General features: G+C 43.7%; 2 protein-coding genes and 3 pseudogenes across 3 annotated transcripts; 3 read left to right on the top strand and 2 right to left on the bottom strand.

The window, feature by feature from the left end:
- Positions 1-2458: 2458 nt before the first annotated feature.
- LOC148521542 (elongation factor 1-alpha 1 pseudogene) lies at positions 2459-3082 on the top strand (annotated as a pseudogene).
- Positions 3083-3574: 492 nt separating this feature from the next.
- On the top strand, positions 3575-7350 carry LOC148521541 (elongation factor 1-alpha 1-like; annotated as a pseudogene).
- Positions 7351-9931: 2581 nt separating this feature from the next.
- LOC148521540 (5S ribosomal RNA) lies at positions 9932-10050 on the bottom strand (annotated as a pseudogene).
- A 27869-nt stretch (positions 10051-37919) lies between these two features.
- Positions 37920-112916, bottom strand: POLR3A (RNA polymerase III subunit A). 2 transcript variants are annotated; one of them, XM_088474937.1, is made up of 32 exons: positions 112728-112916; positions 111515-111650; positions 110488-110625; positions 110205-110376; positions 108544-108698; positions 104936-105175; positions 103332-103494; positions 102081-102217; positions 101042-101145; positions 98693-98834; positions 86753-86893; positions 86152-86221; positions 85569-85696; positions 85293-85431; positions 84926-85090; positions 84162-84334; positions 74234-74345; positions 73816-73934; positions 72462-72599; positions 64634-64804; positions 64263-64376; positions 63867-63902; positions 59051-59137; positions 57180-57262; positions 56648-56818; positions 56301-56394; positions 55667-55759; positions 55416-55580; positions 53463-53627; positions 52726-52857; positions 52486-52618; positions 37920-38982 (listed from the first exon to the last, which is right to left on the bottom strand). In XM_088474937.1, the coding sequence occupies exons 1-32, from the start codon at positions 112769-112771 to the stop codon at positions 38831-38833; spliced, it is 4212 nt and encodes a 1403-aa protein (XP_088331063.1). In that variant the 5' UTR covers positions 112772-112916; the 3' UTR covers positions 37920-38830. The 2 variants fall into 2 exon arrangements, with proteins under 2 accessions (XP_088331063.1, XP_088331064.1); XM_088474938.1 differs by lacking the exon at positions 63867-63902.
- Positions 112917-113954: 1038 nt separating this feature from the next.
- Positions 113955-124717, top strand: RPS24 (ribosomal protein S24). Its single transcript, XM_088474936.1, has 6 exons — positions 113955-114079; positions 115636-115701; positions 118228-118437; positions 119705-119815; positions 124057-124080; positions 124637-124717. Exons 1-5 carry the CDS (start codon positions 114077-114079, stop codon positions 124057-124059), a joined length of 393 nt encoding a protein of 130 aa, XP_088331062.1. The 5' UTR covers positions 113955-114076; the 3' UTR covers positions 124060-124080; positions 124637-124717.
- The last annotated feature ends 19462 nt before the right edge of the window (positions 124718-144179 follow it).

The following is a 144179-nucleotide window of genomic DNA, read 5'->3' as shown; positions in this document are numbered from 1 at the left end:
GGACGGGGGGAGGTGAGCGGTAGGGAGATGGGGGAATTGGGGGGGAAAGAATTACCGCAGCTGTAGGCAGTGCTGCGCATGCGCTGCTTTTACGGATGTAACAGCGCATGCACGGCACGGATTCCAGCTGCGGTAAGTTAGTGTAGAGAGAGAAAAGTATCTATTTCCCAAAAAGCTGTCATCGCAAAAATGACAGCTTTTCAGAATAGATGCTTATAGGGAAAAGGAATGATGAATTCCTCCAGTAATTAGGTAGAACTCCATGCGTGTTCTAAACCTAATTACCTCCAGAGAATTTTATGTGTTAATGAACAGGCCCCTAGATGACCACTTATTAGGCCTCATTTATTAGCGAGTTTTATCATTCACAGAGAGTAATAAAACTTGTTGTGTATGATAATGGTGCTCCAGCCAATCAGCTCCCACCTGTCATTTGTCTGAAAAATAACATTTGGGATCTGATTGGCTGGAGAAGCATTATGCAGTGAATTTTATCACTTTCTAAAACTTGTTAATAAATGAGGCCCTCTATCTGTTATTGTCCTGAGGGGTATCTCGGGGCTGTTATTACTGTTTTTAATTTATAAATCTATTTATGATAGGATATTCTCCTTCTAACATATCCTGTCTAAACAGGGATGCCTGTCTAAACAGGAGTGCCACTGATGCTCATTGTAGCACACTGATTCTAAAAGAAAGAAAAAAGAAAAGGGATTTCTTCTTCAGTGCACTTACCCCCAAGATGACATACAATATTCAAATCTATGTATTGATTAATCCATTAAAACATAAACTTTATTGTTAATTCATCCTAAACTATAATTGTCATAGCAGCGAAATATCTACACTATATTAAAAACATATCTATATTACAGCTATGTTTTTAATATAGATATTTTGCTGCTATGACAATTATATTTTAGGATGAATTAACAATAAAAGTTATGTTTTAATGGACTAATCAATACATAGATTTGAATATTGTTTGTCATCTTGGGGGAAGTGCACTGAAGAAGAAACCTCTTTTCTTTTTTCTTTCCTTTAGCACCCTTGTATCAGGTAAGAAGGGGAGGAAGAGTAGATAGAGAATTAATTACAGGGGAGAGGAATAAATTACAGATAAGAATGAGAATTAATTACTAATGAAGAGCAAAAATAATTGACAGAGGGAGAGAGAATGAATTGGAGGAGGAAAATAGAGTAAAGGCGAAATATAATTACAGGGGAGGGGGCAGAGCAATTAGTTACAGGCGTGGCGATGATGGTGGTTGGAAATACCATGCAAGGGCTACACGTCCAATGGTGGAATTATAAGGGGAGAGTGGTTGGAGAAAATTAGTCAGTGGATATATCTATAGGTTATAGCTAATATCAAGCGTTGTGTAAAGCTTCCACTATCAGCTAATATAATACTAATAGTGGAAGCTTTAGCTTAGATAGTGGATACATTATAAAATCTGTGTTTCCCATTATATCCCCTTCTTATTCACCCCCCTCTTTCTTCTGTTTTTGTCATTATATGTAGGAGTCCATATGCAGAGATTCAGCAATTCATCGACCATCTTAATATGTCCGAATTTCATCATGGACACCTCTGCTATTATCAATTTCTTAAAAAAAATTCACTCCACGCTTTTCCTCACCATGTTTATGGTGCATTATAAGGAGTCCATCACAAAACATCTAAAGATCCACAATGGGGTTTATTGTTAGACAGTTACTAGTGGTTCTGGGGTTCCCGGCTTTGTTGTTTTTGCTAATACCTTTTCAGTGCTGGGGCACATGGGTAGTGTGGGTACATCAACCAATGATGTATATTATTTTTATCTAATTCATTTATGTACTCTTTCAAGTTATAATTTTTCAAGTTAATATTTTTCTTTAACATATTACTATTAGTTTTATTATTACTGTTTTTCAAGTTATAAGTTTTCAAGTTAATATTTTATTTAACATATTACAAATTTTTTTATTATTCCTCTTTTTCAAGTTATACGTTTTTAAGTTAATATTTTATTTAATATATTACTATTTTTTTATTATTACTCTTTTTCAAGTTATAAGTTTTCAAGTTAATATTTTTGTTTAACATATTACTATTTTTTTATTTGTTTTTTAAGTTATGAGTTTCAAGTTAATATTTTAACATTTTACTATTTTTTTATGCCTCTTTTTTAAGTTATAAGTTTTCAAGTTAATATTTTATTTAACATATTACTATTTTTTTTTATTAATCCTCTTTTTCAAGTTATACGTTTTCCAGTTAATATTTTTCTTTAACATATTACTATTTTTTATTATTCATTTTTGAACTCATATGCAACATGTGATATTTCTTTTTGTGCTACCAAACTTCTTTGGATATTGTATTGTCTTTTGTTGTTTTTTTTATATATTTTTAATTTTTTTTTTCGGTATAACAAAAGTTCTCAATTTAAAAAAAAAAAAAAGACCCACAATGGGAAAGGAAAAGTCCCACATCAACTTCGTCCTCATTGGACATGTAGATTCCGGAAAGTCCACAACAACTCAACATCTTATTTACAAATGTAGTGGCATTAATAAGCAAACCATTAAAAAGTTTGAGAAGGAAGCTGTTGAGATGAGAAAGGGCTCCTTCAAATTCACTTATGTCTTGGACAAACTGATGGCTGAACCTGAATGTAGCATTACTATTGACATCTCCTTCTGAAAATTTGAGAGCAGCAAATACTATGTCACAATTATTAATGCTCCTGGTCATAGAGACTTCATCAATAACATGATCACTGGTATTTGACTGTGCTGACCTAATTATGGCTGCTGGTGTTGTTGAGTTTGAAGCTGGTATCTCAAAGAATAGACAAACTCATGAGCATGGTATGCTGCCTATACTCTGGGTGTGAAGCAGCTCATCATTGGCATCAACAAAATGGATTCTACTGAGCCACCATACAGTGAGAAGAGATACAAGGAAATTGTAAAGGAAGTAAGCACTTACATCAAGAAGATTGGATACCGTTGACTTCGTACCTAACTGTGGCTGGAACGGTGCTTGAACATTCTTGAACCCAGTGCTAATATGTCTTTGTTCAAGGGATAGAGCATCTCCTGTGAGGAAGTGACCACTCTAATAAAGTACCTGTATGCTGTTGCCATCAGCCACCAGACTCTTGAAACGTAAGCCTGTGAATGTCTAGAAGGGTTTTTCTGGAGACACCCTGCTACTTACCTGGAAGACACTTACGTTCATCAACTGATATGACAACTTTTATATATGCTGCCGAATTGTGGATGCTCAATAGTGCTTATTGACTTTGTTTTTATACATACTTGCTCCTATGTGAGCTAAATTCATATGTTCATATTGTTGTATTTCCTGCCAGGGGATTTTCTTATATTGTTTCTATGTATGTATACATGTATGGTTATTTTTTATGGACTGAACTCATATGCAACATGTGATATTTCTTTTTTTTTGTACTACCAAACTTCTTTGGATATTGTATTGTCTGTATTTGTTTTTTTTATATATGTTAACTTTTGTTATAGCAATAAAAAAATTACTCAATTTAAAAAAAAAAAAAGACCCACAATGGGAAAGGAAAAGACCCACATAAACTTCGTCCTCATTGGACATGTAGATTCCAGAAAGTCCACAACAACTCAACATCTTTTCATCAAATGCAGTGGCATTGATAAGCAAACTATTGAAAAGTTTGAGAAAGAAGCTGTTGAGATGAGATAGGGGGCCTGATTCAGAGCCGGACGCTCTGACCAGAGCGCTCGCTCTGAATCAGGGCCGTCCTAGCTGAAAATGGTAGGGCCTCCTGGCCGCTCGCATAGCTGTGGGTGACCACCCACAGCTTATGCGAGCGGCCAAAAAGATGGTCGCGATGGTCAAGGGCTTGCGGCGAGACCCTTGCAGTAGGGTCTCGTGGCCGCAAGCCCTGTAGTGCTTTTGGCTCTATCAGAGCCAAAAACACTCCCACTGACATCACTAGTGATGTCAGTGGGGCTGGACCAAGACGGTAGGCATTCCCATGGGAACGCCTCCGTCTGGGCAGCCATGCCCCCAGCACGCCCACCAAAGGGGGAGTGCTGTCACTCACAATCGACAGCACGCCCCCTTTGGTGCGAGACCCCGAGCGACGGCTTCCCTGTCGCTCGCCGGGTCTCGCGCATGCGCACGACGGAGGCGCATCCGTCGTGGGCATTTGGGTAACATCGACCCGCTTGCGAGCGTACAGCGCTCGTGAGCGGGTCTGAATGAGACCCAGAGCTCCTTCAAATACACTTAGGTCTTGGACAAACTGAGGGCTGAACAGGAACATGGTATTATTATTATCCTTTATTTATATGGCGCCACAAGGGTTCCGCAGTGCCTCACAAAGTACATTAACAAATGAGAAAACACATAAAACAGCGACTTACAGTACAAGACAATACAGAATAAGAACATAGTTTATAAACATTGCTGCAGCGATCATAACACTAAAAAAAGCAGCAGGGCGTCAGCTACCAAGTGTAAAGTGCCCTTGTGGAGAGTTTTGAGTAGATGATCATATGAGTGAGGGAAGGAAAAGCACATAAGGGAAGAGGGCCCTGCTCGTGAGAGCTTACATTCTATAGGGGGGGAAACAGACAGGGGTGACACAGATAGGGTAGACAGTGAGGAAGAAGCATGTAAGCAGCAGGTTAGGATGAGAGCTGGAAGGCTTTGAAGTAGAGCTTAGTGGTTGGGTAGCAGGACCATTGTGGGGGACAAAAGAATGAAAGAGGAGTAACGGGAGAGGAGAAGGAGGGAAGCAGAGGGGAGGCATACAGACAGAGGAGGAGAGAGAAGGGGAGGAGACTAGGGGGGAAGGATAGTGGTGGGAACAGGGGGCAGAATAAAGGATTAGGTAGGCACAGAGTAAAGTGAGAATTTGAAGAAAACATGGTCACGGTGTGGATGAGCTAAGAATAGTGTATGTGTGAGAACGACAGTGTTGAAGGTTTTTCAGAAATGCCGGTGAAAGAACACTGTTAGTGAATGCGTATGCTTAATGACCAAAGTTGTGTTTTTGTTTTTTTATTGAGGGGACTAAATGTGATTTTAAGGGTTTTGAAAATGAGTAATAATAAAAAAAAAAGGTCAAAGTTGTGAAGCTAGGTAAAAGCAAAGGTAAATCAGACCGTATATGCAAGGTTTAAAGTTTACTTTGCATTGGTTCAAATAAGAATTTAGTTTTTAGTGAAAAAAGAGGCAGCACAAATAGTAGCAAGTGACATATTGTCTATGCAATGATCAAACAAGGAGTTCAGTGTTGCATGTCCTGGTTTTGCAGGCAGCAGATATTTGTTCTGAAGAGATGGTGAACTCACACTTGATGCTCCATTGGTGTCCATATGCAGTATTGATAGCAGTTTAGCTGTGTTTGATGAAATGTTCTCCTTCTGTTTTACTTCGGTTTAACGCCGGTCTAATGCTGAAATTTTCCCTAAAATCTATTTTGCACTTGTGATTCTGCACTTAGGAGTCTGCTAACTCCAGGCAAGGCTAACCAGCCTAGTGAATGATATTTAAGTAGAGATGTAGCCAAGTGTACATCCTAATTAAAGACAACCCCTCACTTGCCAGCCAATACAGACCCAGCAATAAAATGGCTTAAAAAAACATGTAGCACATACCAAACATTTAGGACTTAAGATCAATCATGCCTACACACAATCTAAAGACTAGAGATAGTCCTTATGGTAATATATAGACAATAAAATATTATAAGACTGCAGCAGACTTCAGATTAATAATTGCTGATTACCTAAATATATAATTCAAATAAAACAGCACATCAGGAGTAATGTTCTGCAGCAGACTTCAGATTAATAATTGCTGATTACCTAAATATATAATTAAAATAAAACAGCACATCAGGAATAATGTTCTGCAGCAGACTTCAGATTAATAATTACTGATTACCTAAATATATAATTGAAATAAAACAGCACATCAGGAGTAATGTTCCGCAGCAGACTTCAGATTAATAATTGCTGAATACCTGTTGGAGACAGAAATAAGGGGTATTACTATTGACATCTCCCTCTGGAAATTTGAGAGCAGCAAATACTATGTCACAAATATTAATGCTCCTGGTCACAGAGACTTCATCAAGAACATGATCACTACAACTTCTCGGGCTGACTCTGCTGACCTAATTGTTGCTTGAGGTGTTGTTGAGTTTGAAGCTGGTATCTCAAAGAATAGACAAACTCATGAGCATGGTCTGCTGGCCTACATTCTGGGTGTGAAGCAGCTCATCATTGGTGTCAACAAAATGGATTCTAGGGGATTTTCTTCGAGGTCCATGAGCCTTGATATTTACCCAAAATGTCACCAAACTTTGTATTTTGAGGAATCACAGATTTTCATTTATCGTACACTATCTGTAAAATTGTTATTGACCGCTTTATTGCATCTATCTTTTTGCTATATTTGTCCTAAATAAACTATGATATTTTTCTAATGCATCCTGTACATCATTTTAAACACAAGTGCTTTAGGGACGCTGCTATTTTACATTTTGCCATAACGTCCCCCTGCCTGCCTTACTGTGTGCACCTACATTGCTGATACCTGATTCTCCTGGCGTTATTACCTTTGCTACTGCTAGTGGTGCTCTGGACCTGTAAAGAGGTGGTTGCCCTAACAATCTCCTGCTTCTACTATCTATACCTCTGTGGGAGCCTGTGTAGATCAGAGCTGAGTCTATATCTTTTCTGGGGTCTGCTGCACCACCCAGGGGTGGATTGGGATGCAGAACCAGCCCAGGACCTTTCTGAAGCAGCCTTAAATGGGGGAAGGGGAGGGCGGAGTCTGCTGACATTTTAATTATTCATAATGACACTGTCACTCAATGTTACTCCGGCCCACCTCACCTAACATTTAGCATAGATTATTTTACATTACTGTTACATTGCCTACTGCTATAAGCTGCTATAATAATGCAGATGTGAGAGGCTAAGAGGATAAATGTACCTTCTCTTAACAATACTAAGAGGATAAATGTCCCTTCTGTTAACAATATAATGTACCCCATAACCCTGCAACCCACATACCCCCCTTAACCCCATCTACGCCAAAACAACAGCTCTCAAAACCAATACAGTATGAAATGTATTATTATGAGTATTGCTACTTAACTTCAAACACCATCCTATGCACCCTGCATCTTCTTTATAGTACTGAAGACTGCTCCCTTCCAGCTCATCTACACTGACATCTGCCAATACCACAGTGTAACGATGCTGAAAGTTCTGGGAATAGTTGGGTGCATCTCAAAGTTGTCTATGATTGCTCAGGCTATGGCCACTGAAGCCCTGTCATCCTAGGCTGCAGTCTGATGTAATGGTTGATCAGTTACTGATAATTCTCCTTTCCTCACACCCAGTTCCATCCTCTCCTCCATCATCCTGCTCCTTCCCTCCCACCCTAACCACAGCCTCTCCTTTATCACCCTGCTCCTTCCTTCACACACCGACCCCTTCTCTCCTTCGTCACCCTGCTCCTTCCTTCACACTCCAACCCCTTCTCTCCATCACCCTGCTCCTTCCTTCACACTCCGATCCCTTCTCTCCTTCATCACCCTGCTCCTTCCCTAACACTCAAACTTCTTCTCTCCTTCATCACCCTGCTCCTTCCCTAACACTCCGACCCCTTCTCTCCTTCATCACCCTGCTCCTTCCTTCACACTCCGACCCCTTCTCTCCTTCATCACCCTGCTCCTTCCTTCACACTCCGACCCCTTCTCTCCCTCATCACCCTGCTCCTTCCTTCACACTCTGACCCCTTCTCTCCTTCATCACCCTGCTCGTTCCTTCACACTCCAACCCCTTCCTCCTTCATCACCCTGCTCCTTCCTTCACACTCCGACCCCTTCTCTCCTCCATCATCCTGCTCCTTCCCTCCCACCCTAACCACAGCCTCCCCTTCATCACCCTGCTCCTTCCTTTACACTCAGACCCAAGCATGTGACAGAGGTCTCCCCAAAGGCATGTAACACATCAGAGCCGTAACTAGACTCTTTGGTGCCCTGTGCCAGAGAGAGCATTGGCGCCTCCCCCCCTTCATTTTTTGAATAGGGACATAAGATAGTGCACCTGAAAAAGGGCCATGGTCTCATGGGGAAGGGCCAGGGAAGAGATAGGGGAGGCCAGGAAATGTTGGAGATAAAAGAAGAGGAAGCTACAAGTAAGAATGGTAATAAACAGGAAAATTGACAGGCCCAAACCGCCCACTGCCCTGTGCCATGGCACAGGTAGCAGTGCCCTAGTTGCAGCCCTGTAACACATGATCTCCCCACATGTAACACAGACTCCACATATCTATGCCCCCATAGCTGTACCATCGCCCCCCTAAGTCCCCACTCTCCATGTCTCTGCTCCCCTAATAGCAGTATCAGCCCCCTGAGCCCTTACTCTCCATATGTGGTACCAGAAAGCATTATATATATATATATATATATATATATATATATATATAATATATATAATGTGTAGGTGTAGTTTAATCAAGTGCCTGGTGTGTTGCATATAAATTAAGTAAAACAAAGGGTCTTAGTGAATATAACTACAATGTGATAAAAGTGATAATAATAAACAATTTATTCACATAAAACATAAAAAAAAGATCAAAGGGCCTGCACACAGTAATAGCAGCAATAAAAGCTCTATTAAAATATTATAAAGTGCAGTGTGCTGTAAAAGCATATACCATAAATATGTAATTCATAATAAAAATCTCAAATAAAAATAACAATGGATAAATACAACATAAACACTGATCATATGTTTATAATTCAGACATTAAATAATTCTTTAAAATATATAAAAAGAATTATTAAAAAAGTCAATGCTTATCTGGATATATAATAAAAGTTCATCAGGCAAGAAAGAGGCAGCTTCCCAACGCGTTTCGTCCTTCAGGGACTTTATCAAGGGGTGTTGCTGTCATGGGGTGTTTCTTACTTATACCCCCATTGATAAGGACTAATTAATACATTATGCAAATTTATGGTGACATCACTTCCGGTTCGCGATTAAGTAATTGTGATGCTCTGAGGATATTCCTAATTGGACTGAAGTGATCATCAGTTCAAATGATTAGTTCCATAAAAAGGTTCCATGTGGAAGTGTCTATATTCAAAAGATGCTTTTATTCCAAAGATCGCGGACGCGGGACCCACGTCCGGGTCTCTGCGTCACTTCCACCCATACATAGTACTGGCTTCCGACCATCTCCTGGTCCCGCTATGTGCACGTGCGCTCTGTGATGCTGGCAGCGTCCTTCTCCACCCTGCTCCTGTTCAGTGTCCATTCACCTCCATGCGACTTCGCGCATGCGTATGGCCCTCATGTGGAGATCTTCAATCTCCGCGATCACAGTGTACATCTCGTTCTCGGCCGCCATTTTATTGAAGTTCATTGGATGTAGACAGCAAATGACACTAGTCCTTTTCTCCAAGTTACCATTTGATTTACGCCTAAAAACTATGGTAAAACAACAGTGTTAGATTAGGCATATACATTATTTCTCCAGGTCAAAAATGCAGATAGAATTAAGCCTATATCTATATGGGCACATATAAATATGACAAGTGGACATATGAACAATAGCGGGTATGTTATATTAGCTAGTTTAGAATCCACAAAAATGGAAAACATGATGGTAGGGAAAGTTAAAACAAGTTTCAATGTCATATAGTTTCTTCTAGAAGCGGTACGTATAATAGTGCAGTCATTTAGTGTTCATGTAGTTTCTTCTAGAAAAGCACTACTTTGTAATCCATAATTCCAGACCAAATGACCTGAGGAAAAAAAGGCTCTTCAATTTTAAACATATTGTTACTAATATGCCTCTCAGGTAGCCAGTAAAACTCATTCACTCGTGCACCCCTGGGCATATGTGCAATAATATCTGCAGCACCCGGTATTCCCTGGAGGTCCCCCATCCAAGTACTAACCAGGCCCAATTATGCTTAGCTTCGAAGATCAGACGAGATTGGGCATTAACATAATGGTCTGGCTGTAGGTATCAAAACAGCAATTTACGCCCTTTTAGAATCGACCATCACAGGAATGGGGCTATCTCGTAACTTTCATTAAAGCCATATGGAGTCAGAGTGTTCAATTCGAAAATCCAAAACATCTCTCTTCTTGATAGTTTATTCCCTAAGTCACCTCCTCTCTCGCCAAGGGTGACATGTTCGATTGCTTTAAATGTCAGATGTTCTGGATTAGATCCGTGATGTGAAATAAAATGCTTAGAGACGGCATGTCCTTCCACTTTGTTTCTTATATTCCGGATATGTTCCTGTATTCTTATTTTGAGTGGTCTCTTAGTTTTTCCCACATGTTTAGTACCACACTTGCATTCCAAAATATATATGACAGACGTTGAGTTGCAATTCATGTAGTTTTTTAGTTTGAATTCCTTAGTGTTATCAAAATTAGAAAAAACCTTCTTTTGTGGATGTAGTTATTTACATATAACACATCGTCCGCATTTGTAACTGCCTAGGCATTTCGGTAGTATTTGGCTTTGTTTAATATCCATATTCTTAATCATACTAGGTGCCAAAGAGTCTTTTAGGTTTCTCCCCTTTCTGAACAGTATCTTTGGTTTAGGGGGCAAGATCTCCTTTAGTACAGGGTCCATCTGGAGAAGATGCCAATGTTCATGTAGAGATCTGCAAATATCTTTCTCATGTCCATTATATTTGGTGGTGAAGGGTACTATAGTTCCACTGTGGTTATCCTTGGTTTTGTATCTCAGAAGTTCTTTTCTATCCAGATTCCTTGTGTTGATTTCTGCTTTTGATAGAATTTCTCTAGGATATTCTTTCTCTATAAATCTTTCCTTGAAGGTCTGTATTTGTTCATCACAGTCTTTTTCTTCAGTACAGTTTCGTTTGACCCTATGGTCAAAACGAAATATATACAAAACTTAAGAAAATATATATAAATAAAATAAATATAATAAAAATGGATCTGCAGGGTGTAATTAGTTAATAGGACACACATAAAATGCACACTTAAAAGATGTTTATAGTCCCTTTTGTATGAATGTGGTGATTGACCTCTCGGGGTCCAGCACAATAAGTACTGAAAAACTTTCCCTGTCTTACCCTACCAAGTGATCTTCTGTTCACAGTCAGTGCAACTAGCAGACGCGCTGTCAGCGGTGTTCACACTGTCCGGTTTTTGGCAAGAGGCTGCACGATCACTCTACTCTGTCCTGAGTGCTGTAAGCTGATAGTCCAGGGGAGTCTCCACGAGAGAGTAAAATCACTGTTGCTGGGTGCCTTCCTTCACCAACATGTTTCGTTACAATGAGTAACTTTATCAAGGTCTTGAAAAAGTTACTCATTGTAACAAAACATGTTACATATATACATATATATATATATGTATTTATTAAAAAAAATGTTTTAAACTTACATTTTTTACATTTTTTTGCTATTACTTTAGGCATATTTATTGTATTTATTACACTCAATTTATAGTGCTTTCTGGTGCCACACATAATTTAAGACAATTTATTTTGTTTAAGAAAGCTACTTTGGTTACAAATTAGAAGCGCTTGACCACATTCTATACTTACTCTCCATGTGTCTGCTCCCTCTGTAGCAGTGTCAGCCCCCTCTCTCCATATTGCCCCCTCCAGTGGCAAACGTAGGATTTCTAGAGGGGGTTTCCAAATGCTTGATTTTAGAGCGAGTGTGGCCAGTCCATGAAGAGGGCAGAATTAGTACTTATTCAGCTTTAATATGCATCATACAATGTGTATTGTGTATCATAATTCCAACTTATACAGGATCACAGTAAGCCATTTGATGTGGCAGTAAGCCATCCTGCCTGAGCTGAATGTTTTTATTTTAGATGGCACCATTCCAGAGCATTGGAGCAAGTCCGGGAGCTGGGAGGAGCAGCAGAAGAACCTAGCACTTCCCTGGACATATATGTACATAATGGGCTCTATAGCACATCCCTAACAGTGCATGTATTCTAGATCTACTAGTTGGTGCACAGGTTATTTATTACTGGCTGATACATATTAAAAGATCCACAGGTGGTACTAATTATTTAATTTGTGATACTGAGAAGAACATGTAGCACTAGTAAAATTCTATTATATTACTATTTCTACTGTAGTCATGGTATGTGCTGGGGAGGGGGGTTTACAGGCATACAGAAACCCCCCCTGCGTTTGCCTATGCCCTCCAGCTCTTAACTTTATCCTGTGTGGCTGAGACAGGTCCTGCTCCTATAGCTCTGCCTGGCTAGCTTTCTCTGCAGCTGCTCAGCATGGGGTGCTGCTGCAGCCTCCTGATGTATCCTCCTGGCTGGTTTGGAGCGCTGAGTGTGAGAAGGAGCCACATTGAGGCCCATGCCACTGTGGCCATACAGGCTGTGCCGTGAAACAGCCACTGCACAGCCCAATTAGCAGAGATCACTGGGCCTTAGCCATTGCTAGTACACACATGCGGCCACACAGGCACATCTCTGCCTCCGTAATCAGCTCTAAGTGCGGCCACGGCACTGTCATAGTAAACTGTGGCTGCTAATGACAGAGGGGGTCCGGCCCAGAGAAGAAAAAAAAAATATAGAAAAAATAAATTTTTTCAAAATTAAGAAAAATAGGAAAATCAACTTAAGTTCATCAGCCATCACAAACCACTGGGATCTGATGTCAGTCCAAAAAAATTCCAAAATTTATGGACTCAAGAGGCGGCATTCCTGTTAAGTTGCTACTCTGCAAGCAGGCTTTATGGATTCATAAATTAGACACAATATGGCCACGTGCATTGAATGAGTCCATACATTTTGGAATTTTAATTTTTTTAAAATTTTTACTGGCTCCTATACAGGGTGTGACCTTATCTCTTACTTACCAACTCTCCCTCATTGTCAGGGGGGCTCCCTGAAATAGTAGCAATCTCCCTGACTCCCTGAATAGTCTAGCAATATCCCTGATTGCACCTTACCCCCATTTTGAAGCTGTAATATAAAAAAACAACAATATATATACATTCAAATGGGATCATTAGTATCATTTCCCTGCATTGGCAGAATGATCCCTATGGCTAGATGCATTTTTTGAAAAGTATCAGTGTGTTTTCATCAGGGCTGGCCCCAGGCATAGGCATAATAGGCAAATGCCTAGGGGCACATGGAATCAGAGGAGCACCTAGGTGCCATGGTGCCCGGAGCAAGGGTATGTTTCGGCACCCCCATCCCCTGTACTGCATTGGGTGCGTGTCCAACATGTAACATGTGGGGACATGTTACATTTGAAAATAAAACATTTTAAAATCCTAAATTGGTCACAGAGGGCCTGATTTAGCAAGGATCTCAATTGCAAAGCTGCACACAGGCGATCCTTGCAATAATGCAAATTCAGCAGGGGGTGGATGACACCCCCTGCTGCATTTGCGATCCCAGCACTGCAACCGAGGTTGCAGGCTCGAATCACCATCGCGACCATTGGTGGTCAATGGTTGCGATGGTGAACAGCTTGGGGCAGCCAGCTGAGTAAGCCTCAGCTTACTCTGCCTGGCCGGCATGCGAGCCCCGAAGACAGTGTACGTCCATGCAGTCTCTGGGCTGCCCACTCCCGGAAAACGGGGCAGACACACCCTGTTTTCCCCACCCCTGTCAATCAGGCAAAGGCATTCAAGGGTCTGCGTGCTATTAAGCAGTACCTATTCTGCACACTCACAGAATGGGTCCTGCACATGCGCAGATTCCCGATAATTGGGAATTGCATTCACTGCTGAATCAGGCCCAGAATCCGTTCTGTTGTATTATTCATATATACAATACTTAGATAGTGAGGTGCTGTAGTTTAAATGCACTCAAAAAAAATAAGTGAACAGCTGTTTATAATATTTATTATAAAAAGCTAAATCAAAAAGAACTGTATAAACAAACACTCCTCATGAAATAAGTCATGAAAATGTATAACAATATACTCTAAAACTAAATGTACTCAATCTTTTAAATACTTTTTTCAATATTTTATTTTGAGCTGTGGTTATTTTTTAAATAATCAAACTCCCCAGACCCTTAGAACAGTGGTCGACACTCATGTCACTCATGTCATATGGATATAAATATTAGGGATGTGCAGGCTCGGATAGGTTCGAGTTTGCACGTTGAGTTCAGATTTTTCCCTCCAAAAAAACGGAACTCAGAAAGAGGCTAAACGTCATCTTACATGGACGAACATCATCATTCCTGGACTTTTGTCCAGGAATGATGATGTTCGTCCATGTAAGATGACGTTTAGCCTCTTTCTGAGTTCCGTTTTTTTGGAGGGAAAAATCCGAACTCAACGTGCAAACTCGAACCTATCCGAGCCTGCACATCCCTAATAAATATTTATGTCAACTTAATCTTTCTTGCTTTTGCAGCCGCAAGAGTGTCTATTATCGAATCAAAGTTAATTGTTGTGGCAGTCTCATGCTCAATGGAAAGGATGCTGAAGCATGATAAGCGGTCTTGTCCAGTGTTTGCTCGGACATAGTTTTTGATTAGTTTTAGCTTACTGAATGAGTGCTCACATGTAGCAACTGTAACTGGTAAGGTAAGGAATATACGAATGGCAGTAGTGATGTTGAAGAAGGAATCATGGAGTTTGTGATAATACATATTTTGAAGCAGCTGGAGTGGAGTGAGAGATTGGAGGTTTGGAAATACAACCTTTCCATAACTTTGAAATTATTCCAATTCACTTAACAATTCTTCAGGGTCAACATCCTCTTTATACTTCTCACAAAAACAGTTGTGCCTTGTGCTTTAGCTCTTCTTTTTTCAGTGAAGCAAGATCAGCTCCATGTAAAAAAGCAAATATCTTGGACACGGACTGCATACTTGAAAATCTCCAATTCAACTCGCTTAAAATGACATCCATGGTATCCAGAATTGACCTTCTCTTAGACTCCTTTGCAGAAGGCACTGTGTCATCCTGTTGTTCTGATGAGGATTCATCAAAGTGTTTTTTTCTTTTGTAGACTCTTTTGTTAGGGAACATGGCTGGCACACCAATTTGGTCACATATCTTCTCTGCCTCAACCAGCCATCCATCAACGCTGGTTTCATCACGCATTGCCTATATTGAAGCTGTCAGTCCATGCAAGTATGATGAGCACTCATCCACCGAAATATCCTGCCTTTGAACAACCTTATTTATTCTATCTATAGTCTTCAATATTTTGTTCCACACCACCATCAGAACAATAAAGTTAAATGATTTTATTTGTTGTGAAAGACATTTTGCCTCTGATATTGTTTCTGAAGATAAAGAATTGTTGTTGCTGATTTCCTCACAAGCAGTAATGGTGCCAGTGAAATCCTTACAAAGTGCATGTACAGCTTGGGCATGACTAGACCACCTTGTATTGCTCTGAGATTTAACAGTGATGGATACATGCTCCTTAAGTAGACTCCATCATTTAGTTGAGGATGAAAAAAACACAAATAGCCTCTGCACTGTACCAAAGAAATTGTGATATCATTGGTGAAACAGCCGCTGTATGTATTCCAACCAGGTTTAATGTATGAGCTGAGCAAGGAACAAAGGTAGCTAGGTTATTTATGTTTCTGAGTCTTGCTTGCATTCCACTGTAGGCTCCTGCCATGTTGCTACCATTATCATGACAATTCATGATGTCCAGTCCATCTTTTTCAATTTTATTTAAAATTTCTTCTGCAAGGTCTTTGCAATGGCGGCTATGAAATCTATAAAGCTTTCCAGTATTTCACAGGTGCCATCTTCAGTACAGTGAACATAACGAATTATTATGGACAGTTGGTCAGTGTGGGATATATCCGGAGTACTGTCAAATAGCACTGCTTAGTATTTCGCCATTTTGATCTTCTTGAGAATTGTATTTCTCACTTCACTACCAAGTAAGTTGATAAACTCATTCTGTATATCAGGAGACAAGTAACTTACTTGGTGATTCTGATGTTTCTCTAAATTATATTTTACAATTGGCACATGCTTGGATAGCAGCTTCACTAATTTAATAAAGTTACCATCTTCTTTGTGGCCACGTAAAGCTAAACTATTCTCTGCCAAATACATTATGGCATCGAGGATGACTTTCAGAAACTCTCTCCATTTTTCTGCTTCACTTGCAATAGCTTTCTGCAAGTCACTATCAATTCCGGATGCTTTTGTAATGCGGTACTCCAACTCCCTCCATTTACATATGTTTATTTTGTGTGTTGGGGAATTTTCATGTTTCTGTATGCCTCTGGAAACATAGCTCCAGTCTGTGTATCCTGTTTTGGAATTGTCCATCACAGAAACTGACTGCTGCCCAATTTTACCAAACAAAATACAGGGGAAACAAAATATAGCACTTGTTTTTCCATATACAAGACATTTCCTTTCCACCATTTCACTATTGGCTGACCGTTTGATGAACCAAGTGCTGCAAAATCCTCTCCAACTATGCTTACTCTCAGTCGCAGCCACTAAACAATCTGGACCAAGATGTCAGGCAACTTATTTGACATAGGATTAGGCCATGTTGTTGAATCTTTTGGCTCAATAGCCAGAATGACTTCAAAATCTACAGTTCCAGAAGTCTCTAAATAAGTAGTAGGGGCAGTCTGTATGAGGGTGGTGGAGGCTTGATCGGTGGCTGGTTGACCTTCGATGGTCACAGTGTGTTCAGAGATGGCAGCTGGCATGGCAGGAAAGTAGACTTCACTTGGTACAGTGTGCTCACTAGAGATGAATGTTCCCCTGGCAGGCAAATTGGCTGTACTGGTCACAGCATGCTGTGAAGAAAAGGAGGCACCACTGCTTGAAGCCTGGTCCATCACATCCTCAATCACTACATCTTTTTGTATCCCTTCACTATCCTCGCTGTCAAGGTTTGCTTTGCTAAACCATTCCTTCATTGAGCCAGACATCAATTTGTCTTGCTCTTTTTGAATTTTTGTTTTTTTCCTATAATAAGAACCTGGCCTTTTCTGTCCTGACATCTTTGTTATATCTGGCATGATGAAAATAATAGAATATATAACATATTACAGAAATAAACATCCTTAATTTATTTACCTATTTATTACTATTACATGTTAGGGTGCATGAAAGTGTCCATAGTGTTGTACAGAACCAAAAAATAAAGGGCCACAGAATTAATAATTACCAATTGAAAGATGCAGACAGCAACAAGGCTAGGGGGAATACAGCAGTATGGCTAAGGTGTTGAAGCAAAACTAAGGAGTAACCATTGAGGGTAGGTAAGGTATAGTAGGTTCAGAGGGGAATGAAAATCTCAGATAAAAATCCCCCACCTCTAGATAATGAGCTCTGGGGCCCAGTCAATGTGGTTGTCATTTACATTTAATAATAAAAACAAATACTACAAAATTCATAAGAACTCATGTAGGATGTTAATTGCTAAATTATTATAAATACAATAAATTTGCATTTGCTAGATATCCTCTTAAAAAAATAAGTTTGAGAAATGCATACTACAGATGTGTCCTCACACACCTTTCCTTTTTGCTTTAGCATGGCTAAGGCTAAGATGCTCCACCATGGGTAGCAGTGGCGTAAGTTCATCCCAGATGCCCAGAGGCAAGTTATAATTTGGTGCCCCCCCTTTCCCCCTGTAACAATAACTGACACTGTAAAGTAGCATTTCACAAAGCAGATACACCCGCAGTTGCACACAGAATATAGGCATGCCATGGAGGAGTGAGACAGAGTTGTGGGTGAGGAGGGCGCCGGACAGGTCACACTGACAAAAGTAGCTGCTGAGGAGCAGCAACACCAATGAGCAGGGACAGACTATAGATAGATGGAGGCGAGAGCTGACATGGAGCTCTCCACTAGTGTATAGTGGCTTCTCTGGTGCCAGGAAGAGGTGCCGTGTATTGGGCGGCCATGACGGTACACTCCCGGTACATACTTACAGCCCTAAGTGTGGAGAATATATTGTGGGCAATGGAGGAGGTGCCCCTTTAGTGCTAGAGCCCGGTGGCAGGCGCCTCCATTGTCTCCCATAGTTCTGCCCAGGGGCGGATTGGGATGGAAAACCAGCCCGGAAAATTTATAGAAGCAGCCCTGATGTGGGCGGGGTCTGTTGAGGGGGTGGGGTCTGTCGAGGGGAGCGGGATCCATCCTCATAGGGCCTGATTCTGAGTTGGACACAGTTGCAGCTGTCCTTGCATCTTTTGCTGCAGTTGCGTCTTTAGGCTAATGCCGCTTCAATGGGCTTTTCTGGTATACATCCGTGTTTTACAAATTTCTATAGACCCTGCAAACATGCTTTGTGCATCTTTTGATGCCATAAAAAAAATAAAACACATTAGCCACCACAGGAAAAATAAAACACATTAGCCACCACAGGAAAAATAAAACACATTGGCCACCACAGGAAAAATAAAACACATTAGCCACCACAGGAAAAATAAAACACATTAGCCACCACAGGAAAAATAAAACACATTAGCCACCACAGAAAAAATAAAACACATTAGCCCCCACAGGAAAAATAAAACACATTAGCCACCACAGGAAAAATAAAACACATTGGCCACCACAGGAAAAATAAAACACATTGGCCACCACAGGAAAAATAAAACACATTGGCCACCACAGAAAAAATAAAACACATTGGCTCCTAAAGAAAAAAACAAAAAACAAATTTGCCAGCAAGGAAAAAAATAAACAACATTGCTACCCACAGGAAAAATAAAACACGTTGGCCCCTACAGAAATTACTAAAACACATTGGCTCCCATAGGAAAGAAAAACACATTGACCCTGAATGAAAAAAAAATAAAACACATTGGCCTACACAAGAAAAAAACTGTGTGAGCAGTGTACATGCCTTGGGCCGAAGGAGGGAGAGGGTGGGGGGGCTGTGTGCTGGTGTATATCTCAGTCTAGGGGGCCTGGGGGTTATATATATATAAAATCCTGTGTTGACCGGCACGGCACTCCTAATAGCTTTTACTGGTGGTACAGTATGTATATATATATATATATATATATATATAATATATATATATATATACACACACACACAGTGTGCGTATATATGTAAATATACAGTATATATATATATATTTATATATATATATCATATAAATCACATACAGTATATAAACTTACTTTAATGTTATATATTAATATTCTTTATTATTTGGCTGGTGCCTACCTGCTGCAGATGCACACAATAATAACAGTAATAAAGGGCAGTTCGCTGGGCGCCGGCAGCCTGGCACAGTGCAGCAAGCTGCATCGCATCACATCTGCTGCCTGGTGTGGTGTGACATCTGTGGGAGGCTGGAGGCGGGCTTCGGAGGGGCTGGAGCCGGATTAAAGGCTCCGTCGGTCATTTTTTTTTTACTAAGCTTCAAGTTCTGCCGTGCGCTTCACATAAGCTGTGCAGCTGCCCGACCCTGATCGCGGCAACGGAAGCTCAGGGCAGTTTAAATTAGTGAAGGGTGGGCTGAGCGGTCGCCGGCAGCTGAAGCTCTGATTGCGGCAACGGAAGCCCGGGGAGGGCGTCCAGTTAGAGAAGGGTAGGCTGAGCGGCTACTGGCCACCAAAGGCATCGGCCCAGCGGGAACTGGCACGGCATCCCAGCGGCCCAATCCGCCCCTGGTTCTGCCCCTGATGGGTAGTGATTGGAAGGATTCCAACATTTTTTTGCCGTAAAATAATTTGTCAAAAAGTAGCAATTAAAGGAGAATATTTTAAGAAATATCACAAGGCATGGCTAAGTCACAGAGTCCATGGCACGCAAAATGGAGCTATATGCTTGATTTTAGGAAAGGTGTATGTGGGCACATATGGTTGCACCAGTATCCAGGCAGCACTGGCTTAGGCTGCGTTATGAATTTTTTTTAAATCTATAGTTCAAAGAATGATATGTGGTATAGTTACAACAAGGGCCATACAATGACCTTCATACATTATATCACACTAATATCCCTTTCACACTGCAATCAATAACCTGAGTTCTTGCATGTGAATGCACAGCAACCTGGGTTATTGTGCAGTGTGAAAGCACCCCGGTAAAATGACCCGGGTCCAGCGACCCAGCATTTCAACCCCGGTAACGAGCAAGGTTGAACACAGGTTCAACCCGGCCCATGGTCCGGTGTGAACGGGTATCCTGGGTCGATGTCATCCGGGTCCCCTTCATTGCATAGGAAGAGGTGGCGCTTGGAGATCATTTCACTTCCAAGCACCGCCTCAGGACGTGTCGGCGGTGTTGTCACCAACCCGGCAATATACTATGTCGGGCAGTCAGTCTGAAAGGGGTCTCAGTCGGTTCGCACCCGGGAAGGACCCGTGTACAAAATCCCGGGTGCGATCCGGCAATGCGTTGTGAAAGGGGTATATCTTGATGGAAGTGGGACCAATTACTGTACAATAATCTAAATATAATTAGTAATTAGTCCATTATTATGATTCAATTACGATTTAGTTATATTGTTACAAATATATAGTTATATTTACTTTGTCCTATGCTTTTGGTATTGTTGTTTGAATTTATTTTGAATACATACCTATTTTTATATAATTTTTCTCATCATCAGAATTCAATTTTTGACATGGACATGTTTTAGTATCTTAAAGCAAACTAAGCTTTACAAATATAAATACATCTTAGTGCACATTTTAATCAAACTGTTTTTGCCCATCTGCATGGTGACCTCATTCAGATGGGTATCTACACTAATTCCCTTACAAGGTACTTACTTAGAAGAAGGAGGGGCTTGGATTGCACGTTAGAATGTGCTAGTATAGGTAAGTTCTGGATAAATTGATACTTTGTGTTAGTATAGGGATGTTAGTGACCCATCTGATGAGATTTACCTGGGCGCAGTAGATGGGCCCACATTTTTATCAAAATTATTTTTATTGTCAGTATTCTTAGTGTGCACCTGCATTTTTCTTTAACCTGCATGGTACTTACCTCTCTAGCATTTGTCTACAGGTTATAAATAAGGACAGGACTCAGCCATCATTTAATAATCACAAAATGTATATACCATACAGCTATATAAGCTATCAATTGTAAAGTGCAACGGAATATGCTGCGCTATATAACAAACTGTTAATAAAATAAAATAAAATAATAATAAGACATACCGTCCCTCTCTCAGTGATAGGCTGCAAATGGTTGGTTCGTCCACTGTGCTCTTCCAGTTATTTCACCTGGGAATCGGATAAGGGAAGGCAGTTCTAGAAGGAGGTTTCCAAAAAGCAAAATAAAATAAATAATCACCTCCCCCTCCAGATTAAGGAGCCAGTTTTTCATAAAATGATGCAGATTCTACAGTTTCTGCATAATTTTATGTTTTGGCCTAATGCTGGAGATTTCACAGGAATCTCTTGCAGTAGGCCCTTTAGCGCTGCAGGTCACAGTCCCCATTATTATCAATGGGGATTACAATCTGACCCTATATACCAAACTCCAATAAGCAAAGTTTGTCAGAGTTTGGACCCTCTTTAGATGGGGTAAACTGCTTTATGCCTATGGAGGCATAATGCAGGAGAGGGATCTTACAATCTGACACTGTGCACATGCGCGGTGTCAGATTCCAGCAGAGGAGTCTTTCACAAGATTTGACAGACTCCTCTGATGTAGCCAGGATCTAACTCGCAGGAATAGTAGTTATTGCTACTGCTGTCACTTTGAGTTTTCTTTACTACATAGAGGAGGTATTTTCATGACAAATGAAAATATCCAAAACGATATGGATAGGTAATAAACGCGGCATAGATCCCCCCAAAATTAGATATTACCTACTGCTGTGCTGTGAGTTTATGTACCCGAGTGCCGCTGATGCTTGCCTTTAATGTGGGATCCCGCATTGTATATTTATATATACTGTATATAATGTATATATATATATATATATACATACATATGAATCTGGCAGGGACTTACTTGCTCCGTTGCCCTCCTTAGGAGAACGGCATCCCCATAATAAAGTAGGAGTAAAGGCAGCACTTTGAGACCGTAATAAGGTGAAGTTTTGCTTTATTAAGTCGACGTTTCGGGGATGTGCTCCCCTCCCTCAAGACTTAAGGAAGGGAAGAACGTCCCACAAACGTTGACTTGATAAAGCTAAACTTCACCCTATTACGGACTCTGAGTGCTGCCTTTACTCCTACTTTACACGCACACATACACACGCACACACATGAGAAGAAGCAGCGCTCACCTTCATGTTTATAGTTCACATTTTTTTCATATAGTACATACATTTATAAACAGTACATACATTTTCATATAGTACATTATTGCACCCATCAGTCAGTGACCTGTTAATTCCAGTATATGTCAGCGGGCCACTGAAAATTCATATATATATATATATATACTGTATATATAATCATCAGTGGCACACATATATATAATCAACAGGACACTGGCTGATGGGTGCAATAATAAATATAAGGGATGGGGACCTGCTACAATCAGAGTGTGGGTGGAGGGCACTGTCATTGACTTTACCCCCCTCACTGACCGCCCCTATAAATTATATGATACATACTGTATTAGCCTGCATAAGGCTATAAACAAAGTGCAGCCAGACCCAGTTAGCCAGAACTGTTTTTTTTTCCCGGTGCAGTGCGGCGCGTCCCGTCCCGGGCAGCTCCTCTCTCCACACTCCCACCTCCAAACTCTCCGTCTGCCTGATGTCACTCTGCGCTCCTGAACCAAATGTTGCGTGTGATGACGTGATGTCACACGCACGACTCGGGTCAGGAGTGCAGCATGACGAAGCCTATGTTACTATCTGAAAGCTGCAAGCCGCGGGCAGCCGGGCTGTGTAGGTGCCGTGTGGCACCAGTCGGGCTGCGGCTCCAGTCAGGCTGCGGCGCGCCTTGTATCCTTTTCGGCGCCTGGAGCTTGCTCTCCACCGGAGCCACCCTCCCTATGCACCTGTTCCCAACTACAGCTGAGATATGCCAAGACCATCATAGCTCATCAGTAAAATGAATACCCAAAAACAGCTAACCATCTCCACCTCTGATCCTTTTAAGAATAGTGGATGATGCACAGATTTATTAAACTTCCGAAAATCGACCACAACCTCCGTAGTTTTCTTACTATTTAAAAGCAAATTATTTTCCTCCCCCCACTTCAGAAGCTGTCAACTCTTCTCTATAACTTCCCTTGTCCCCATCACTAATCAATCCCACAATTGTAGTGAAGTTCACAAATTTAACTATACAATTGTACTCTGTACTTGCGATACAGTGAGATGTATAAAAAGAATATTAAAAAATAGGGATGTGCGCCGACCCCCGTGTTTTGGTTTTGGTTCTGTATTTCCTTGAGTTTTGGATCTGGAGTTGGTTTTGCCAAAACCGCCCCTTGCGTGTTTTGGTTTTGGATCTGTAAAAAAAACACATAAAACGCTAAAATCACATAATTTTGTCCTGTTTTTGTTCCTACAGTATTATTAACCTCAAAAACATTTATTTCCAGTCATTTCCAACCACCTCACAGCTCACAATATTTTTTTCATCTATTCTAGGGACAAAAGGTTGCATCCAGCTAGCTAGCTGGCTAAGCTAAGCAACAGCAGTGGGCGACACTAACCTGGCAGTTCAACTTCCAACATGGCATAGATTGGCACTGCAGTTGTAAACAGGATGGCAGTTTATTTCCTAAAATACATCTTTGATCTGAAGGAGGTTTTTTAATTTTTTATACATCTAATAGAAATGAGGTGGCCTTGCTTGTGGAGGTGCTGCAAGAACATATTGTAAGCCAGGGGTCTTCTAACTTGGCACTCCAACTGCTGTGGAACTACACATCCCAGCATGCACTGCCACCTTTTTGATATAACAGCATGCTAAAACGATGTGCAGTGCATGCTGGGATGTGTAGTTCCACAGCATCTGGAGGGCCAAGTTTGAAGACCCCTGCTGTAAACAGATGTTAACTTTGTACTCAGGAAGGTTGTTAGGGGTAATGGGACCAAGACTTGCTGTTTACATCAGAGGATGCAGCCTGTAGTTCTCCGGCTGAACTGGAACTCCCAGCATCTGTGAAGTTTGCTGGGCCTACTGGAAGCTATTTGTCAACAACAGAAGACGTGCTTCAGGTTAACTCAGCCTGCTTTATGCACTGTACCATATACATTATAAATATGTATGTACTGTATGTGACCAAAATACACAACTCATTTTTGTATTAAACATATTTGCACTTTACAGTATTGCACACATCCTTGCAAGGAGATGCTCTGTGCTGCTGCTCATATTTACCCACCCCATCAACTTGGTGGTTCAGAATTTTTTTTTTTTAAATGAAAGGGGCATACAGGAGATGCTGTCTGTGGCCATTACAATTTCTGGACATTCATAAACCATAAAATTAAAAATGTCAGGCAGCAATGCCCCAAACAGCACATAATGCAAAGAAAAGAGGTGCAAGATGGAATTGTCCTCCCACCCACCCTTATTTTGTATATATGAAACTGGACATTTACAGTTTAACAACCCAATCACTTCAGTCACAGGGACTGCCACTTGTGGCTGAAATGATTGGTTTGTTTGGAACCCCACAAATGTTACAAGTCGCGGTCATGACTTGTCTCCTTCAAGCAGATTACTCAGTCAGGACGGGGTTACTCCAGTTTCTTCTGTTGCTAGGCAATCAGCACGCCTCAGGAAGTGATGTATCATCCTCAGTGCAGCTTGATTGGTCAGCCCTCCTATTTGTACACACTGGAATTTTGCCGCCTCGCCAACTACATCGTTCCTGTGAATTCTCTAGGCTCAGCGGCACGAGCAGTATCCTGTCGACTCTGCTGGACGGACCTCCATCTCCTCGGTTTTGTCCCTGCTGTCCCCAGCTCTTGTGGCCTCTCCTACGGCTCCCTAGCTGCACCATCAAATCCCGTACTGTGCTCCGGCTTTGTTATTCCACCTGCGGCTTCCTAGCTGTACTGGCCATGACGGCCCTCCAAGCCGAATCAGCATTCTCAGCAGGTAAGTGGATGCTAATTTGTACACAAACTTGTACACTAACTTGCACTCAAACCTATGTACTGTCTGTCAAAACTTTGGACGCTAATTTGTACACAAACTTGTACTCAAACTTATGTATTGTCCAACAGGACTTTATATGCTAATTTGTACAAACCTGTACATAATCTTGTACTCAAACCTATGCATTTTCCGTCAGGACTGTGGATGCTAATTGGTACACAAACCTATACACAAACCTATGTATTATACCGTACGTCATGACTTTGGACGCTAATTTGTACACAAACCTGTACACAAACTTGCACTCAAATTTATGTATTGACCATCAGGACTTTGGATGCTAATTTGTACCAACCTGTACATAAACTTGTACTCAAACCTATGCATTTTCCATCAGGAATGTGGATGCTAATTTGTACACTAACTTGCACTCAAACCTATGTACTGTCTGTCAGGACTTTGGACGCTAATTTGTACACAAACTTGTACACTAATGCTGCCCATCCACTTAACGATGCGGGAAACGACGGCACGATTACGACGCCGTCGTCTCCCGCGGGGTGAACTGCATACACTGAACATTCAGACGTTCAGTTTATGCAGATCAATCATCCCCGAACATGGCAACCTGACGGCGGTCGTCAGGTTGACCAGCATGTTCGGGCGATGATTGATGTTAAAAATGACCAGCGGGCTTGCGCATCGCTGGTCGTTTTTAACCTTTTGCTGCCCGATTTGCGGGCGATTACCAAGTGATGGAGCGATAACGACCGTTGTTATCGCCCCATCGCTAGGTTTAATCGCCTAGTGGATGGGCAGCTTAACTTGTACTCACACTTACGTACCATCTGTCAGGACTCTCCAAACCAAATCAATTGTCAAACTCTTCAGCACAGATTCTAAGCCACAGCATCGGCTCTCCAAACCAAATCAATTGTCAAACTTTTCAGTACTGATTCTAAAGGGGGGCATCCATTAGACGATTTTATCCCTGTCCAACCTCTTAACGATTTTCCCTTGAAGTTTCCCTTCCCAAAAGATTTGCAAATGATTTGCAAACGATCTAACGATAAACTATGTTGTTTGAATCTGTGATTGAGAGCTTTCAGCTATAGTGGGCAGATAGTGGTTCATCGTTTGATCATTCAGCGTGAACGATGTGTAAACGATTTGTAAGCAATCAAGTGAAATTGACCTGCATGTTCATTCGATGGAGGAGACGATCAAACGACCAGCGGGAGCGCGCATCGTACATCGTTAGAAACAATTACTGCACGATTTGCAAACGATGTTCAAACGATGTTTGAACGATTATCGAATGATTTTATCATTATCGTTCAACTTTATAGTATAGTGGATGCCCCCCATAAGGGGTAAATTTACTAAGAATCGAGTTTGCATGAGTTTGCATTCTCACGTGAGTTTAGCCTGTTTTTCCACCTCGCAAATTTACTAAGTGCAAACACAAGTGAACTCGCACTAAGCAGACATAAAAACTCGCGTGAGTTTTCAAAGCTCGCAAGTACTTCCCATAGAAACTAATACAACTTGCAAATTTACCAAGATTCGAGTTTTGGAACTCGCACGGGAATTTCTCAAACTCACTCCAAAATAGACTTTTCAAATAGATGACCTCCTGAGGTGAGTGCTTGCGTGAGTTTGGATGTGTTTGAAACTGTTCACGTGTGTTTCAGCTTGCAATCACTGGCCACACATTGATGATGCATATAAAAGGCTCCCAAATTCCTGTCTTTCTTTGTGTGCAGCAGAAATGGCAGAGTTTAGTTCCACTGCTTGCAACTTCACGTGGCTGGGATTTCAGAGGCTCTATCAGCAGGCTGAAAATAACCAGGAGCGAGGCGTGGCCTGACTGCCAGAGTAAACAGACGTGTCTGTGCTGCTCTCTGGCTCTAACACCCTGTCTGGAGCTAGTGCGGGGACTTGCCGAAAGGATTTCCAGCTTTTTGGTTTTAGAGACAACCTCCGCTACCTCAGTGGATAGTGTCATACTTTCGGCGGTGCCCCCGGTTGGATCCCACATTAGCAGCCTATCACGCCTCTTGAATCCGCGGGCTCTATTACTGCCCATCCCCTGGCTGCGCACTGACGGATGCCGTGACAGGTCCCGATACTGGATGCAGGCCTGGATTCTGGCACTTACCCTCTCACAGGTGGGAGACAGTCTCTGCACTCTCCAGTACCCAGTGAAGAGCAGGGAGATATTGAGTTTACCGCTGCTGATAAAACATTTAAGCAGCCGTCGGCAGCCTCTACACTGCACGTAGCTCCCTGATCCCTCAGGTGAATAGGCGGAAGGTCCCAAGTGGTGGTCCCAAGCGGCGGCAGACAGCCCGCTGGCCCCGCCAAATTGATGCCTAGCACGCCATCCAAGTCCCCGGACTTTCCTATAGAGCTCGCGCCGATCACATGACACGCTGGGGAGCAGATACTGGACGCATTACTGACAGCTGGGCAAGTACAATTCCTCTTCTCCCCAGTTAATATCTTTGCTGCTATCGACACTGATACCTTATACCCTGCGGTGGCGACCCAGTAAAGGAGAAGAATTGCTAAGATGACTCCCCTGGCTCAATTGCTCCTTATACTTCCCTCCGAATGCTTTTTTTCTTTATGCATATGCATTCTATATGACCAATTACCTGTGATACGTGCAATAACCCCGCAGGGATACCACTTCTTTAATTGTAATCCGATACAAAGGTCTTGTGCTTCATTTAATAGGATAATATACTGTGACTTTTCCATTTAGGAATACGATTTACCCGAATATCTAAATGCCTCCCAAACGACAGAAAACCCCTGCACGGGTGCCCCCGATTAGCTACTTTAAACATAATCCTTCAGCAGTCTCTCCCAAAAGTCATACAACTCTGGATGCTGGATATTAAAAGATGTCTCTCCCAGTTCCTACTCAGATTATCCCTAATCCACCTCTAACCCAGGATGATGATTCAAATGATGATGCCCCACTAACTAATTAGGTTCCATGAAACGCCTCATGGCATCGCTTATGGCAGATCTTTCCTCTGAATTCAGGCTCGCTATACAGACATGCCAACAATCAGTAGATGATTTAGGTCACCCTACGGATAGACTTGAGAATAAACTCGAAGAAGTTGTTAAATCTCATAACCATCTCATTAACCTTCATGATTACCTACAAACAGAATTCGTAGCCCTGCGAAGCAAAGTGGGTGACCTTGAAGATTGCTCAAGGTGTAATAATTTAAAAATCAGAGGTATTCCGGAATCAGTCTCTCAATCAGATCTCACACAAAATGTTACGGATCTTTTTGCAAAACTTTTACTATCTACCCATATTTCTGATTTTCTTCTGGATAGAATACATCGTATTCCTAAGGCGAAAGCTGCCCCAACAGATGCTCAGCGAGATACATTGATGCGGATGCATTACTATCATATTAAGGACTACGTGCAGCAAGACCATCGGAAGCAACCTCCTAAATTCTGGGAGATCTTCAGATCTTCGGGGACCTCTTAGCTTCCACACTGGCCTTACGCAGATCTTTCCTTCCGGTGACCCGGGCACTCCAGAAGCCCAACATCCCTTATCGATGGGGATTCCCAACAAAGCTTATAATAAGAAGAAATGGATCGACGACAGTGGTTTCCAACCCAGCGGATGGGGTCCAGCTCCTGGTGTCATGGAACATGGAAGAAATCTCTTCAAAACTTCCTGGGAGCCCTCATATAAGCTCAGGAGTGGTCTACAGCGGGGAGATCCTCCTCATAGGACTGTCAGATAAGTCCAGATAATGGTGCCAGCTTGCGGTCAAGATAAATATCACTGTCACTAGTTACTTACTATTTCTAAGGTTTATTTCATTGTTAGAAACCTATATATAAAGTCAGAGACTCTAAAGCTGACACATGTTGATAGTTGATTTTCATGTTCTTTTCCCTTTCATAAGGCAGTCATGTACAGGTATTAGATAATGATTACAGGTATCACTATATGCCTTCTTGTTATACTCCATTTTCTGTTTGGGACACTATCAATTTTCACTGTAGTTATAGGTGTTATTGTGTCCCTTGGTTTTCTTTCTCCCTTACGAGGGGCGGATCAGCCGGCCCGAGGTGGGATAGTACCATCATATGGCAGAATTTATTTGATGACCCCCTTCATGTCTCTTGTAAACTGAGTAGTTTGGGATCGCAAGGGGTATGAATCAAGGCTCCGCCCCGGGAGGAGGATCGATCTTATCAATTACGTTAATTTTGGAGTGTCTTCATAGTCCTCTGGTTTAACTTTTTTTTCATTTTCTGTTACACTTATGGAGTATCGGAGGGAGGCAGACATTTCACAATGTCTCCACGTCCCATACTTCGCTACCTCTGGAGGTGGCCCCAGATAGCCCCTTTTAGGGACTATTTCTATAATAATTTACTGTTTTTGTATTTCTATATTTCTGTGTATTGTTTTTATTCTTTCTTTCCACACACATGGTCATTGACTATATTGAATATGTCTAATTGTGTCAACCCATTATCTTATCCACTGATTTTTAATGGTTAATGTAACTTCCCTGATGTTAAGGGTCTGAATTCACCTAACAAACGGAAATTAGCGCTACGCTATTTTGCCAGAAACAAAGCACATATTGTAGTTTTACAAGAAAGACACTTCCCCCACTCTAAACCCCCTAAATTTACAGACCTCAAATTCCCACACTGCTATACATCAAGCGGCCCTAGCAAGAAGGTAGGTGTGGCTATACTTTTATCTGCTTCATGTATATTTTCTTTGGATAAGCAGGTGACGGATCAAGAAGGCAGGTACCTTATTCTAATAGGTAACCTAGATGAGGTCCCAGTGACCTTAGCCACGGTATAGGCTTCCAACATGAAACAAATCACGCTTATTAGACGTTTTTGCAATGTGCTCCGATTACACTGTAAAGGACTACCGCTGATACTGGGAGATTTTAATATGGTATTAAACTCCCATTTAGATAAAGCTATACCTAAATAAAACCCTCGAATTCATCATCCTCATGACTATTCTTTAGCCTTCAGACGCATTGTATCAGATTTCGAATTTTATGATATATGGAGGGCCAAAAACCCTTCTACAACAGATTATACCTTTTGCTCCCAAGTCCATCTGTCGTATTCCCGAATTGATTAGGCGCTTACAGATAAGTAGTCTCTTCAGCACGAGCCTCTATCCTACCATTACTGTGGTCGGATAATTCCGCTCTCAGTATACAATGGTATGTAACTGCAGTGCGAATCCGCCCTAATCCATGGCGATTACCCAAATACCTTTTGAACGATCTCGAAGCAAAAAGCTCAATTGCTCAATCTCTATCAATATATCTTGACACTAATCAAGTAGAGGACACATCCATTTTCACGTGGTACGTACTTAAAGCAGTAGTCCGCGGGTCCGTGATTCAGGTGGCTGCCAGACTTCGGAGGAGTGCTAGGCAACACCAAAAGGATCTGGAAACTCACATTGTAGATTTAAACCCAAAGATTCCCCCTCCAATAACAAAATATATAGAGAATTACTAAAGGTGATAGAAGAATGGAACATTTATCATTGAAGGAGGTACATAAATCCCTTTTTAAATTAAAACAAAAGTTTTATGCACAGGGAGATAGGGCAGTCAGGATGTTGGCTCGGAAGCTTAGGGGAAAGATGGCTAAGGACAGAGTCAGACAAATTATTAATTCCAATGGTGTTAAAATATCAGATCCCATGGAAATTGCGGATGCATTTGCCAAATTCTACTCCCAATTGTACAATTTATCAAACGAAACCCTGACCCATCAACCGACAATGGAAGATATTAATACATTTTTAAATAATATTAATTTACCTTCCTTAAACTCAGAGGCAATATTAGCAGTAATTAATGCCCTTCCCTCTGATAAAGCTCCAGGCCCTGATGGGTACATTAATACATTTTATAAATGTTTTCAAGGTTCCCTAGCTCCTTTATTGGTCCAAGTGTTTAACAAAGCATCGACATCAGGTACTTTCCCTAAAGAAATGCTAGAAACTAGAATAGTTACCTTTCCTAAACCCGATAAAAACTCCAGCATGCTGACTAACTATCACCCTATTGCCCTACTCAACACGGATGTGAAAATTTATGCAAAGTTAATCGCCTATCGACTCAACCCTCTGCTCTCGTCTCTTATTAACCAGGACCAGGTTGGTTTTGTACGGGGTCGACAAGCCCCTGACGGCACTAGAAGGGTTCTGAATGTAGTTGATGCCTTCTCTGGGTTGGTGGACCCCCTTTTGTTGCTGTCCCTGGATGGAGAGAAGGCGTTCGACAGACTCTACAAGCCACCATTTCCTCTATCCTTGCATTATACTCCAATCTGCGCTGAAGAAATGAAGAACTTCTTGCTTGAAAATCTTCAGGGGCTGGAACAGCCCCGCTGCGTTTATCAGTGACCCGACTGCGGCCGGGCACCCAACGAAACTGAGGTGCCTATGGCCCGGGGGTGAGGTATGGAGGCAGACCCAAATGCATCCTGGGAGAAAAAATTTACTGTGTAAGGTGCCCGGATGACTCTGCATCACCTATACCCCAAGGTCACCCTGTGGACCCCTATGGACCCTGAAGTAGAAAATTACTTTTACTATATATTAGGGAGCACATCATAATGGGCCCCTGCCAGTCCAGGGATCCCAGTCTTGTTCATTAAAACAGAGCTCAAGGGTTCAATAGGCACTCCAGCTCTTTTAAGCACAAGGCTGGTATACTCTAAAAAAAAGGGAGGAGTAGCCCTATAGATGCACCAGCCCTATACTGACCGTTAGCCAGGTTTTCACTGTGGCAAGGAAACCTATGCTCATTGTCTCCATGTTGAAAAGGGAAGCAGTTCAGGATGCTGAAAGGGACACTACATCATAAAACACTTTGGTGGAGGCCCCAGCGATCTAGCCACCGTCTTACTAGAGTGGGGGCCTCTTCTGAACATTTTCGTATCGGTCTCGTACGTGCTCAGAAGAGTCTCCTGTTTTTTGAGAATGGCAGGCTCTGATGCATGCCACAGGAAAGATTGGACCAATATATTGTGTGGTCGTGCGTACACATCGATGAATGATGGCATTAAATGACGTACTCGGCCTATACACTATAAGATGAATCCAATATATTTTGTGAACCAGAGTCTACTGCACATGTACAGGTCACCGGGAAAAAGGCACAGCCGCCATTTTCACGGCGATTTCCCTTCTGCGCATGTGCAAAACGCCAGGACAATTAAGATTAAATGTTTTTATGCCAATTAAACACCTGATTTGGATGTAATTACCCTCAAATTAAATCTGAAAGTCTGCAGTTAAAGCACATCTTGTTTGTTTCATTTCAAAACCATTGTGGTGGTGAATAGAGGCCAAAATCTGAAAATTCTGTCAATGTCCCAATATTTATGGACCTGACTGTACATTTAAATGCACAATATAACCATAAGAGGTTCACTGAACAAGGTGAATCCTTTAAAGCCTAGGTCTATCGCCCTCTCTTCTTTACATCCACATTTTCCCAAAGGCCCATCTAAGGGCGCAAATAGAGAGATGCAGCTGGTGTGAAAAAAATTCTCTCTTTAATTAGGTATATTTAAATCTATATTAGCACAAGTATAGGGGATTTCGTGTATGTGTGTGTGTGTATATCTATCTATCTACCTACCTACGATTAGCTTGGTAAATCCAGTAAAATTGGAAAATCGTAGGGAGGGGAGGAATGGGATACCCTAAGCCAGAGGTTCCCAAAGTCCGCCATTACAGTCCAAGTTTTAGGGATATTCATGCTTGAGCACAGGTGACTTAATTAGTACCTCAATCCATTTGATTTAAACATCTGGAGTCAAGCTTAGATATCCCTAAAACATGGACTGTAATGGCGGACTTTGGGAACCTCTGCCATAAGCACTAGTACCAATAAGTATAGAAGTCACGTATCAACAGTAGAAATGCTCCACAGATAATAACTAATAAATATTTTTGGTTAACCACAAAATTTATCCTTGATGTGGAGGTGCACCCATAAAAGTAAAATAATTGTAGAAAAAAGGGGGAAAGAAAGGTCACTCTTGGTTTGGGGCACCAATTCTACCTAGTTATTAGTATATAAAATATAACTTATTAATTGTAATTAAAAATCAGAATATATGGAGAAGACAAGTCCAAAAAAAATTGGGAAAAGTCAACATATAGATTGGCCAGAAATTGGCCAGTTTCTGGCCTATCTTCCTATGTCAGTGATATGTGTGTGTGTGTAAAAAAAATAAAATAAATTATATATATATATATATATATATATATACACAGATAACGCTCGCAGTAAATACGTAGATATCAAATTTCAATAGGACCACTGAATCTTACCACTAAATATTAATAGCAGTGATGCCAGTAAGGGTGTGAGAATGTGAAAATACGTGTGAAGAAGTGTGATATGATGTAGAGTGACAGTGTACTGTACTATAAGTATGTATATCTACACACAAGAGAAGTGTGTGTGCTAACAAAAGTAGTGTAGTACAATGATGAGAGAGATAAAAATGAGTGGTAAATGAACATGTGCAATATAGTGAATGAATATGATGATTTATTATGTGCCAATAAATAAATAGTTAAGCTATAATCAGATTAATTAATAATAGTAAGTAGAAAATTGTAAAATTATTGATACTCTCCAATAAATGGAACAGTACCCAGAGTGCTAAGTAAACCATTTGTAGTTATAGATTGATAAGAAAAGCGATAGAGGTCATGCTTATAAGAGTGTAAAAGTATATAAGAAGATAATATTAGAACATATATTATGTGTACCACAAATATAGTACCTAGTCAATCGATACATGTAATGCTACTAACCACATGGTGTAATTGCCAAGAGGTAGCAAAATTATATAATTCTAAAGTTAGCAAATTAGCCAGCATGGAGAACACATCATGCTGATCTAATATAACGCATATCAGGATAGAATAAGGAGAGGAAAAAGAGAACTATATTATTCAGAAGACATGATCAGAGAAAAGCTGTATAGTTAATATATTTGTTGATACCAAAAGGGTTCACAGTTTTTAGTCTGAAAGTCCACTGACTTTCCTTTTGAAGGAGTGTTTTGCATTAGATCTCCTCCGATGCCTAGTTTCACATGTTCCAGACCAAATGCTTTAAAGGTACTGAGGTGAGCCTTCATGTTTTTCCAAAAAGTGTCTTGCCACTGATGTCAGTTTCTTCAACTTAACAAAATCAGTAGAAGCATTTCTTATGTTGCCCACATGTTCTAAAAGTCTTTGTTTGAAGGCTCGTTTGGTCATGCCCACATATCTTTTGTTACAGGGGCATTCCAGACAGTATACCAACCCAATGGCATTACAGTTGAAAAATTGTCTTATCTCTATGGTTTTGTTGAATCTATCCAATACGGAGTCCCTTTTAGTCATGTATTTACAAGCTTTGCAGCTCCCACATGGGAAAGTATCTCTGATTTTGGTGGTCTAACTAGGATTGAGATGCAAATGACTCCAGGTTAGGTTGTCTCGTAGATTATTGGATCTTCGCCAACTGAAGGCTGCTTTCTGATCCAATGAGTTCTTCAGATCGGAGTCCAATAATAGAATGCGCCAATGTTTATTCACTATTTCTTGCAATTGGCGCCATTCTTGGCAGAAGTTCCCATCAAAACGGATCTTGTTCTTACTGGGATCACTCCTTTTGTCTGAGAAAATGAGAGTATCCCTGTCCATTGTTGATACTTGATATTGAGCATGCTTAATAGATCGTATGCTGTAACCACTATTCCTGAGTCTGTGAGAAAGCTCCACACTCTTTTCTTTCTAAGTTTCAATTTCGGAACAATTCCTTCGTAGTCTTAAAAATTCACTTTTGGGAATGTTTTTGACAATTGTGGGGAAATGTGAGCTACACTGTTGGTAGCCATTCCTTTCTGTATAGTTCGGTTACAATCATACCTCCCTCGCCGATGGAGATGTTTAGGTCCAAGAAATTGACCATTTTTTACTGATATTTTGTGTCAGTTTCAAATTCAGGACATTATGGTTGAGAGAATTAATAAATTGTTGTAATTCTATTTCTGTCCCATGCCAGACCATGAAGGTGTCATCAATATATCGTTGCCATGTGGTAATCTGACAAGTAAATCTCTCATTGGCTTCGCTGAAGACATTTTCTTTCTCCCACCATCCTAAAAATAAATTGGCGTACGTGGACGTCCAAGCTGCGCCCATCACTGTGTCCCGTATCTGCATGAAGAATTTGTTGTTAAATGTAAAGTAATTTCTACTCAAAATTAATTCGAAGAGCTAGAGTAGAAATTCATGGAATTAATCTGTACCTTCCATATCAAGGAAATATTTGACAGCTGCTATACCCTGGTGATGCTCTATACTGGTGTAGTGTGACCAGATAGTGGTCATCATCCAGCTGTACATCATTAAGTTTTCTAAGAATGTCCAATGTATCCTGGTGATAGGAGTGGAGGACTAATCACATGGTGTCTGAGGGGTCTATTCAGGAAAATACTTGTTTGTTCCAGGAGGCTAGAGATCCCTGAGACTATTGGCCTCCCTGGTGGTTTGGTTTTATCCTTATGCACCTTTGGTAGTAGATAGAATGTTGGTGTTCTCGGATGTTCCACTTGAAGAGACATTAAGATATCTGTCTTTGTGACAGAAAGACAACCAATGAACTGACAGACTGACAAATTTCTAACACAGTTTATTAAGATAATACCATAATTATTGTGTGTTGCATCATTAATGTATCAACATCAGATATTGCCTTGCCTAAATACACCAATAATTCAGGGCCATGTTGACTAGATAATAGAACAGACTTGTAACATAACATCATTTAATACAACTGAAAGATGAACACTAATGATTAATCTGTAGTGAGTATCACCACATCAGGCAGCGCTGTATTGTACATGTGTATGTAAGTTTAGCTATCTAGCAATTGCATAATAATATACCTTTGTCTAGTGCTTGCGCAGTTCAGCAGCAAACCATGGTTACACTGATGCCAACAGATCATATCTACCTAGCAGGGACCAAATATTTCAGAAGTGGACTTCAGAAACATCATTTGAACAGGGCACTCTTTTGGGGGGGTGGAATATTATGTCGACAGTATAAAGTTGAAATGAATTGAATTGACATTTAAGATCTCAGCAATCACAATGTCGGCACTGACACGTTAAAATTATTAATGTCAAAACTCAGAATGTCAACAATAGTATTTCAAACTAAACCTAGCCACAAACTAAACCTATCATCTTAACCTTAGGAATCTGTATTAAATACCATCGGACGTGAGCCCAGCAGACCTAATACCGACGCCGGAAGCTAGAATATGAAGATCCCGACAAGGTTAGTTTTTTTGTTATCGCTAACCCTTTCCCTCCCTTAGGGACGCCAAACCCCGACCTCCCCCCCTAGTGCCTAAACCCTAAGTCCCCCGTCCCCACAGCCTAAACTTAACCCCCCTAACCCCCCCTTCCCCTAACCCTCCCGGTGGGGGGGGTGCCTAACCGTAAGTCCACCCCAGGAGCCCCTTACCTAACCCTCCCCCACCCGCGGCTATCCTTCGCTCGGTATGCCGGGCTCCTGGCGTAGGCATAATGACAGGCGTCGGGCTTTCGATGCCTGTCTTAGTCCCCTCCCGGGATTTGAGAGTCTGGAAGCCAGCGGTCTGCATTTCCACCCCCGGCTCATTGACTGCATCCCGAACATTAAAGGATTCAACGTTCTGAATGTCAAAACCATACCCCTGTTTGGTGCATTTTGAATCAGGATTTTCCTCAAAATATGCAGTATGTGCAGAATGGTACAGTGACTAATAATTTTCCCCTTCAACATCTAGTTATTCGTATTCATAAAAGCACCAAAAGCTCAGGGAAACAGGTGTGAGTATAGTCCATTATACATGTACTCATCTCAACAATCCTTAAGAATCAATCTCTATCCAATGACTATTTCACTTATCCCTCAACCTGCATTATATCATTTTTTTTTTAATAACACAATTTATTAAGTTTCCAGAAAGAAAAAAATACAGAATATAACAAAAATGTTATCTCATACTATATCGCAGTGCGAAATTTAAACACATTATATCTGATTTATCGTAGACTACAAATAAAGATCTTTCAAAGAAAGAAAAACATATGAAACTAACATATAAATGACTAACAAAGAGATCTTGTTGCATTATAGTAGTTTGATAAATAAGTCATAATAAAGAACCAGCATTAACACTATTTAATTTTTTAATCATTTGCCTACATGTTTTATATTCAAAGCATTTCAGTGTAGGTTACTTAAGAGGTCAGTTGATAGACTCCAATCAGATGTTGGACTCTGCATATATTTTGTCACTTTGTTTATACAGAGTTAAATCTTTTTGGCTTAATGATCTGTGAGGTACACTGCCTAGCGTTTATCACATGACCCACTGTAGTGGAGCGTTGTTATTATGGTAACCTGTTTTCTGCAATGCCTACACACTACAGTTTATAAATGGACTCTTTTTAATACTCTTATTTTTACTTTAAACCAATTACTGAAAAAGGATACAGATGGGACACACATTTGTCTTGGATATGTAATTGCTGCTGCATTGACACTTCACATAAGAAAAGCATTTCTGTATCTTTTCTCTAGATGGATACATTTTTTAATAGCTTAAATAAGTCACATGGGAGAGCTATAAAAATGTGGTTAGTGAGCAGGTAATATTAATAAAGCTGCCTATAAGGATGCAAGGTAATAATGGATAGGAGAAACAGTGTATAGTATTTGCTTGTGACTACTAGTAGACTAAACTAACTTATACAGTCAGCTAAAAATAAGCAAACACAATAAAGTGTATTTCTTTATTGAAAACAAAAAATAACTAATTTACATATATATCCAATATTTCAAGATAGAACTGTTTAGGTGAGACATTGTAAATGTATCATAAAACTCACTAAGTTTACATTAGGTGCAAACTCCAAATGCAGCATAGAGAAATACAAAGCTTGTGTTTTAGTTCCAATGGAATATTTAAATCTAGCAAAAGCATTCCACCAGTGTGTCTTGGGGAAGACGGCCCAGGAAAGGATTACCATGCAAAAATATTGCCACATACAAGAGACATATGAATACTCAAAACCATTAGTTTCCTGCGTGGGAGAAAACCAAGATTGCCTAGGCTTTCTGCTACTCAACAACTGCAAGTCCCTACAACACTGCTATTCTGCTAGTGAAAACAATAAATAATCTAATAAAGTATACAAGCATTCAACAAGCACATACAGATGCAATGTTGCATAATTTAATATACAAATTCATTTACTGTATTGTTTTTATTAACACTGTAATGTGGTACTTTGACAAATTGCAACACAGTTTTTGTGTTTGGATGCCAAGTGATATATACAGTTCAGCATAGTTGGCTATTTCATTTATTTGATTCCACTGTATGTCAAACCAAACACCTGGTTGGAGGTGTGTAGCTGTACGTGTTTAATTGTTAATAGAGCAGTATAATCTGTCATATCTTACCCAGACAAAAGGGAGATCTACATTTTTCAATACACAACTTATTTACATTTATATACTACCAACCAATTTCTACCACCAGAACCAGTTTTTCCAGTAAGCACATATTTTAACGTAAACTCTCACCCTTTAACCGTAACCACTCACGAAAAGCAATGACTTAAAAGGAAGCGCAAAGTGGTTCGCACACCCAGGAAGGATTGGTGTTTAAGGAGGACGGCTTTGTGCTACGTGCTAGCAATAGGAAGGTGAAAATCTTTGTTGTCAAAAATCAGGGGTCTCTTAGGTGGATTAGGGTCCTTATCTGCTTTGTGTAGAAGTTTAAAGAGCCCGGTTCCAATGTTCATAGGAATGCCCATGATAATGCACTCGGAGACACCTAGAGAGAGAAATAAAGGAATAAGCAAATTTATTTTTATTTTTTTCATACTGAGGTGACAATATCATTAATACTTCACACTCAAGACAACAGTTTTATACGTGGCACAATGTCACACTGCTTATTTTTGAAGGTTGAACACTTACAGTTTACACTTGCTACACCCAATAAAGATAACAGACTTCACAACTATTGATTTAGGAAGAAACTAAACAAGCCAGTGTATATTACAAGTATAATATAATGAAATGATGACAATGTATGGAAAATGGACTTTTTTTTTTTTTTTTTTTAAGGTTAATTCCTTTTTCTCTTATTCCATTCGGAGACACCATGGAGCATAGAGTGCAGTGACAGGAAATGGGGCACTTTACATTTCCTGGCAACAAGCTCAAGCTCCTTCAGCATGTGTCTGAGAAGGCCCCAAAAGACAGTACAAAGAGAACATAACGAGAGAGACAAGAGAAACTCTACAATATCAAACATGAAACATTCCTAACCGTAAAAAAACTATGAAAAATAACAGAAAAGATAAAGGGGTCAAACCAATTACACACGATGTACTCGTGGGCGCAAGTCATCGCAGCAACAGGCGCACTTAAGGAGAGCCCAAATTCACATAAAAGCTCTCGCAGCGCAGAATTATGCAAATTTGCTGTGCCATTGCAGGAGTTTTAATGCCATTGCAACGGCAACTCGCGCCCTTCGCATGGAATTCAATTGACCAAATAGAGCGTAAAAGGGAGGGGCCAGTGTGCTCCAAAGGACTGCGATAAAAGGATTTAATGCAAGTACAAAATCAAATTCTCTAGCACCCATTTGGATACCACAGGTAAGTCACAAAACTGTCCTAAAGGGAGGGTTGCAATATGCAGCGCCTTATGCTCAAACCTTACAATGGTCGGTTTGAAATCTGGCTTAACTCTCCTGTGGACATTGTCCTGTTGCAATGTCCAGAGAGCGAGTAGTAGACCATTTTGACTGAAAGGAAGGTTTGGTTCTTAGAATAGCCCTATCTTCATGGTGTAGCTGTACTAACAGTAGCGATCGCTAACAGGAAGGGACTTATCCCGGTGAGAAATTTCAAATCCATCAAATCCAGTGGTTTGATATATGTTTCTGCTAAGCTGTCAGCCCTGGAAAGATATACCAAGGAACTATTGGGGAATGTATGGAGGCTGCACTTGCATACCGTATATACTCGAGTATAAGCAGAGTTTTTCAGCACATTGTTTGTGCTGAAAAAGTACCCCCTCGGTTTATACTCGAGTGAAGTGTAGCGCTGACCGGACGGAGTTCGGTCAGCGCTACACAGCATAAACACACAGCCGCCGGAGCCGGCAGCTGTGTGTTTGCTGTCTGTCAGACTCTCAGCGGCTGCTGCTGCTCCCACTGCGGGAGCCATCTTCCGGCTCCTGCAGTGGGTAATGGGAGAGACGTCATGAGTAGTGACGTCTCTCCCATACAAAGCGGCCGGAGGAGCTGACAGCGGCGGGACCAGGAGCGGGAGTTTCAGGTAAGTGATTTTTTTTTCTTTTATTCTTATTACCGTATGCCTCTCTCTACTGGGGGGGGGGGGGTACTACAGGGGGAGATTACTACAGGGGGCACTAAAAGGGGTTATTACCACTGGGGGATTACTACAGGGGGCACTAAAAGGGGGGGATTACCACTGGGGGAACTACCAGGGGGGGATTACTACAGGGGGCACTAAAAGGGGGGATTGCCACTAGGGGTACTACCAGGGGGGGGATTACTACAGGGGGCACTAAAATGGGTTATTACCACTGGGGGAACTACCAGGGGGGGATTACTACAGGGGGAACTACCAGGGGGGGATTACTACAGGGGGCACTACCAGGGGGGGATTACTACAGGGGGCACTACCAGGGGGGGGGGGATTACTACAGGGGGCACTACCAGGGGGGGGGGGGGATTACTACAGGGGGCTCTACCAGGGGGGGGGGATTACTACAGGGGGCACTACCAGGGGGGGGGGGGATTACTACAGGGGGCACTACCAGGGGGGGGGGGATTACTACAGGGGGCACTAAATGGGGGGGAATACCACTGGGAACACTACCAGGGGGGGGATTACTACTGGAGGCACTGAGAGGGGGTATTACCACTGGGGGCACTACCAGGAGGGATTACTACTGGGGGCACTACCAGGGGGAATTACTACTGGGGGCACTACCAGCTGCTGCCATTTCCCACCCTAGGCTTATACTCGAGTCAATAAGTTTTCCCAGTTTTTTGTGGTGAAAGTAGGTACCTCGGCTTATATTCGGGTCGGCTTATACTCGAGTATATACGGTAATTTCTTGTAACATGGGCTGCACTCCAGGTAAAATTCATTATTTTCAAGAGAGTGTGTTGACATCTGAACCTCTAAGAAGTAGTTTTAAACCCTCATATAGACCATCCTGCTAAAACAGCAGTAAACAATCAAACAGAAAGAGGATGTAGAAAACCACCTTGTTTCACACTAATTTAAATTTTGTGGTAATCTTGGCAAAAACAGGCTTTCAAGTCTTGAGCATAGTCTAAACCACACCATCAGAAAACCTCTTAGTTCTAAGGAGCATGGCTTCAACAGCCACTCTGTAAACTCTGGTGGTGAAAGTGATCCTGAATTAATAGGTCAGGTCATTGAGGCAGGCGTGGACTCGTCATGCTTAGAATGTCTGTGTACCATGACCTACTTGGCCAGTCCAGCACTCTCAGAATCATTTAACACCCTCTTTCCACCTTATTTAGCTCCTGCAGAACCATTGCTACTGGAGATAAGATCCTAAGGAAGCACAAACAAACATTGTGTCTACCAGAAATGCCTGAAGAACACTTGTCCTGAAGTAGAAATCATTCACCATGAGATTAGAGATTGACATGTGACATCTAGATGTTCCTACAGGTTTACAAACTGTTGAAATATCTTTGGATTAAGGGATCATTCCATGGGGTGAAGGGTTTGACATTTGAGGAAATCTGCTTCATAGTTTTCCTGTAAATAAGACTGGCTACACAATTTTAATGGCTGGAGTATGACATCATTATAGTCCAGTTCCAGAAGAACTGTCGACCCCTGTTGAATCTGTCACCTTTCAGCCATCAGCTGCATGTTTGGGTCTGTTTGAAGTGCTGGCTTCAATTGTCAGGGAGACTTTTTATTATTTCAAATCAGGCCAATCTGGAACACCCTCAAGTAGAACTGTGCAAATGGCACTGCCTCAAAAGGTGGACACATCTATCCCAAGACCTACATGCAAAGGTGTACCAACAATTGTCTGCAAGCCCCATTCACACGGATCGCTATTGCGATAGCAGCTGCGATTACGCACGCAGACCTGCTGCGAAAATATGCTAATGTTTGCAATTGCAAAGCCAGCATAGATACGCCCACTACTGCTTTCGCACATCCGTAAGACCTCGCAGACCTGTGTATTCATCGGTACCATCTAGTAAAATCAGCCCCTCACAATTACAACAGGTCTGACCTTACTCAGAAATTGCAACTCTCCACGCACGCAGTGAGTACACAAGCTGCGTAGGCCATCACAGTGGCTAATTTATGCACGCCCAGGAAAGGGCGTTCAAACAGACAGGCACACCTGCGTTTCTCCAACCACTCCCCGGCCATCACCCCCAAATGCCAGCGTCTTGTCCCTCGATCTGCGACAGCTCTGTATCTGCGTAGGTGATCTCAATGCCAACTCACGCACGCGCACTGCATACGCAGTACACACTATCGGTCGATCTGAGTACACTGTTGAAGTTGCGATCCATTATGAATCAGGCCCTATACTAGTTCTCCGGTAAGAAAACCATCTGCTGATTCAAAGTCCCAGGAAGATAATTGCTGTTAAATGGTCATGTTGGATTTTTTTTAAACTCAGAAGGCCACCATAACATTCCAAGATCTATTCTAGGCTGTCTCCAGAGCATGAGTGTACATTAAGGCGAAGGTCATCCAGATAATGGAAAACAGTCACACACCTCCTGGATCTGAGAAGGGTGGTAATTACTGCTATGATCTTTGTGAGCACTCTATGTGTTGTGGCCAGGCCACAGGATAGAATCCAAAACTGAAAAAGACTGGAGTAAGCAGCAAATCTCAAGCTACACTGTTATTCCTCCCATATTGGAACATGTGAGTGCATGCCCTTCGGTCAATTCAGGGCTATGTGCAGACAAACCTAACCACAATGTTTGGTTGCGCTCATATTTGCTTACAACACCCTCAACATTGCTAGTTTGCCTGTGTAACTCTATGGCACTACTAATTGCTGCAGCCTTACTGCCTCTCTGGTCACCACTTCTAACACCTCAATTCAATAGATCTTCTGTGTATACTCCCAACCTCTGGAATGCCCTCTGACACATCAACAGTCTTTGTTCCTGCCTCACAGAACCTTTAATGCCATATGTATCATACTTGTTCTACGTGTTATTTGATATGTCACACTTTACAGGATTAAACATGTGCTTTCCCGTACTCTATCCTCTTCTTCCTGGTGTGCATCTCCATATTCCTTATAAATTGTAAATTCATGCAAGCAAGGCCCCTTTCTCTTTATCTTCTCTACAGGACTACGCTAATTGCACACCGTAATAATGTATTTATTTGAACTTGCTACATACAAAACACTAATGCTGGGCATACACTTTGCAATTATCTATCAGATATCTGTCCAATCTGGCTGGTTGGAATGAAAACCTGGTAAGGTATGGGAGCAAATGACAATAGAAATTATGCTCCCAAACACTAGAAAACAGACCAGATTTTCCTTCCCACCAGACAGATTTGACAGATATCTGACAGATAATTGTAGAGTGTATGCCCAGCATAAGAAATACTAACCTAATTTTGGTTCTATTCCATATGTTTGGTGTTACAGAAGTGGCAACTTCTAAATAAGTAATAATCAATATAACAACAACAATAATAATAATGATAATAACCAGAACAACAAAAACAGGGATGGAAGACCAGTGGGAAAAATCAACCTGGTTTTCCATTTAAATGCTGCTTTAAATCCAGCTGCAAAAATAGCAGAAAAAGTTGAGCTTTACAAATTGCTATTCATAAAAGGTGGCCATACACTGATGATGTAGCAGACCATTCAACAGATACTGAGGAGGAGCTGACTGACAGACCGTTAGAGAGCCTACATACAAAACACCAGAAATTTCTAAATGTTTTAAGGATATCCATGCTTGAGCACAGGTGACTTAATTAGTACCTCAGTCAATTTGATTTAACCATCAGGCCTCAAGCATGTATTATCCTTAAAACCTGGGAACCACTGTACTACACAATGTATGGAGACCTTCATTCACATTTGGCTGAACGAGGCGGGTTTGAAAACCAAACCGGACAATCCAGATGTTTTTTTTTTAAGCCGTTTTCAGTCTGTGAACGATCATCCAGTACCATACACTGAATGATAATCACCTAAAGCAGTAAATTAGTTGGCCGAGTTGCTTGATTATCGTTCAGTGTATGACCAGCTTTACATAGAAACTGGACATCTAGCTACCCAAGCTTGCTTACCCCTCTGCAGCTCTCCAAGGGAGAAGAAAACTGACCCAAGGAGGACTGACTACAAAGCTTTTATGTAGAGATAAAAGCAACAGTACTTAGGTTTACGGGCATTAACAGAAAAACAAACAAAAACGCTTTCTTCCCTGTGGTCAAGTAAGTGATCTCACCCAGTTTGGGACTGAACAGGATTTCCCCAGCTTGTGGGGGTCAAAAGTCCTGTTGGATTCAGCATCTGTCTCCCAAGTACAAAGCAAGAGGGCACGTGATTCTGAGACTGAAATTTTGATCTTAGAGTGGAGAGACACAGGAGCATCCAACATAGATAAGGGATTACCATTTCACCATAACCTCTCTAATGGGAGGATACAGGGAGTGCAATTCGCAGGATACTTGAAATCTGCAATTAGTCCACACTTTAAGAGGGTTCTCCAGTAAGATAAAAAAAAAAAAGAAGGGGAAACTGCCCACTTCTTTTTAGGTTTACAAACTTAAGTGTCTGGAATCTCCTATCCCTCTTTAGTGTTTGAGAGCCACACCAGATTGTTCACTTCCAGCTTCCTGATGGAATCCTCGCCAGCACACGAGGAAACCTCCTCCAGATAAGGAAACCCTGGAAGCTGCACCATTTGTGTTGTAAAAGTGGTGGTGGTAATCAGAACGTTCTCCGGTCACGAGGACACCTGCACTGACCATGCCAGACCCAGAGACCAACATGGTTTGTCAGGTGCAATCAATCAATGTACAGTACGCTGTCACGGTCCCTTCTTCAGGCTTAGCCATGGTCATACTCACCTTCTCAGACAAAGAAAATGAGGGCAGAAAAACAGGATTTTGGTACTTACCGTTAAATCCATTCCTCCGATTCCACAGGGGACACTGGTGCTTCAGTGGGTATAGACAGTGGGTTGAGTTGAGCCTGGCACTTTAAAAATCTACAATTGTGACTGGCTCCTCCCCCTCTATGCCCCCTCAGCACCAGTTTTAAAGAACTGAGCCCGATAGGAGACGGAGAACAGACTGAAGAACAGAGAAGGAGAACAGGAAAAAGAAACAATCCAACATACTGACACACTGCAAGAACACAGCAGGCTGCAGGGATAAACAGTCACACAACGAGAACAGAACAAACTGCAACAGAACTGAAGCAGAACAAGTAACTGATAACAGGCAAGAAGCACTGGGTGGGCGTCCAGTGTCCCCTGTGGAATCGGAGAAATGGATTTAACGGTAAGTACCAAAATCCTGTTTTCTCCTTCATCCACTAGGGGACACTGGAGCTTCATGACAGTGGGGACGTCCCAAAGCTACACTCCTGGGGGGGGAGAGTGCTGAACGCCCTGCAAGACACTGCGACCAAAATTTGAAGCAGAAGCCGCAAAATTGTCAAATCTGTAGAAACGTACAAAAGTATGAACCGAAGACCACGTAGCTGCTCTACAAAGCTGTGAAGCTGAGACACCTCTACGTGCCGCCCAAGAAGTACCCACAGAGCACGTAGAATGCGCAGAAATGGATACCGGCGGTGGTCGAGCAGAAGCAACATATGCCTGACGAATAGTCAGACGAATCCACCTGGCCAAAGTCTGCTTAGATGCAGGCCAGCCACGCCGATTGGCATCATAAAGGACGAACAGAGCCTCTGATTTACGTAGTCCCTCAGTACGGGCCATATAAATGCGAAGTGCCCGAACCACATCCAAGGAGTGAGAATCCCCGGAAGAATCCGACAACGCTGGCACTACAATCGGCTGATTCAGATGAAACTGCGAGACCACCTTGGGCAAAAAGGAAGGGCGGGTACGAAGTTCCGCCTGATCTTCGTGAAAAATCAAGTAAGGCGAACGGCATGACAAGGCTCCAAGTTCAGACACTCGTCTGGCCGGAGCCAGGGCCAATAAAAGGATCATCTTCCAAGGCAAATACTTCAATTCCACATCCTGCAAAGGCTCAAAGGTGGATGACTGAAGTAAAGATAAAACAAGATTCAGGTCCCAAGGAGCCGTGGGTGGCACAAAGGGGGGCTGAATTCTAAGTACCCCTTGAAAAAATTTCTGAACCTCCGGAATCAGTGCTAGGTGACGCTGGAAGAAAATAGAAAAAGCAGAAATCTGCACTTTAAGCGATCCCAAGTGTAGGCCCGCATCAAGGCCTTTTTGAAGAAAAAGAAGAAGACAAGGTAAATGAAAAGAGGAAGTGGAAGATCCACGACCTTCACACCAGGAGATAAGCCCTCCAAATGCGATGATAATGCGCTGATGTTACCGGTTTTCTAGCCCTAAGCATGGTAGGAATGACCGACCTAGGAACACCATGGCTTCTTAGGATGGCGGTCTCAATAGCCACGCCGTTAAACTAAGCCGCCGTAAATCCGGGTACACACATGGACCCTGTTGTAGAAGGTCCGATCGTAGCGGAAGAGGCCAAGGTTCGTCTGCCAGAAGGAATAACAGATCGGAGTACCAAACCCGACGAGGCCAATCCGGAGCCACTAGGATGACGGTGGACGACTCTCGTTTGATCCGCTTGAGAATCCGAGGGAGAAGCGGAAACGGTGGGAACAGGTACACAAGGCTGTAAGGCCAAGGGATCAGTAAAGCATCTGCTGCCACCGCTGCCGGATCCATGGTCCTGGAGCAGTAAAGGGATAGTTGATGATTTATCCGTGATGCCATCAGGTCTATCTGTGGTTTCCCCCATCTGCAAACAAGTTGATGAAAAACCTCGGGATGAAGGGACCACTCACCAGGATGAAGATCCTGACGACTGAGGTAGTCCGCTTCCCAGTTGTCGACTCCCAGAATAAATACTGCGGAAGTTTCCTCTACGTGTTTTTCTGCCACAGAAGGTTGCAACTGGCTTCTCTCATTGCCAGACGACTGCGGGTTCCTCCTTGGCGATTTATATATGCCACTGCCGTGGCGTTGTCGGATTGTATCCGAACCGGAAGTCCTCGTAACAGAGGAGCAGCCTGTATCAAAGCTCTGTAGACTGCCCACAGTTCGAGAACATTGATTGGCAAGAGGGATTCCTGCTGCGACCAAAGCCCCTGGAAGTGATTGTCCAGAACCACAGCTCCCCATCCGCGGAGGCTGGCGTCCGTGGTGACCAAGGTCCAATTCCAAATCCCGAAGCGCCGACCCGCTAACAGATGCTCCGTTCGAAGCCACCAGAGCAAGGAAATGCGGGTCCAGGGAGACAGACGCACCAGCCGATGCATCTGTAGGTGGGACCCGGACCATTGAGACAGAAGATCCAGTTGAAAAATTCTGGAGTGAAATCTGCCGAATTGGATGGCCTCGAAAGAAGCCACCATTTTTCCCAGGAGACGGATGCAAAGATGCACAGACTCTTTCCTGGGTCTGAGCACCAAACGAACCAGCTCCTGTATGGCTATGGCCTTGTCCTTTGGGAAGAACATACGAAGCAGAACAGTGTCTAGAATCATTCCTAGCAACTGAAGTCTCTGGGACGGCATCAACTGAGACTTCTGGAAGTTCACAATCCATCCGTGTTGAATGAGAATCTGATGTGTAAGGGACACTTGGCGTAAAAGGACTGCTGCCGTCGGAGCCTTGATGAGTAAATAGTCTAGGTACGGAACTATCGTCACCCCCTGAGAGCGCAAGTGAGACACCATGACGGCCATCACTTTGGTGAATACCCTGGGAGCTGACGAGAGACCGAACGGCAGGGCCTGAAACTGGTAATGAGCTTCCTTGATAGCAAATCTGAGGAAAGCCTGGTGAGGAACCCAAATTGGGACATGCAGATAGGCGTCCTTGATATCTATTGACACCAGAAACTCTCCTGCCTCTAGTCCCGCAATGACAGAATGGAGAGACTCCATCTTGAACCTGTGAAATGAAAGATACTGGTTCAAGGATTTCAGATTCAGAATGGGTCTGACTGACCCATCCGGTTTCGGAACCACAAAAAGGTTTGAGTAAAACGCTTGTTGTCTTTGTGCAGTGGGAACCGCAACAAGAACCTCGGCCAGCAAAAGTTTCTCGATCGTTTGACGCAAAATTAGTTGCTTCAAGGGATCGATGGGCAAACCTGTTGTAAAATAACGCACAGGAGGAGTGAAAGCGAACTCGATCTTGTATCCTTGAGATACCGGATTCCGAACCCAAGTGTCTGGAGAAGTCTGTCTCCAAACCTCCGAGAAACGCTGGAGACGAGCCCCCACCTTCGGATTTCCGAGATGGGATGGAAGCCCGTCATGCCACAGGCTTGTCTGCTTGCTTGGGATCTGGACAGAGGGCATTAGTCACTTGACGTCCTCTAGCACGGCCTCCTCGCCCCGCTGAAGACGAACCTCGCGATCGTCCCTGAAATCTTGCAGATGCTCGAAAGGAACAAAAGGAAGGTCCCCTAAACGAGCGACGCGGAGGAGGTGCTGATGACGGTAGAAAAGTACTCTTACCTCCAGTGGCCAGCGAGATCCACTTGTCCAGCTCTGGACCAAATAAAATATCGCCTGTGAAAGGAAGAGCTTCCACTGCTCTTTTTGACTCAGCATCCGTTTGCCAGGCACGAAGCCAAAGTGCCCGGCGAGCAGAGACCACCGAAGCAGAAATCCTAGCGCCTACCTGGCCGATATCTCTGGAGGCGTCTCCTAAGTATACTGCAGATTCCTGAATATGTTCTGCCAAGGTAATCAGATCTGCCCGCATAGTGTTGGATTTAAGACCCTCAGTCAATTGTTCCGCCCATTTTTCCACAAGATCCTACCAAGGCCGGCCGGAGAAGCGCACCTGCAGCCGTATAAATGGATTTCAAAGTGGTTTCTAATCTCCGCTCTGAGGTTTCCTTCAATGTAGTAGCTCCTGGAACAGGTAACGTGGTCTTCTTTGACAACCGAGAAACCGAAGAATCCACAGGTGGCGGGGTCTCCCACCTCTTTCTATTTTCCGCAGGAAACGGGTAAAGAGAGAAAAAACGCTTAGGAATCTGGAATTTACGGTCCGGATTCTGCCAGGCTGCCGTCATCGGTTCGTCCAACTGGAGAGAAACAGGGAATGTGACAGCAATCTTCTGTGACCTGGCAAATAAGGAGTCTTCTAACAATTCTGGAGCTTCCGGGCCAGAAATCTTAAGAACTTTCCTCACCGCTGGGATGAGTGCATCAATACCTTGCATTGCCTCAGGTTCTTGTAAGTCTCTACGTCTGATTCGTCCAGCATCTCCCCTTCCTCCTGATACGAGTGATCTGCTGCCGAATCCTCATCCGACTGGAGAACCGCTGGAAGAGCCCTCTTCTTAGATGAGCGACTTACCGTAGCTTCAGGAGCTTTAGACGCAGAACCCATAACCTGAGCAAGGCTATTCACAGAGAGTACTAAATTCTGAGCCCACGTTGGTTCTGTTGCTAGAAAAGAAGGGTGAGATGTGCTAGGTAGATCTCTGGCGGCCTCCCGTTCCCTACGGGAAGCGGCTAATTCAGAAGAAAGATCCGCCATGACCCCTGCCAAACTATTTATGAAGGAGGGAGTGACAGACTGCGTGCTAGCACTCTCTGCTTCACACGTCTCGCATAGGGAAGACCCTTCAGAGCGAGCATGGGTAAATTTTTTCCTGCACTTAGTGCAGGCAAACAGCTTTTGTGAAGCAGCTTTTTCTGTCCTGGATGTCATCATTTACTCACAGACAGACACCACATACAACTCAGTAATGCAGAAGGAGTATAGGGAGAAGCAGAATTTCAATAATAATGCTACTCAAGTATGGGAGCAGACAGAGCAATAAGGGAGGAGCAGAATTTCAATAATAATGCAACTCAGTAACAGGGGCAGACAGTGCAATATAAGGGAGGAGCAGAATTTCCTTAATAATGCTACTCAATAGAAAACAGAAGGTAGTCAAAACTACCTTACTGTAATTACAGACCCCCTGTAGAAGCTGCTGTCTTCTCTCCCTCCGATCAGTGCCTTCAGGGAGCCTCTAGCTCTACTGAGGCGCCACTCCCTTATCAGAGCGCGCCAAACTAGCCCAGGCAGTGAAGGAGGAAGAGGAGGAGGGACCTATAAGCTCCGCCCCCTTTCTTAATGGCCGCCGCTATTATATGAGCGCGGCTTACACTTACTGCATCTCAGCCGTGCTGTACTGCGGGGGCCAGCGGCACGACCGCCGCAAGTGATGAACGTGCCGGTGCCTTTACACAAGCACCGGCACGCACAGGTAGGACCGCCGCTAATGCAGAGCGCGCTTACCTAACAGCCAGCGCCGGTGTTCTTCTGCAAACACCAGCGTGGCACTGACAGCCGTGCACTGTTAAAAAACCCAGCAGATTATTTTCACCTCTCCTGCTAGTCAGGAGAGGTGTGCATACTTACAGGACTGCTGCGGCCAGAGCGCTGGGCAGTGAGGGGAGAGCGGGGACCCGGACACAAGCCGGTGTTAGCTGTGGCGGGCCCCGCTGAGTCTGATGACTCCTTAGCTGCCAAAAAGCAGCCTCCCCTCCATAGGGTGACCGGACAAAGGCTGCAGTAGCCGTGTGGTACCCTCTCTGGCGGCTCCCACAATGCAGGCAGACTGTCACAGCCAACAGTCTGCCTGTCCTCTTGCTTGTTTCTGTTATTAAAATTAATATAATATAATTTAAGGGCTGGAGACAGCCCCTGTGCACCGGCTCTACTCGGGCACATTCTAAAAACTGGGGCTGATGGGGCATAGAGGGGGAGGAGCCAGTCACACTTGTAGATTTTTAAAGTGCCAGGCTCAACTCAACCCACCGTCTATACCCACTATCATGAAGCTCCAGTGTCCCCTAGATGAAGGAGAAATATACTATCGCTTCAGCAGCACAACCAAGGAGGATGTGGAGCTGCAAAATGATGCAGACCAGGGACTGGAAAGAGCCAAAAGAAAATCCAGTATGCCAATACACATCATCACTACTTCAGATGAAAGTAAAGACTGAGAGGAAAAGGTACTTCTGCTAGTTGCTCCTAGAGAACAGTTGTGTTCATTCTGATGTGTCTGCCAAGTGGGAAGTCACACCATGTAATTAGGTCAAACAGGCATGGTCTCTTCCAAATGAACAGCACCGAGAGATGGTAGCCATGCAAAGGACAGCCCACTTAGCTATTGTGTGCCTAATGCAAGGCTATCATCCAAGAATGAAAAAAATAAAATAAAAAACAGATGCTAAGGGCAAAATAAAAAAATATTATCAGGCAGTCAATGGTGTATATAGGGGGAAGAGCACCCTTCCCTCCTTGGATGCTTGAGAAATACTGACAGCCCTTATAAATCGGGGGCTTGCGAGACCAGTATGAAAGAACATAGTTATAACAAAGGTAGCTCCTGTACAGCATACACATGGACAGCACTGCCTTATATGAATAAACCAACATCAGCTGCTGGAAATATAATGGCTATTAAACTATATACAACCAAGATGAATGCCTAAACCTTACTTATTCCTTCTTGCATGCGATGTCGTGCAATAACTAGTCAACAGTCATTTATCACTTACATGATCAGATGAGTGATACTAGTTATATTCATATTTGTCAAGAACCTGTATGAGAAAGTGTGTCACTAAACAAATAATGCTAAGACCTCGAGAAGTAAGGCCTGATATAAGGCAGTAATTTATAATGGCCAAGCAAGGAACAGAAAGAAGAAGAAGAAAAAAAAAAAAAAGACTTCTGACAAATGTAGTTGCCCAAGTGATGTCATAAATCCATTGTTTAGCAGTTAACCTAAAGGTAGGAGGAAAGAATATATTGCCTTGTGCCTGATCAAGAAAATATGTTTGTTTAGTAGCTTACCATATTTGAGTTAAGACTCTGCTTAATGTTGCCTTTTAAGCTGTGCAAATAAGAGTTTATAGCTTTGCGCCCCATGCTCGGGATCTGATGGATAGCTTAATAATCACTTTTGTGTATGGGCAATAAGCAGTGCTCAAAGTTATATTGTATTTAGTCTTATTATTGCATTGCTCTACTCACCACAGACTGAATCTTTTTGTCCAAAATAAGCTGCATCAAATAGGTGGTCCGCAGTCTTCTCAAAGGATGCCAACATCAGGACACTTTCCTTCATTTTTGCCAAGCCAAAGCGTGTGATGCCAAGTACCTCTCCCTGTGACGAAAGGCAAGGATTCAACAGTCATTTACTATATACAGTACCTACAAATGAACAGACTAGTGTGATTATTCCAAGCCGGAGACTGCTGGATTAGACCTCACCTTATAAGACATGAGATCCCCCAGCAGCATTACATGGCGCCGATCAATGCTCATCCCATGATTCACCATTGTGTACTGGATCTCATTTATAATGGTGGAGCGGGCTGCTTCAATGCCAAGAGTCTTTTCAACCTGATCAAACAGATGTATATATCGATTGTAATCAAGGAGTCATGTGCGGTTAATGAATGGATGACAGGTTGTCTTAATATAGCCAAATGATAGATCTCACATACTATAGGAAAAAAGGAGCTTATGCATATTTCAGCATAAACAAGCTAAATCAAAGGCTGTTCACCGATTTCATTTCACTGTAACTACTACACCACAGCAGTATTGAATTTACCAATAAATTCTAAGGGCAAAATTTACTAAGCGGCGGGTTCAAAAGCCCGGCGGTTTTGCTATCCGCAGATTTACTAAGGTCAAAACCACTTCAAAACCGCCGTCAAAACACGTTTTAGAAAAGAATAGAACAGAACAGGGCTACAATTACTAGTCAGCGGTTTTGGTGTCATTCAGAAACCGCCGTTGAACTGCCACCAAATCGCCAGGGTTTAGAACCCACCGCTTAGTAAATTTTGCCCTAAAGCTAGGTAACAACAAGATTAGTCAGGGTACCTTTCCCCAACTGGTCAGCTTTCACAAATGTATTGAGTAATAAAAGTGCGGAGTGTGATTTAGGTACGTCCTATTCAGGCCACTATTGATAGGAAAAGAAAACACTGGCCCCTTACCTCATAGGTGTTGTTGGAAGTTGTATTAGAGCCCTTAACGCCATGAGTGGCCATGACAGAACGCATGTTGTCCCCTTCTACCAACAGTTTGTACTTCTCCTTGCCGCTCTGTTCATCAATGTGAATCACAGCACGTGCTACCTCCGGGATGCCCTGTACTACCACCTGAGGAGGAAAGAGATGGTGACCACAAAACACGCAAACATAAAAGGCTTTTTAGCCTGAAACCAAACCATTTACTCTAATTACAACAGGCTCACATGAAAAAATAGAAATGAAAAAAAAAAAGTTTTTGATTAAATAAGAGGATTAATAGTGGAGTATTGTAACTGCGATTTAATACTTGCAACCGGGCACGGAATGCGGTTATACCTACAGTACTCTTCCTTCAGCAACTAAGATCAAATTACATTGTCTAAAAGGTGGGTACACACTAGATATGTCGTCCGATCCCACGGATCGGAGCGATATATCGAGTACATCTGTGTGTACCCATGATATGTGCGCTCCAGCGTGTCATTGGCGTCATTGTCCATCGGACCCGGCATCGGAAAGTGTGTATGCACTTGCCACGTCCCATCTCCGGCGAAATTGTGCTGGGTGCACAAACTAATGTTTACCCAGCTTAAGAGAGGGGCCTGTAACATGGAATATGTTTTCAGACATTTCAACAAATCACAACTGTGGGCATCAAGGAAGTTGCAAAAGGAAAGTGTCTCCCACCACAAGCCAAAACGTATAAACACAATAGTGGGCAATAAGACTCATCCCCCTTTTCTCTTGCAGCAAGGCTGGGGAACACTGGACCATCGGATTGTCGGTTGGTGCTGGACCGGGCACTTAATGACACTGTATCTGTAAATCCTAGCTCCTCCCCCCTGTAATCCCACAATGAAAGTCTTAGTTAAGTGCCTGAGGAGTAAGGGCACGTTGTGGATGGCCTCACCGCAATTAGGGGTTCGATTCCTGCTACAGCCCTAACTGGGGAGTTTGTATGCCGGGAATTAGCGGTATTTTGGGTGCAGTTTTCTCCCAGGCAAAGGGTGACGGGTAGTTGCGCTCGGGCGCCTTGTGTGTATAGGACCCGGTGACGCTGGGGCATCTGGGTTGCTGGACCTGCGTGGCCTAGGGCTCTCAAACAGGTCGGTGTATGCCCTAGTAAAGCTGGTGGCGCTTCACAGGTAGACCAGGTTTAGGCTTGGTTATTACCTCATTTCTGGCGCAGGCTTCTTTACCTCTATAGGGTTAAGTTCCCAGCCAAAGTATGTCCTGCTCTGGCTCCATGTTTTGCAGCGTGGAGTGTCCTGGTTTCTGTCACGTTCCTGGCGCATGTTTACAAGAATCCTCTGTGGTGCGAGGCGCAGGTGGGTCTGGTCTGGGAGCAGTCTTCCTCCTTACAGGGCCCAGTCAGACTTTTCGCATGCGCAGAAATTTTCGATGCTTTGCACGGTCTCAAAGTGTAAGGACCTCTGGTCCTTTTCGATTCATTGCTGTTATGTGGCACTCTCTAGGCGTTTTATATATGGATCCCCAAGCGGTGGCTGGGAATCTGTCCAATCGTTGACGACGGGAAGCCACTACTTTCTCTTCGTCAATCTCCGCGGTTTCCTCAGGGTGGCTTAGGAGACTCCGGATTCAGATATCCCTTAGCACTGCCTAGCTTATGGTTGGTGAGTGGTGATCGCGGACCTGGGCTCGCACCATTTTATTTGTATTCTGTCCTGGATACACCATTGTGAAACATGCAGTTAACACATTTTGATTGTATACTCAGCAATTGTTAATGATGTGTATTCTACTATACCCACAAATGAGTGTGCTTGTTTCAATCTTTTTGTATACCCGTCATGCTTCAATAAAGAAAACTTTGATTTAAAAAATAAAAATAAAAAAATAAATGGATTTGCATGTATTCTTTATACACTTTGTTTCGCATATGAACATCACACTCACCTTAGGGAGCTCTTCTTTAAGTGACTGCAAGACATAGTACATAGAGCTTTTGTTGTTCTCTCTGGGTGTAACGCAAACAACTGCCTCACCATGAACTGCAATGTCTCCTGACTTCACACGCAGCTTAGACATGCAGATAGAGTATCTCACAGTCTCTGCATTCACCTGAAAAACAGAAATACAGTAGCACTTACAGTATATCCATGTAGTGAAGGCAAACTGAAGTCAAACAAACATCCAACTTCCCTCACCTCAAGCCTTAACAAGCGTATGCGTTCCAGTGATAGCTTCACCAGAAGAAAACAATCATCAGGAAGGAACACCTCTTCTATGTACTCTGATATCTGTAGGGAAAAATATGGAGATAAATGGTAAGGGTTGGGGAGAGGTAATAATTATGCAGTCAGGCGCTGTTATTACTGCACCCTCCTCAGTCAGTCCTGCAGGCCTTGTATTCTCATATATGCAGGCATGAGGACAATACCCTATTAGAGGTCTTTCATTTTGACCTGCACTTCAACACCAGCAATCCACATGTGACCATGGGTTCGAACAATTCACCTGACCAATCTCCAAAACTTGTACTTTATTGGAAAGCTGGCAGAAAGATTACAGATATTTCAGCAACTTACTGTAAAACCATTAAACATTTAAAACTGTGACAAGGTATAAGAAAGTGCTTATATTATTCTACAGCTTGCGGGCAGGACTCTCTTACCTCTATGTCCATCTGTTATTACCCAGTTTTGTTCTATTAATGTTGTTTGAAATTGTAAAGCACAATATAAAATGCTGCGCTATATAAAAACTAATAATAATTCTGCAGGAAACCAATAATAAATATATAAACAGAGGCAAGCATTCAGGGTAGCAAACACTGCTTACTTCTCCTAGTAAGGTCTTCTCAATCCTGCCTTTTACAAGACGTGCAAAGTCAGAGTTGTCATCTATGTCAAGCTGGGCAGTAATGATCGGTGTACTGTAATGATATTGAAGACCAGTATTAGTACATGCCTTATTTTAGCTTCTCTTCCCTGATTTCCAAGAAGGGGCAAACTGTATACGAAGTGTAGCACTTGTACTTGGGACAAGCTCAAAAAATTAACAACACTCTCCAAATCCAATTATTCTTAAAGTCAGACACCAAATACACACATTAAAAAGTTCACCCCAAAAGTGTCCATAATTCCCATGATGCAAACGTGAACAATTTGCTGTTATGCATCTCACACCTGATGTTCTTTGAAGCATTGATGATCTCCTTGATACGAGGCACACCCAGCGTGATGTTCATGGAAGCAACCCCAGCAAAATGAAACGTTTTCAGTGTCATCTGCGTTCCTGGCTCTCCGATGCTTTGAGCACAGAGGGCACCCACAGCAGATCCTGGCTCCATCTGAGCTCTGGTAAAGTAAATAAATCCATGACACTGACAAATACACAATCCATTAAAACATTCCAACATCATGGAGACACAAGATTACACACATTCAGAGGAGACCTCTAAAATGAAAGTAGCGTTATTTACTACAGCAGGCTTGTGCAACCTGTGCCACTCCAGGTGTTGTGAGACTACAAATCCCAGTGTATTTGCATGCAGCATGCTGGGGCATTCAGTTCTTGAACACCAGAAGAGCCACAGATTAGCCAGGCCAGCACTTTGAGGAAGAAATGGTCAAATGTAGTAAACAAAGTCACATATAGAATGTATTATTATAAAAGAGAAATAACTATGCATATTCAAAACGGCTTGATAACCATTACCTCATGTACTTATCCCGACACGTCTCTAAAAACTTTTCCAGCTGGGTGGGTGTGATCCTGTCAAGTTGGTATAAAACCCGAGGCTGCACAAGATTTAAACAGAGTAAGACAAATTCAATACATACGAAGGCAAAGTTATGCTGTTACGAAACATCTGTACAAGTCACAAAATAACACACAACTCGTGCCAGGAGCTACAGGATAGAAAGTGCTCTGTGTTGGGTGATTTGGGCAATTAAATTGTAAACTTCATCTACATACGTATGAGGCACCTCCAAGAATGATAGTTATTAAACAATGTGATGAATAGGTATTACAGCCAAATCTGAACATACAGATACAGGCTTCATGATTGTGTACAAGCTGCTGACATAAACTTGCCTTTGGGATATATGTCACAACTTCATTCCAAAGATGAAATAATTAATTTCTGAACCTAGTACAAAGTTCACAGTGTAGAGATACTTATCACAAAGAAGAGTCTGGGGTTATGTTAAACAATTTCATAAACATACAGGTGACACCATATGGTTTTACATTTTCTCCATCATAAATGCAGAGAAGCATTTATTTATATATATATATATATTTTTTTTTTTTAGGTTTTCATAATCTATTAGTTAAAGTTTTATAATGCTCTGGCTTGTGCTCTATTGTAGGATAGCACGTTGTGGTATTGCGATCGATCTGCAACATGTTGATGAATATCAATTGGAGTTTTGCTGATATACTTGTGTGTCACAGAATTTACATATATGCAATATACCAGTATGGTAAACATTTAACCTTTAAGATACTAACTACACTGTGCCCTCAGTCTGTTCTTTGATACAAATTGATATATATATGTGTGTGTGTGTGTGTGTGTAATATGTTTATATTTAGGTGTGTGATAAATACACTGAAATGTTTTCAAAATAGTTTGGCTTCTATTTTTAGGCTAAACTTGCCCAAAGTAAACATAGTCTGAGGTTCTATGCCCCAGACTTACAGTAAACTAACACAGTTTACTAAATGACTGCACTTTCAGCCTTTCTTTTTTCTATTGTTCGATTTAATTTACAGTAACCATTCCTACAAATGTGTCCTCGTACATTTAGCCTCAGTAAGCCATGTAGCAAGAGTGAGCCTCCAGGTCCTGTACGACTCGAACGTTGGCAGTAAATTGTGCTGATTAATTTGATATGTGATACTTGTATATCTGTGTGCGACTGAGTCTGTATACAAAGCTCAACGTAACGTGCCGTGGTAAAAAGATACAGCCGCAGCATTGTAGAATTTTGTATACAGATTCAGACTCGCCTACAGATATACAACAGTGTCACATATCATATCAATAAGCGCAGTCTCCTGGTGTGTCATAGCCGCATCACATTGCGACTAAGACACAATCGGGTGAAAGACATGAAAAAGATGCCCGGCACTAGCCAAGTCGCACGGGACCTAGTGCGCCAAGAGGGGCTGTTTGGAACGACCGCAGGAAAAAATGTATGTACAGTACAATTTCCCTGAAGGTCTATCCATCTGTTTTTTTCTTACTATTCACGAATAGCAAACACATTGCTGCAGGAATCTAACAGAGAACCTCCAGCACCTGTACTACAAAGGACAATACTGCACTTTTAGCAATTTTTTTTTTTCTGACTGCTTTCAGCATCGCTAAACAATTGTGTAGTATTAGGCCAAAAATGTTTTGCAGTGGGCAAAAAAATGTCAACCACTGGATCTAACAGTGGTGTTGTGTCTCTTGTTCTCCCAAAAATCTATACATTTAATGAAAACATACATTCAAGTTTTCTCATGCAGGAAAATTCTGCCCTAAATGAACATCATCAGGTGCTTCCAAATGGTTGTGTTAAAGGGCATATTACCTCTGTAGTGCCATTATCGTTGATTCCATATTTATCTCTGGTCTTCTTAATCTGCTCCGAAACTCCCTTCACAAATTTCCTGATTTCCTGAAGGATGATAGAAGAGAGCAACATGAATTGTTACCTTCTAGAATCTATCTGCTCCTGCATAGATATTACTGTGTTAACAAAACTAGTGCTAAAGTAGAAGCTGTGTGGAGTACACGGGAACAGGATTTGGTTCAAATATGTAAATGCTTCAGAAGGCTAGAGCCTAATGCGTCAATATTTTTATTCAGCAATACAGAAGATTAGGGAGCACGGCATCAATCCATCAGCAATGAGACAAGTAAGACATTCTTATCTGCAGAGTTAAAGAGACAGCCATGTAGTGAAAACAAAAGGACACAGCATATTCAGGGGTATGTATAAAACTGGAGGACAGTAATAAGGTGCAATAGTCTAGAGCAACCACCTAGATGTTTTCATTTCTAAGGTGTACAAGGAGTTTCTGGAATGCCCTCCTTATGTAAATGCCCCGGTCTACTGTGCTCAGAGTATCTAAGCTTGCTTTGACATTTTATTTTTTTCTCATCTTTACTAACATAGAAAGTATCCTTTACATAGACCTCGGATGTTAAATAGAAACCAACACATGCCAAGCAGAGTTTAGCGTAGAGTAATACCAGTGAAGCAGGCCACAAGCATATTTTGTGTTATCCTAACTGCTTCCTTATACTAAGTTTTCTAAAAATGTGTGTATTATAGGTGCCAAGTGGTCCTGTGGGCATCACCCTCATTAAAACATTTTCCATGGTGTTGATGTTTTCTTGCTCGTTCAATTTACCATCGGCTAGGTTTTGGACTCAGAGAAGATAAATGGTGTTTCTGTTATTTCTGTAGATTCTGTGTGTACAAAAGTGTGAGCCAACTGCAAGGTGGGATTAGAGGTGAGATCTACTTTCAATTAACACTTTTTCAGATTAACATTTTTTGCTTTTACATATCAGACGTGAGTGGAAGGGAGGCGACATCTGATACTCCATCATGCCTTTCTCATTGTGTCGGACACAGCATGCATCTAGCAAGTAGAAAGTGCACCCGGTCAGTCTTATCCAGCTAAATTCATACATGGCATTAAAAATCATGCCATTAAAACTAGTTCTTTCAGGCTCTGAGACAGTAGACACATCTAAAGAGGCTGTTTTAATCAAGAGATTCATCAGACCTGCATATCACGACTGTCTGTTGCAATTGGGGGTAATAGCTAACCGGTAGATGAGCTAGAGTGACCAACAATGCCACTAGAACTAAAATCATGCACGCACTACAACTCTAAATCACAAGCTGCTTCTTTACCTCTTCGCTCTTCAGGGTTCCCACCTTGTGTTAAGGGCATATTCCGACGTGATCACTCGCCACATTCCAACACCAATATCACTAATATCATAATGTGGTACCCAAACAAATTTCACACTGTTTTATTCCAGAAGACTTAGTATTTTCAGGATATACCATTAGTCTTTTTACTCACTCTAACACATCAAAAAGGGTTTTTTGTTTTTAACAGAAATTTCAAGAAAAGGGACCGAAAAGTAAAAAAAAAAAAAGTTTTCATCGTATAAATACCACAAATAGATACTTTGTGGTTCTGGTTTCATCAGTAATTCACCTTTCCAAAATAGTAAAAAGCAGGATTCTATGTGCAGGTTTTGATGAAAGAAAAATAATATCTACAGTTGAAATGAAAATGCATTTTTTTTACATTTCTGCTGTCTCGATTTAAAGGTTTCCCATGTGTAGGAAGAATACGGTAGCCCAACTAGGCCTGCCTGTCATTTTACATACTAGAAAACCTACCACATTAATAGAAACCACTTTTTTTATTTGACACAAGATGGGGAAGATATGGACTTTAGATCCCCTCCTAGCTGTGGAAAATCTTGTTGTGTAATGTTTCAGTTATTTCCTGGTGATCACCAGACAATAACTACTAAGGGGACACATTGTTTGAAAAAGAAGACTGTGCTCTATCAGGACAGGGTGCTCCCAGGTGTGTACGGGCCAGTATGGGGGAGGAGGGGTAAGGACACATTGTACCCCCCATCTATGGAAACTATTTTTTCCTGCAGCGATGGGCTATATTGCCTGGTGATCGCCAGGCAGTAGCTACTATGATTCTCCTCTTTCATATGTGAGCGACCCCACATTTACAGGTGTAATTATGAGCATGATAGGGCAATTCCCTCCCACCCATATACGGAAAAAAGAGTTATGGTATAATATACCTCAGTTAACTCTTTCTTCGAGGTCCATAGGATCTACCTTGGGGTATGTAGTTGGAGTGATCCATTGCACCAAACAGCTTTGAAGCTCCCAGCATGCACAGGTCCTCCTCCCTATATACCCCACCCCCAACCATTCAGTTTTTAAACAAGTCTAACGGCAAGAGACAGAAAGTGGAGAAGGAAGTACAATGTACCCAAGAAACACTCTCAGCACAAAGAGGGATTCAGTGATACAAAAAGAAAGGAACAGATCCCAACTGAGGCCAGATATGTCAGAGAGGGTGCCCTGTGGACCTCGAAGAAAAAGAGTTAACTGAGGTATGTTATACCATAACCCCGATTTTCTTCTTAAGGGTCCACATAATCTACCTTGGGGACGTCTTAAAGCAGTTCCCTTAAGGGTGGGGACGCTCCTGAGCAGAGAGTAGAATATGCAGCCCAAAGGAAGCATCCTGGGAGGCAAAAGTATCAAATGCATAGAATTTGATAAAGGTATGGATGGAAGACCAAGTGACCGCCTTGCACAGCTGTTCGGCCGAGGCGCCATTGGCCGCTCCATCAGAGCATGCCTGAGATAGCTTGAAATTACACCTTGAACAAGCAAACACTTTTTGTGATGCTTTAGCAGCTGCCCCTTTACCTGTCATGATGTTGTATACACACCCTCACACAGACAGAACAGAGGATCCTCACAGACAGATAAAGAGGAACCACTGGGTACAGAGGGAAAGGAGCCACTATATCACTCCCTAATGTAAACTCCCTCTCACTCAGCAGCCCAGAAGACACCCCAGTGTGCTCACCACCGCTAAACAGGAAGAATGCTGGAGTATATCTTACCACAGCTTGTCTGGATGCTGCTATGCAGAAGTGGTGTCTCTCAGTAGTAAGTGCCTGTGTAAAATGGTGCTGAAGAGAGAGCAGAGGGGCTGTACTGGCCCTCCCCCCGCTGGAAAGAGCCAACGAATGCGCTGCCTTGGCGTCTGACACACCGCCAAGGCAAGCTGGGAGACTCCGGCCACTTTTTCCCCTGCCAGGATACATTATAGTGGTCACCCTCTTCGTATTAGAGCCACACTGATTAAGGCGCCACTGGCTATCAGACAAGCGCTGTTAGGACGAGCAGCGCTGCTATAGCCGCCCCTCCTGGATTACTGGTTTTGCACGATGATCACACTGATTACCAGGCAATATCTCAGGGGGCATAGAGTTTGAAAGAGGGAGCTCCCCTCTTTCAAACAAGGATGTCACCATCTTTCTAGGTGCTGCGGTTGGGTAGATAGAGGGTCTTAAAAGTTCCATTCGTCCTCTGCAGCGAAGGGGTTACTATAACCAGGTTCTTAGTCATGTCACGAACAGATCTATTTCCAGGGACTACAGAACTAGATGAAGTACAGGAATACTGGAGGGGAGATGTATCAAGCCTTGGAGAAAGATAACTGGAGAAGTTGCCCAAAGCAACCAATCATCTTCTAAGTGGCAACTTCTCCACTTTAGCTCTCTCCGAGGCTTGATACATCTCCCCCGGGGACATCTAGATATCAAGAAGTATGGCATTAAGATCTCAAACAATCCCCAATAAAGGCCACCAAGAATGTCAGGACATAGCATTAGGGCCACCGAAAATGTTAGACTTATCTTATTACAGAAACTCTAACAGCATAGAAGGAATCAGTGATATATCAGGCCTGTTTATAATACAGCACATTCAAATCTGGGTGCTGAATAGCAAACTAGAGATTATTAATCACGAGACCTGAAACACATTCAGCAGGAGATCACCCAGATATGGGTTATTTATAACCCCCCCCCCGATTAAGCATAAACATAGTCATAGCAGTCATGACCAGCTGAGTGGACAGATCAATCCCAGGGTTCCAGAGATATCACCTCAACGATCTCAATCTTCTCTGGAACCCTGGAATCAACTGGACTATGATTTGGACTTTTATATCCTCCCTGGGATTGACTGCAGCGTTGGAGACATTGCAGGTGGACTATATACAGCCTATTTTTGTTTGCTCCTTGGACGCGAAGGATGGTGTTGGATTCAATTTGCCCACCATTCAGTAATTCCTTGCTGCTTAACATATTACATTGTTGGATACAGTGGAGGGCGTCCTAGGTCCTATTTTGACCACACGGGAACAGAGACATAGGTTTAATTACTTATATATCTTAATGGATTCTTTATGCTTATAAGGGTGCTAGCATTTTTAAGTACTATATGTGGTATATTTTGCACATTTCTTTTTTTATAAAAAAATGCAATTTGTTTAATTTTTAATCCGTCCATCTTTTTACTTTAGCACTGGTATTCCTGTGTTTTTGCTTTTAGTGTTTTGATTAATTAGGGAGTAACTACCCCTTATACTAGCTGCTTTGTGACAGCGCGTCCTATCAGATTATCTGCATTAATAAAATTTGTTGCAAGCAGACGTTCATTAGGGAATAAGCAATCAGTCACTGCTGGTTAGACATGTCATGGTGTAATCTAAGGACACAGATATAAACACAGGAGTGCAGGTCCCATTCCATGCTTCGGTTACCTCGTAATAATGTCTGTACCCTGTATCCGTGAGTGACTTGAAAATGAGAGAATGTCAGGAAAATAAACAATAAGAAAAAAGTGGTGTTTACACAAATGAATAGATTACGGGACAACCAAAGTCACTACGTAATGCTTAATATACAGCAGAAGAACTGGGATTATTCTAACGATGAATTAGGGATCAGTGACGACAAAAGCACCATTTGCTACTTTAACTGTTATAGATCACTATGGAAAGTCCTCTTAGTTATATTATCATCTACACTCAATGTCATGCCAACAGTGCAATCCACAGCTCCAATGTTTGTCAGGGTAAAGAGTCTTTTATACATTATATACAAAGCATATGGTTTATGTTATGTTCGCCTGAGCAGAGAACATGCTGTTACATTACCTGCAAATAAGAATCCTGGCATGAGAGAAACTCCGCCTTCTTCATGATTGACTCTGTGGTCAGAACAAGCTCATTTTTACTTAAGGCCGGTTCATCTGAGCAGGTATACACAGCCTAAGAAAGATGGGAAACAAAAGGTTATAATAGAAACTTAATAAGAAAAGATCATAGCTGGTGTTAATCTCCGCCACATTCTCCCGTAGCATTCTAATGAGATTGACAGAGTGAGTTGTCGTAAAATGTGAATTTTCCCACACTGACTACTATGTAGCATTTTAAAGCTTATGCGAATGATGTATGATTGAATACAAAAACAGTGTTTATAAATTCAAGCGTGACTGCAACTTTAGCCACATCCAAACTCATCTCACCTTTACATTGTCCAAGACCCTTTTAAACTCGAGAGGCTCATCCTTTCCTTCCATAGCTGCAGGGTCCAACCCATCTCCTCCATAAATGAACTGGATAATATCACCAGTGGAGCTCCTGACAGTCAGGTCATACTGGGAGCAGAGGTCCTCAAGAGATTTCACAAGACGCCTCTAGAGATCAAATCAATAATGTTTCTTTTGGAAGGAGCTCCTTACAGTGCATCTGGAAAGTATTCACAAAGCTTCACTTTTTCAACATTTTGTTAAGTTACAGCCTTATTCCAAAATCGAATAAATTAATTTTTGTCTTCAAAATTCTAACAAAAATACCCCATAATGACAACGTGTAAAAATTTTTTTTTTTACGATTTTTACAAATTTAATAAAAAAAAAAAAAAAAAAAAAAATCACACGTATATAAGTATTCACAGCCTTTGCTCAATACTTTGTTGATGCACCTTTGGCAGCAATTACAGCCTCAAGTATTTTTGAATATGATGCCACAAGCTTGGCACAGCTATCTTTGGGCAGTTTTGCCCATTCCTCTTTGCAGAACCTCTCAAGCTCCATCAGGTTGGATGGGAGGAGTCGGTGCACAGCCATTTTCAGATTTCTCCAGAGATGTTCAATCGGATTCAAGTCTGGGCTCTGGCTGGGCCACTCAAAGACATTCACAGAGTTGTCCTGAAGCCACTCCTTTGATATCTTGGCTGTGTGTTTAGGGTCGATGTCCTGCTGAAAGATGAACCATCGCCCCAGTCTGAGGTCAAGAGTGCTCTGGAGCAGGATTTCATACAGGATGTCTCTGTACATTGCTGCATTCATCTTTCCCTCTATCCTGACTAGTTTCCCAGTTCCTGCAGCTGAAAAACATCCCCACAGCATGATGCTGCTACCACCATGCTTCACTGTAGGGATGGTATTGGCCTGGTAATGAGCGGTGCCTGGTTTCCTCCAAACATAACGCCTGGCATTCACGCCAAAGAGTATAATCTTTGTCTCTCATGGTCCTTCAGGTGCATTTTGGCAAACTCCAGGCGGACTACCATGTGCTTTTTACTAAGGAGTGGCTTCCATCTGGCCACTCTACCATACAGGCCTGATTGGTGGATTGCTGCAGAGATGGTTGTCCTTCTGGAAGGTTCTCCTCTCTCCACAAAGGAATGCTGTAGCTCTGACACAGTGAGAATCGGGTTCTTGGTCACCTCCCTGACTAGGGCCCTTCTCCCACGATCGCTCAGTTTAGACGGCCGGCCAACTCTAGGAAGAGTCCTGGTGGTTCCGAACTTCTTCCATTTACGGATGATGGAGGCCATTGTGCTCATTGGGACCTCCAAAGCAGCAGATATTTTTCTGTACCCTTCCCCAGATTTGTGCCTTGAGACAATCCTGTCTCGGAGGTCTGCAGACAATTCCTTGGACTTCATGCTTGGTTTGTGCTCTGACATGCACTGTCAAGTGTGGAACCTTATATAGACAGGTGTATGCCTTTCAAAATCATATCCAATCAACTGATTTTACCACAGGTGGACTCAAATTAAGCTGTAGGAACATCTCAAGGATGATCAGTGGAAACAGGATGCACCTGAGCTCAATTTTGAGCTCCATGGCAAAGGCCGTGAATACTTATATACATGTGGGTTTTTTTTTACTTAAATTTGCAAAAATCTAAAAAAATATGAGATATGGTAAGAACTTACCCTTGTTATCTCTATTTCTACGAAGTCCATAGGGTTCCACAGGATACCTTGGGGTATAGGTGTGACGTCAGTCGCAGGGCACCAAAGAGTTAAGCTTTCAGCCTCCCAGGATGCACTAGGTCCCCCTCCTATACCCCGCCCCCAGGCCAAGGCACCTCAGTTAGTTACCAAGCCATAGGCCGGAGGAGGAGAAGGAAGAGAGAGAACAAAGATCTGGACACATACAAGAATCACATTCTCACCAGAGGGAGACGGAAAACCGGTGACCAGAGCAAAGCCCATCTGCAGCACAGGTGCGACAGGGCGGGAGTCCTGTGGAACCCTATGGACTTCGTAGAAATAGAGATAACAAGGGTAAGTTCTTACCATATCTCATATTTTCTACTTCAGGGTCCATAAGGTATCCACAGGATACCTTGGGGATGTCCCAAAGCAGTATCCTTTAAGGGTGGGGACGCTCCTGTGCAGAAAGGAGAATCCGCCGCCCGAAGGAAGCATCCTGAGAGGCGAAGGTGTCAAACCTGTAATACCTCACGAAGGTATGGACAGAAGACCACGTAGCAGCCTTGCAGATCTGAACTGCCGAGGCACCACGTCAAGCTGCCCACGAAGGACCCACAGACCTAGTGGAATGAGCCTTCAGAGAAGGAGGGACCGGTAGGCCTTCATGAAGATAAGCTTCAGAAATAGCCATACGGATCCAGGCTGCCAAAGTTTGCTTTGAAGCAGGCCAACCCTTTTTACAGAAGCCATAGAGGACAACAAAGCGTCCGACTTCCTAAACAAAGAAGTGCGGTCCACATAAGTCCTTAAGGCCCGCACAACATCCAAAGAGGCCTCACCCACGGAAAGACCCGGTGAGTTAAAGGCCGGAACAACTATTTCCTCGTTAACCTGAAACTGGGAAACAACTTTGGGGAGAAACTCGGGCCGAGTGCGGAGCACTGCCCTGTTCCCATGAAAAAAAAACCAAGAAAGGGGGTCTACAAGAAAGAGCCCCTAACTCAGAAACACGTCTGGCTGAAGCAACGGCCAGAAGGAAAACAGTCTTAGCTGTTAGCCATTTAATATCCACTGAGCCCAGTGGTTCAAACGGCGGTCCTTGGAGAGTCCTCAGGACCACAGCCAAATCCCAAGGCGCCACAGGTGGAACAAAGGGCGGCTGAATACGGAGAACACCTTGCATAAAGGTGCGCACATCCGGGATTGTAGCAATCCTACGGTGAAACCAGACAGATAGGGCCGAAACCTGTACCTTCAAAGAAGCAAGGCGAAGCCCATGATCTAGTCCCGCTTGCAGGAAGGCGAGAATCCGAGACAGACGAAACTCCCGCGGTGCATAACCTCTCGGTCGACACCACTGGAAGAACGTATGCCACAAGCGATGGTATATCCTCGCGGAAGACGGTTTCCGAGCTCGTAACATGGTACACAGCATAGAGCTGGCAAACCCCCAGGACCTCAGCATGGCCGTCTCAACAGCCACGCCGCCAAAGACAGCCGAGTCAGGTCCGGGTGAAGACAAGGACCCTGAGACAGAAGGTCCGGTCGTAGCGGCAACCGCAGAGGACTGTCCACGGACAGACCCTGAAGGTCTGAGAACCAGTGCCGTCTGGGCCACGCGGGAGCTATCAACAGGAGCGTCCCTCCTTCCTGTTTGAATTTCCGGATTACCCGTGGAAGAAGGGAGACCGGAGGGAACAGGTATGCGAACCTGAACGTCCACCGGACGGACAGAGCATCCACCAGAGACGCCCCTTCGTCTCTTGTGCGAGACCCGTACACCGGCAACTTGTTGTTGTGCCGGGACGCCATGAGGTCGATTTCTGGAAGACCCCACCTGTCCACCAGTAGTTGAAAAACGTCCGGGTGCAGGGACCATTCCCCTGGATGAACGTCCTGGCGACTTAGAAAGTCCGCCTCCCAATTTAGCACTCCCGGGATGAAGACCGCTGATATGGCCGGAAGATTGCGCTCCGCCCAAACCAGGATCCGAGAGACCTCTACGAGAGCCGCCCGACTGCGAGTTCCTCCTTGCCTGTTTATGTAGGCCACGGTGGTAGCATTGTCCGACTGGACCTGCACCGGGTGACCCTGGAGAAACCGCTGTGCCTGCAGGAGAGCATTGAAGACCGCACGGAGTTCCAAGATATTTATTGGAAGCTCCGCTTCTGTCGGTGTCCACCTGCCCTGGAACAAGTGTGGACCCGAAACTGCTCCCCAGCCCCGAAGACTGGCGTCCGTTGTCAACAGGACCCAATTTGGAACCCAGAACGGACGTCCCTTGTTGAGGTGGGTCATCTTTAACCACCACGCAAGGGACAGGCGAACCTCCGGGGTGAGCACAATCGTCTGGAACTTCAGAGACTGAGGCAGCCCGTTCCACTTGGACAGGATCAGGTGCTGCAGAGGTCTAGAGTGAAACTGGGCGTATTCCACCATGTCGAACACCGACACCATGGAGCCCAGTAACCTCATCGCCGAGTGTAAGGACACCCGGCGGCTGTGCAGACAACTGCGCACCCTTGACTGTAAAGCAGAGATCTTGTCCTCCGTCACGAAGATCCTTTGCTGTCCCGAGTCCAATAAGGCTCCAAGATGCAGAATCCTCCGAGACGGGATTAGAGTGGACTTCTGCCAGTTAATTAGCCAGCCGTGCCGTTGCAGCAGTGCAATGGTCAGGTCCAAGTGGTGTAACAGGAGCTCTGGAGATCCTGCCACCAATAACAGGTCGTCCAAGTACGGCAACATGCGGACTCCTTGCAGCCGCAGAGAAGCCGCCATGACCGCCATAGCGTCCTGTATGTCCAATGACACCATGTAGTCCCCAGGTTCCAGCGCCAGAATGATGGACCGTAGGGTCTCCATCCGAAACTTCGGGACCCGCAAAGACTTGTTGAGTGCTTTGAGGTTGAGAATCGGACGATATGACCCATTGGGTTTCTGTACCAAAAATAGATTTGAATAGAAACCCTGGCCCCTCTGGGAGAATGGAACAGGCACTATAACTCCAGCCTGGAGCATAGTGTGCAATACCTTCCGCAGCTCCGTAGCCTTGTTCCGGTCTGATGGTAGACCCGTGGTGAAGAATCGAGCCGGGGGTCTGTGCCGGAAGGAGAGGGCGTACCCGTGAGAGACCACCTCCAGAACCCAAGTGTCTGTCGTAGTGAACGACCAACACCGGGAGAACTGCAGCAGGCGGCCTCCCACCCTGGGATCCCCCAAGGGGAGACCCGGACCGTCAGGCCGCAGGCTTGTCATCTGGCTTGGGGGCCGGACGTCTGGTACTCCATGCCTGTTTCCGGGGCTTGCCCGATTTCTTAGGGCCAGCCTGTCGAGGAAACGACTGTGGTTTGGGCCTGCCCTGGGCCCTAGATGACCGAAAGGACGATGGTCCAGAACCAGAAGGAGCAGCGGCCGACGGGAGACAAACAGATTTGGCTGCCGCCAGCGTGGCCACAATCTTATCCAGATCCGGACCGAAGAGAACTTCTCCGGTAAACGGCAACGCTTCCAGACCTTTCTTGGATCTGCGTCCGCCTTCCAGGATCGCAGCCACAAGGTGCGACGAGCAGCTACCGCTGCTGAAGAAATTCTAGACACCAGAGTACTAATGTCTAGAGCCGCCTCGTTGATGTAGGTGGCCGAATCACGGAGATTGCCAATCAACTCCGCTTGTTCGGCCGGACAGTCGGATTCAAAAGAAGCCTCTAATGAATCCGCCCAGCGCTCCATCGCTCTGGCAACCCAGCAAATGGCCATAGCCGGCCGTGCTGCCCCCCCTGCAAGGGAATAAGCGGACTTCAGGCAGATTTCTACCTTGCGGTCCGTAGCATCCTTAAGGGAGGACATGGATGGCATCGGCAATGTGGCACTACGGACAAGACGGGTCACGTGAGAATCCACCTGTGGAGGGGATTCACACTTAGCAAAATAATTATCCGCGAACGGATAAGCCACCGCCAGGCGTCTCTGCGGCTGGTATCTTTTGCCAGGTTGTTTCCACGCCTCCTCTAAATGGTCCACCAACTGACCCGAAAGAGGAAAGACTGTGGCATCGCCCTTCACATCTTTGAAAAAGGCATACTTAGATTTAGCCGCTGGGGGAACTTCGTCCTCAATCACCAAGGCTGTGCGGACCGCCCGAATAAGTCCAGGAATATATACTTTGGACTTAGCATCAGCGTCCTTAGTATGGAAAGGTTCCTGATCGTAAGGATCCAGAATCTCCCCATCATCAGACGTCCCTTCGTCATCCTCATAAGGAGCGGACAGAGACGCCACCGGCCTTTTATGAGGCCGCATCACAGACTCCCCTTGCAATACATCCGACAAGTGCTGTAAAGAACTCGTCAGGGAGTTAACCCACGCTGGCTCCTGAGAACCCGGGAGCGGGGAAATAGGGAGACTGTGGGGTACCACCAATTGTCGTGGGAACCCCTGCATGGGTGACGACACCACAGACTGCTGGGACAAACCCATCGGAGTAAACGCGGGCTGCGGAGCTAACTGGCCCACTAAAGCTGTTAACGCCTGAGCGAAACAAGCCCAGGGCGGCTCCTGTACCGGTGCTGTAACCGTAATAGGCCGCGCCATGGACAACACTGCCGGCAAAGGCCCTCCGCGCTACCCTCCCCCTCCGCTAACGGTACTTTGCACGTGGTACACTGTAGCCGGAGGGGAAAATCACTTTCAGACATGATGGCACCACGTATGTGACCTCTCTCACCAATTAAGTATTAAATAGGCGAGAGACCACCCTGCAGCACCGCACCGCAAGGGCTTTAGCAGAAAGAACAGGGACAGTAATAAAGCTGACAGTTTAGTGAAGAATAGTTACAGGCAGCGCTAGCACAGTCACATACAATGCAGAGAAATAACAATTCCTGCACTAACAGCGCTGATCACTCAACTACACAGACACAGGGCCTGGTAGGACACAGCGCTGCATACACAGACCTGAGCCACAGCGGAGGAGAGGTATGCGGGGGGACCCAGACCACGATGCTTCCTTCCAGACTTCCAGCAGCGTTCACCATGCGTTGCAGAGAAGATGGCCGCCGAGGAGCAGAGAGAAGCTGGCCTGGGGGAGGAGCGCTGACACAGGACCAGTCAGCACAGTGCAGAGAGGGCTGTGTGCAGCGGGGGAGGCGCCGGCTGTGAGACAGGGAAGGCGCGCTCCCCTGGCATGCATTTAACCCCTGGGACGCCGCAGCGCTACCGCTCTGCTGCGGTCCGCTGTCCCAGGGGGTAGTGGAAGCGCAGGTTGGTCGCCTGGCTCCACGCTGCAGCCAGTCCCCAGGGAGCCCCCTGCCTGGGGACTTAGGACCATGTGATCAGCGGGGACCCACCGCGGGACCCCGCTGCTTACCTCTGTCCCCCTTGAATCCGGCCATGGTCCGGAGCATCTGGGGTCACCGCTAGCTGTGACCCCAGACGCCCACCAGCATCCCCGGATCAGTACCGGCGTTCTGGTACCGGCGGGGTGTAGGGAAGACAGCATGGACGTCAGGACTGACTGTCCATGCTGTTCATCCAGTTGTGCAGCCACAGCTGCATGAAGAATAAGCTTCAGGGGCTCTTCTAGCCCCCACTCCAACAGGTGCACCCGACTCCGGCCGGGCACCAAACTAAACTGAGGTGCCTTGGCCTGGGGGCGGGGTATAGGAGGGGGACCTAGTGCATCCTGGGAGGCTGAAAGCTTAACTCTTTGGTGCCCTGCGACTGACGTCACACCTATACCCCAAGGTATCCTGTGGATACCCTATGGACCCTGAAGTAGAAATTAACTTTTTACACATTATGGGTATTGTGTGTAGAATTTTAAGGACAAAAACTATTTTATTCCATTTTGGAATAAGGCTGTAACATCACAAAATGTGGAAAAAAATGAAGCGTTGTAAATACTTTCCGGATGCACTGTATATCGGGTATGATAATAATAGAACAGACTTTAGTGTTGTTGTAATTGCCAAAGCAGTGATTATTCCAAACTGAATTGATACAAGCCCATACTAAAAAGGTCAACTCAAGTATGGTTAGGTTACAATCAGATTTAATAGAGGCTTATAAATTATAAATACTACAAAGCAGTGAAAAGGTTACTCGATTAACTACTCTGGCCACACCTGCATATAACCAGTCTCTGCTGTCTTGACCGCTGTATCCACCAGACCCTCTCGACCAGCCATGGTGTGGAAGAAGAACTCTGTAGGAGTCAGTCCTGAATAGAAGCTGTTTGCCACAAACCCTTTGGCTGCTGGGAGCTGTAAACATGCAGATGTATGCAAGTTATGACATTTCAATGGAATAATGGTTGGCCGAGACGGCTTTTGAAAAAGGAAAAATACCTTCAAGATTAAGGAAAACTTAACTGCCTAACTAGGAGGGCGGTTTTTCCTGGTGCGACACGCAGCCTCTTCCCAGGGACCCCCCAGCTCTTGGAAGTAAATGAACTGTTATCAGCGGGCGCCCGCCGCAGACGCCCGCTGCTTACCTGAATGTCCACCGTGACGTCCGGCCACAGTCCTGGGCGTCTGGGAGCTTTTGCTAGCCAAAACCCCCAGACACCCACCGCGATCCCTAGCGCAGTGCCAGCGTCTCGGTGCCGGCGGGGGTGTCGGAGTGGCAGCATGAGCGCCCGCTAGACAGCCTATGCTGAGCACTCTGCAGTAAAAAATAACTATTTTCTGGGCTGTCAACGCAGCCCCTCTTGAAGTGACCCAACTCCGTGCCGAGCACCTACAAAACTGAGGTGTCTTGGCCTGGAGGCGGGGTATAGGAGAGGAGCCTGGTGCATCCTGGGAGCACAAATTTAACTATTGAGGTGCTCGACGACTGACGTCATCAACCTATACCCCAAGGTCTCCTGTAGAGCCCTATGGACCCTGCAATAGAAAGTTAAATTGCCTAACTAGGAGGGCGGTTTTTCCTACCCTCTATGACACCACCAGTATCCGTAGTATGGTACCTTTGGACTGCATCTAGTTGCTGCTGACTCTGATTGGAGAGCACACAGTACACAAGCTAACCTTACCTAAGAAATGTGAAGTTCTCCTTGTTCTTTTAGTTAACCATGCAGTCAAGACAATGGTTTTAAAATGTTTGCTCCTTCATGATTTGCCTGGGTGTCCTGCAATAAGTCTCTTGCATTGCTTAGGTCGTACGCATTACAATCAGTCTGTTGATATTATTACATATAGGTTCTCTCAAAGTTGGGCCTCTACATTTTATGTACTATGCCCTATTTCTCCATTGTATGGCTGCTGTGAAATTTTGTTGTACCATATAAACAGATTCAAAATGATAACAGCAATTATTCAGAATTAAAAACGAATTATAGAAAACAAACATTTGTAAAATTTTCTTGCATCGCACTTCAGTGAGCTTAACTCATATCTTCAGTCTATATTTCAATCAATGGACAACACAAAACCCGTATGAAACAAATCATAAGATATCAGAAACAACGCAGTCAGTCACCTTTGAATGCTTCTCAAAATGCGGGAGAGATCGGTTCTCAAATCCATCAGGGACACGAAAACCACTGATGGCCTGCTGGCCCACACAAGCAATCATCTGGGAGATATTAATAAATGAACCTGAAAGAACAATGTTCCACATAATTATTAAAGGTACAAATAAAATAAAAAAAAAATGTTAATCAACATCCACAACAAGAAGACTTTTCTCATTTGCCCTTCTATTTTGTTTCACTCTGTATATAATAGCTGTGTAGAATTACATTTTTAAAGTTAAACATTACTGATAATACAATGAAAGCAAATGTAGTGTTCTTCAACTATATCAATTGTTACATCTGTCTGTGTTGCAATATCAAAGACAAGCTGTTGAGGATTTTCCAGTCATTTAGATACTTGACCAGCAAAATGGAAATTACCTTTGGAACCACAGAGAGCCATGATGAGGGGGCTGTTGCTCTTGTCCAGCTCTCTCAGGCAGGCACTACCGGCATGGTCTCTGATCACGGAGAGCTCACGCAAAATCAATGCCTAGGGAAAACATGGGAGATGCAAAAAGTAATCATAAATAGAGAACTACAACAGAAACAGAAAATGGGATTTTGGAATTAGATTTAGATTTTCTCGCAGCCCATTGCATTGGATTATCATTGGGTAGAGAGTACAATGAAAGGAGCTTTGGTCTGAAAAAGAGTTATGGTAAAACTTACCCTTGTTAACTCTCTTTCTTCGAAGTCCACAGGGGAGACCAATGGGGTTTAGGTGGGACATGGAGAACTGGACACCAAAAGCAAAGCTTTTCAATCCCAGGATGCTCCGGTCCTTCCCCCTATACCTTGCCCACAGCCTGAGGGCATTCCAGTTTTGTTAACAAGCCCAAGAAAAGAGCAGGAAAGGAGAGAAGGAAGACTGGTACACTGAATAAACACACTCTCAAGCATAGAAGGAAACAAGTGACCAAGAGAAGAAACCCATAGAAGCCAGGTGTGTCAGGGCAGGTGCCCTATGGACCCTATGGACTTCAAAGAAAGCGTTAACAAGGGTAAGTTTTACCATAACTCTCCTTTTCTTCTTCAGGGTCCATAGGGCTCCACAAAGGAGACAATGTGGATGTCCCAAAGCAGTTCAAGGGCAAGAACGTTCCTGAGCTGAGAGGAGAACCCTGCGCCCGAAGGAAGCATCCCGAGGCAAATGTATCAAAGGCATAAAACCTAAGAAAGGTGTGGACAGAAGACCACGTGGCATAGCTGTTCAGCAGAGGTTCCACGCTGGGCTGCCCACAAGGGACCCACAGACCGAGTAGAATGAGCAGGTACTGTAGCCAGCACAAGACGACCAGCCTGCGTGTAAGCCTGTGAGATATTCATGCAACTCCATCTGGCCAGAATCTGTTTGTTAGCTGGCCATCCCCTCTTATGGAATCCATATAAGATGAAGAGGGAGTCCGATTTCCTGAAGGAACTAGTACAGTCCATGTAGATCTTCAGAGCAGGGACCACATCCAAAGAAGCCTCACCTGCCAAAAGGTCTGGCGATTGAAAGCCTGGAACCACAATATCCTCATTAAGGTGGAAACGAGAAACCACCTTGGGAAGGAAACCAGGTGCGTTCAGCCCTGTCCTGATGAAAGATTAAAAAGGCGGAGCGACATGAAAGCACCCCTAAATCAGACACCCTACTGGCAGATGCTATAGCCAGAAGAAACAGTCTTCGCAGTGAGCCACTGACATGTGTGGAGAACCACTGACAAATCACACGGAGCCACAGGAGGGAAAAAGGGAGGTTGTATACGTAGAACACCTTGTAGGAAGGTGTGAACATACGATAGAGGAGCAATTCTGCGCTGGAACCAGATGGACAGAGTGGTGAGTTGCACTTTCAGAGATGCCAGGAAGAGTCAAAAATTCAATCCTGCCTGAAGAAAGGCAAGTATTCTAGAAACCTTAAAAACTTGAGGGTCACAGTTTCTAAGGGCACAAGCACTGGAAATATGTATGCCATAGCCGGTAATAAATCCTGGCAGAGGCCGGTTTAGGAGCTCTGATCATGGTCTGGACCACAGAGCTAGAAAAACCTTCAGCCCTTAGGAGGGATGTCTCAAGAGCCAAGCCATTAAAGACAGGCGGGCCAGGTCCAGATGTAGACAGGGGCCCTGAGACAACAGGTCTGGTTGAAGAGGAGCATCTATGGATAGACTTTAAAGATCGGGGTTCCAATGGCATCTGGGCCAAGCTGGAGCTACCAACCGGACTGTACCCCCTTCCTGTTTGAACTTCCGAAGAACCCAAGGAAGAAAGGATATTGGAGGGAAGTGGTTCACTAAATGGAAGGTCCATCTCACAGATAAAGCGTCCACGAAGGCTGTGTTTGGGTCCCTTTTCATGGCTCCATAACCTGGAAGTTTGTGGTCTTGAGGTCCACACCAGGTAGACCCCATTTGTCCACTAGGAGCTGAAAGACTTCTGGATGTAGAGACCACTCTCCTGCACGCACGGGGTGACGATTAAGGAAATCCGCCTCCCAATAGAGAAAACCTGGGGTGAACAGTCCAGAGATGGAATTCGGCCCATGTGAGAATGCGGGACACTTCTGCCATTGTGGTCTGACTTCGAGTACCTCCTTGGTGATTGAGGTAAGCCACTGCCGTGGCATTGTCTGACTGTACTTGTACTGGCCTGCCCTGAAGAATATCCTGAGCCAGCATTAGAGCTCTGTAGATGGCTCAGAGTTCCAGGACGTTGATTGGAGTCCAGTGGCCTTGGAAGTAGTGCTGGCTGGACATTGCGCCCCATCCGTGGAGGCTTTCGTCCGTGGTGAGGAGTGCCCAAGTCTGGTATTCAAAAGGGATGTCAGTTGTCTAGGTGGGATGTCTGTAGCCACCAGGCTAGGGACAGATGAACCTCTAGGGAGAGGCCCATCACCTGGGTTCTGAGCATATGGGGCAGCCTGTTCCACGTGGAGAGGATCAAGGTGTTGTAGGGGCTGGAGTGAAACTAAGTGAGCTCAACTATGTCGAATGTGGACACCATGGTTCCCAGGATCTGCATTGCAGAGTGAATGGATACTCGGCGACTGTATAGTAGTCTGCACATCCGGTGCTGTAATACTGAGATTTTGTCTGCCGTTAGGAAGATTCTCTGAACCCAGGAGGGATCCCAGATGTACCATTCTTTGAGAAGGCGTCAAGGAAGACTTTTTCCAGTTGATCAGCCAACCGTGCGTTTGTAGAAAGGCAATAGTTACCTGTATATGGTGGTGACTAATTTCTGGGGAGCTGGCCAACAGCATGAGATCGTCTAAGTATGGGAGCAGTCTGATTTTTTCACGAAGATAGGCCGCCATAACTGCCATGATCTTGTTCAAGACCCGAGGAGCTGTTGAAGAGCCAAAAGGCAGAGTCTGAAATTGGTAATGCTGCTGTAGTATAGCAGGCGGGAGTTATTATTGATAAGAAGGCGCTATAGGTACATGTAGGTAAGCACCCTGAATGTCCAAAGACATCATTAAATCCCCAGGCTCCATACACAGGAAAATAGAGCGGAGGATTTCCATATGATTCCTGGGCACCCGGATAAAGTTGTTCAGAGACGACTTGAGGATAGGCCGATGAGACACGTTGGGCTTCTGTACTAAGAAAAGGGTAGAATAATAGCCCTTCCCTCACTGTGAGGAGGGGACTGAAATTAAGGACTGAATGACCTTCTGGAGTAGCAGGGCCTTGCTTGGAGTCCAATGGAGATCCTGTGCAAAAGAACTGCTGAAAAAATCAGCCTCCCAACCTGGGAGCACCCCAGGAGGAGGCCCGCCCGTTCAGGCTGAAGGCTTGTCCTCAGATTTGGTAGGTGGACGTCTAGAAGCCCAGGTCTGTTTGGTGCTAGGCTTTGAGGCCTTAGATGATGCCTTGGAAAGGACTGACCTTTAGCTTTTCCTTGAGGACGAAAAGACCGAAAAGGATGACAGCCGAGGCTTCGCATTATATGCGGAGGACAGGAACGCAGTCGTGGAAGCTGCCAAAGTAGTCATAATCTTGTCCAATTCTGGGCCAAACAGGATATCCCCAGAATAATGCAGAAACGCCAAAGCCTTTTTAGAGTCCGCATCTGCCTTCCATGAGCGGAGCCAAACAATACGGTGTGCTACTACTGAAGTGGCAGATGCCTTACAGGCTAGGAGAACCGTATCCATAGCTGCTTCACCCAAATAGGAGGCTGCATCTATAATATGAGATATGTAGGACAGCTGTTTTCTCGAAGCCCTCGAAGCCCTCTTCTAGGGCCTCTGCCCAACTCTCAATGGCTTTTGCCCACCAAGGCCGTAGCCCTAGCAGGACGAGCAACAGCTCCTGTAAGAGAGTCTATAGATTTTAGACAAGCTTCCATCCTTCTATCCGTAGTCTCCTTCAAGGAGGTTGCAGTATGGATAGGCAAGGTAGCAATGCTTGACCAGACGTGTCACGTGGGAATCCACTGCTGGGGAAACTTTCCATTCAGTAGCTGGAAGAGGGTAAAAGGAAATTAAACATGTAGGCAGCTGAAATCTTTTACTGGGCATATTCCATGCCTCACTCATATGATCAGATAGCTGATCAGAGTGAGGAAACTCTGGTAAAACTAACTTTTGTCGTTTAAACAGTGGCTGTTTTGCCTTAGGAGCGGGTTCTGTCTCTTCTATTTAAAGAATAGATTTTACAGCTCTCACAAGTGCAGGTCTATTCAATTTAGAGGGGGGTTCCGCGTCTCCTGATGGGGAGTCAGAGTGAGAGAGGTCTGCATATACTGCCTGCCCAGATGATAAATCAGAATCTGATAGCTGGGTGGACTGGGAAGATGACACAGCACGCTTAGTAGGTTTACTAGGTAAGGGTCTCTCTTTTTGTAGCATTTGTTGAAAGGCTGTAGAGGTATCTGCCATACTCTGCACTCAGGTAGAAAGTACGTCTACCTGTGGGGGAGGCAAAGGATTTGCCGGGAGTACCTGCTGTGGCCATCCCATAGGGGTAGCTACCACAGGGACAGTTAAATCATCTGCAATTTTTGCCAGCACCTATGAAACAGTAGCCTAGGGTGGGTCCTGAGGGGAGGACACCGGGGCTGATGGGTTCTGGGCAGCATAACAAGATGCACTAAGACCATCCTGTACGAGGTCCGCTGAAGCTAAGCCTGCTGAGCGGGACTTACAAGACACTAGAGTAGGAGGAGCAGGTTGTTTGTTATTCTTGCCTTTGCCAGACATAGCTGCAAGAAAAATGCAACACACAATCTGACACAGTGCAGTGAGCAACCTAGATCTATGTGTAATATGGCACAGTGTAGTGCGCAACAGCGATATATAGTATGTGATAGCCCTCACATATATAGCGAGATGTGAGGTACAATGAACCCCCTATACTTTAGTATGTCAGGGTTATAATAGAATAAAAGGAAAACTATAAGCCGACAGTAATAGGAAAAGGAAACAGACAGCAGCACTAGCACAAGTCACATACAAATGCAGAATATACAATATAACTGTAGTGGGCACTAAAATCAACTACACAGTCCGCAGTGGCTGGTAGTATATAGTGCTGTATAACCTGTCCCTTGGGAGAGGTATACAGGGAAACTGGACTCAGCATTCCCAGAGATCTAAATGCAGAAAATGGCTCCCGTGAGTCTCAGAGGGTGAGGGAGGAGCAGCAAGACTGCAGTGGAATGGTGCGCTGAGCTGTCTCGTGCTGCTACTCGGGAGTAAAATAAATGAAAATAAAAGTAAATCATAAAAATAAGGTTGGGCTGCTTAATACTGTAGCAGCCCCACTGTTAAAACGGTTATCCAGCTCATGCTGGACACCAACGAAACTGAGTTGCCCTCAGGCTGTGGGAGAAAGACCGGAGCATCCTGGGATTGAAAAGCTTTGCTGTTAGTGCCTGGTCTTCCAGTCCAACCTACATCCATAGTCTCCCCTGTGGACCCTGAAGAGGAAAGAAGGTTTTGTTCTTAGAACTGCCCTGTAGTCATGGAAGATGGGGAAAGGAGACCTACTGCAAGACCGGGCTGCCAAGTTCCCCAACTCTAAGGGCCATTTCACATTTGCCGGTTTTTAGCCAGGTGTGAAATCTAGTATGTGCAGGGAACCAGCGGGTCCTTTCAGACGGCATGGCTACGGCACGGTCGCCGTACAACAGCCGGAAATATCTACTGTGCAGGACGGTGCCGTGCCTGTACGCCAGTAGTGTGAAGGAAACAATGTTTCCTTTCACACACACTGGCTTCTGCGCATGCCCAATTGGTTGCCCCCCCAAAAAACAACCCATAAAAAGCGGCTAAAAGCCGCTGCGTACGAAAGGCAGTGCCTGTAAAAACCCGGCCTGCTACCGCCTCGTTCTTGCTTGGCCGGCCAAAACCGGCAAATGTGAAACTGGCCTCAGGCTCTATAAACTTGAGAGAACATTAACAGGAAAGCAGATTTCCAGGTAAGAAATATCCACCACGGAATTTAATTGTTCAAAAGAAAGGTGCTGCAAAGCTGTTAGCACCAGCTGGAAATCCCAAGTAATTATTTGGAGTGTTTGTGGGAAATTGGAACTTTTAGGCAAATAATGCTCTATAAGAAGGTCAGAAAGCAGAGCCAGGTTTTTCTTTTTAACCAAAATAATACAGACAGGCCCTTTTCCAAAATGACTTCAGGAACAGCAGCACTCTATCCAAGCAAAAAGAGGTAGGATACCCCTTTGATGCACAACTTCCATACACTGTGGTATCAGTTTTTAAGCCTTGAGCATGGTGTGAACAACATTGTCAGGAAAACAATTTGCTCAAAGGATCACAGCTTTAACTGCCATGCTATTAAAGCTGGCAAGGCAATGAGACTGCCAGTGCTTGTTCCTCTAGTCTGGAAGTTCTGGAACCACAGTATAAAATACTGTCGAGGTGGTATCGTTACCCGGTTACATTACATAAGTTTTCTCCAGGAGTGTCCCCGCTCTGTTGGCGATGTCATCAGGATATGGGTTTGTTGTTCCACATTTGGTGGGACTGCCCATTGATCGTTCCATTTTGGAAGAAGATAATAGCCTTGGCATCAGAGATTCTGGGTTCGCCTGTCCCGACTGGGCCTGATTTTTTGCTTTTATCACACTCTGATATACCCATATCTAAATATAAAAAATCTTTACTTAAGCACATGAAAAATGCAGCCAGAGTGGTGATCCCAGTTCGTTGACATTTTCCTGTACCTCCTTGCGAATGGTGTCAACATTTGGATTTCTTTATGTCAATGGACGAAATCTTTTACTCGACTCCCAAAAAAACTTTCAGATTATGTAGCACAATGGTTTAGAGCTGGATGAACTTTAAATCTTCCTCCTCCTACAAGGATTTGGTACCACGGGATCTAGTTTAATTATCACTCATGAGATGTAGATTTAGTTAAACATTTGCTAACTAGACCTTGAATGGCCACATACTTTTACTATACGTTTTAGACGTCTGCGTTCTGCCCTCTATTATTCCTGATGCATTCCCTCCCTTATAGTTTCCCCTGTGTATCCCTGTTATGTTTATCTTGTCCTATGTTAATGTGTTTTCTGACTATTGATTGTATTTCTCACAATCTATACGGTAGTTGTGTTTTTTGTGTGTGTGTTCTATTTTTTATATTGAACGACAAAGCTTAAGCATTATTCTATGTCTGTTCCGATATTATATATGTATATTTCATTTATTACAAAATAAAGAATTCCTAAAAAAAAAAAAAAAAAAAAAAAAAAAAAAAGCTGGCAAGGCAAACACTGGAGATAAAACATACCCGACTTAAGACATCAACTCTTTCCTCTGCCATATATAGAATGTCTGTGCAACAAGACAGTGTGAAACAGAATTCAAAGGAAGGTCATCTGCTGAGGAATTTATTAAAATTAAAAATCCAACCACTGATGTTCCAAAAATGAGTGCAGCAATGACAGATAATGCTCCTTGATCAAATGATAGTCCTAGTAAGGACCATCACATTCCTGGATCTGAGATCTGTCATGATCTTTGTTAACACCCTCAAAGCTGTGACAAAGCTGAAGGGGTGGGCCAGAATCTGGAAATGAAGGGACTTTATGGCAAATCTGAAAAGGCAGTTGTATAACCAACCAGATTGGAACATGCAAGCACCTGTCCATACATATCACGAATCATGCATTTGGGGTTTCATGCTGGTGATGATGATGTTCAAGGATCATGAACCTCTGTCCACCCTCAAATACTATAGATTTCAGTTTTAGAATCGAGTGAATGAAACCATAAATGTTTATGGACCAGAAACAAATTTTAGTAAAACTCTAAACATAGCTGCTGTTCCCGGGACTGGAAAAACTAGTCCTTGGGAAAAAAAGGAATGGATGGCTTCCTTTAAATTTAAAATATTTTGCTTGTCTACAGGAACACCAGTGGTGTAAAAGTGCCTGCGTAGGAACTCCAGTAGAAGATACATCACCACTGAATGCCTTTCACTGAAGCACATGTGACAAAAATCTAAGATACAGATAAGTATCAACATACCAGTACCGGGGAGAGGGGGGGGGGTGGATGCCTGCCCAACTGGCAGACTTCTTATTGGAGGGATAAGGAGTTGGTCACCTAGCTACTCAAGCCTGCTTAACTTTGCAGTTCCCCACGGTATGTAGAGAACTTGACTCCACACCTTCCTATAGGGATGAAAGGTGCAAAGCCTAGGACCTGTAAAGGACACCAGAATTCTCTTTATTCAGCATGCACCTACCAAGTACAATGCCAGAGTGCACAGAAGAATGATACTGCAATAAACCTCATATCAATGTGTCACAGTAACTAAGTGGCCTCATTTACTGTACCTGTTTTTCTAGCATTGTCAACCCGATTTGGTCCATGGTACTCCAGATCCCCAGCTAACTGTTCTGACCACCTCTACAAACTTATTGGTCCAAAAGATAATCTGGGTTTAAGGGAGGCCTCAAAAGGGGTTGGGTACGGGATCCCAGAAGTCAGAATACTAATAGCAACCTCCTGACAGTCAGAATCCTGACTCCCAAAGGTATGTAGCCTAACCCTCCCTCTAAACCACCTTTTCCGCAGCCCAACACTAAAATCCCCCCACAGCCTAACCCACCCCCACCCCGCAGCCTAAACCTAAGCCTCCTCCTAGTGCCTAACCCTAACACTTACCTTCGGGATGCCGGTGGACGGGATTCTGATGCTGTTGGAATTCTGGTGCCGTAGTCTGAGCGACGGCATCCCGACCGCCGGGATGTCAATTACATGCCCTCAAAAACATTATCTCTTATAGTAGCAGTGTTCAGAACTGGCACAGTGGTAGTCTCAGAGAGGCAAGCTAGAGAATCATAGAGTTTACAATTTCTCACAGTCACCTATTTCCAGTGTGTGCCTACCACCGACTCCCAGCTCCCTAGGAGAAATCCTCAGTAGGCCATGAAAAACCTCAGGGTCAGTGCCTTACGCCACCACATCCTCCACTTGAGAAGAAGAATCAGAGTATGACTCCACTTGAGTTTAAACAATTTCGGAAATTGCTGCTATTGTGGTATAGAAGTAGTGGCGGTAGTCATAAGCATAGGACAGTTGCACCAAACTCTGACAGGTCTAAAGATCAAGATGGGCTGTCAGACACTGTTGATTATGGACCCCAAAGGGAGCTGGTTAAAAACCCAAGGGGAACAGTATTGACTCTTGAGGGTCCTGTGATCCACTTAAAGAGATTAACAGAGAATCTACAACTCCTGCTTAGTGCCTTAGGGCACTGGTCCACCAGCTCACACAGGGCATCCACCCTTGACAGATCTTGAGGCAATATGGAAGACTGACATCTGGAGCAGGCAAACATTTTGCCTCTGTCCACTCTTTAGCCCTGCACAAGCTCCCTTTCCCAGACAGGGAAAGGGAAGAAACAGACAGGATAGCTGCACAACCCAGGAGTTGCAGCTGCACAAGATAAAGCCAAGAGACAGGGAGGGGCCCATAGAAATCCAGCACCCCAATACACATCTTCACTACTCCCAAAATTAACACTTGCATTGCTGAACAATCACACTGAATCATATACCATAAAACACTATCAAAGATAATCAATTAAGTTTCACTGTAAAATGTTGATTCAACAGAGCAGAAAGACATTTGCAGTGGATGCGCAGAGTAGGAAAGATAAGAATGCACTGTAATATATACTCAGTATGGATTAACATCCATCTCAAGTGGTTTAATCAGGTTCAATTACCCTTCTCCCAAATACCAATAAAATACACATTTACTAGGCAACACATTATACTTTATATATCCCTACTGCTATAATCATGGCCAGCATGTGAGTTCAATATTGATAATCATTACCTCCAAAGTCTCCTCTGCACTGCACCCAGGCTGCTGTTGTAACTTGCCAGTATTTAAAGCTTCAATATATTCATCACACTTCTTGTAGCCAGCATCTAATAGATCCTGCTTGGCCTTTAGTAGGCCTTGCCCTGGAGTGACATCTCCAATGCCAATGGAGAAGCCTCGGTTTGCTGTATCAATGACAGACATGAGGTGAATAAATTAGAAATGTACAGAAAGTTAAAATATATTTTTACCACTTTACAGTCTTCATGTACTTTCAATGGCATGGTCTCCCTTAATTACTTTAATGGCTGCTCATTATGTAAATAGCACTGTTACATTACATTAGCCAACTTTAAACAAAACATTTTAAGTGACACCTATTAAGAACCTCCAGTGCTTTCCTCATGGCCACTAACAGCCTTTCTATATGGTCCCACTATCTCAGTTGTCACTTTTTTGGGGTTCGGGATAGTTCCCCACTTTTTCATGCACTTCTCCCAGGTTGATTTTGTAGAAAGGTTACACAACATCGTCGCAAGTACCGCAAATTGGCATTTGTAATTGGATCTCTCATTTCTCTGGTGAGGTCATCAGCACGATGTATGAGAGTTTCATAAAAAAAATTGTTGAATTGACCCCTTAGTTTGCATATACATACGCCCCTAACAAGCTCAAGCAAGTGTCATAACATACAACAAAGTTAATGCTGGTTGCTCAACTGCTCTTTTCAACAATGCACCAGTTACATCGTATTACAATACAAAGCTTGAACTTACACAGGTAAACAGGTGCCAGTCTTGCCAGGCGTGACATAGCATTTGCAGCCTCAATTTGCCCCCAGTCTCGTAGCAGGATATAGAAAATATTATTCTTCGAACCAGAGCCTAAAGTCCCCTTGTCCATGCTGCCACACATGAGCTCGCTGTTCTGAATGGTCACATCTGTGGAGTACATTTGTATTATCAGACAACGGCAACAATACCAAATACTTTCTTGTATAATAAATACGTTCAATATAAGGTACGATTGAATGGAATAAATCTTAACCACAGTAGTGGACTTATCTAAACCAATTGTTGTAAGCACAGAGAAAGGGCTACTTGATCTATAGAAAGCCAGGAAAGGAACAGACAGTGAACTTACAGGAATCATTGTGGCACAGATCCTCTCCTTTACCACAGTACTGTTTTCCCTTGGTCCTCAAATTGGCACGGACTGGGTTGTCTAGACTTGGTTGTAGGATAAGACTGAATATTTGCTTTCCAGTCCACAAAGTTACTGGCTGAGTATTTAAAGGATAGAAGAGAAGAGAAGAGATGTACAAGTCACAAGCACACAGAACACCACTAATTACAGTCTCGAAAGATCTGTCAGGATCACATCCCTTAACCAGTTACTGTATAAGATAAAGAAAGGTACCCTCATTATAGCTGGATGAGGCAGGCGAACTTTAATCTTCTCATCTTTCCCCACTAAAATAGAGGCAATGATTTGGCAGGCCTTGGAGCGGTCGAAGAACGTATCCTTGAGTGTAAGGAGGTAGGCAGCTGGTGAAAGTATAACATTATTATTACCCTGTGCTAAAGAATTAATAAGACAAAGTCATTCAGTATACAACCAATATCATGATTTGCAGCAACGAAACGTAGACTTATAACCAGTTAACACAGAATCACATAAAAGACTAGATATACAGACAGGTTATGGACAGACTACATTCTTGTTTTCGTGTGGCACATCTTAGGGTATTGAGATTGTTAAAATTAATTTGTATGCCCATCATCTACAAAACTAGATGTCTGGATAATAATGGTAATTCCTGTTATTTTTGAATATTCGTTCTTTAATGTAACTCTACAATTGCATAATTATAAAATGATTCAAATATGGAAGGGGATTAAATAAAATGCCATCCAACTTGTTCTCCATGTCTAGCATACAATATTTTTTCCATGAGCAGTGATTTTTTTTACCGATGCTTTCCAGTTTAAATAGCATGTACCTGTGAGAAAGTCTTGGATGGCAGCAATCAGGGGTTCTCCATTGCGTGGTGTGACTAGGTTAGCTTTAGTCTGCAAGAATAAAGTATAGTCATACAGGATATATATCACGTTTCCAAAGGTTTTCACCTTGAGTCTCAATTTTTCCATCATCAAACAGAGTTACTGTATAAAAAATACCATGAAAGAAAATAGTTTGCCCAGTGACTAGTATAATAATCATCAGCTAGTCCAATCATTTGGCTTTAAGTTATAATCAAGGGACAAATCATTCTGCACATAGAAAGTTATGCCTGAGTATATTTCTACTTCTTTATAAAGACATTAATGAAGTGCTAGCCATAGACTCATGGTATTACTACTTTTAAAGAAAATCTTATTTCATTACAATGTTTAATTTAAAGTTTAAGTACCTTCTAAACATTTAATTCTTGAATTGAAAGTGGTTGCTGATCAGGAGACAAACTTTCTTTAATGCTGAAGTGTATTACCTTGATTTACGTAAGTAGAAGGATTTTCAAACTCTTGACTCGCGCTAGAGCCAACTTACGACCATACAATATGAGTGGTCCCAGTTGATGGCACCTACATAGAAGCACTTACCCCCATCAACACATAGGCTTCCGCCTTGGCTTCTTCTGTCTGGGGGAGATGAAGGTTCATTTCATCCCCATCAAAATCAGCATTGTAAGGTGTGCAGACACATTCATTGAAGCGGAACGTTCTATGTGGTTTGACCCTGGCCTGCATGGAATAGATTTGACACGTTCAAATGATAAAACAAATAAAAACAAGACATTTGACTTGCAATATGGTCAATGATCAAAAAGTAAATATGTTAGTTCTTCTTGAAAAAATTAATTTTGCAGGATATATAATGTAAAAAACAAACAAAAAAAACACATAATAGCTGGAACACAATAGATTAAAATATTTCTAGTTATAATAAAGCTTAGAAACTTAGTTGATTTAATATACACTCTTGGGGGGAGACTGGCTTACGCTGGGGTATATAATGAGTGGTGCATGAAGTGGTGTATGAAGCCTGGCACTTTATATCTTGAAGATTTTCTGGGCTTGGCTCCTCCCCTTCTATACCCCCCACCTGACTCAATTTTAGTTAACCAAGCACAGAGGAGACAGAAGGATAAAGCAAGGAACCGAAAAAGAGGGAACAACCTCCACCAACGTACAACACAAAACAGCAACCAAACCCAAACAAACCAAACACACCACAGCGCAGGGAGGGCGCCCAGATTCCCCCATGGACACAGAGAAAGGGATTTTACCAGTAAGTACAAAAAAAATTATGTTTTTGGCAAAACTCCATGGGGGACACTGCCTTGCTCTGGGGACATACCACAACAGGCCACACGGTTAGGAGCATGCAGAACCCTGCTCCCAAAGCTGGCTTCTGAAGATGCAAAAGTGCCGGACAATAAAAACGCACACACATATGCACGGACACCCACGTGGCAGCCCGACAAAGCTGCGCCGCAGGAGCCCAGCGTGCAGCCCAGGAGGTGCCCACAGACAGTAGAATGGACGGAGACAACAGAAGGCACAGAGCTACCCTGCACCAGATAAGCTTGGCGAATAACCTCTCTAAGCCAATAGGAAATGGACTGTTTAGAGGCTGGTCAGACCCGCTTAAGGACATCATACAGGACAAATAAATCATCAGTCTTCTGGAAGTCAGAGGTGCAGAACACTTAAATATGAACAACCTGCATGACATCCAAAGTCTTGACAGAGATATCAGAGTCAGGAAGAGCCGGTATCACAATGGACTGATTGGTGTGGAACTTGGATTACTTTCTACTGAAAAAAGGGCTTAGTCAGAGCGCCGTCCAGTCATCATGAAATACTAAGTACAGGGAGCGACAAGATAATGCATCCAGCTCAGAAACAATCGCCAGAAATGCAAGACTAGATTCAAATCCCACGGGGTAGGGGGGAGGAAGAAAAAGAGGCTGGAGATTAAGGACTCCCTGCAGAAAGGTCTGTACCACTGGAGTAAGGCCAGTCGCCTTTGGAATAAATAGACAATGCCGTCACATCACCTTTTACGACCCCAGAGGCAGGGCCACGTTCAGACCAATCTGAAGAAACAGCTGAAGCCAGGCGATCCAAAAAGACAGTTAACAGAACTGAAGGCGTTCATACCAGAACATAGAAGCACGCCTTATATGATGATAATGGGTCACAGGAACTGGCTTATGAGCCCTGAGCCATGTTGGCATCACAGCAGATGGAACTCCCTTCTTTCGCATGATGAAGGACTCAGCCACACTGTAAAATTTAGCTGCGGCAATGCAGGCTGGCCGAAGGGTCCCTTTAGTAACAGATCTGGACGAGGTAGACGGGGGCCATGGGTCGTCGTGTAATAGCTGTTGGAGGTCCATGTACCACGACCTCCAGGGTCAGTCTGGAGCCACCAGAATTGCCATGGTTTGTGACCACTTGAGACGTTTGAGTATCCTGAGAAAAAGAGGAAACATAGGTAACAAGTACACCAGACTGAAGGTCCACGCTATGGAGAGAACATCCGCTGCCAAAGCCTCCAGATCCCTTGTCCTTGAGCAGTACAGATCGACTCTGTTTTAAGTGAGATGCCATAAGGTTGACTTCTGGAAGGCCCCATCTGGACACCAACTGAAACACCTCGGGAAGCAGGACCATTCTCCCGAATTAAGATCCTGTAGATTTAGGTAGCATGCTTCCAAATTTTCAACTCCGGGAATGAAAACTACCTCTATGGCTGGAACATGACTTTCTATCCACTCGAGGATGTTCACCACCTCCGTCATGGCCATAGCACTCCTTGCCGATTTATATAAGCAACGGCGTTGTCCGACTGGATCTTCACCGGACACCTGAGAAGGAGATGCTATTCAAGGACATTGGTCGGTAGGAGGGCCAAAGCCTCTAGAATTGATTCTGAAGGACCACTGGCTCCCAGCATTTCAGGCTGGCGTCCCTGGTAACCAAAGTCCAGTTCTACATTGTGAATGGTCAACCTACCTGAAGATGTTTTAAGTGCACCACCAAAAGGAGAGACAGTCATGTCAGTTGGGAAAGACGGATTACCCTGGCCAGAGGACGGCAAGAGCCGTTCCACTTTGACAGGAGGTAAAATTGCAACAACCGGGAGTGAAACCAGCAGAACTGGATCGCTTCAAAAGCGATACTAGTTTCCCCAAGAAGAGAGTGCACAAATGAACAGAGACCATCCGCCTTTTGTGAATCAACCTCATGAGTGATTGAATGGCTTAAATTTGTCTATAGGGAGAAATATCCTCTCCTGACAAATTTCAAAGTCCATTGCCAAAAGAGCAACTGCTGAGCAGGAACTAGATTAGACTTCAAGTTCACAATCCATCCATGCAAAAGGAGAGACTGATGTACAAGGCAAACGTGACATTTGAGAATGTCCACCTACAGAGCCTTGATGAGAGGGTCGTCCAGATAAGGGACGATGGTCACTTCCAGGGAATGAAGGTAAGCAATCATAACGGCCATCACCTTGGTAAACACCAGAGTTTGATTTGGTACCCAAATTGGAATATGTGGGTAAGCATCCTGAATGTCCAAAGACACTAGATACTCCCCACTTTCCATGTTCGTTATCACAGATCTTGAACTTGTGGTAGCACAGATGTACATTCAGTGACTTGAGACTGAGAATCACTCTGACTGAACCATTTGGCTTTGGAACAACAAAAAGATTTGAACGAAACACTCTTCCCCTTTGGTGGTATAGGACCGGAACAATCACGCCAGATGGCAGAATCCTGTTCACAGCCATATTCAGGGCCGCAAAAGTATCAAACTGGTAAAACCGAACAAAAGTATGTACTGTGGACCAGGTGGGCGCGAGGCAAAAGCTGCAACGTGGAGGCACCTCTACGTGCAGCACAAGGCGTACCCACCGAATGAGTAGAGGGAGCTGAAATAGCAGAAGACGGAGGTCTATTGTTGGCAAAATAAGCCCAACGGCTAGCCGGGCAGCGTTGTAAAGCACAAATAAGGCAACTGATTTGCGCATTGCCGCTGTACGAGCTACATAACCGCGTAGGGCTCGAATACCATCCAAAGAACTAGGTGATCAGGAGTCATCCAACAAGGTCAGTACCAAGATTAGCTGGTTAATGTGGAATACAGAAACCACCTTGCGAAGGAAGGTTGGCTTCGTACGGAGCTCCGCCTGATCACAATAAAAGACTAGGTATGGAGACCGACAAGACAAAGCCCCAAGCTCGGAAAGTCGATGAGCCAAAGCCAGGGCCAGCAGGAGGACCGCCTTCCAAGACAGGAACTTGAGGTCCACCTCTTCCAAGGCTTCAAAAAAGGACGAATGAAGAAGACAGAAAGCCCATTTCAGGTCCCATGGGGCCGCAGGTGGAACAAATGACGGATGGACCTGTAGGACACACCTTTGAGAAAAGTCTGAACCTCTGGAATGAGGGCCAACCGAAAAAAAAGGCAGACAGGGCCGACATCTGGACCTTGAGTGATCCCAAACGCAATTTCGCATCCAGCCCCGCTTGGAGAAAAAGAAGCAAATGAGGCAGGCGGAAGGGAAGCAGCAGTAAAACGCCTGCCCTCACACCAAGCTACATAGGAGCACCAAATACGGTGGGTAGTGAGTGGCCGTAACAGGTATGGTGGGAATCGCACAGTGGAATACCTCTGTGTCTCAGGAGCGCGGCTTCAACAGCCACGCCGTTAAATGCAGCCGCGGTCGGGGGAGACGAACGGACTTTGCTGTAAGATATCCGGTCAAAGTGGCAACGGCCATGGATCGTCGGCAAATAGCATATGAAGATTTCAGAACCATGACCATCGTGGCCGATCTGGCGCTACCAGAATGATCATGGCAGAGTCGCGTTTCAGGATACGCGGTAGGAGGGGAAAAGGAGGGAACATATACACTAGAGTGTACGGCCAGTGTCAGAGCGTCTATGGCTTCCACTGCCGGGTTCCGCGTTCTGGAGCAGTACCTGGATGAGTCGGGAGGCCATCAGGTCTAGTTGTGGCCTGCCCCAGCGTCAGATTAACTCCTGAAATACCTCCAGATGAAAGGCCCATTTGCTAGGGTGGAGATCTTGACGACTGAGATAGTCCGCTTCCCAATTGTCCACCCCCGGAATGAACACTGCAGAGATCGCCTCTGCGTGGAGCTCTGCCCCCTGCAGAATACGAATTACTTCACGCATGACCATGCAACTTTGTGTTCCTCAAACAAGGATTTGGAAATATTACTATGCAAAAGGGCATAGACGTAGTCCCAAAAAAGACAAAAAAGTCTAGGGCGGGGTACTCTTGAGACAAAAAATGATATAACATAAAACAAATGTAATATTGAGAAAATTAAAACTTAACGTTTATTATTACCTAAAATGAAACTCTCTTATACCATGAATTGTAATGCATGACTTAACCTAATAGTTGCATATGAGGGTATATACGAGAGATAAAGAAGAAAAATATATATATGATCAGGATCAAACAATTAATAAACCTTGTGAATATAGCAGTCAATGGTTGCAGAAACACATAATATACATGTGTTTAGATATCTTCACTCATAGGTATATAAACCTATATGTATATCTTTATAATCACTGAAAATACGTAGCGAAAGTTAATGAATACAAAAAGGTAGCAGCCAGATGCATGTAATTTAGAACAAGGAAATAGGCGAAATATATGAAAAGGACCTCGAATCTCTAGTACATAATTGAAACTAGATAGAAAGATTAAACACACCACCTCAAGATATGGAATATATTTATGAAAGTTCAATACTTTAGAGGTGTACCGTCTGTTCAGATATATCTAGCAGAATCACAGTAAAGATGTGATGTAAAATTTAAGCAGCTGTATGGAAAAAACCCTAAATAGACACCTTTACTCCAGTTTAAGGTGTAGAGTACAAATGAAAACATATAATGTTAAATGAACAGATAAATCAGCATACAGAGATGAGTCTGAGTCACCTAAATAGGAAAATGCGGTTAGGTGAGATTAAATAATAACCCGGTGGATAACTAAGCTATTAGTGAATAAATTGAAACTTAAATCATCCTTCATGTGAACCAGAAAGTAACAATCCTGCCAATTTATGTGAACAAGTATCAAATTCCCAAAAGAAAAAATTAATGATAATAAGAGTGAAAAAAGTAAGGTCTGGAATAATTTAGCAAGAGATCACTTCTGCTGTTCCCCATCTGGATCTGATAGGAAATGAGAGAGTGACAATCATGCATAAACCAGATGAAACAACAGACAGCACTTCTACTGTCTGAGAAAGTAGCTGCGTCTCTTCCCCGATACCAGGGGGTCCTTCTCACAGTGCTCACAGTAGCAGGACCACACACGCACCCTACAGCAGCTGTACGAAATACATTCCTCTTACAGGTACTTTCTATCGCTCCTATAGCGCTCTCTCATCTGAGTCCCTTAGCGCTTGACTCTCCCTGCAATGCCACTTGGTATCAGGGAAGAGACGCAGCTACTTTCTCAGACAGTAGAAGTGCTGTCTGTTGTTTCATCTGGTTTATGCATGATTGTCACTCTCTCATTTCCTATCAGATCCAGATGGGGAACAGCAGAAGTGATCTCTTGCTAAATTATTCCAGACCTTACTTTTTTCACTCTTATTATCATTAATTTTTTCTTTTGGGAATTTGATACTTGTTCACATAAATTGGCAGGATTGTTACTTTCTGGTACACATGAAGGATGATTTAAGTTTCAATTTATTCACTAATAGCTTAGTTATCCACCGGGTTATTATTTAATCTCACCTAACCGCATTTTCCTATTTAGGTGACTCAGACTCATCTCTGTATGCTGATTTATCTGTTCATTTAACATTATATGTTTTCATTTGTACTCTACACCTTAAACTGGAGTAAAGGTGTCTATTTAGGGTTTTTTCCATACAGCTGCTTAAATTTTACATCACATCTTTACTGTGATTCTGCTAGATATATCTGAACAGACGGTACACCTCTAAAGTATTGAACTTTCATAAATATATTCCATATCTTGAGGTGGTGTGTTTAATCTTTCTATCTAGTTTCAATTATGTTCTAGAGATTCGAGGTCCTTTTCATATATTTCGCCTATTTCCTTGTTCTAAATTACATGCATCTGGCTGCTACCTTTTTGTATTCATTAACTTTCGCTACGTATTTTCAGTGATTATAAAGATATACATATAGGTTTATATACCTATGAGTGAAGATATCTAAACACATGTATATTATGTGTTTCTGCAACCATTGACTGCTATATTCACAAGGTTTATTAATTGTTTGATCCGGATCATACATATATTTTTCTTCTTTATCTCTCATATATACCCTCATATGCAACTATTAGGTTAAGTATTACCTGTCATGCATTACAATTCATGGTATAAGAGTTTCATTTTAGGTAATAATAAACGTTAAGTTTTAATTTTCTCAATATTACATTTGTTTTATGTTATATCATTTTCTGTCTCAAGAGTGCCCCGCCCTAGACTTTTTTGGGACTACATCTATGCCCTTTTGCATAGTAATATTTTAACTTTGTGTTTCTTCCTGCCTATTAATATAAGCCACGGACATTGAGTTGTCCAACTTACTGGATTTGAACCGTTCATCCTAGGAGAATTAGAGACACCTCTTAAAGAGCAGAAGACCGACGCATCCACCGCCCCTGGAATTGGCTGTCCAGAACGACACCACTCCGAACTCCAAAGTGCCGACCACCTGTGAGATTGTGGGTCTGAAGCCACCACAGCAGTGAGATACGGGTCTGAGGAGACAACCGTATCATCCAATACATGGACAGGTGGGACCCTGACCACTGAGACAGAAGGTCCAGCTGGAATGGACGAAAGTGAAACCTTCAGAATTGAAGAGCCTCAAATGAGGCAACCATCTTTCCTAGAAGGCGGATGCAGAGTTGTACAGGCACTCTCTTCATTCGGGGAATCATTCTGACCATCCGTTGGATATCCTGATCCTTGTCCATCAGGAGAAAAACACATTGAGACACTGTGGCTAGAATCATGCCCCAAAACTGGAGACGCTGTGATGGCATTAAGCTGGATCTATTGTAATTGACTATCCATCCGTGATGAATGAGAACCTGGTGTGTGAAGGATACATGGTCCAGAAGAATCCGCTCCAATGGAGCTTTGGTCAGCAAGTCGTCTAAATAGGGGACAATGGTCACTCCCAGGGATTGGAGGTGTGCCATACTCACAGACATTACCTTGGTGAACACCCTGGGCGCTGAGGCCAGGCCGAACGACAATGCCCGGAACTGATCATGGGACTTCTGGATGGCAAAACGAAGAAAAGACTAATGCGGCTCCCAAATGGGGATGTGTAGATACACATCCTTTATGTCCAGAGAGACAAGAAATTCTGCTGGCTCCAGACCTGCGATCACTGAAAGGAGTGACTACATCTTGAACCTGTAATACGTCAAATAGTGATTTAACTACTTCAGGTTCAGGATATGCCTTACAGACCCGTCCGGCTTAGGAACCACAAACAGATTTGAGTAGAAACCTTGTTGACATTGTTGTACAGGGACTGAACATACCACCTGTCAAGATCCGCTACAAGGGTTTCCTCAGTTGGTAGACCGGGAGACGGGGGGTTAGGGTGGCTAGGAGGCAACTGATGGGGTGTCAAATAATAAATGTCCTCTTTATTGGTCAAACCCAGGTGTTGGCTTGACCTGATCAGAGGTGCGGAGTCTAACCCACTTGGTGGTGTTCAACAGGGACCCCTCCTACTGGGATTTGGGTTTTGCCGCACCAAGTGGGCAGGTTGCTGCCCTCTGGTCAGGTACCTGGGAGTGACTAGGAGACCGGGAGAATAGCGGGAATGAATACGCAGGATAATGAGTGTAAAGAATACGGCGTGAGTTCGTACACTGGACTACAATGAAGGGAACTTGAAACGTGACAACACTGGAGATCCCAGCAGGGGCTTGCACTAGAGTGCATCTCTGATGATCCGGACACAGGACTGTATAGAAGAGCAGCACTAGGAGTCAGTACACAAATGCTGTACAGAGTACACACACACTGGTAATCCAGACGCAGGCACAGGAGAATGACACCTGGAATCAGTACAGTGAAGCTGTACTAAGTACACACGCTGGTGATCCAGACGCAGGCACAGGTACAGGAGAATGACACTTTGAGTTAGTACACAGATGCTGTACTAAGTACACATGCAGGCACAAGAGATTTATTACTAGAGTTTCAGCATATACACAGGTGCTGAATTAGTTAAACTGGAGTTTCAGCACAGAGACATACACAGGAGAACTAGACACTAATTGGTGCTGGAGTTTCAGCACAGAGACAAGTATTGAAGAAATCACTGGAGGAGTCTGATCCTGAGAAGCAATGGAAGGAGTCACTGGAAATAAATAGTATAAAGCTAGGAGCAAATCCAGACACTAGGATATCACACTGGTAGGAAGGAATGTGGAAGCTGGAAAGCTGCAACAGCTAGAATTCACTGGGAGTAGCGAAATTGAGCAGCAGCTTCCTGTTCCTAGAGTCAGACTAAATACCCTTAGGTACTTGGTCATTGGATCAAAATATCAGCTGAGTGACAGTAGGACCACCATTGGGAGAGACTTAGTCAGGTGATATGGACCAAAATGGCTGCGCCCATGCCCGCCACCAAGGGAACCAGGAAGCACGCACTGAAGCCCCTGCAGACCCCGGGGAGAATACTCAGCCCACCACTCACCTCCACCCCCGGCAACTTAACACCTAAGCTCAAGGACACTGGCGAGTAGAGGCCGATCCCAGGCCGCATCCTGACATTACCTCTGAATACAGGAGATGCTGGATCGCTTCCATCCATTTTTGAGTGGGTTCAGGAAGGCCTGTAGTGAAAAAACGCAGCAGAGGTAAAACTGCAAAATTGATTTTGTAACTCGAGTACACCAGATTTTGAATCCAGCCTGCCGAGGACATCTAGGAACCACGCCTCCCTGAAATGCATGAGGCGTGCGTGCACCGTGGGAGCTCCCAGGTAGGATGGGAGCCCTTTATGCTATGGGCTTATTGGCCAGCTTGGGATCCTGACTACGAGCAATGGTCTGCCGACGACCTCTGCCCTTGCTCCCTCTACCAAACTCGGCAGCTCCTCTGGATCATCCACGAAAAGAATGCGGGGCACGAAAGAAGTTAATGGACGGCCCTGCATAGTCACGCCTAAGAGGTGGAGCAGCAGAGGGGAGGAAGGTAGACATACCGCTCGTAGCCTGGGAAATCCATTTGTCCAGCTCTGGAGCAAAAAGAAGGTCATCTATTTCAACCGCTCGCTTGGATTCGGCATGCGCATTCCAAGACCTGAGTCAGAGGGCTCGCAGGGGACTGCATTATAGAAAAACCCGAACAACCCTCTGATAATCAGGGGATGGGGATATACTCACCACTACTAAAGCCATCTGGTCATGCGGTGGGCTGTGGGGACACGGACAGCAGTCTCTATAACAGACCGTGGCGTGGCGTTCCCTGACCCGTCTCAGGTCGCCAGGGACTCCCTCCCGAGGCATCCATGTAGTAGTCTGACAGCATGCGTCTGGAACTTACGGTCCGGATGCTGCCATATAGTAGACAGTAAGTACTCCAGTTGTGAAGAAGGAAAAGTTGTTTCTGCTTCCTCCTGAAGAGCGAGGTTTCATGAGACTCATGGGAAGCTGCAGAGATATGCAACACCTGGCGAACACCGACATTAAGCCATCTACCCCTGGTGAATTTTTATCCTTTAATTATATGGCGCCACAAAGGTTCCACAGCGCATTACACAGTACATAAATGAGCACACAAGAAAAAAACAGTAATAGTAGCACAAAACAATGCAGGACAAGGACATTGTTTATAAACATTGCTGCATACCACAAGCAGCAGTGCATAAGCAACCAAGTGTTAGGGGCAATTGGGGAGTTAGGAGTACATGATACTCTAAGTAAGGGAGGAAAAGCACATGGGGGATGAGGGCTCTGCTCGTGAGAGCTTACATTCTAAAGGGGGAATCAGTAGAATCCTCCTCTGTAAGTGAAGAAAACTCTTCCTCAACCCCTTGCAAGGAAACTTCCGATTAGAAAGCTTCCCCTGACTGGAGTAATGCTAGAACCCTTTGCTTCCTTTGACTACCTAACTAGGACCCACTAGGCCTGGAAGGACACCCCAAAACTCTGGAAGAAGGTGCCAAAACTTTTCCTAAGGAGGAGGAAGCCTGTACTAATCCCTGAACCGACCTAGCCAAATCCTGAGCCCAGGGAGTAACCAGAGATGATGGAGGTACCAGAAATCTGTCTCCAAGAGTTGCTGCAGAAAAAGGAGCGGTGTGTGGCACTTGTCTAGAGGTCGCCAAATGTTGGGATAATTCATACACTGCCCTTGCCAGAGTGGCCACCCAAGCTGGAATCTCCATATGTGGGGCCCCACTGGCAGGAACTGCGCTACCCTAGAGCTCCACAAAGCAGGATTCACAGACTGCTCCCAAGTCAGACCGTGCATTTGGAAACTTTGTCTTGCACTGAGCACAAGCAAATATCTTTTGAACAGCCCCACCATCTTCCTGATTGGGACCCTAGCATTGTCCTTCCCTGTCATCAGTGAAGGAAAAGGAGAAGGGAGCAGAATGCAAGGAGAAAGAAAATGCAACAATCCAGACACAGCAAATGCAAGCTAACAGGCACTAATATGAATAAAGAATCTCCCTAGCATACGTACAATAAATTCACACACAGGCCATCCCACATGTACAAACACCACAATCCTACTATGGTATAGAAGAGCTATTAGGAGGGGGCTAATGCTGCGCTGTGGAGTTGCTGGACACTGCACCTCTATGTGAAATAAGGAAGCCTCTATAATGGCGGCTCCCGGCTTCTTGCTGCTCCCTCAGAGGCTGGGATTCTGCCCTGGCAGGCTATTTTGGCAGGCAGTGCTGGCGTGCTGTCCTGTAGACAGCAGAGGGGAGTGTTACAGCTGCTGCTTCCTTCTAGTGGAGCCAGGGATCCAGTGCCTGTAGTAAATACCTCAGAGAGGCAGCCTAACCATGCTGCTGAGCAGTCGTTCTGGCCCCATCCCTTTCCACTCCAGGACCTGGCCGCAGCACCCATGGGACCGGAGGGGTTAACCAACAGCGACTTAGGTTGCGGGACCATCCGGAGATAGACCTTACTCACCGTTACCGCAAGCTTCTGGTACACATTGGAGCCAGTGTGTCTTGGGACACTGTGCTCAGGAAACCCGGACACTATGCTAAGCAGGAGCCTGACAAAATTTGTCCGGCTTTAACAGGCACGTAACCAAAACGGAGGTCAGGTGGGGTATAGAAGGGAGCCAAGTCTTCAAGATTTAAAATGCCAGCCTTCATACACCACTCACTATACCCAGTGTAAACCAGTGTCACCCATGGAGTTAGGAAAGATTAATACTGGCATAGAAAACTGTTTTTGCATACAATAAGTGTGAGCATTTTGTGTGTCACTCACTATATGCGCCATGATGCTAAGCTTGTGCAGGGATGGCTGTCTGTTAAAGAGAACAATATCCCCATCTATGAGGTGTCTCTCCACTGTGTCTCCATATCTCAGCTCCTGAGCTATCTTCTCACGGTTACCGTACTTCAGGAACCTGCCAGAGCAAGTTGGGAGATTAGTTCTTCTGCAATTATTAAATCAACACACATCCAGAATGTCTATTGTTGTTTCCTAACAAAGGTTTATTTTACTTTGTAGTAACTGCAAACATGACAGTCACATTTAAAGAGCAGAAAAACATAGATCATGTGGCCAGGCTACATAGAACAGTGATTCCTGAACTTGTCAGCTATAAAGTAGTACATGTGGATGAAACCTGCAGCAGAGGGAGTATGTGGTTGGGTTTCGGGAAACTCTAGCAGACCTGGTACTTGAAACAAATAATGTTGTTTCATTAGAGAACCAATGAGCATCGAGAACATTTTAAAAGGGTATGCAGTTGATGTCATGCACCTTAAGTTTGAAAACAATGAACTCTGAATCCTTGAAGCACTGCTTTAGGATCAAAGGAAACAAAATAATCCCACGACTGTCCATGCAAGTGCCCTCCCCCCCAAAAAAGGAGTAACTGTGCACCTTGGCAAAACCATGTTGCAAGCAGGTGGGGCAGAACTGAAATGCGCAGCAATAGCTCACAAATGTCCAGCATTTGTGAGCTTTAAGTAAAAGTAATAAGTATTCAAACTGCATGCAAAAATAAATAAATATATTTGCTCCCCTTGCATTGCAAAGTGGTTTGTCTAGGTGCAACCTCTTTTTTCTTTGCTCCAAACGCTAAATCAGCATCTCTGGGTTTACACAGGATTTCAGGGGAATCTGACTTTTTGTACCGGTAGAATATATCTGCTTTGCTCTGCACCTTTCTTTGCTTGAGAATAACATAAAAGTCATAAATCAGAAGCAAAACAGCCTTCCATTCTCTCAAGCCACTATACTGTCCATGGTTGTGATCAATGTTCAGAAGATGACTACCATCAGTGTGGGCAGTCAATCTTTAATCGCACTAGCATCCAGTAACACTGGATGTCATTTTAAAGCTGTTCCACTGCCTAGGAAATATTTTCTTAAGATGCTGGCAGAGAATGGATGACCACTTTAAAACAGCACTACCATCAAAAACAGTATATTCATAAGGTGCTCCTGATGGTCTTTCCAGTCTGTAACAAAAATATGGAAAATCAATAAAGCTAAAAATCATTAAACGATTGCAGAGTCGTAGCATGAAAGAGAAGACTGATAAGTTGCACACTCTTGACAATGTCTAAAGTAGTACTGGAGAAGGTGACAGTTGAGGGGACTAGAGGCCCATTAAGTACATATTTTCCTAGGTAGTGGACACTAAGTGGGCATCCATTTTTGGACAACCACAACAGACTCCATCCTCTACCATATAGTTATACTGTAGGTGAAGGCAGCCACTGTGTAATGGTGCATACAAACGTGACAATTAAAATGCTCGATATGAACGATAACGATCATATCGTTTATATCGTACATTTTTTGGTCCCTTTCAACCCACCAACGATATCGTTCATCGTCTGTGCATGCAGGCCAACCTGATAGATATCGACCAGGTTACTATAGGGAACCGCGATCGTTGATGGGTTGGTCATCGATATCGATCATCCATGACTCCGGGAAGGTGCAGGACGATCAGTCAGCGATATCGTTATCACTGACTGATCGTACAGTGTGTACGCACCATAAGCCAGTGTCCAGGAAAAGCCGGGTACACATTACATGATGCGTCTAGCCGGCCGACCCACAACGCATTGAATGACATATCGACATCCGCAAACATGTGGTCGTTCATCAAATTGACAGATTGAGCAGAATGTAGGCTCGAACTGTCGATAGTGGGTACACACTAGCCGATATGGACAATATGTTGGCCTGATGCACTGGATCGGGTGACATGTCGTCTAGTGTGTACACACCTTAAGAGATGAATAACAGCTTGTACTATGTGCAATGAGTAACAATGGAAGGATCACATTATTGCATGCTTTCATATACATAGCCCAGCTCCCAGCATCTGGTAATTGTTTAAGGGGTTACAGATCAGGGAGAGTTCTCATAATACATTTTATAATGGGGATTTGCAAGGCATACAGATATACAAGGGGCAAATGTCTGGAAGTCCCTTCAAACTATGTACATGTGAAATTTTATTGAATTGGACACTGAATGTGTATAGAATGTGCATCTCTAAAGTTATTAATTCGCAGCCACAGATCACTAAGAGCCAAACTCTAACACTGGCACAAAGGAGGTGGTGTACAGACAACACAGGAGAAACACCTTTTCATTTGGGTATGTCTCTGTTGGATGAAGTTAGCTCCTGGATGAGCATCTGGCCCGTTCTGCACCAATTTTCGCATAAAATGGATATTTGCTTTGTTCACCTGCATAAAATAGTACATAAAAAACATAAGCAATGCACAAAAACTGGCCACACAGGTAGAAATGTTGTATATAAAATCACAGAAAGTCATTTCAGAACAATACAGGTAAGAAGTTCAAAAAAGTTTGTATTTTGCTCTCCCTCATATTCACAATACTAAGGGTTATTTTTTTTTTTACATTTTTCATTCCTTTATAGTCATGTTACACAAATGATCATGGAGCACTGTATAAAAATAAATACCAAATTTAGATTACTGCATAGTAATTAAAATTTTAAATGTGGTCTAGTATATTTTAGGGCTTTGTGCTTTATTATAAACAAACACAAAGTACCAAGCAACTCTGCTAATAAATCCCATACATATATGCAAAATAACATGTAGATCAGTTACATTTTTTGTCTGTATATCTATATCTCATTAGCGCTCCCCCCCCTCCTTTCATTTTTCAACCATTTTTACAATCCTGTCAAACGGTTTAAAGGCCAACTAAAACACTAATTCTATGCATTGGCAGATATGCAATGGAATTCAAATCTCACAATATGTGGTATATTAAGTATTCATGAAGTTGAGTGTAAAGTCTTGTTACACCACCAATTTCTAAAAAGCAATTGAAGTCAATCATTCAAGGTTAATAGAAATAATGCAGTAAGTAAATGATGTCCAAGGGTAGAGCTGTAGCAGGGCACACTAGACAGGCCCCACCTGCCCCCGGAGCATACGATGTCATGACAACACAACGCTGGGGTAGCAGGAACATGGGCAACTGTACGCTGCAACAGGGTACAGTCAGGGCATGCACTATTGGCCTTGCACACTGGGCCGCAGCACCCGTCACAGTCCCCTTGTAACGACCCTGCCTATGGCCATATATAGTTAAAACATTTTCAGACAGGGATAGTTAAAGAAACAAAATCTTAATGCATGATCACCTTTTCAGGAAAAGTCAGTATTTTAGCCACATGGACAGGAACAGCGACCTCATCGATACGGAGGTTTGGGTCCGGTGAGATAACTGTGCGGCCAGAGAAGTCTACTCTCTTACCAGAGAGATTCCCTCTGAACCGACCTGTAATAGAAGAACTCTGTGACATAACCAAAGCAAATGGGGACAGACTAGATGGGCCAAATGTCTGCCATCAAATTTTATGTATCAGAGCTCCCAAAGAGTGGAGAAGTGGACAAGTTGCTACATCTCCTCCTAAAGGCGCATACACACTGGACGATGTGTCCAGTGAGCGACATCGGCAGGGTTGGGACCGGCGGAGGTGCCGACAACGGCAAGTGTGTACGAACGACGGCGCGGGGGAGGGTCCATGCGGACGAGATCACTAACAATATTCCCAGATTAAGCTGCATGACAAGACGACTAGGGATATCGTTAACGACCCGCGGGAGCGTGCATCGTCTGGCGTTTACTGCATACACACCGAACGATATATACTTAAACGATATCATTCACAATTATCGTTCAGTGTGAACAGGTCTTTAGTCCTACTAATCACATTGAATTAAAATGTTCTTCTAGTGAATGTAGCCAGTAAGATTGTAGTTCTAAATTGTTCAGGCTGACTTGGGACTTCCACATGATCCAGAGTAGTCTCTGGCAAAAAAAATAAAAACAATCTATACAGCATAACAGTAATTTGATGACAGTTACTAAAAAGGATTAGGGAAAAAAAATATATAAATAATATATGATACATATGACAGCAACAATAGTTGACTGCGTACTGTGAGTGATGCAAGTATCTTATATTCCTAAGAAAAATCCAAGTGGGGAATCCAATAACCCTGCGGCCAATTGCCCACAAAGGCAAATTCAATCAGCAGGGTTTACCCCAAGACGTTAATACCCAGAGGTGGACTTTTCCTCTTAGATTCAGGAGCTGTGAGAAGTAGTCGAGAAAAGGCACCCTGTAGGGTTTAACACACAAGGAAAATCCATAGTTTATGCACTTTACGATGAATCAATGTGTTAGCACGCGTATCCATAGTTTATGCACTTTACGCTGAATCAATGTGTTAGCACGCGTTAAACCCTGGTTTCCTGGGCAGGGATAATGCTAATTGCATTGCATTTATCTGCACGTCGCGATGAATTAGCTGCAGGGCATATCCTACGGCTAATTGAATACCCCCACCCTCCCCAGGAGTCTAAAAGAGCTACTGTACTTTGTTACCTTGTTTCCCCTTTAGCCTTTGAACAAAGCCACGCGTCCATTTTTTGGGAGCCATGTTCATAGGGATGCCAGAGAGCTCACTGTTGATGTAAAGAGCGCACTGCAACTGCAGGAAATCCCAGTCCTCAATTATCATCTGAGTTTTAGCTCCCGAAATCCTATGCTGAAAAACAGAACAAAACATCTTAATGTGAAAAATAAGAGGTCATTAAAATTATTTTAACATTACTGTTCTTATTACAAAAAGAAAATGTGTACCTTATTCCCCTCCCCCATTAGAATGTAAGCCCTCTTGTGCTTCTCCTTATACTTTCATCTACTCCTCACTCGGGTACCTACCACTTATGCCGTGTTATTTATTTCAGTGTTATGATCGCTAATGCTGCAATGTATATAAACCTTGTCCTGCATTGTATTGTACTGCAAGTCACTTATTTATGTACTTTGTAAGGCGCTGCTAAACACTTGTAGTGCCATATAAATAAAGGATAATTATAATAATAATGATATCAGAATTTGACAGATGAGTTAAAAAAAAACAAACAAACTGCAAAACACAGAGCACAACTGAACAAGTAGATACTCACTTTAACATAGAACAACAGGACAAAAATTTAGTTTTTTTTTTTATTCTCACGGTGCAATTCATTTCTCTGAATCCATTAGGGAGACACCCTCCAGTTGATGGAGAGGACAGGAGACAAACTGCAAACAAGCTTTGATTTTTATAGCAGTGCCAACTCCAGCAACAGCGCCCTCTACAGACCAAGGCTAGCAGTGTCACCCCAAATAGATTGAATGACAGGGCAAAGTCACAACTATGGGGCTGAAAACAAAAATGCACGATTTCACAGTCTAGCAAGTTATCTCTCACTGCATAATGCTAAGAAAATACATGTTGGATGTATGAAGCTCCATATCGGAGGAACATTTGACATCATAATCTCCCGAAATCAGTTTGACAGAAACCTCAAGTGACTACTGTAAAATGTTGAGCACCCAAACTCTTCCTACTATCCCTACCTCTGTAGCTTTCTTCTTCCTGACTAGCACGAGTTAAAGGGTCATTTCCTATGGCAAGATCAGCATACATATTCTGAAGTAAGTTGTGCTGCTGTAAACATTGGTCATCTGATTGGCTACAGGTCGTTCTATCCTTGCCAACTACAAAACTGAAGGCATACGGATGAGCTGGGTAACAAATCTGTTCCGACCTAAAACACACCTCAATACCGCAGCGCAAGGTCATTCATAGCTTTGCAGTTGCAACTGTTAATGAATGAATGCAGGTTGCAATAATGAGCATTTTTGGCAGCTGTGATCTCACTTATGCAAGATTTAGTTCTTCACATAGAAATGATTTATGTATCTTAAGCTGGGTACAGAACTATACGGTGTGTGTACCCAGCGACTGCACGATCCAGTGAATGCTGGTGCGATGTATCACTACATGCTACATATAACAGCACAGCGTCATTCACTGCAGATGGGACAACGCGATGAACGACGAATCAGACGTAAACACTATACGATACTATACTTAATCACGAGAGAAAAAAAAAAAAGGAAGCAGAGAGCTATATACTGTACAAAAGATTACTCACCTTCTTGATGACATCATTCAGAAATATGATTTCTGTTAACTTCATAGTGAGGTCATCTTCATTGGTGCCAGCCTTTAAGTCACTCACAACCGATGGTCGAATGCAGAGTGGAGGAACGAGTAGCCTGGTGAGAATAAGGTCACAAGGCTTACCAGCTTCTGCGTTCATAAGTAACAGAGGAATATCCTCAGCAGGGATCCGTCTTAAGAGATTCAGCACTACAAGCGGGTTTAAATTCTCCTGCATGGACAGACAACAGTTATGGTACACCAAAACAACCAAGCAACGGTTATAGCTCATGCCTAACTGGAGCCCTAAGTGACAATTTCTATAGGCTCTTTCCTTTTAGCATGAAAACTGCTCTTAGTACAAGACACCTTCATACGGAGCAGTAAATCAATGACTGCTGACTGCACAGACTTTATGTTGTGTGTTTCCCACAGGCTTAAGTAGAATATTGAAACAGAATACGGGGCCTGATTCAGACCCACTCGCAAGCGGCTGTCCGCTCGCAAGTGGGTCGATGGTGTGCACTGCGCATGCGCACGACGGAGGGAGCTCCGTGGTGCGCATGCGCCAGACGCGACGAGCGAAGGACTTTCCTTCGCTCGTTGTGTCTGATCAAAGGGGGCGTGCTGTCGATGTTGATTGACAGCACGCCCCCTTTGGTGGGCGTGCCTCCCAGACGGGGGCGCTCCCAAGGGAACGCCTACCGTAGGAAGCCGGCCCACTGACATCACTAGTGATGTCAGTGGGAGTGATTTTGGCTCTGATAGAGCCAAAATCACTCCGGGCCTTGTGGTTGAGAAACTCAACCGCAGGCTCCGGCTCGCAGTGGCGATGGTCGCGATGGTCAAGACCATCGCGGCCATCAACCTGCAAGCTCGTATAGGCTGTGGGTGGTGACCCACAGCTATACGAGCGTCCAGGAGGACGCTCCATAATTATGGAGGACGGCCCTCATTCAGAGCGTGCGCTTCTGTTCAGAGCGTCCGCTTCTGAATGAGGGCCACAGTCACTAATCCTAACTATCTGGTATAGAAGTGGACCATATGAAAACACAACTTTGAGGCAGGGGGGTCAACGTCGAAGGGGGGGGAGAATTTTAGCTGTTTGGGTCGGGCTCAGACTCCATCTTGCTTCTGAATGTTGTTTTCTCCATGTGCATGTCCTAGTGCTATGTATTAGATATAGGAGATGTTCAGAGCTATCCTGAACCCCTTCATGGGATTCTCAAAACAGCGCTTCTGTAATAATGTGATGCAAATGTATGCACAGAATAAGCATCTGTCCAACGCTTATTTTTCTTTAAATTGAACAACCAGATGGGCTTCCGAATGTAGCCTTTGGCTTGCAATCTCACATGGTGCAAGGAAACTAAGGGCCTGATTCAGAGCCGCTCGTAAGCGGCCGCTCGTTCGTTCCGAGCGATGTTTGCACAACTGCGCATGCGTACGGATCTTAATACGCATGCGCGAACCAGTCAGTGCGGACGAAAATCGTTTGTTCGCTCAATAGAGGATGCCAGCTAACTAACAGGGGAAGGTGCTTGAAAACAGGGAGTGGAGATCAGAACGCAGGCGTGCTTAAAAGGTCAAAACGGACGTTTTATGGGTGTGCATAATTAATACAGCAGCGTCATTGACCACGTCACTGAGTTATTTTATAGTCAGAAAAGCTTGCAAGATTGTGGTAGCAAAAACCAACCACAAGAATAGCGAGCAGTTCATACGCTGGTCGATGTACTCGATTAATCTAATAAATAGCGGACATGACGTAGGATGCGAGCGGCCAGGGGGCGTAGTTATCCAAAAAACGGCCGCAAGTTTTGTTCGCTCGTTCAGACCTAGAGGCGTGAACAGACAGCAAAGAGCGAACGGTTCATTTGAATAGCCACCCCTTTTTTCTGAACGAGCGAGCGCAAATAGCGTCCGGCTCTGAATCAGGGCCTAAGTTTCTGCACTACAGCAATACAAACACTACCTGACCTACCCATGTTGTGAGACAGGATAAAGACATAGAAAGAGGAGGAGCTGTATTACAGTGAAATTGCTGCCACTGAGAACTGAAGGGAAAAAAAAGGTGTCAAATCCTTGTTGGGATAAGTGACCAACGTATAGCCGTTACCCAAGGCTCAATGCTTTATTCCACATTACATGAAGGAAAGGGAGCCTAATTAGACACTATGATCTAAAGCCAGAAATTAGGGAACCATAGACCTGGAAATTCTGGTTTTCCCCAAAATAACCTTACCGATTAGGAACAGTAAAGATGGGTTGTCGTAGGTTAGAGAATGGAGGAGAAGGAGAGGTTAAGACAGCTGTGTATATAACAGGAGTGGTGTTATATGGCATCATGATGCAATTTATCTATTCATTTGGCAGGGGAGTGATAAACAGCACTGGTTCTTAATTTTTTTATCTTTCCTTCAGTAATATGTAAAGCCCCTCATTAATACAGTCACTACCATCTTTTAAGCTGCAGATAATACCATCTGCAATTACAAATGCAAAAAATATTCCACAAACAAAGCACATATCACCAAATGCAGTTTCAGGTTCTAAATTGTACATTTAATAACAACACTTAAACATTAATATAAAAAGACCCCTAAATGAAACATTAACTATGTATTAGGCCTTGGAGAGAGATAAAGTGGATGGAAATAAAGTACCAAGCAATCAGCTCCGTGTTGGAAAAACAGGCGGTGTTGGAAAAAGGAGTTAGGAGCTGATTGGTCGGTACTTTATCTCCATCCACTTTCTCACCCTTAGCCCCTGAAACACATCGATGTTAATAGATTTATATTGATTTTCAAATTATTAAAATGGACCTTTAGTAAATCTACCCCTAAAGGTCATCTAACAGTGTGAAATGTAGTTTTCTGGGATGACGCATCCACTTTTTTGGGTTGGATTTATGACAACCAAACCACCCCATATGATTGAAGGATCTGAGGCACTCATTGACAAGTACAGATCAAGTGCATGAGTGAGCTTACAGCTACATTGCCTGTTTGCAGGAGGTTGCACAATTTTTGCCCCATAAAAGGATCTGATTTTTTTTTTTTTTTTTTTTAAAGAAACCTCTGAGGAGATGGGGGGAGTCCTGCATACCTTTAACTGGATGCATTTCGCACTTTCCAGTTAAACTTCTAAAGAAAGACATTTTAAAGGGACACTTTGACCAATGTAATAGAAACCGTTAACACACAAAAGGGATATAGTAGTAAATCCAATCTTGAGGTTCCCTCACTCGTGACGGATTTAAGACAGATAAACTGAGCACTATTTTAGGAGAAAAGCTAAAGTTTTGATAAAATAAAGGGGTGGACAAGATCAAAGTAGGTTGGACTTTCCGCAGTTAGGAAATCACCCTTATACATTTTCAAATCACTTAAATAATTTCAGCAAATCTACCAGCAATGGGGATACCTTTGGTTTAATAATGAGAAAGAAAACAACAAATACCAAGCTTTAATACAAATTTAAAATTGAAATTAACTTATATCCACTTTGAAACTCATTTAAAATATGTCCACACAGTACCTGAAGCTTATAAAAACCAGTAATGACTTATCGATCACACAGTACAACAAATGCACCCACCTGTGCGCGTCCCAAGAGAGCCTCCACTTCCTTGTTGTGCTCTATTGCAGTTTCAAAGGATTGCAAGAACTGAGACACCAAAGGGTCCACCACCTTTTTGGTGGCCTTGTATTTTTCATGAATGATTTTGAGCAAGCCACACTTTTTTACTGGGCCTAAATGCGAAGGAGAAAACTTTGGATTGCAACATAGACGTCATCTACAGTTTATTCCAACCTAATTTACAGTACCTTCTCATAAGATGTACATAAATAGACAAAATAATTACAAGTTGCTACTACAACTGTGTTTAACATATTTACTTTACATTAGCTGGGATAATTTTAAACCAGATGGAGTCCAATAAAATGACCCACCAAGGGTCAGCTGTTAAGTTTGGAAAGAAAGCTACTGCTAGCAGAGGCTCTTCAGTTGGCCAAGTGTATGCATATGACCAACCCTGGATGCAAGTGTACAAAGCTGCCCACATTCTTGTGGCAATATCACATTACAGACTCTCATATTCAAGCCAAACCGATATAACTAGTACATAATGCAGGTGTTCTATTCTAGTCTCCAGTAAAATGATGCAGGTTCCCATTCTGACGGCTTTGCACAAATTGGACTCCACAATACTGATGGCTGTTTTACAATGTATGCCCCAAATCACAAGGCTAGTATGTGTTCAACAGTTATGCATTTACAAACCCAATCTCTCCTGTCCATCAATAGTTGACAGAATATGAAGTTTTAGAACACTTGGCAATGGTCTGGCAGTTGGGAGGGGGGGGGGGGGGGGAGGAACGTGTGACTACAACAAATTTTAAAGCCTCGTACACACTTGCCGATATTTGGAACGATTGAACAATAAAGATATCGTTACTGTTCACACTATCGGCCAGTGTGTATGCGAAAATCGACCAGCAATGCGTGCTCCCCCTGGTCGTTTATGATATCCCCAGTTGGCTGTACAAGTAACCCAATCTGGGGATATCGTGAGCGATGCCATGCAGCTGAATGCAGCATGGCCCAGCTCCCCCCCCCCCCCCCCCCTCCCGTCGCCCACCCCGCCGTCGTCTGTATAACATTTGCCGATGCCGGAACCCCCGCCAATGACGATATCGCCGCATACACACATCGTATAGTGTGTATGCAGCTTTACACTATCTAAATGTCTAAGGCTGCATGCACAGCTGACTGGGGTTATCGTAAACGACCAGCAGGAGCGCGCATCGCTGGTCATTTTTCACATACACACTAGCCGATATTTTGAATGATTGAATGATAACAATATCGTTATTGTTCAAAATATTGTCTAGTGTGTGTGTACGCGGCTTAAGAGAGTGGAGATAGCAATACAGCTTACCCCTAAGTACTCTCCACCACATGTTCTGGAAATATCCTTTGGCAAAGTGCCTGCAGAGATAACAACTAGTACTCAGGTTGTGGTCAAACATCTAATAGGCCGTTTGTACAGTAGACACCAACTAGCTTACATATAACCCTGTAGCAGTAATTCTTCAACAGCTGTGGGTGGGTGCAGTACAAAATGGGGTAAGGATGGGCTAAAGTGGCTTGGCTGCCGCCACAAAAGTCAGAGGCCCAGGAAAGTGCTACATTTGGATATGATAAAAACACACAATTAATTTATAAAATAGGTCTGTCAATCTGTAATTTCTAACCATTGAAGGCTTTACAGTGTAGACAAACGGTCTTCTTGCGGCATTTATCTGAGATTTTCTTTTTTAAGCCTCTCTTCTGCAGATAAGCGAGCCCCGGCTTCTTCAGGTAATCCAAGAATTGCTTCCTCTCCTCAGTGGTCAGCATGATATGGGAGCAGTTCTTACAGATCATCTGTGAGAGAATCACAGTTGGAAGAATCAGTATGATACATAGGTAACACTTTTTATGCCTACGACAGTAGGCCAATCAACTCACCATAAAGCATTTAATGGGTAATCTTACCTGTAATATGCCAATTACAGCCTTGAAATATCCAACATGAAAGCATGGTAACTCCAAGTCTAGGTAACCATAATGACCCAGACATTCAGCCAAGTTCTTCCCACAGGTCAGACAGGGACGATCCTTTTCACTAGTACCCTGGAACACAAACAAAACAAACATTTTTGGGTGGATAGTCAAATACAAAAAGGATGGCAGAAATTTTAAGCATACTTTGCCATGTTTACGTGATGTATTCCATCCAGTTTAACACTAAAACTAAATAAAAAAAAAAGAAACACTTCATATGCACAATTGATGAGTCACTCAGAAACATTGCTACAATAAGAAATATTTTAAACTTTGGTTACATAACATTGCTGTTCAGACATATAAAGAGGCGCAAGCACACAGTTCACATATCCCTCCTTTTAAATTTGTACTTTTGATGACTGAATTGCACATTAACCTGGGGCAACATGTACCTTGGATAGAGTCTACTGAGCAAAGTGTCACTGGTTTTCAGCAAGCACTCCTTATATACAGTGTTACACACATTTAGCCAACTTTAATTCAAACTGCAGCTACATGAGATGCAAGTCTTTATGTGCTCCAGGGTCTCCCAAATTTTATTAAGACAAAGGTGTTAAAAGCTCCAAGCTTGAATTTGTTACATACACTCCATCCTCAATTGCACAGTAAGGAAGGGATAGTGCAGTCTTCGGCAAGCTGACAACACTGTGGCTTACAGTTTGCATACATGGAAAATATAGGAAGCAGCTACAAAAAATTATTTTGATGGGGTCACTAAGGAAAATGATCGATGACAGAATTATTTTAACTTTACAGTAAACCAAAATAATAAAAACAGAAAAGAATGCTAAACACAGACCAAGCAAATTAAAACCCATGTACAAAATAACTAGAACTCAAAGAATAGTATGTTTCCTAAGTGTATAATAGAAAGCTACAACAGGCTACTATATTCAGTGAAGTAGTCGATAATACTTAGTAAAACACAAAACTTGAATCTCATATGTTCACTTACCATGCGATGATCGAGAACTCCATAAGGCAGAGGTGAATGGTTATTGTCTTGGCTGTATAGACTCTTGCTTACAACCTGGATATGTGCCTGCTGCCTCATCTGCTCTGCAGACTTCACCCCAAAACAGATGTGGCTTCTGGGGAAGCATGGATAAAATTGCCAAGCAAACAGATAGTGTGTCAACTCAGATTAAACATAAGGAATTTTGAGAGAAAATAAAGTTAATGTCTAGTACTTCAATAAATTTTTTATGGCCTGACATATCCTGCAACGATATACACCTATATTGTATACAGACACATACCTGGTTTGTTTCTTCAGGCTACCATTAATGATTTGTAATTAACAGTGTCATGGACTATACCATGTTAATCACATGCACAGAAGTGAAAGAATTAAATACTCTCTAAACAGTGCTGCATAATATGTGTGTGTATATATATATATATATATATATATATATATATATACATACACACACACACACATACATACATACACACCTTTTTAGAAGGTTTTTTTTTTTTGTTTTTTTTTAACAGCTCCCAAATACCTAGAACAGAGAGAATACACAGGAGGACCACTCTCTTCAATGTTAACTTTATTTTTATGCAGATACACAAGTATAATCCCCCATTCATCAGCAATTGATTGCATTGCACGATTGCTACAATCGATTGAAAAAGGGAAAGATTTTTATACACAATCGATTGCAAATTGCGCGATTGCTGCAATCAATTGCTGATGTATGGGTGCCTTGACAGTAGGGGGGGTCACCAAATCTCCCCCAGGCAATTTTGTATACCATTCAATTGTAAGTGACAAACTGAGTATCTTTAGGATCAGACACACAGCTCTCATTAGTAACAAGTGCCATCACTTGTTTTGACATGTGACAAACACAATGTAAAAGGAAAGTTTTAACTCAAGTTAATCGCCCCAGTCACTATGTTGTGTGTATCCATCTTACATCACATGCTGCCTAACATTTAACATGGCTAAACAGATACAATAATAATAAAGATAGCTATTGATGAGCCTATCCCTCATGAAAACTCATAAGGGTGACACTGTAAAGGAACACTGGGATAAGGAGCCGTAAAAAGTCAGAAACAGCAGTGAGGAGTCACCCCCAGCACACAGCTGCTGGCATGCAGGTCCCCCACAGTAACAGATAGCAGCCCTGAGCGCACAGCCCATCACCACCACTCACATCTTTTTAGCCACATCGGTCTCTCTAAATTGCTCCTTCATCATGACACGGTGGCCTAATGGCTACACTAAGGCAACACTTCTTCAGCGCCCACTACTACTATGTACTGTCACATGCAGCTTATCCCGCCGCTCTCCTCAGCCTCCTGCATGTCAGGCTCAGGCTGCTGCAGTGCACATATCACTTCCGGGAGACCGGGCCTGCTGCCACCTCCACCATAGAGTGCAGGGTGTGAGGAGAGAGCGGCTGTGGTTCAAACACCTGCTGACACAGCGCCACCCTCAGGCTCAGTCTGCGGTTACACAAACTATATCAATACTTTTTTATTTTACAGTAGTAGTAATAATAATAATAATTTTAATATAGCCTTTTACTCCAGCATGACTGTCCCGGATTTGAGGAAACACCACACGGCTTTTTTTTCATGAAACATTTATTCAGGGATGGAACATGCACGAGTATTACTGATATACTGTTATGTATGATAAACATTACTCAGTTATTTATCTTTATATTATGTAAATTAAACACTGCGGTATAGTCATGCAGTGCAATGGCTGCACGCTGATTCATGTTAGGTAGGTAATAATAATAATAAGAAAATGATCAGTGCTATGTATTAATGACCTTAGTAGAGATGTACAGTCCCCCTTATGCACTGTAAAAGTACCCTGTAAGTATCTCATCTACAATGGATAAACATAAACTGGATTTACTAGGGAGCTGCTGCCATTATGATCAGTTACAACTACAATCTGTATATTTTTCTGGTAAGTTTCTGTGCATGTAATAAGCTGAGTCTCTCCGGTCACCAACCATTCTACAGACTATTTCCACTTCAGATATTGTACCTGGAAGTGACGTGTACTAGGGGCGGAAGTGAAGTTTCATGCCCACAGAGTCAGCCAAAAAAAAGAAAGTTAACCGCTGGCCACATGGTTATATTCCCCCTCTGTGCCCACTTGGATGGTAGGGAATGACGTAGGACACTGGCTGATGACGTCATAGTCAATCTATGGAAGGGGATTTAGCTGCTTCCACAGCGCTACGGACCTTAATGGACATGAACTGCACTTCCGCCCTCACTGACGTCACTTCCAGGTCCCTAGCATGAAGGGGAAATAAGCTCTACCCTGTATTAGTATTATACTATACACAACAGGTCTTGCGTAGTAGGCGCGTTCAAAAAGAGTAGGTGGAGCCTGGGCATATGACTGACGGCTCACTCGTCCAGTCCGTGCTTTCTGAATGGACGACGTAACTACGCCCACTCCCCCTGCTGCCGGCGTTATGATTGGCTGCGAGACGCTCGCTCTTTCTTTCCTTCCTCCCTGAGAGACGCCGCCAAGATGGTGAGTCCCGCAGCCCGGGCGCCTGTTCCAATCCGCGGGGCATCCGCCGCATCCTGCTTCGCAGGGCGCTGGGGGTTGTTAGGTTATGTCCTCCTGTCATGTCTTTGACACGGCTGGCGGGGATTTGCGTGGTTGGGGGGCCCTGCGGGTAGCGGCATATACATTGCAGTGTATGAGCTCAGCTGCTGGAGGCCTAGTGCTCCTGTGTAGCCTGAGCCCCCAGTGACACCGTGTCCCCCACCAACCTCTGCTGCGCCCCGTAGCTCTCTGTATGTTACAGGTCTGGTTGTGTTCCCATAGGTCTCAGGACGAGGCGTCTGCTGCAGCGGGGTCTGACGCTGAGGCTGGGCTGCTGGGCATGCCCTGTGCTGCTGTGACCTGGTCACACAAGAGGTTGGGCTCCAAGTGTGGCCCTTAGTGTTGTCTATGGCCCCTGTGTGGCCACATGCTGTGTATTTTAGGGAGCTTTAGGGGCATATGTATCAAAGCTTAATGTGACATATATATCACCAACCAATCAACCGGCTTCTACCTTACATTTTGCAGGCTGTGTTTAAGAAATGATAGTTTGGAGCTGATTGGTGATATATATTTCACAATTTTGTCTCACATCAAGCTTTGATACATATGCCCCTAAGTGTTTTCAATTTAGTTTCCTGAAACCCCAAGTTCTTCCCTAATGGGAGATCCTGTAAGGGCAGCATTAATTTACCAGTGGTTTCCACTTTTCCATAGATCTAATTTGCCACTTTTCAGAGTACACATGTAGTGTGACCCAGTCAATGGTGTTATTGTGTGCGACTTTAACACTTCATGATTTGCTGTACAACTGTTAGGTGTTACATGCTGCATAGCACAGCACTGCGTAGTTCATTGCATAGTCCCATCTGCCATATTAGAAGTGCGAATGAGAATGCAATGAATGACCGTCACTGATGACGTTTCGGGCTTGCACACCATACTTTGTGTACGATATATTGTTCCGATCCATGTTGGAACAATATCATACAATGTATTATATAGTGCGTATCCAGGTTTAGAAGTCACCTGTCATAGCTATTTTTATTGATGCGTACAGTCCCAACAATCACGCAATTCAATTGTAAGTGACAATTCTTGGGCGTTGTGGCAATGTTGCGTGTTCATTTTATGTTTTGTAGCTTATGTGATCATGAAAAAGTGGTGAAATCGTTCAGAGCTTTAGCATTTTGTTAAAACAATTTTACCTTAAAACAAGGGTTTTCTTTTGCTCATGAAGGTGTGCACATAATGGGATTTTAACTATTTTGAAATGGAATTTCAAACAAATCGCAGCTGCAATTTTTGCCCTGCATTAACCTCTTGTGGGACTCCGTTTGTTACTTTGTGCGCCTAATTGAGTTGCCCCCTAGGTTCGAGAATTCCCCTATTGTACAGACATTTTGCATCACTGAGTCAACTATCTATTTGTATAGCCTTCAAATGCATTTTGGGGATTGTTAATAAGGCTGAAATTTGTGTCAAACTAATATATACCACAACATAATAAGCGTTTAATACAAACTTTTTATTTTCAGAACGACAGCGTGACCATAAGAACTCGGAAGTTTATGACCAACCGACTCCTACAGAGGAAACAAATGGTAACAAACATTAAGGGGATTAGTGTAATTTGGACAGTCTTGGTTTTGGTCCCTAATCTGCTAGTGTTTCAAGAATACATCTGTTACAGTATATTTATCTCCTTAACTATGTCTGTATACACAACAATGCTCATGTAGCATTTGTCAAATATATATACAATAGCGTTCCCGCTAGGCTGATTTAGCGGGGCACGGCTCCCTGCCCTCCTTCTGGAGGGCAAAAAGCGCCCTGCCCTAACAGCCTGCGGGAGATGTTCTCACCCGCGGGACGCAGTGTCCCGCGGGTGGACAAACATGCGGTGACCCGGTCACCGCCGGAGAATAGACGGCAGGCGCATGCGCCCGGCATCTATTCTCCCTTTCTGCAGTGCTTGGGGGCTGCCCGGCATGTCCGTAAGCGCCGGGCACGCCCTCAAGTATGACGAAAAGGGGACGCGTCTTATAGACACGCCCCCTTTTCATGACCACGCCCCCTTTTCGTGCACACGCCATCGGCGCGTGCACAAGGTTGCTCTCTCTAGCTCCGGCGCCCTGCCTGCCGCCGGAGCTAGAGGGAACACTATACAGTACCAGTCAAAAGTTTAGACACCTTCTTATTCAATGGTTTTTGTTTATTTTAAATTATTTTCAACATGGTAGATTAATACTGAAGATATCAAAACTATGAAAGAACACACATGGAATTCTGTTGTAAACAAAAGTGTTAAATCAAAATGTTTTATATTTTAGATTCCTCAAAGTAGCCACATTTTGCTTGGATGACAGCTTTGCTCACTCTTGGCATTCTCTCAATCTGCTTCTTGAGGTAGTCTCCTGGAATGGCTTTCCAACAGTCTTGAAGGAGTTCCCAGAGGTGCTGAGCACTTGTTGGCTGCTTTTCCTTCACTCTGCGGTCCAACTCATGCCAAACCAGCTCCATTGGGTTTGTCGGGTGATTGTGGAGGCCAGGTCATCTGACGCAGCACTCAATCACTTTCCTTCTTGGTCAAGTAGCCCTTACATAGCCTGGAGGTATGTTTGGGGTCATTGTCTTGTTGAAATACAAATGATGGTCCCAGTAAGCGCAAACCAGATGTAATGGCATGGCGCTGCAGAATGCTGTGGTAGCCATGCTGGTTAAGTGTGCCTTGGATTTTGAGTAAATCACCAGCAAAGCACCCCCACACCATCACACCTCCTCCTCCATGCTTCACAGTGGGAACCACACATGCAGAAACCATCCACTCACCTTCTCTGTCTCTCACAAAGACACGGCGGTTGGAACCAAAAATCTCAAATTTGGAATCATCAGTCCAAAGTACAGATTTCCACTGGTCTAATGTCCATTCCTTGTGTTTCTTGGCCCAAACAATTCTCCTTCTTGTTCATCCTCCGTAGTGGCTTCACAGCAATACGACTATGAAGGCCTGATTCACGCAGACTCCTCTGAACAGTTGATGTTGAAATTTGTCTGCTACTTTAACTCTGAAGACTTTGTGGTCTCTAATCTGAGGTGCTGTTATGTAGCAGTTCTGAGGCTGGTAACTAATGAACTTATCCTCTGCAGCAGAGGTAACTCTTGGTCTTCCTTTCCTGGGGCGGTCCTCATGAGAAGCCACTTTCATCATAGCTTTTGATGGTTTTTGCAACTGCATTTGAGGATACATTCAAAGTTCTTAATTTTCCGTATCGACTGACCTTCATGTCAAAGTAATGATGGACTGTCGTCTCTTTACTGAGTTGAGTGGTTGGTGCCATAATATGGATTACAACAGCAATCAAATAGTGGTGTCCACTGTGTACTAACCCTACCTCTGCACAACACAACTGATGGTCTCAAACATATTAAGAAGGCAAACAATTCCACAGATTGACTCTTGACAAGGCACACCTGTTAATTCAAAACCATTCCAGGAGCCTACCTCATGAAGCTGATTGAGAGAATGCCAAGAGTTTGCAAAGCTGACATCAAAGCAAAAGGGGGCTACTTTGAGGAATCTAAAATATATAAAACCTATTTTGATTTGTTGAACACTTTTTTTTTTTTTTTTTTTTTTTTTGTTTACAACAGAATTCCATATGTGTTCTTTTATAGTTTTGATGTCTTCAGTATTAATCTACTATTTGAAAATAATTTAAATAAACAAAAACCATTGAATCAGATGGTGTCCAAACTTTTGAATATACATATATATATATTTCTCTTATATTTTCCTTGTCATGAATATTTTTTATGCCCTCTGTTATATCAATGTTAATGCTATTTGGAAATAATAGTTCAGTGTTAACTATGCTAATCAAAGGAATGCAGAGTTTGTAGTTATGCTATTTTACTATAGTAGTCTTACGACATATAAACTATTAGTTTATGTTTTTTTTAAGTGTACACTTATCCTCTGTAAATTTATGTGTAGTCAGAACTAATTAGTGTGTAGAAGTCCAGGTTTGTGTTCAGTCTGACAACTTGAAATCAATGAGTGGTAACCAAATGAGCTTTAGGATCATGTGTCACTGATGCTGTCATAATAATGGGATACTCTCTTGCAGGTCATAGATGTCCTTCATCCTGGAAAAGCCACTGTTCCTAAGACTGAAATTAGGGAGAAGCTGGCAAAAATGTACAAAACTACCCCAGATGTGATCTTTGTATTCGGTTTCAGGACTCACTTTGGTGGAGGCAAAACCACTGGATTTGGCATGATCTACGATTCTTTAGACTACGCAAAGAAAAATGAACCCAAGCACAGACTGGCCAGGGTAATTGGACTTGTTGCGTTTTCAGCCTTAAAATGAGTCTACAGTGCTTTCTCTGTATAGTACGGTTTCCTCTCATATCTATATGGAATACGGTTTACTAGCGAAGACCGGGTACACACTAGATATATTGGGTGATATATTGTTCCATCGCAGATCGGAACAATATATCCATTTTGCTCAGTGTACCCTGAATACATGTCGTTCTTATGTGTACCCGGCCTTATTCCTTAAGGTCAGAAGTTCCCAAACTCTCTATTGATGGCATCCTAATGGTCCAGGTTTAGGGATATCCATGGTTGAGCACAGATGGTTAAATCAAATTGACTGAGGTACTAATTCAGTCACACGTGTCCAAGCATGGTTATCCTTAAAACCAGGGCCGTTAGGGTGCCTTTAGGACCTAGTTTGGGAACCTCTGTTTAAGGTGTCACTCTTCATAGATTGATAAGCTCACACTGTAGCATTACCAGTACTGTTGCAAGAAGGTGATAGTGCTTAATGGCTAATACTTTAACATCACCAGTTAGCTAGAAAATATGGGATGTGTTCTTTAACTTTATTAAAATGTAAAATTTATCCTTTCCATGACTAGGCTGCAATCCTTTAGTTTTGGTATTCTTGTCCCAAAGCAGTAATATATGTGTATATTATGGCAACAGAGATCATTTCTAATTGTTTTAGAGATAAAAATACTACGCTTGCCCCAATTCTAGATACTTCACCTCAATTCCACAACCCTATAAATGTACTCTAATTATTAACCAATCCACCTGCATGCAGGAGTTCCATATGTCTACATTGCGCAAGGTATTATAAAGATCTAGATACCAGAATTGAGTTGCCGCTGAGGTGTCCAAAGCCTGAGTCAGTGGTGCTTAAGCTGGGGCACACCTCAGGGAAGTGCTGACTCAGTGATTCTATGTTATAATATATCACATCGCCGTACACACTGCACGATCCACCATATGGCGACTTGATATATTGCTGCTTGCTTAATGTAACAACACTGCGTTGTTAGAGGCATCGTCCCACCTGATGTGCAGCACATCAGATGTGAAGACATGTCCACCCAATTCATCAAACAAATTGGGTGGATTTAGGGGTACTCTATCTCTATATACGTTGGACATTGTGATCCATCGCAGGTCACAACATCTGCAAATATATTGTATAGTGTGTACCCAGCTTATGGGACAGGGTTGGGAATTGTTGTACCAATAATGAAATTCTCATTATTTAAAAAAAACAAAACATGTTTTCTCCTTAGCATGGGCTATATGAGAAGAAAAAGACTTCTAGGAAACAGCGCAAAGAAAGGAAGAACAGAATGAAGAAAGTCAGGGGTACAGCCAAAGCAACAGTCGGTGCTGGCAAAAAGGTAAGCGTCAAACAGCAGTGCAGCCTCCACTACGAAGTCATGTTTCATTAATAACCACTCATGTCTCTCTCATCCCAATCATTCTCTCACTTTTGGACTTCAGAAGGTAAAGGTGACCATAGATGAGCTTTGCTAGGAGCTGTGACATTAGTAAGACAAAATATACTGACCACATTCTACAGTTTGAGTAGGACAAGCTGTAAATTGTGAAAGGATGCCAGATTAATATGGTAACAAAAATAACTTTTTGAAATCTGCCAAAGTCCCCAGGAGGACTGCTGGCATTCTGTGTTTTTCGTCTCTCTTTGAGGACCGGCACTTGCATGTTTGCCTGCTCCTATTGCTGCACTTAGCCTTTTTCTGCAGTTAAACATTTCCACAAATGCTTACAGCTAAGATTGTTACTGGGCAGAGACGAGCAAAGCTGGTTACAGTTGTGCATTACAAGTATTATGTTCATACGTGGATTTGCTACAGGGCATATTGCTGTTAAAAATAAAATATATAATATTTTCTGATCAGATAATACATTATCCTGGTATCCATAATTGTAATGTTTGTATCTGCACTTACAAGGAGAGCAAGAAAAATATTCTTGAATTTGTTGTGTAACTGCTTGTAGCAAAACAAAATAACAATCACTTGCTAAATACCAGTGTTTTTCAACTCTGACCCCCGTGGGACCCTAAAGAAGGATATATACCTGAACGATCTGGAAATCTTGAGAAGGGCCGATACGCTGTAACGTCATCTTGTGCACGTGTACACACTGCACAATCTGCTGTCCGACTGCATGATGTATTGTTACAGTATTAATGTTCGTGGACTGCATCTTCCCTTGTGATGTGCAGCACATCTGATGAGAAGATGCAACCACACAATTTATCACACAATGAATTGGGTGTGCACACTGTACATTGGTCATTGTGATTCATCACGAATAGCAAGATCGGCCAATAATATCATATAGTGTACCCATCTTAACAGTGCATGTCTTCAAGATAACCTTGGGAATAAATTTGGTCCACTTGTAGATCTTTTGTTAATCAGTTAGCACACCTGTGCTCCAGCTAGGTGATATGGAAAACATGCACTGTTAACTGGGTACATTTTAGATTTATTGGCCAGATATGCCTATAAACAGGAGGTCAAGTAAAAAAAACCCACAAACATGCTCTGATTATAGAATTGGTCCCACTTGCCAGCTAAAAGGTTCTTATATCGTGTAGTGCACATTCGCGATAATTGGGCCATATTTCCTTGTTACCCACCTCCTTGTGGGCAGATATATGCAAATTATTGATCCATGAGCCTGAAAGTCAGCAGCTTTTTCATTTAAACTATAGTTTGTACCACAGATATTGGGACTTTCCACTTGCCGAAAAATTGTACAAAAATTTTTGGGTTAACCAAAATTGGTTTGTAGCTAGCTTTTAGGGTTCCTTAAGGGCCGGGTTTGAGAAACACTGCTATAGTGTATTAAATGTTTTTTTTCTGGGCGTTGATCTCTGCTTTTGTTTCACACTTTCTTGGATGCCTCCTTCAGAAATGATCAGCAGGTACAGTGACTGCATGAGTGTGATCGCTGTGGAAACCTTGTGCTCCCCACACTGCTGCATGTCTTAAGCCCTAAGCATTTTATAGCTCACGTTAGAATGTTTAAGATGCAGTTTTGTGTAAACTATCATAGTAAGGAAAAAAGGGCTTCCTACAGCCAGATTTGTAAAGCATCATAACACTGTGTGTAGATTATCAAATGAACTTCTGAAGTCTTATACCCTGCATTATCCTCCCAATAGAAAATTTTACTATATTGGGTGCCTACTTCCGAGGTGCATTAGTGTCTGCATATTTAATGGCCTGTACACTTCATTGTTAATTTTTCCTAAACATGCTGCTGTAATTGTTTCCTTCTGCACTTACCCCGCACTTTTTATATTATCGGGCAGAGTTTATTTTTAAGTGTTCTAGCAGTGTGTGTTGGAATTCAAAGCGATGTTGCTGGGCATTGCAGTGATGATCTCGACTGCGCGCGTATCGGCCATTTACAGTAGTGTTGACATCACAAGTTTTCCCTCAAATCTCCCTTGGGTGGACGGAGAAACTTTCAGTGTTGAGGGTTATGGTTTGCCCAGATGCAAATCTTCAGCGTTAAGCTGCTTTTGCTCTGAACTCTAAGGCTCATAAAAGAGTACCATACATATAAGTTGTTTGTTATGGCCCCCATACATGTTCGACAGATCAGTTCCCTGTCCTGCTGATGTCTGTTAATCAGAAGTATTCAACATTTTTAATAATCTGTATTACCTGATTTTTGCCCCCAATATTTTCTGAATCAGGGATTTTTAACATGCAGCATTTCTGCTGATTCCCAAACCGATAACCGATCATTGTTGGTTGGTGGAACTATTCAAATGGGGGGGAAATGTGCCTCAGATGTATGCCCTCCCCCCCCCCATAGGTTATGTACTCATAAGTTGGAGACCTCAGCTGCTATGGATCCATTGTAGCATTAAGATGGTACTAGTTAATCTGACGGGCAGAATTTATTTTACACTATAACAATGTTGCATGTTTTTGCAGAACAGAGGAAACTTTAACTGTAGTGCACTGGTGTTTGCAAAGTCTTTTTTTGAATTTATTTTGTTTCCCTTTTTAAGTGTTCTGCATTTTGTATTAATTTAAAAGTACACATAGGCTGCGATTCAATTCAACGCGATGCTGAACAGCCCCAGGAGGGAGCTCCCAGATGCTTTTCAATTCAGCAAAATAGGCTTTTAGAGTCTGCAAGTATGGGTGAGGTGTTTTGTTTTTTTTTTTTGGTTGCAGGTGCTTAAGGTGTTTTTTTACGATTTTTATAACGTCACTTTAGCGACATTTAAATATGCTTGCACCACTCGTTTCAAGTACCCCAAATTTGAAGACTGCTTATTTTCTCCAATTTACCAACTTAAGTACCCCAAACAGTTTACTTTGGGCTAATCAGGCACTACTACATTGATCCCCAATGTTTCTGCATCGTCTTGGAGGTTCAGGATAATTTCCCGATTCTGACAACACTTTTCACCTGTTCTGACTTTGCGTGTCTCCATTTTTGCGTTTTTTGGAATTGAATAGGGCACATCGCGGGTACGTGCACAAAGTTTCTGCGGCTAAAATACGCGATGTAGGCAAAGTTCGGCAGGCAAAACTTTATTGCGTACGGAAAACTGAATACGGGCCTTAGTCGGAGAATGCTGGTTCTCGCGACTTAACCTGGGTGTTTAGTCGCGAGAACCAGCATTCTCCGACTACAGTGTTATCCACAAGGCTAAGCTGGAAAACAGCCTCGCGCCTGGCACTTTTGATTGGTGTCTACTTGCACCCACAGGGGAGTGCGAGAAGCAGCGTGCTGAATTGAATAGCTCCTGGAGCTCCCTCCTGGGGCTGTTCAGCATTGCGCTGAATTGAATCGAGCCCAATGTTAATGTTTTTTAACCACACCTTATTGTATTTGAGATAAGTTCCTTTGTTTGTGTTCTATTGTGGTGAGCATGAAAAGTACAGAAATGTGACACAAATTAAACAAAGTAAAAATACTTTCATCTGGTACAAGAAGATTAAAATAAAATGTGACTTCTTTCCATTGACAATGAAGAGGAAAAAAAAAGTTGGTTGGCAGAAGCTGGCCATACACCAGACTAACTTTCATCCAACTAGTTGGCTGGAATGAAATTCTGGTAATGCATTGGAGCAAATGACAATCGGCCATTTGCTCCATAACCTAACCCCAGAGAAAACAGCTTTCATCCGTTTACTGGTGTTTGGGAGCAAATTGCTGATTGTCATTTACTCCCACACATTACTGGATTTTATTCAACCAACTAGTTGGATGGTTGGAGGAAAGTTGGTCTGGTGTATGGCCAGTTATAGTATGCCTGCTTCCAAATGGGAAGTCCAGTGTGTTTCCATACTTTTTTTTTTTTGTCTTCTACGATTTACTAATTAAGCACTTAACTGTCCTCATATGCTAAAGTACATGTTTGAATTAATAGGTAAATGTCTTTTTTCATGGTAAATATTTTTGTTTAATCACATTTGCTGCTGTGTTTTAGAAGTAACCTGGTTTTCAGGTGTGGGCTTTTTTTTTTTCTATTTTATGGTTGTTTCTGAAATGTTTTCAGTAGCATTTAATCAATGTAATGACTTTCTAATGTTTTCTCTTTTACCCTGTTGTTTTTTTGTTTTTTTACCTTTCTCAGTGAGCCTGGGGCTAGCTCTCACAGGTACACTTCCAGAGTTTTGATAAGCATGGTTGCATGAAAATAATTTATTCTACTGCATTTGATCATTCCCCTGGGCGTGATTGCCCTGTAAATGAATGAGATTAAATCACTGTTTCTGCATTGCCTTGCACTTTAGCCTTTCTTTTGCTTTATGCACAAATCGGCCTCACTTTTAAATTGTTTATACTGTGGCGGTCAGTAAGTAATGTAATCACTGCATTACAATACAATGCATCAGGGTTTCTCAACCTTCTTCAGTTGTACCCCCTTATAGCCAAGGTGTATTAAGTACCCTTTTATATCTCTACTTATCTTATGTAAAGCCCCTGTTCATTTAATTTGAAAGCCCCTAATTTGTATAAATGTACAAAAATGTATAACATTTCATTAAATTAGTTGTTCCCTTCAAATATCTCTAATAAAAATGTGGTTCTAAATTTGTGCCTTGGGGGTATGTACAATGCAGGTTGAGAAACTGTGACTATCTTGATTAGCATGTGTTAAAGAGGTTTCTTCAACATAATTTTAAAACTATATATATTTTTTTTTATTACAGAAGGATTAATGGATCCAGGGATGGTCTTTCTGCCAACTGTACTACAACCACCGATCTTGTAATAAAAACTATAAAAATCGAGTTCTTGTCATATCATTTATTGCATTAGAACCAATGTACTTTAAAGTGGTACTTCACTTCTAATTAACTCCAATGTTGTACGTGGTTCCCCACATACAGCAGTTCCAGTTACCAGTGTTGTCAAAACCAGTTTACTTCTGTGTTACAGTTGGGAAACAGTCGGGAAGCCGATGGCTGGAATCCCGACCGCCGGCATTCCGACTGTATAATCCCAGCAAGGGTTAAATGACAGTTGTCGAAATCCCGACGCCTGTCATTTTCCCTATGCCCGGGAGACTGACACCCGGCGCGGGGGGTGGGTTAGGGTTCCTGGGGGAGGAGTTAGGGTTAGGCACCCCCCCAGGAGGTTAGGTTTAGGCTAGGGGGGGTTAGGGTTAGGAACCCCCCCTGGGGGACTTAGGTTTAGGCACTTAGAGGGGGGAATTAGGAAACCGTAAGGGAAGGTTAGGGGGTAGAATAGGTTAGTAAGTACTTACCTGGGGACGATCAGGATTTTCATCCTTGTCGGGCTTCCGGTGGTAATTCATACTGAATCCTTACAGATGTATAACGCTATAGGCCAGGATATTGAGAGTTTACCTAGGCTGCTGAGACAAACTGACTTGAGGTTATCTGTCTTATTTGTGGAGAGCGGTTAACTCTTGGTTAACAGTGTAGTATAAATTCAGATTACTAGTATTGTTAGCCTGATTTGAGATGATGCGCCCATTGTTGTACTAGTCTCTTGCATGGGAGAGAGAGAAGCTGTTTTTGTGGTTTTAAAAAAAAAAAAAAAAAAAAAAAAAAACTTGAGGGATGTATGGATGTACATGTCCACCTACAGCTATCCTCTTCAAGTCATGTTACATAATGCGTGAGATGTGACTGTAGCGCCGAGCATGTTTTAGTGCAACTTTTTACCTTCAAATGCATCTTTGCAAATGTGACTAGGACTCACAAGCAGCTTCTGCTGATATCCGGCATGCCTATATTCTTTGACTACAGGCGCATCTGCATGCAAAATGCTACATTAGTGTCAGCGTTTTGTATGCAGATGCACCAGCAGTTATACACAGAACATAATATAGGCATGCTGAATATAATTTTAATCAGCAGAAGCTGCTTGTGTCCTATTAGCTTTGCTGTGCGAATACGACTCATTTGAAGGTAAAAAGGTGCTTGGTGCTACCAAGTCACACCATGGCGCGATTGGAAGAGCTGTTTAACGCCAAGGATGCTAGATGTGAGGACACATCTGTATTAATCCTCGGAGAGAACTTGGGGAAGTTGCTCAAAGTAACCAATCGGCTTCTAACTCATTTATAGAGCGGTTTTTGCAGCTTTGCGCAACTTTACTTTCTCTCCAAGATTCGATACATCTCTCCCTAAGGACTGTATCCAATTACACTGAAAAACATTTAGCTTTGTTCTCCCGAATTTTTCTCTTCTCGCATCTATCATGGCTGTCATTTTTCGTGCAATCCTAATACGAAAGACTCGATTCACCATTCGCCTGAAAAGTTTCCTTGGCGACAAGTGCAGGTGAAAATGGGGAAATCTGCCTGTACCCCAAATAAAGGTAAACTATTGTGCATCTGGAAAGTATTCACAATGCTTAACTTTTTCCACATTTTTATGTTACAGCCTTATTCCAAAATGGAATAAATTAATTTTTGTTATCAAAATTCTACACTCCAAACCCCATAATGACAACGTATAACATGGCATCGATGCCATGGGTGGAGCCACAGGGAAGCACGTCAGGTGATTGCTGCAGCCTCTACAGTAGTCTCCTACCTTGGTGTCTACGCTATGGCGGAGCGAGTAACTCCCACCCCACCCAGCCCTGCCAGAAAATCACACTGTAGTCCTGCCTTTATCTTGCTCCTCTACTGCATGTACCTCCTTGGAGACAGTAATTAACAATGACATGCCTGTGCTTAAATTTTAGTTCTACTTCCAATTCCATAGGGGTCCACAGTGTTGACCTTGGGGTATAGCTGGATCTGGATCCACGGGCACCACACAGTTAAAGCTTTTGCTGCTCCCAGGATGCACTGGGTCCATCCTCTATACTCCGCCCCAGCCACAGGCTCATCCGTTTTAGTTGGTGCCCAGCTGGAGTCAGGTCAACCTAGCGCAGCCCCTAAGCTTATTTTTAGGGTTTCTTTTGCTTTTTTAGGGACTCTTTAGAGTGGCAGCATCAGACTGTCCATTGGACGTCCAAGCTGCCACTCCTTCACCCCGCTGGCGCAGCAACGCCAGTACAGATCTGGGGATCGCAGCGGGACCCCAGAGTCTGTAATAGCACGGGCTCTCCCTTGACCGCTGCCGGAGCGCCAGGGATCAGGTAAGTACCTATGCAGTTGCATGCCTCCTGTTTCTGGGGACAGACCGGAGGCACTAGCAAGTGGCAGCGGGCTCCCCCTCTCTGGAGGCGTTCCCCGTGGGACCACCAAGGTGTTATGCGGCTGCGGGAGCCAGCAACCCTGGGGTTAATCGCTAGTCAGGTGAGGCAGCCTTCCCTGTTTAGCGGTTCCTCAGCTCAGTGCACCATTCCGCTTAGGTCTGGTGACACTGAGCTGCTTCCTTCTGCGGCCACTCCTCCTCTGAGGTCTCCGGCGGCCATCTTTTCTCTGGTGGGCAGTGCAGATCTCGCAGGCAGTGTGCGGTTGGTCCCCCTGTGTACCTCTCCCCGGCTAAAGGTCAGTGTACACAGCGCTATAGCCCTCTGACACTAAATCTGGCTGGTTGATTGTAGTGACAAGGTGCAGTGAGTATTGACTTTCTACATTGTATGTGACTTGCTAGTGCTGACTGTCTGTACTTTTATTTCTCCTTACTGTCAGTCTATAACTATCCCTTCTACAGACCTGGCAGGTGTGTGCGGGAAGGGCTTTTCAAGCATCTCACTTGTATAAATTAATATATTTTGAGGTCTGTTACATCCTGTGATGTGCTACACTGTGCCATATTTGTGGACTTGTGTGCTGCCTACTTGTGGGCGCGCCAGGAGTACTTTCCGAGCTTCCCTGTTGCATTGCTATATATCTCTATCGAGGAAGTTGAGCGATCTACGGCTCCCACTCTGCTCTCCTGCAGATGCTGCGCTGCAGGGGGGAATATGGAAGATTTATCACAGGATGGTCTGTTAGGTGCCATCAGTTACCTGGTCCCTCTAACCCCCCCCAACTTCGGGACAGGGTCCCCCTTGGGTGGTGTTTTCTCAGGTGCTGGCTTCCATCGCGGACCGTCTGGCAGCCCCGACTGCTCTCCCCCATAGGGGGTTACCCTAGCCAGCCATCCCCCCTTCTCTGGGTGGGGATGGGCAATTATTGCAGTCTCCCCCTGGTCCTCAGATTGTTCATCCATATGCGGGGTTACCTATGTATCTTCAGTTTCCTCAAATGACGCAGCAGTCCGTCATTCCCTTACAGAGTCTTCCGCAAACGTGACAATCACTTTGGGTGGATGTGTTCTCCAATTCAGTCCAAAATTTGGCAGCCTCGTCTTCTGCCTTTCAAACCATGTTGCGAAGTGACAAGTCTCACAAGGCGACAAAACGCACGTTTGTCATCCCAGTTTGCGCAGCGATCAGACTCTGAGGCGTTCTCTGATGAGGAAGAATTGCATGAGGATTCAGATTCCCCTGCCCCGGAGGTAGAGACGAAATCTTCCATTAGTGTCGGCATTGGTGGGGGTGGTGCAGTCCATTCTAGATATAGAGGATGACGCCCTGGCCCCTAAGTCAAAGTATCCAAATTTTAAACAGGCAAAAGTGACTTTGGCTGTTTCTCCTCTCTGACCAGCTGACTGATCATATGGCGGAGGCCTGGCAGTTGCCTATTAAGAGGTTCCAGCCGCAGAAATGGTTAGCATCCAGTTACCAGTTTCCTGCCAATTATTGCAAAAAGTTGGAAACCTGTGGTGGATTCTCACATTACTCACTTGATTAAAAGTGCCACCTTGCCTATGCAATCCATTTTATCCCTAAAGGATCCCACGGACAGGAAAGTGGAGACTTGTTTAAAATCCATTTACTTTCTTTGGGGCGGTGGCCTGTCCGTCCATGGCAATCTCTTGGCTGGCTAAAGCCATTGAGAGGTGGGCCAATGTACTGGAGGATACTTTTCTTGAGGACGCTCCGAAGGTTCAGAGAGCGTTAGTTGGACAGATGAGGGATGTCGCTATCTATATTGGGAAAGCGTCTTTGGATGCTAGTCTTCTGACTTCCAGGGTTTCCGCGGCAGCAGTCTCTGCTCAATGGTCTTTGTGGCTTCGTTCTTGGAGAGCAGATGCGGATCCCGAGAACGGCCTGGAGGCCTTACCCTGTAATGGGGAGATTTTGTTCGGTCCTGACCTGGACAAAATTGTTGATACCTTCGCAAAATCTAAGTCTGTTTCTGCCATCAACAGCTGCACCTTCTAAGGCTAGGACCTCAGCCTTTCGGACTCGGGGTAAGTCCAAGGGTCAGTCCTACCCCAGGCAGTCATCAAACAAAGCTGCCCCTAAACCAAAGAAGCAGGCTTGGAGCACTAGACGCCCTGCTTCCAAGCAAGACGATAAGCCTTCAGCTTGATGGGACGGGCCTCTCTGGGGGAGTACAGTTTTTTTGCACGAGTCTCCCAGGACAAGACCAAGGCCTTGCAGATTCAGGAAGCCATAGAGCCCTTGCTGAAAGCAGGGGTTATACCTGTTCCGCTTTCTCAACGTGGGACGGGTTACTACTCTGTTTCTGGTTCCGAAACCCATTGGGTCTCAGCTGCCTTTTCTCAACCTGAAATTGTTGAATAAGTTCCTCAGAGTGCCCTTTTTCAGGATGGAAACTGTGTTCAATCATTCTGGCTATGGAACAGGGGGATTATATGGTCTCCTTGGACATCCAGGATGCCTACCTCCCCATGTTCCTATAGCCCCTTCACGCCAGTGGTATTTGAGGTTTGCTATACACCAGCTTCAGTTTCCGGCTTTGCCCTTTGGTCTTTTCACGGCTCCAAGGGTGTTCACCAAAGTTATGGCTGCCCATCTGCGCAGCCAGGGAATACTGCTTCTGCTGTATCTAGACTACTTCCTTTTGCTGCCAGGCTCGCCGAAAGTACTTCCGCAACATCTGTGCCTAACAATCGGTTGTCTACAAGCACACGGGTGGCTGATAAACTGGAAGAAGTCCTCCCTCATTCCATCAGAGGATGGTTCATTTGGGAGCCCTTCTAGATTCTTGTCAGCAAAGGAGCTATCTGACTGCGGAAAAGGTTTCCTCTCTAGACAACTGCTAACTCTAAGTTGTAAGGAGTTCCCAGGTGTCTGTTCACGCGGCAATGAGAGTTCTGGGGTCCATGGTGTCTACATTCGACATGGAGTATGCCCAGTTTCATTCAAGACCCCTGCAGGGGCTGATTCTATCCAAATGGAATGGGTTACCACACCGGATCAGGACTCAGGTGCTGGTGTTGTCTCCGGAGGTGCGCCTGTCACTGGCTTGGTGGCTTCAGACATTGCATCTCACCAAGGGCCGTCCCTTTTTGATCCCGGACTGGGTTCTGCTCTCGACAGATGCCAGTCTCTGGGGTTGGGGGGGGCAGTGTCGGGTCCACTTTCACTTCAGGGCCGTTGGACAGCGGAAGAAGTGGTTCTTCCCATCAATATTCTGGAACTTTGGGCCGTGTACAGGGCCTTCCAGTTGGCTGATCACGCTCTTCAAGGAAGGGCGGTGCAAGTTCATTCCGACAACTCCACCCCGGTGGCGTACATCAACCGTCAAGGGGGGACTCTCAGTCTAGCAGCAATGTCGGAAGTATTGTGCATCCTGTCTTGGGCGGAGTGCCAACTTTCGGCAATCTCAGCAGTCTTCATTCCAGGAGTCCTGAATTGGGAGGCTGGGTTCCTCAGCCGTCACGACGTGCATCCTGGGGAATGGTCCCTTCCCCAGAGGTATTTCAACTACTCGTGGACAGGTGGGGACTGCCGGAGGTGGACCTCATCGCCTCCTGTCTCAATCACAAATTTCGGCGCAATCCTGGTGGACACTGTCGGTAAACTGGACATTTCAGCTGGTGTATCTATTCCCTCTGCTATTGCTGCTGCCTCGGGTCCTTCTGAAATTCAAACAGGACGGAGGCACGCTTCTGCTGGTGGCTCCGGCATGGCCCAGGCGTCCCTGGTACTCCGATCCTTGGGGCCTATTCATCAATGTTCCGTTTCTTCTGCCTCAACGTCGGGACAGTTTGTCTCAGGGGCCCTGCCTTTACCCGGATCTGGGTCATTTGTCTTTTGACGGCGTGGCTCTTGAGACATCAGTCTTTAGGTCCTGGGGTTTTTCCAGCTTAGTCATCGGCACAATGCTACAGGAGCGCAAGCCTGCTTCCGCCAGGATTTACCACTGAGTGTGGCATGCTTATTTTCAATGGTGCGAGTCCAGAAACTACAATCCTAAAGTGTTTTGTGTTTTGTAGGATTTTGGCGTTCCTTCAGTCTGGATTGGACCTAGGTTTACGCCTCGCTTCTTTGAAAGTTCATGTCTCTGCACTGTGTGGTTCCAGTGTAGGATCGCTACTCTGCCTGATGTCCGTCCCTTTTTCCAGGGTGTTCTCAGGATCCAGCCTCCCTTTGTTCCACCAGTGGCTCCTTGGGATTTGGCAGTGGTGCTTTGGGCCCTGCAGTGTCCTCCATTTGAATCTCTTGAGGAGTCTGAACTCAAGTGGATGACTGGTAAGTCTGGTTTTCCTCCTGACTATTTGCTTCTCCCAGAAGAGTGTCAGAATTGAGCGCGCTTTCTTACCGTTCTCCTTTTCTGATTTTTCACCAGGACAGGGCAGTGCTTCGCACCCGTCCGGGTTTTCTTCCTAAGGTGGTCTCTAAGTTCCGCATTAATCAGGAAATAGTTGTGCCAGCATTTCAGTCACCTGATCTCTCGGCTAGCGAGGCTTCCTTAGATGATGTCCGTGCTCTCAAAGTTTGTGGTCCGGACTAGTTCCATTCGGAAGTCTGATTCTTTGTTCATCCTCTGGTTTTCACAAGAGGAGTTGGCCTGTCAGCAAACAAACTTTGGCCCGTTGGCTTCGTTTGGTTATTTGTGAGGCTTATTTACTTGGTTTACCTGTTCCGGCCTCTGTTAAGGCTCATTCCACTCGGTCTGTGGGTGCCTCGTGGGCTGCTGGCCGTGGTGCCTCGGCTGTTCATCTGTGTAAGGCAGCCACCTTGTCTTCCATACAGACTTTTCTAAGGTTCTATGTGTTTGACACCTTAGCCTCTCAGGATGCATCCTTCGGGCGCTGGATTCTCCTTTCAGCGCAGGAGCGTCCCGGCCCTTAGTTGTACTGCTTTGGGACATCCCAAGGTCAACCCTGTGGACCCCTATGGAACCTGAAGTAGAAAAAAAGAGATGGTAAGAACTCAACTCACCTTTTGTTATCTGTTTCTACGAAGTCCACAGGGTGCCCGCCCTGACGCACCTGGCTTCATATGGGCTATGTGGCTGGTCACTGGTTTAGAGTCTCCCTTTGTGTGTGTGTGGTTTTTTTTTTTTTTTTTTTTCTCACTACCTTGGCAACTTACCAACTGCTGGGGCAGGGTATAGAGGAGGATGGACCCAGTGCATCCTGGGAGCAGCAAATGCTTTAACTGGCGTGGTGCCTGTGGATCTAGATCCAGCTATACCACAATGTCAACCCTGTGGACCCTATGGACCTCATAGAAACAGATAACAAAGGTAAGCTCTTGCCATATATCTTGTTTTACAACAAACTACAACAAGATCACTAATGATTAAATGATTTTTTTTCTCACATTAAATTACCTTCAATTCGATTATTAGAGAGATGTTTTTGTTTTTTTTTCTACAGTTTTAGCTCTTCAGGGGGTTTCAATTTTCTAAAGTAGCTCACCTCAATGTCGGAGACCACTGGTATAGAGCGTCATTGTACCTCACATTTGTGAGGGCTATCACATACTTGACACCGTGTTGCACACTATATGATGCCAGATCTAATGCGGTTGCATGCTCGCTGGTATCAGATGTAGTGCTTTTGCAACTAACTTGTCCCTTTATAAAGCGCTGTCACTCCAGGAGGGCGATCAGCAGTGCAGTTGCACACTATATTGTGCTTTCTTTTATATACATATATTGCGCTTTTGCACATTACCTTGTGCCATATATAGTGGTGTTGCATACTACATGCTGTCATTTTTAACTTGCATACTACATTGTGCCATATATAGCGCTGTTTCGTATGATATTGGGTCATATATAGTGCGCTTACATACTACTTTGTGCCATATTTAACATACTGCAACGTGCTTACTGTATTGTATCATTACTATGGCGGGCAGATGAAAGAAGAATAAACAGCCTCAGGATCCTGCACCTATTCTGTTGTCCTGTAAAGATTGCTCAGCGGGTTTGGCCCCAGGGGACTTTATTCAGAATGGGCTTTGCACTATTTGCTACACAGCCCCTGGTGTCTCTCCCTCAGGACCCTCCCTGGGCTGCCTTTTCACAAATGCTGGCATAAATTTTGCAACAGTGGTCCTCGTAGTGGCTCCCCCTGTGGGATGGCCACAGCAGGTACTCCCTGCAAATCCTTTGCCTCCCCCATGGCTAGACATGCTGGCTACCTCTACAGCCTTGCAGCAACCGCTACACAAGGAAAAGCCTTTACCTACCAAACCCTCTAAACAGGCTCTCTCTGTACAAGAGGAGCCACCCTCTAACCTAGATTATACCTGCTCTTGTTAGGAGCAGGTTTATACATATATTACAGCTCTAAGAAAAAAAATATCTTTTTTTTTTTTAAATGGTAAAAATACCTTTTACCAATCAGACCAGCTATCTGATCACGTGAGTGAAGCATGGACAATGCCTGGTAAAGGGTTTCAAATCCCAAAATGATTCATTTCTCTTTACCCTCTTCCAGCTATTGATTGCACTAAATGGGAAGTTTCCTTAGTGGTGGTTTTTCATGTAACTCGTTTTGGTAACATGGCATTTTTAACCATTCACACTGCTACCTCCTTAAAGGAGACTACAGATAGACATATAGAAGCTTGGCCTAAATCTATTTACTCTCTCAGGAGCTATTACTAGTCCTGCTAGGGTTATGGGCTGTGTGGCGAAAGCCCTAGAAAAAAACACTTTCCCCCTGATGTTTCACGGGAAAAACTTTGCACATTAGGGATGTAGGCTCCTACTTGGGTGAGGCAGCTATGGATACTGCTTTCCTGGCCTCCGAGATATCTGCGATTTTAGTAGTGGCCCGTTGTATCATTTGGCTCAGTTTCTGGAAATCAGATTCAAAACTGACTCGGGAGTCTCTTCCCTATTCGTGGGACATCCTATTTTTTCCAGAGCTAGATAAAATTGTGACTCTCTTGGCGGCTAACAAGACTGTGTTCCTACCCTCTGCATATAATACAAAGCCTCGAACGTGGTCCTTTCACCCTCAAGGAAAAGCCAAAGGTCAGTCTTTTACACGGCACCAGACCTCGGCCAAGCCTCCAAGCCTAGGGCCACACAGGCCTGGGTTACTAGACATCCACTAGCCAAGTGTACGGACAAGCCTGCAGCCTGAATGGGTGGTCCTCTCCCTGGGTTGGAGGCTGACTTCTTCAATTCACCTAGGTTTGGCATCAGACCACACCAGATACCTGGGTAAGAGAAATGGTTTCCCATGGATACGCCCCCTCCTTCCTGTGGTGACACACCCTTTTTAACAGTTCTTTTGTACAGGACCACCTCCATCGGACTCAACACAAAGCCATTCAGTCCTTACTGAATTCAGGAGTAATAATAATTTGGGTCCCCTCACAACAGGGCAAGGGCTATTCTACCATTTCTTAGTTCTGAAGCCCAGTTGGCCTCATAGGCCTATCAATCTCTGAATAAGTTTATTAGGGTGCCCAAGTTTCGTATGGAAACTCTCCATTCAATTGTCCTAGCTATGGAGCCTGGAGATTTTATGGTTTCCCTGGTCATTTAGGACGTTTACCTACATGTGCCTATAGCATCTTCTCATCAATTTGCTATACTACAGCAACATTACCAATTTCAGGCTCTACCGTATGCCCTCTTAACGGCCCCTCTGGTTTTTACCAAGGTCATGGTGGCCTCACTTTGTCATCAAGGATCAGACTGCTCCCATACTTGCACAACCTTTTGCTGTTCGCAAGCTCCCCAGAGTCTCAATGCCATCTGCAGGTAACAATTCTTTCTACACATGCACGGTTGGCTGATCAACTGGAAAAAGTCTTCCCTGACACCCTCTCAAAGGATGGTATGTTTGGGAGCACTCCTAGGGGTAAATTTACTAAAGTGAGTTTTTAGAATTGAGTTTTAGAAGTGATGTTGCCCATAGCAACCAATCAGATTCTACTTAACATTTAACTAGCACCTTCTATAAGATAATAGCTAGAATCTGATTTTTGCTATCGGCAACATCATTTTTAAAACTCACTTCTAAAAACTCTCACTTTAGTAAATTTCCCCCTGGAGTGCTCCCAAACATACCATCCTTTGAGAGGGTGTCAGGGAAGACACCATGTCGAAGGTGGATACCATTGATCCCAAGTTTCACTCCAGGCCCCTGCAACACCTGATCCTCTCCAGGTGGAATGGACTACCTCGTCTGCTCAGATCCCAGACGATGAGCCTCCCCCCCCCCCAGTGGTTCGCCTGTCCCTAGTCTGGTGGGTACAGACTCCCCTTTTGAATCTGTCCCTTTTGGATCCCAGATTGGGCTCTACTCCCCACGGATGCAAGCCTCCGAGGATGGGGCGCAGTAACCGGCCAACACTCCTTCCAGGGCTGATGGTCCCCAATCGAGGCAATGTTGCCAATCAACATCCTGCAACTTCGAGCCATATACAGAGCTCTCACTCTGGCTCAGACCGACAACGCCACAGCTGTGGTCTACCTCAATAATCAAGGGGGCACTCTAAGTTAATTAGCAATGACGGAGGTGTCCCGCATTCTCACATGGGCCGAAACGCAATCTCCCAGCCATCTCTGCAGCGTTCATCTCGGGGATTCACAATGGGAAGCTGATTTCCTTTGCCCTCACGACGCGCCTTGCATGAGAACGGTCTCTACATCCAGAAGTGTCTCAGCTTCTGGTGGACAAAGGGGGTCTTATGAAAGTGCATTTCATTGCCTCAAGACGCAACAAACTTTCAGTTTACTGAGCAAGAACAAAGGACCCCAACGCGGCCTTCATAGACTCCTTGTCGGTGACATCGACTTTCCAGTTGGCATATCTCTTCCCTCCAATATCCCTACTTCCTCAAGTGCTTCGGAAATTCATACTGGAAGGAGGCGCTGTCCTTTTTAATAGCTTCGGCTTGGCCCAGACGTCATTGGTACTTGGAACTTCTAAGATTCTCCAAAGACGTTCCTTTTCAACTTCCTCTACGAGGTAGACCTGTTGTCTCAGGGTCATGTCTACATCCGGACCTAGCCCGTTTTGTCTTTAACGGCTTGGCTCTTGAGATCTCTTAACTGCTAAGGGATTTTCTAGCTCTGTGGTCCAGACCATGCTCGGAGCATGTAAACCGGCCTCCGCTAGGATTTACCACAGTATTTGGCGTTCATATTTCCAATGGTGTGCTACTCGAAACTGAACTTCAGGTCTTTAGAGTTTCTCAAATTCTTGCCTTTCTTTAGGCTGGATCTAGGCCTCGGCCTAGCATCTCTCAAAGTACAAGTTTCTGCTTTTCAACGCAAGATTGTCTCTATGCCAGATGTCCACACTTTCATGCAAGGTGCTCTACAGATAAAACCTCCCTTTGTCCCTCCTGTGGCTGCATGGGAATTGTCAGTGGTGCTCAAAGCACTTCAGGAACCTCCATTTGAACCTCTGGAATCGGTGGATATCAAATGGCTCACTAGGAAGACTGTTTCTTCTGGCTATAGCATCTGCCAGTAGGGTATCAGATTTAGGGGAGCTTTCATGCCGCTCCCCCTTTTTGATATTTCATCAGGATAGGGCTGTTCTTCGAACTCGCCCAGGCATCCTTCCTAAGGTAGTTTCTCACTTCCACCTGAGTACAGAAATTGTGGTTCCGGCCTTTAATTCATCAGTCCTCTCGGAAGGTGAGGCCTCTTTTGATGTGGTCCGTGCTCTACAGACCTGCGTGGACCGTACTACTTCCATAAGGAAATCGGACTCCCTCTTTGTCCTATATGGATTCCAAGAATGGATGGCCAGCTATCTCACAGGCTTACACGCAGACGGGCCTTCCTGTGCAGACTACAGTTTCTGCTCATTCTACTCACTCTGTGAGTCCCTCGTAGGCAGCCCGGCATGGCGCCTCAGCTGAACAGCTATACGAAGGGGCCACCTGGTCTTATGTCCGCACCTTTCTCAGGTTTAATTCTTTGATTAATTTGCCTCTTGGGATGCTTCCTTCGGGTGTAGGGTTCTATCAGCGCAGGATCGTCCCTGCCCTTGAACAACTGCTTTGGGACATCCCCAATGTCTCCCTGTGGAGCGCTATGGACCCTGAAGAAGAAAATGAGTTATGGTAAAACTTATCTTTTTGTTGACTTTCTTTGAAGTCCATAGGGTCCACAGGGCACCTGCCCTGACACACCTGGCTTCTATGGGTTTCTTCTGTTGGTCACTTGTTTCCTTCTTTGTGTAAGTGTGATTCTTCAGTGTACCAGTCTTTCTTCTCTCCTGTCCTCATTCCTTGGCCTTGTTAACAAAATTGAAGTGCCCTCAGGCTGTGGGTGGCATATAGGGTGAAGGACCAGAGCATCCTGGGATTGAAGAGCTTTGCTGTTGTCCAGTCCTCCAGATTCCACCTACATCCCAATGTCTACGTGTACCCTATAGACTTTGAAGAAAGAGTTAACAAAGGAAAGTTTTACCAGAAATCTCATTTTGTCAAAGTTCACAGAAGTTTCTGCATAGCCGCGGCTAATTGGATATGGCCTGAAGTCTGCAAAATACATCTTGTTAATTGCATACTAGTTAAGTAAAGGGATTTACTAGATTTGCTCTATTGAAGCAGGTAAGTCTCTGCTAATGGCACAATTCACTGGTCTTTCGGACTACTAATGCTGGGCACACTCTGCCAGATAAAATGTCTGTTGGTCTGAGGCATTTTATCTGGCAGCCTGTCACCCTGCAGATATCCTAGGCATACACTGTGAGGTCTCAGTGTATTAGCACCGATATCTGTGCTCCGCCCCAGGAAGGAGACATTACTCTGTTCCTTCCATGGGAAGGAATGGAGGAAATGTCTGTCTGCCAAGGCTGGACATCCTATCCAATATGCGGCCGACATTAAACATACAAAATATTGCAATGGACGGGTATGCTGGACAATCTGGCGTGCCCAACTGATCGATATTTTACCCTCTGCCATCCGTGCACACAGTGCAATTATCGGGGGACATCTGCTGATATCGGGCAGATCGTTCTGATTGTATAGTTTATGCCCAGCATAAGAAATGCACTGTGCTCTCCAGGTGTGGTATGGTATGTTGACATTACATTCATCATGAGACAGTGATGACATAATGGTCCCTGGTGGCCCAGTGGTGACTTACCTTATCCTGATGGCAGCAGCTTCGATTTCTGGTTCCGGCTGTTTTGTGACTTTCAGGTCAGCTGTGTTTCTCCGGCGTTCCGGTAAGTAATTCTCCTATCCTTACCCTAATCCTTACTCCTATCCTTCCCACCTGCAGCCTAACCCTAATGTAGTTTTGACACTGTTGACATTTCACATTGCCTGGCAATGTTTTGACAATGTCAACATCTTTTAGCTGTTGACCTTGTGGTGTCAACATTATGACTGTTGACATTGTCAACGTTTTAATTGCATCTCCCACTGGTAATTGTCACTCTGCCTCTCAACCTCTGGAAGACTTATCAAACCTTGTAGAGAGAGAAAGTACCAACTGATAACACTATGTTCTAGATTTATTTATAAACCTTACTTGTTATAAGAAGAAATGAAATAATTCACACCAATACAGATTCTAAAATAAATGACAATGCTTTTACTTAAAGACAGCGTAATTATACATGTATTTTGCCAATGCAGAGTTACAACAAAAGGTTGTTATTAGCAGCAGTAAGGAATACTTATAAAATAAATTTGTCACACAGTGCAGCATACCAGCCAATTTCATACATACGTACTGCACCAGCACCCTGCAGACCATCGTTGTGTGCACTCTCCTCCCTTCAAGTGTTCCCCGACTGCCTTCTTCTCCCTCTTTCTCTCATGAGCTTTATACTATACTTTTTGGCTATTTCTCCAGTTAACCCAAAAATGGCGAATATTAATTTAATTAATACTCATTCGTGCTAGACCTTAATTAGTTATGTGTCTCAACATATTAACCAAATATTGACATCATTTTCTCTGTTCCCATGTAACTTCTAGCTCCTGCTTCTTGCAGGCCAAGGCTATCTTGATTGACTCTTTTTATAAAGTCTGAGACTTGTCTGCTGCTCTGCACACGCTAAATACTGAAACACTTTAAACCCATGATTCCTACTGCTAGAACAAAATGGCTTACAATTCTTATTGCTAACCACTAAACAAGATGGCTGCTGCATCAGACACAGGATTTGCCTACTTTAAAGGGGATAGACAAGGCTGAAGCCATTCGACAAATAGTCTTCTGCAACTCTCATAACTAATTTATATATTCTCAACTATTTCTATACATTCTTAATTGCAATAAAAGTAATAGTGATATACATAAGCATGCATATATTTGTGAATTGCTGACGAGACATGTACAGTCTGCATATTTTAGTGTTATCACCAACCAATCAACTTGTCATTTTTCAAGCACAACCTGTAAAATGAGTTGGGAGTTAATTGGTGTTTTATTTATCTCAATGTTTTGATACATCTCCCCCCTAAGTCCTCTACTAACTGTATTTTCAATTCACACATTTGGGTGTCATTTTGGAGTAGGGTTTGAAGTGCTCTTTCCAGAAAGAGTAACCGATTGCTGCAGTTCGGCACACTGAGCACTTGTATACTGTTTAACCAAATTTAAGACACATTGGACATAAACAGAGTTCATATGTGAACATACAGGAGAAGTTATCATAAGAATCTTACTTGATACTTAAATGAGTTGGTCTCATTGGGGGTAATTGTTTTCACCTGCAGCTGTTTGTAATTGGCGCCTGACAAAACAATTCAATTGTTTCTCTGGGCACGAATGCTGCGGTCACACAGATTTCTGCTCGTACCCTCCCTAGGCTGCGAGCAGAAATCAGTAAGTCCTGGTTTTCTGTGCCCAAACTGCTTTTTAAGCATGCTAACCAGGACTTCAGATTGGTTTAGCCTCTTTATGCAGCTGAATCCGGTCTATTTGGGCACGACACTTTAGACTGGAGATCTGGCATGAAAAAACAATTTAATTCCCTCCTTTGAGTGCATTGGATAATGTAGACTTCTAAGAATAGTGACTTTTGGGTATCACTACTGTAGATTTGTTGCTACTGTACAGTAAACTAAAAACACAACTTTTGTATCGTAAATTAAAATTGACATTTTCATTCCTCTTCAATAGAAGTCAACTTGTTTAATATTTGGAAGAGCAATATTCTGCTGTGCAGCCAAAAGTTTGATTTAAGGCTTATATGACTTATGACTGCTGCCTTATCTCTACACAGGAGCCTTGGAACTAGATCTCCTGTGTGCTGCATTCTTACAGCAGCTAGACATTTTGCTTTACAAAGAAATAGGTGTATTAGGCATGGAGTTAAGATGCCCTTGGTAACACTTCTGTCTAGTTTACATCCCTTAGTCACCAGTGCCTCATGGATGGTAGATTTGTGCCCGCTTCCCTTTGGGTTCATGGAGGGCAACAGATTAACTTTTGTCCTGAAGTGGTTTATAAAACATAATGGTAAGAAAGAAGCGATACATAGTTGTGCTTTGCTGTACAATATGAACAATAATCATTCTTAAGAATGCCTCTTTCAATAGTGATTTTACTAGTTATACTAACAATAGTACACCTATTAAGTGATTGAGAAAAGCTTTTTCGAAGACTTGAATGGCTTTGTAAAAGATGTGATCATTAAACCTTTGCATCATTTCTTTGTATAATACATATTCGCCCGACACCATTTTATGCCCCACAGTAAGACTTCTGATTACTTTAAAATTACCTGCTCGTTGTCGGGTTTTATGCTCCTTACCAGGGGTTCCATGCTCGTTGCCAGGGGAATGCATGCTTGTTGCTATGGGGTTTATGCTCGTTGCCAGGGTTTTTCATGCTCGTTGCCAGGGGGTTTCACGGGAGAAGATGCAGCTTTCAGCAGCTTCTCCCGGCACTTCTGGGAACGCTGTTTGCATTGCGCTGGCCAAACAGAAACAAGAGGTCCAGTAGGACCTCTAGCATCTATCTCCTTGGCGGCGGCCATTTTTGGATGGCCGTTTTTAGCAGAGTCCATGCGAACGGCTAGTCTGCATGGAATCTGCAGAAAACGACCATCCAAAATTCGCCGCCGCCAAGGAGGAGGCACACTAGAGGTCCAGTAAAGACCTCTAGCATCTGTCTCCTCCTTGGCGGCGGCCATTTTTGGATGGCCGTTTTCTTAATCTGCAGCCCCCAAGCCAAAGTGAGTCAGCCCGTTTTTCACCCCCTGCACGTGCACCTCTAGCCCCCCCTTAGTTCCTGCCCTGAATAAATATTATTGAAGTTTAAGATGGTGTAAACTAACGGGACCAAACTCCCAAAACGTTTTGGGTTTGGTACATAGGGGTCAGATCTAGTGCTAATTAGCAATCTGCCAGATGCTTCTGTGACATTAATAAAATTATGTAGTAACTGCAGTTTCTACATAACTTTATGAAAAAAAGGTTGATACTTAAGCCCCTAAATCCTATGTATATCAAAGATGTTTGCTGGTCACACTGTAACAGGCGTGCCCATTCTATCTTCTGGTTAAACAGTTAAAGCAATATTTTATACAAAATAAACCAATGGATGTAGTGGATAATGAGACAGCAATACTTGTCCTACAGAAATGAAATAATCAAATTACACTACACCTGTTCCTGCAGTTTCCAGTCACTACCAAAAGCATAGCTGGAAACATAGGCCCTGATTCAGAGCCGGACGCTCTGACAGAGCGCTCGCTCTGAATCAGGGCCGTCTCTTCTCCTTTTTGGAGCGGCCTCCTGGCCGCTCGCATAGTTGTGGGTGACCATCCACAGCTATAGTGAGCGGCCACAATGATGGTCTCGCTGCCGCAAGCCCTGGAGTGCTTTTGGCTCTATCAGACATCACTAGTGATGTCATGGGAACGCCTCCGTCTCTGGGCAGCCACGCCCACCAAAGGGGGCATGCTGTCAATCACCATCGACGGCACGCCCCCTTTGGGGCGAGACCCATAAAGGCCATCGTTATTCGGGTCTTGTTGCCCAAGTGTGCATGCGCATCAACCTGCTTGCGAGCGCTCAGCACTCGCGAGCGGGGCTGAATCAGGCACATAGTTCGATGTATAGTTATTTTGAGCTGTTCATAGTCCATATTTGATACATTTTTCCGTGTCGTTTAAAAAGGGATTGACTGGCTCTTACCAATATCTTCTCACTTTAACACTATGGGCCAAATTCAATTTGAGGCGAAAACCCGCTATCGGCGATAATTTTAATTATCCCCGTATTCAATTTCAAAGACTTATCCCCGATGCGAAAAGGTTTTTTAAAAAAAAACGGAGATAACTTTTTTCTCCACAGAATAGCTGGTGAGAGTGCATAATTGTGGTTTAGGGGTGCAGGCTTAGAAAAAAAAAAAATAGCTTGCACCCCTGGGAATGACCCCTAAAATTAATGTATGTCAAAAAAAGTAAAAAAAAAAATAAAAAATCTGAACACCCCAAGAAATTAACTTTAATTTTGGGGTAAAAAAATAAAAAATGGAGAACACACTTCTAAAAGGGCGAAATTAAATCCAGAGGGGTTCTAAAGTATGCGGCAGGTGCATATTTGAAGAAGTTTTTAAAAATTATTTTAGGGACTTTAAAAATATGCTTGCAACCATTTTCATGTACCCCAAATTTGATGGCCATAGTTATTTTTCCCCAAAAAATTGCTAAATGCTATTCTTCATCTTCTCAAAGCCGCATTTATGCACCTGCCGTGGCTATTTAAAAACCCAATTTCCCTTCAGCAGGCATGAACAGGGGTACCCATAGTGATCCCCTATGTCAGTACATCTTTAGGGGGGGCCAAGGATGATTTCCCGAAAATTCCCAGGCTTTTTCGTCATTTCCAGTTTCGCCGGGTCCCGTTTTCGTGGCCTTTTGAAATTTGAATACCGGGATTAACGGGCACGTGCGCAATACTTTTCTGCCTGGAAAACAGGCGAAAAGTCTGGACTTTTCGCCTCAAATTTAATATGGGCCGATTTATTGGTTCTTAATTCATTAATGTATAGTTCTCTTTAACAGTCAATAATGAATTATGGTAGTATTGTGATTCATTTAAGTTTGGTGAGAGATCCGTTACATTGACTGGCTGTTTTGAAAGGTTGCTTCTGTCAGATGCGCCTTCTGTTTATACCATACAGTTTATTGGAGGGGAGGAACTTGTTGGAATAGGATATGTTGGTCAATGGAATGTAATATTGGCCCCAATTATTCTTGTAATTGGAGATGTGCTTTGTCCATTGCTGGACTATTGCTTCCCTTGTTGCTAGTAATGTGACCCAGTAGAGATCAATCCTGTTTGATTTATTTGGGTGGGTAATGGTGTGGTAGTGCCAAGTCTGGAGGGAGGGAATGATTATTGTGCCAGTGTCTTTACTAGCCAATGACCTAATGCAAGAGTTGTTGATGAATGTAAACCTTCCCACTCAGAACAGTCTATTCCTTTATCATTCATCTGGGGGGTGCCTTACATCTGGGTTATGCATAGTGGTGGATGGCGTTGGACACTAGCTAATTGAAAACTGTCTCACACCTCTTATATAACCCTTCCCTTTCCACTGTAAGCTCCGTCTTTTTTTAGTGCCTTTGGTTTAAGGCACTAGCTAGTTAGGTCCTAGCTATTTAGTTGGGATTTATTTGTTTAATTTTAAGATTTTGGGTGCCTAGGCCCTGATTCAGAGACGGACGCTTGCTCTGAATCAGGGCCTGTTTTTTTTTTGTTTTTTTTTAATGTAGCGGCCTCCTGGGCGCTCGCATAGCTGTGGGTTGCCACCCACTGCTATAGTGAGCGGCCATAATGATGGTAGGGTCTCGTGGCCGCAAGCCCCAGAGAGATTTCGGCTCTAACAGAGCTCGTGATGTCAGTGGGGCCGCCCCCAAACGGCATGCGTTCTCATGGGGATGCCTACTTTTGGGCAGCCACCCTCCCGGCCTGCCCACCAAAGGGGGCGAGCTGTCACTCAACATCGACAGCTTGCCCCCTTTGGTGCAAGACCCGGAGCGACTGCCCATCGCTATCAGTCTCGTGCATGCGCACGACTGAGCCGGCTCCGTCGTGCGCATGCTCTCTGGG

The sequence above is a fragment of the Taudactylus pleione genome, unplaced genomic scaffold, assembly GCF_031769625.1.
Source record: "Taudactylus pleione unplaced genomic scaffold, aTauple2 ptg000157l, whole genome shotgun sequence".
Taxonomy (NCBI): domain Eukaryota; kingdom Metazoa; phylum Chordata; class Amphibia; order Anura; family Myobatrachidae; genus Taudactylus; species Taudactylus pleione.
This window is presented reverse-complemented; position numbering and strand designations above follow the sequence as displayed.

Coding starts and splice junctions, on each gene's coding strand:
- POLR3A (XM_088474937.1), bottom strand. CDS start 112,771: ATGATGAAGGAGCAATTTAGAGAGACCGATGTGGCTAAAAAGAT. Junction 64,805..72,461: donor CAGAGACTGGTTATATGCAG/GTGTGGCCAGAG, acceptor TTTGATCTCTAG/AGGCGTCTTGTGAAATCTCT. Junction 53,628..55,415: donor TTAAAGAAGAGCTCCCTAAG/GTGAGTGTGATG, acceptor TTTCCTCCTCAG/GTGGTAGTACAGGGCATCCC.
- RPS24 (XM_088474936.1), top strand. Junction 115,702..118,227: donor TCCTACAGAGGAAACAAATG/GTAACAAACATT, acceptor ACTCTCTTGCAG/GTCATAGATGTCCTTCATCC. Junction 118,438..119,704: donor CCAAGCACAGACTGGCCAGG/GTAATTGGACTT, acceptor TTTTCTCCTTAG/CATGGGCTATATGAGAAGAA.